This window comes from Neopsephotus bourkii, unplaced genomic scaffold (genome assembly GCF_033783945.1).
Source record: "Neopsephotus bourkii isolate Nb327-2 ecotype Australia unplaced genomic scaffold, CSIRO-AGI_Nbou_v1 NB_1863, whole genome shotgun sequence".
Lineage (NCBI taxonomy): Eukaryota > Metazoa > Chordata > Aves > Psittaciformes > Psittacidae > Neopsephotus > Neopsephotus bourkii.
This window is the reverse complement of record NW_026902336.1, coordinates 862,696-976,292: the sequence shown is the minus strand read 5'-3', so window position 1 is coordinate 976,292 and position 113,597 is coordinate 862,696. Positions and strand designations below refer to the sequence as shown.

General features: G+C 39.4%; 1 protein-coding gene and 1 long non-coding RNA gene across 3 annotated transcripts; both read left to right on the top strand.

Annotated features, from left to right (window-relative positions):
- The first annotated feature begins 6,874 nt into the window (after nucleotides 1-6,874).
- On the top strand, nucleotides 6,875-9,495 carry LOC133207294 (uncharacterized). The gene is made up of 2 exons (XR_009724008.1): nucleotides 6,875-7,145; nucleotides 7,817-9,495. It is a non-coding gene; the product is annotated as an uncharacterized LOC133207294 (long non-coding RNA).
- Nucleotides 9,496-17,094: 7,599 nt separating this feature from the next.
- Nucleotides 17,095-91,049, top strand: NFATC3 (nuclear factor of activated T cells 3). Of its 2 annotated transcripts, XM_061344062.1 has the most exons (11): nucleotides 17,095-17,442; nucleotides 34,803-35,934; nucleotides 46,703-46,865; nucleotides 58,183-58,382; nucleotides 59,582-59,754; nucleotides 60,552-60,692; nucleotides 63,509-63,564; nucleotides 64,192-64,318; nucleotides 66,022-67,074; nucleotides 77,134-77,235; nucleotides 87,543-91,049. In XM_061344062.1, exons 1-11 carry the CDS (start codon nucleotides 17,343-17,345, stop codon nucleotides 87,665-87,667), a joined length of 3,372 nt encoding a protein of 1,123 aa, XP_061200046.1. In that variant the 5' UTR covers nucleotides 17,095-17,342; the 3' UTR covers nucleotides 87,668-91,049. The 2 variants fall into 2 exon arrangements, with proteins under 2 accessions (XP_061200046.1, XP_061200047.1); XM_061344063.1 differs by lacking the exon at nucleotides 77,134-77,235.
- The last annotated feature ends 22,548 nt before the right edge of the window (nucleotides 91,050-113,597 follow it).

The window sequence follows — 113,597 nt, the reverse complement described above, 5'->3', positions numbered from 1 at the left end:
CAGAAACATGCTATGCTCAGACAGGATGGCTGCCTTTGTTTGACAGACACCTTTTCTCATGTCAGTGCTCCTTGATCCCCAACTGTTCAGTCCCACAACTCAGCTGTCCCCACTGTCTCAGCTGTGGCATGGGATTTTGTGCTAAAACAGATTAGGGAGGTGATGCAGGTTAACAGCACCATCTTCTTCACATCCTTCCACCAGACCTCCAAACAGTTGTTTGGGGGCAACAAGAGAGAAAGGAAAGGAAGGGAACAATGATCCTGGGGGCAAGGGTGGTTTAGGTCAGGCTTCGCAGCAGAGCTATTCCAAGGAAGTATAAACCATACCCATGTGTTTGAGGAAAAAACCCTCACCTGATCTTTCAGAATGGAGAATTGCAGTTATGGAAGTGATGTGCTGTTTCTCTAGTTGCCCTTGCTGAGGTAGAGCTCCAAAATTAAAATTTATGTGCACAGATACACCATAACCTGTCCCTACAAATATGTGTATTTCTCACATAAAGCTGTGGATAAAATAATTTCAACAAGTCTAAGTAATGTAAAAGATCAAGAATTAATAACGGAGACTACAGCCCACTGACTTAGTAAAAGACTGGTCATTTTCTAAGGCATTCTGGAAATTAAATTTAGGTTTTGGAACTTATTTACAGTAGACTATTTACTTTGTCAATAGCTAAGGCACTGGAACAGGTTCCTCAAAGAAGTAGTAAATGCCCCATCCCTGGCAGTGTTCAAGGCCAGGTTCTACAGAGCCTTGGGCAACAAAAAAGTGTGAGGTGTCCCTGTCCATGGCAGGGGTGTTGGAACTAGATGATCTTAGCGTCCTTTCCAACCCTAACTATTCTGTGATTCTAAGACCCTAGTCCTAGTGCTCTGTATAGTCAAACTTCATTTCAAGGCACTGCCATAAGAACTTGGTGGTTGTCAGTTATTACTCAAGTGTCTTAAAAGAGGCAATTTTGATTTAGTACTATGTAACTAAAATTAAGAAGTTGTCTTTCAAGTTGAATCTGTGGGGATTCTTTTAAGTTGTAACATGAAAACAATTATTTCTTCAACTGCATGCAACTTTTCAGTTTTCACCAAAATTTTACTTTACTATCCCATTGTCTCTTTTAGTAACAAGAGGCAAAGACAGTTTACATAGGATGAGAGTCTCACCATATTCTTCTATTTTTAGAACTGAACTTTTCCCCTGCAACTCTTGAAGAAAAAGCACCATGTGAAAAGTTGACTACTGTCAACATATTCCAGCTGAGAACAGAAATAAAAGTACCGACAACAATACAAATAAGCCTTTTTCTCATCAGACTTATAGCACTTTTTTTTCTTTTTTTTCTGAAAGAAAGCATTCAGATGAATTTCCAAACTCTTAGGTGTTCATCTGAGCTATACCCACATTTTTTAGCCTTTTGTAGATCTTACTTACATTTGAGACTAAAAACTGTATTTGTCAGGGCCACGGCCTGGAACAACAACCATCCCTAGTGGGTAGATTATTTTCAGAGTTACTGAATCATGGGAGGGGGATAAATTGATGAATTGCTGTCTTAAGTGCTTTAAAAATTCTCTCTTACTTAAAGTAAGTTTCAGTCCAATTTTTCCTGATGATTTGCTTTTGCATATCACTTATATTTGACAATGATACTTTGAAATTATTATTCTTCTCTTTATAAAACACATCTCTAAAACTAAGCTTAAAGGGAAAATCCTATAGCAAATAATTCAATAGTCCTATCTTTATGACTTGCAATAAAGAAGAGAATCAGAGCAGCCCTGCAGAGAAGGACTTGGGGGTGCTGGTTGATGAGAAAATGAACATGAGTTGGCAGTGTGCGCTTGCAGCCCAGAAAGCCAACCGTATCCTGGGCTGCATCAAGAGGAGCATAACCAGCAGGTTGAAGGAGGTGATCCTGCCCCTTTACTCTGCTCTTGTGAGACCTCACTTGGAGTATTGTGTGCAGTTCTGGTGTCCTCAACATAAAAAGGACATGGAACTGCTGGAACAAGTCCAGAGGAGGGCCACGAGGTTGATCAGGGGACTGGAGCAGCTCCCATATGAAGATAGGCTGAGAAAGTTGGGGCTGTTCAGCCTGGAGAAGAGAAGGCTGCGTGGAGACCTCATAGCAGCCTTCCAGTATCTGAAGGGGACCTATAGGGATGCTGAGGATGGACACTTCATTAGGGACTGTAGTGATAGAACAAGGGGTAATGGGTTAAAACTAAACAGGGGAAGTTTAGATTGGCTATAAGGAGGAAATTCTTTCCTGTTAGGGTGATGAGGCACTGGAATAGGTTGCCCAGGGAAGTTGTGAATGCTCCACCCCTGGAGGTGTTCAAGGACAGGTTGGACAAAGCCTTGGGTGAGATGGTTTAGTGTGAGGTGTCCCTTCCTGTGGTGGGGGGGGGAGGGTTGGAACTTGATGATCTTAAGGTCCTTTCCAACCCTGGCTATCCTATGATTCTATGCAGAGTCATTTTCTCCAAGTTTCAGTATTGAGTAGCCTCATCACAGGTTTTCTTCTGAAGTCACTCTACATCAATGTATTTGCAGCATTTATCCTTGAGATACGTACTTGCTCACAGGGTTTTTACTGGCATTTGTAAAGAACATGGATCCAAAGACAGTGTATCGGAGTGTTTCTCTGGAGCTATTGCTCCTTGTAGGCATGCATAGTGTCTGGTACTGCTCTTACACTTGTCTTGACACAAAGCATTTGGAAGCAGTACTAACTTAAGATATCCTTGGTCAGTGTTGCTTATTGCAGTCACTACACCATCAATGAACAGCTGTGCTGACACAGCGTCTTGTGGGGCCACACAGTGGATCAGACCCAGGAATTGCTCTGAGCTGAACAATCCCCTCCCTCTTCCCCCATATCAAGCATGGGGCTGATTCAGTTCCCTGGGTCTTGCTCACAGGGTGATCTCACAGTGGTCATGCCAAAACAGCTGAGCAGATGTCATGCTTCTGTGGTGCAGAGGGAAGGAAGAAACCATTAAGCTGGTATTGCCTATCACTGTATTCTTATTAGTCTCAAAGTACAAACAGATGTAAATATTTCATTTATTTCCTACAACTGTTGCTATAACTGCTATTTACCTTAAAGGCTAGGTTACACTAGGTTTAAGTGTAAATGAGTAAAGGACAGGTTTTTGAGATTTAGCTGTTATAATTTATCATGTAGTCTAAACTCATTAATTTTTTCAAATTGATTAAAGTGTTGTCAGAGAGATATTTATACTTAATATACCCAGTTGGCATTAATGGCAGTCTGGCTAACTGGTGCAGATCAAAACATTCCTTCTTTTGCTAATAATTCTTTAATTGCTAAATTAGTATAATCTTTCGTCTGTTACCTGGCACAGTAAAGAGACATGTTTAAAACAGCAGCAAAGGCCCTGCAAGTGGGGTCAGGTCTGGCTCTGTTCCCTAGATTAAGCGTGTGCTCTGGCATTCAGTCAAGTTGAGCCAATTCCAGTGACTTCTGTACTGTACCTGGCCTTGGCTTGGGCTGACTTTTCCTGCAAGTCTTGCAGGTCAGAAACCTGGGATTGTGCATTTGCTGCCCTGCATTAATTCTCCATAGACTGCCCTTTGATCCAACCTGCAGATATCCCATGTTTCAAAAGCTTTTATTTTTTTCTCCTCTACACTTTAGCACAAGGCTGGCAATTGTGACAATTTACGTTGAGGCAGCAAAGTCATCCTTACCAGTACTTTATTTCTTTTTTTTTAATAAGTGTGTTTGGTTGGTACAAATTATTATGTGTTTTATGGGGAAGGTGTGTAGTAGGCATGACAGCAGAGGAATAGAAAAGGGCTATATGCAAAGCTCTGTCTTTCACATGTGTCTTATGGCCTCATTACAAAATAGGTGCATAATGAGAAAGCTCTGGTACACACCCATAAAATGCCTCAGAGAACTGGCTCTGGGGCATAGGCAGGTGGGTTGTTGGTGAAGAAAACTAAGGTGATAAAATTAAGATCAGTATACAGGTTCCATCCCGATTTTCAAAGGCAGTGAAGGAAGATCTGCTGTTTAAACTGTGTAGACTAATGGGGCTTATTTTAACTGTCACTGAAAAGGGAATGTTCAGTACATTGCTGTGTAGGTGGCTGGCAGAGGTAACCTGTTCACTGATCCCAGCAGCAGTTAGACCAGGATGGGCATCCATAGCCTTAGATGCAAAGGTGGCAGGATGAGCTGAGCTGAGCTGAAAATAACTCCTGCTTCTGAAAGGTGATTCCATTCTCACTATAAACTGCCCCAGGCAGAGAATTAACACAGCAAAAGTGAGAGGTTTCCTTCTGGTTTAGTGAGTTAAGTCAGTCCTCTGAGGGTCATATGAGGAAACATGCAGAAAACCTCCTTTCTGTAACAGGGAAGTGTGGGACCTGTTTCAGCTATCTCACTGCACATTTCCTCCATTGGTTCTAGCTAACCATTTTAACAAATCATGCTGGCTGATTTGTGGCTTTCTGCTGAAAGATGTTACTGTTCCCTTGTCAGAAGTATCAGGTTTAGTGAAGTTTCATCTCTTTAATTTACTAGCTGCTGTATTATTGGAACCTGGAGCTAATTATAGTTCAAGTCACTATTTAGACTGTGAGCTATGGGGGCTCATATAAAGATGGTTAACCGCTGACTGTTGGACAGCTGACGGTCCCAGGGGTTCTTTAGGACCTTATATCAAATGTGCATGAAACTGAGCTTGCTGAGGTCCCTCCCTGGTGCCACTCATGCTACCATATAATGAGCCAGTTCAGAGAACTGAGACAGAATGTTGCTTTCTTTGGAGAGCTAGTTCTTAACTGGCTCAATTCCCTCAGCTTGCTTACTGCACAGTGCTCACACCAGCAAAAATCACTGAGTACCTAAGGGTAGGGTGGAGGGCCAGACTATGGCAATTGTAAATTGGGTTGGCTTAAGGTGTTACAGAAATACACCCTAAACTGAAGCAGACAAAATATAAAAACTTGCTTTTAAGAATACTTTTTTTCTTGAGTAACTGAACCACTACTGAGAAACACAGAGATATTAAGGAATTCTACACAATTCAAATTTAATTTTTTGAGTCATATTTGGACCAGTTATGTTATAAATATTGAAGAAGATTTCCCAAAAAGGAGTTATTCCCACCCTTCTGTTTAAATACCTGTCATTCTGGTGATGTTATGGGTTAATTAGTTCATTTTCTGAAGTGTATTTCTGGGATAATTTCCCATTAACTACTTCAACCCATAACCTCATGTTCTGAGAGTTACTTAACCTTTGGTCTTGTACTGGCAACCATTCTGTTCCTTTTAGGTTATTTCTTATTTGTGATTCTCTCAGTAGCCATATGTGGTTTATATTGCTATTTCCTAAAATGAAGCCTCACACAGTGAACTGATGTTACAATTAATTAACAGAAGAGGTTTAGATATTTCACAAAGTTATTGACAGCAGGAACACTACATTAATACTAAGTGTTTGACATCATTTACTGGAATAAGATATTGTAACCCCTGATTAAAATAATATTAAAAATGGACCAATTTTCCAACTAAAGGACTGCTACAGGAAAGAGTTAACCATGCTTGGAAAATACTTTATGAAGTTCTATGCTTTAACAAGTCTGTATTTCTTTCAAGTTTTACTCAAACATTTCCTGGCTTACAATTGTTTCTACTTTAATTTTAAAGCTTAATTAACTCTTGCAATCAATTTTATAACAGCCTCAGCATAATTTGTTAGGGCATTCCCAATGAGGAAAAGTCCATGAAACCCAGTAAGACTGTTTTTAATACTGCAAATGTATATAAATACCAATGTTGAAATTGTTTTTAGTTTGAGTTTTTGTCTGATTCACTGGTACATACCAGTTGTTTTGTACCAAGCACAGTCAGAGCCTGGTAGCCAGTTGAACTGGGTTTACAACTTTGGAAGCTGTTAGATGAATAACTTTCATGTACTGTCTTGACTGGAAAAGATTCCCTTCCAGTTTATGGTCATAATGTAGCAGACACACCCGTCCCTTTTTGATAATATGAAGCAGTATTCTGTGATATGGATCTTTAATATATGGACTGGTTTTGGAAGGTGCTACTGTAAAGATTTTAAAAGCATAAGCCACACTTTGCCTTAATATCAGTAAAAGTTTGGGAAAGCAGTTTCCCATTTGGTGCCTCTGGTGCTTTAGCAACCTTTTTCCTCTTAATGTTTTTTGAACAACTGTGTAAACCCAGAGGATTAATCTCCCTGCAGTAGAGCACCAAGAAGGGCAGCTGCTGTTCTCTTCAGCATTTTCCTGCTGAGCAAAAGCATGTCAAAGCAATCAGGACAGCTTAATGCTACTACATGCTAAAAAAGTCATGCCTTAGTTATAGTGATTGTGGGTACAAAAAGTCTTGCTGAGAACTTCCTGCTGAATCCCTGCCCAGCAGAAATAACTTTGTGGCTGATTGACTGTTACTTCTCTTTTAATTAAGCAAAACTGAAGAAGATGTATGTATGTTTTAATTCAGGTGGAAAACTAAATAGCATATTCCAGAGACCTCGCCTTTTCTTGTCTGTGAGTACATTTAGTTCAGCAAAGGGCTTATTAAGTTAATGAAGAAATTTTCATGAAAGTAAGAACACCTCTCTGCATTTTATAATTTTATGTTTGTTTATAAATATTAAAATATTTCAGAAAAAATAGTTCCATCATTTTGTTTATAAACCTGTCATGTTGGTGATTTCATGGGTTAATTAATTCCTTCTTTTCCTACTGTATTAGATATTTTCACTTTAACTACTTCTACCCGAAACGTCCTGCTTTAAGAGGGACTTAACACATGTTAAGATGAGCTAAAACACGTGTTATTCCTCAGGTGCTCTCCTTGTTTAAAATCTTTCTCTTTACATGTTTCAGAAAACATTTTGGGCTGTTCAGTTGCAGACTGAGCAAGACTTGGAGAAAAGGCACGCACAGTTTTATTTAAACAGCAAGTAGGCTGGTATCATCCTGATATCTATTATTACCAGCTACTGTGCCACGAGCACCTACTTACAGTGACAGTGTTGCAGACACTACTGAAAGCTTTTGAAAACGTGCCTTTTCTTTCTGGATCTCAGTCTGGCACCCTCAATTCCTGCTGTCTCAGTGGCTGGTCAGGTAAGAGGCTGTATATAAGACACCTCTTTCCTTTAGTTTGTTTGCTGTGGTTCTGTGGAGTGCACTGTCAGTGCTGATTACATGCAAGTGTATTTACTCATCTTTATACATTACTCTCCTCTTATAATATTTTCCTCTTTTATATGTTTACATTAAACCCCCTATATCTACAATCACCCTATTTTATTTGTTTATAATCATAGAATTGAATTTTATAATACGATAAAAGTTAGATGTCATAGCAGTAGTAGATATTTTACCTGGAAAAATTATCCATCTTTTAGAGAATGTTTTGTTTGGCTTTTAGTCTATAAAAATAGAAAGAATAAAGGGAGGCAGAACAGGCAAACAATAGTCTTCAAGCTTTTTTCGCCTTGTAATTACATGAATTCCCAACTGAAGGATCTTCTTGCTCTTCCTTGATTTTTTTTATTTTTATTTCTTTCTCAAATGGTCACAAAACTGTCTGGGTTTGTGCATTTTTCCCCATTGTATTATCTGTATAAAAATCTTACCTTTAAAACCTCATTATGTCCCCATGAAAGAATATTTTACTCTGTGTCATGCAATAGTTCTGCTTTCAGAAGCCCTTATCTTCAGGGGTTTTGCATTCTTTTTCATCCAGATACTTGTCTCATAGCAGTCATTGCTAAAACTCTGGTTTGTTTTAGTCTTACATCTGTGGAAAAGGCCTTGAAGATGGTTTGCAGAAGTCTTTGGAATCTTTTAATTTTCAGGATATCAGTTGAAGCCATACCAAACCACTTCTGACATGAATCTATTTCCAACAAATAGTTTAGCAGTGTTTGATATAGTCTGCAGATGGCAATATACCACAGACACCTCCATCTCTGTATCTCTGGTATCATTATTGCAAATGTCAGTTTTCCTAGAATGGACCAAAGATTGCTGGAGTGTACTCACTGGAGTTCACAATGTAGGGCACCAGTTTGTTTATAATTTGCTGCCTAAACCAGGTTTTGTGCTAATTACTTTTCTTTGGAGTTGCCAACTCAGCATCTTCCACAAACCTTGTCTCCTTCTTGGGTGTTTTTGTTTAAGAAATTTATTTTTTCATGGAGAAAACATCGTTTTGCTCTGGTTCTATAACTTCATGGATATTACATATATAGTATGTAGAGATTTTCTAATATACTTCTCATCTTCCATTGTACATTCTCCCTAATTAGCTTTGAGCTTTCATATAGTGTCTTTCATCTAGGGATATTAAACTACTTGTTACCAATAATTTACCTTTATCATGGAGATGACCAGTTTCTATTACATTGTATTCTTTCCTTCCCAGTTGTTACTACCATTCTAGATGCAGCTGCTATGCCATTTTTGCCTAACAAGGCCAGAAACTAGATGTAATTGAAAGGATTAGAAAGTAGCCTGCATGCTGTGCAATTTTCCAATTATACATTTTGCAACTGTAGGCTGGTTTTTGATCAATCAACAGATTGTGAGCCTTGATATCAGTAAATGCTTTATAAAAAAGCCCAAACTGAGTAAGAGTAAAATTAATAATTATTTTTTTTTGCCAGTAACCAGTGCAGTCTCAAACACTTTAAACGTAAAGTGGAGAACAGTTTAAGTAATAAAGGCACACAACATGTTGTACACTTAACCATATCTTCAGTCTGTCAATCTCAAGCAATTTTAATGCCTCAAAAGGACATTATGCAGTGAAGTACATGAGAAAAAGAAAAGAATTTCAACCCTCAAAAGACTGTATTATGCTTTAGAATGGATGTATTCTTTATTTTAACATGGTTTAACATGAATCACTATTAATGTCATGGCTTATACAGTTGTTTCAGACAAATTTCATTTTATAATAGGAAGATAATTATTTAAGTTTGGTAAGGTCCTCATAGAATTATTTACTGATCAAACAAAGTCATGATGTTGAATTTAACAAGTTTAGTCTTTTCTTACTGTTTTTTTTTAACCTGAAAATATTTTTCTGGAGCTTATCATTAATTACCACCTTGTGGCTTATTGGTATTACTTCTTTTGAATGTATGGGAGCAGCAAGCCTTGGTCTCTAAAGGAGGAAGCAGCAGGTCAAGCATTTAATTTTGCATTTGCAGGCAGATAATTTGTTCATATTAACACATCTGTGGCCTTTTTTATAATGAAAGCAAAAGGACTGACTGTATGGTATGAATCCTTGGGATAAAATGGATTTTTTACATGTGTTCAAAATAGAAGTCTCAGTGAGCATTCACTGAAACTCTGCTGTTTTGTTCAATACAAATTAACAGCTTAATCATTGTTTATACATCTCTGGGAATTGATATACAGGATCTGCAAATACAGTAAAAATAAATTAATTTTAAATGGGTGAGGTATTAGTGATATTCTTCCACAACTTGCTGTGATGACTTCATTAATGGAATATCTCATTATCCAGCCTGGAAGAATACTTAGTTATTCCTTTCTGTGTTTGCTCTTTTCTACTTTCCATACATTTTTAATATATAGCAGTATCTTTATCCCAATCCAGTCTGACACATAAGGAGGCAGAGGTTGCAGCTAAGCCCATTCCTGGGAAGGGCTTACAGCAGAAAGATACAGACCCATACTAGCAGCATAATATCAGATGACACGCTGTATAAGGATTGATTCTGTGACTGAATTAAACCTCCCAGCCTTTGCTCTGTCAAAGAAGAATCAACGCCCTCACACGCAATCTGGACGGCAAGCCAGGCGGAAACTCAATCAACTAAACAACTGAGAGGCAGGAGCTGCTAATGAAAACTACTGCCCCTATTCCAGTGCAAAGGGAAAAATAAATGCAAACCACCTGGCTGGTCTGTTTGACTTTATACTGGAATGGATCACAGCAAAAAAGGCAGAAAAGCACCTGCCACAGTGGGGATATGGCAATCCTGCTCAACACCTCTTGCCTCTCAGCTGAAACCTCTTGTATCCAGATTAAGAATTCAGGTCAGAAAGCTCATCAGGCAAGTGGTGCAAGCATACATCATCTAATGAGTGCAAAACAGATCCAGTTCCATGAAGGAAAGGTAGACGTTGAACATCCAAACTACCAGTGAGCCTTTCAGGTTTTCCATAGCATTAAAAGCTATTGTTTTACGTTAGCTTAGTCTGAGTCAAGGATGAAAGAGTAACTTGATCAAGGCTGACAGACCTCCTCACTGAACAGTGAGCCCATCAGGCTTTGTACAGAAACCTGGAAATATGCCTATCAAGAAAAATCATTAATAAAATTATGTTGGTTGCTTATTATGAATTCTGCTGAAAAGCTGTAATGAGGGAAAATGGAGGGATAAAGTAATGAGTGGTGTCCCTCAGGGATTGATGTTGGGACCAGTCTTGTTCAACATCTTTGTCACTGGCACGGACAGTGGGATTGAGTGCACCCTCAGCAAGCTTGCCGATGACACCAAGCTGTGTGGTTCGGTTGATACACTGGAGGGAAGGAATGCCATCCAGAGGGACCTTGACACGCTCGTGAGGTGGGCTGATGCCAACCTCATGAAATTTAACCATGCCAAGTGCAAGGTCCTACACCTGGGTGGGAGCAATCCCAGGCACAGCTACAGGTTGGGCAGAGAAGAGATTCACAGCAGCCCTGAGGGGAAGGACTTGGGGGTGCTGGTCGATGAGAAAATGAACATGAGTTGGCAGTGTGTGCTTGCAGCCCAGAAAGCCAACCATATCCTGGGCTGCATCAGAAGGAGCATGACCAGCAGGTGGAAGAAAGTGATCCTGCCCCTTTGCTCTCTTGAGACCTCACTTGGAGTACTGTGTGCAGTTCTGCTGTCCTCAACATAAAAAGGACACGGAACTGTTGGAACAAGTCCAGAGGAGGGCCATGAGAATGATCAGGGGACTGGAGCACCTCCCATATGAAAATCGGCTGAGAAAGTTGGGGCTGTTCAGCCTGGAGAAGAGAAGGCTGCATGGAGACCTCATAGCAGCCTTCCAGTATCTGAAGGGGGCCTATAGGGATACTGGGGAGGGACTCTTCATTAGGGACTGTAGTGATAGGACAAGGGGTAATGGGTTAAAACTTAAACAGGGGAAGTTTAGATTGGATATAAGGAGGAAATTCTTTCCTGTTAGGGTGGTGAGGCACTGGAATAGGTTGCCCAGGGAGGTTGTGAATGTTCCATCCCTAGAGGTGTTCAAGGCCAGGTTGGACAAGGCCTTGGGTGAGATGGTTTAGAGTGAGGTGTCCCTGCCCATGGCAGCGGGGTTGGAACTAGATGATCTTAAGGTCCTTTCCAACTCTAACTATTCTATGATTCTATGATTCTAAAATATTCTTTTGCTACCCCTGAAGACAAGTAATGTACTGATAAAGAAACCTTAATTTACTGATAAGCAAGGGCTATGTATCATTTATTAAATTACAATTTAAAAGGAAGAATGACTTAAGGACATGAATTGTGGTTATCTCTAAGCTAATTAAAGAACAACAAACATCTGGAATACAGAAAAACTGGTACACCTTAAACTGCACAGACATTACACTTGAACGAAACAAAACCATATCACAGCAGTATCACAGTATGTATAGATCCTACAGTAGACTTAGCTAAAGGCTCAGAGTTCTATTTTGCTCTAAAAACCAGTTGTGTGATGCTTCTCCTTTTCCAGTACAAAGAGAAATATTAGCCCATATCATCTAGCCAGGCTGCTTGACTCTTCAAACACAGTGTATAATTATTCCGGACTTGAGAGTCATTACTTGGAGGCCCATTTCCAATCTAAGTGAAAAGAGGAACAATAGAAGTTTTATTCCCCTCACCTTAAAGGGAAACAAAAGCAGTGTTTTTAGAGTCTATATAAATAGCAAGTTATTCGTGCTGCTTTGAGAAAGTCTGAAAATTAGACTACAAGAAATTAAAAGCTTGGAATAGAATCTGTATTTTCTGTATCCCAGTCCTGTACCAGAGGACTGTCTGCTGGCTAATGAACAGTCAAAAAAAGAAGTTAAAATCTGGAAAAGTAAGTAAAATGCCACCTTAGTCTGTGTATCAAGCCTAAGAGCTTTTATGAAACCTCATTTGAGTTTCCACAAATATTTATCTTATGCAAACATCACTGTGCATTAGAGGAGTTTGTTCTCATTCTGGTAGCAATCTCGATTGTCATCTGATTTCACTCACAAACCACTTTAGGCTTTGTAATAAGACTCTAAGGTATCTGTAAAAGCAATCATTTCAGAAGCAAATACTCATGCCTGGAAAGTCCTTATATATTGATATGAGTAATAATGTAGCTGATAACTTTACTTTGCTTTTACTTGATGATCTGACAGCAAAGTACTATGAATGTAATTTTTTGAAGAGAGCCATGCAGATAAATGCCAGATTTCTAGACCCTCTAGTCTTTTTAACATGTCTGATGGGGGGGATTCCAACCTGCTCTGTAAAACTATGGGAACATAAAGCAGCAGCAAACTTTATGAAGTAATGTCTGCTTTACATGGCAAACTTAACCAATAAAGCAAAGCAAGGATTGTTTAATGTACAATTATACTGAAGAAAAAGATATTAAAATCTACAAATATGACTGCAGTTAAGTTTAGGAGAGCGATGAAACTTCTTGGGAAAACTGTAAAATGGTTAAATGAGACTGTGAGTGTGACCTCATTAAGTTTTTATGTAGGTATGGTTTTGTCAACACACACCTTGTAGGCAATCTTTTTCTCTTTTAGACTTTGTAATCTTGCTATTACAAATGCCTCATTGATCAAACACTGAGCACAAGATGTAGATAGGAGTGCTGTAATTAACAGTCATGGCTCAGGAAGCATGAAAAAGATGACTGCAGATTTTCACTGGAAACATAAAATCCATCCATGTTCTGTCACATGATTCCCTATTACTCTATCTTCTGTTACCATGTATTCTAATGCCTGAATTAGGACAACTCCTAATTTTCCTACAGACCTTTCCAATGCTATGCAATCTACTTCTGGTTTTGTTTTCCTTTTAATTCCCCAATGGCAGAAGTTTCACGTTTCACCTAGGCACTGGTAATTAGCCAAAGAAATTATTTTAAATGCCAGATGTCACATATTAAATATAAATAACCTATGGCCCTGTGTGCAGAAAGCAAGCCCCTTTCCTATATGATTGCTCAATTTAACTTTTTTGAATGTAGGCTCTATATGGAGGTAGTGTCTTTCTCCCATGTAATAGATCCAGCAAGCATAAAAAATGGATGTGCCTTGTTAACTGTAAGAGACATAAAGGAGTGACATTTTGTTTGTATGCCATTTGCAAATGAGTTTAAGTGTGTAAGGTCAAAAAAATTCCCTTGTTGTACTTGTACTTCCTTCAATAGCAGCTGTAAAAGGCATGACCATAGCCACAAGCCAAGGAACAATAGTATCTGCTGATTCCAGGAGTCTTTCTCACCTGCCCTTTCTATGCCACACTGGTGTGTGTGGCTTCTGAACTGGTCCAGATTCAATCACAAATGGGAATGAGATCAAGCACATGAAATACAACCTTATGCGTTATATTCTTAATTTGAGGCTGTTTGGCTTATTGAATCATGTGGAATGAATGCCTGACCATGCTTCTTCCAAAGCCTACTCTGGCTACAATTGCACAGCTGGGTTTGATTTGCTGCCCATAGGAAGGGGGGAGGAATCCCTATTACTCCAAGACAAATACAGATCTGGGATGTGGCTGCAGATCCAGAATTCCTAGCTATCCAGCATAGGATGATGTGTGGAAAATAAAACACTGCACAATGGAGCCCTCAGGTTTTTGGAGCAGAAAGTAACAACACGCCTAGAAAATAGCCCCAGTTTGGAAGGGATTCAAATACCACAGGAAACGCATTCCTTCCTTCTTGAGGCACATGCAATAACTCCAGCTTCTGACCAGATCAAGGTGTATCCCCATCTGGATGCAATAACGCAGCCTAAAAGCAGCTAGGACACAAACCACCTATGCATATTAAATAAATGAATCAATAAAAGCACCCCTGCTTACAAAACCACAAGTGAAATAAAGTTGCCCTCATTACTGCCACTGTTTCACCTCTCAATAGCAAGCAAAAGCCAAATCAACCATCCATGGCACAGGCCTTGAGTACAGAGCTTGACATAAGTCCCTGGAAATTGATGTAAACTCACGTCAGTCGTTTCAGGGCTTCTGCCAACTCGCTCTCAGTCATGCCCCAATTGCTCTTTAGCTGTATAGAAAGGGTTTGAAGGTGGGGTTTTTTTTTTTATAAATTCAAACAGGAAGCGTGCATGTTTTGGTGCAGTGGGGACAGAGACAGCAAAATGAAAAATAGGGTAAGATGACAAAAAGAAAGGATATTGCTGGCAAGAAATGGAAGTTCTGAATACAGACAGATACATGATTTCAGTGTAAAAAGCTGAATGAAGATAACTGAACTACTTAATTGCTCACAATGCCACCTTAACTTCCACATATTCTTTAAATTCTTGTTAGATAGATGGTCATGACAATGATTCTATTTTAGGATGTATAGTCCTTTTTAATTAACAACAGTGGGCAGCACAAAAACACTGCCTCATAACCTGCATGTATCATAGTTTCTGAATGAATACCATCTCAAACAGGGGAGAGAACATTTGTTTTACAATTAAGGGAAATGCACAAAACAATAATATATGTATTTTTCATGTAGCCTACTGTTTAGAAATATACTCGGAGCGTCTTACCAAAGAACATTTGTGTTCACATTTCCCCTTATGGAGAGAACAAATTTGGTTGTATTTTTCTCAGGCATAACGACCAACCTACCGGTCTAGGAGAACAGGAAACTGCTAGGGTTACTCTACCTGATGTAATCTGACACAACGATTATTTAACAATAGACGAATTCTAACGTATGCGCTTTGAAAATATGAAAGATTAACCAAAAGTTTTTAAACAAAAGTAAGCAGCATTTTATATAAACTGTATTTGACTGAATTGTTCATCGTAGGTAGATGTATTTTCATTTAAGAACGTACAAGGGTTTTTCTTAACCACAGTTAATCCAATTACACATTCTTTTCCAGCTTCTCTTGCTACATGACCTTGGATTTTAGAGGTAAAAAGCAGCTTCAGGCCAACAGGCTTCCTTCAGGAGAGAAAGCTGGCTACCCTAACAAGACCATCAACCTTTACATATTGTAGGAACAGCAGCTCTAGTTGCTCATGTGTTTTAGGTAAAGAAATAGCTAGTGGTGTGAGGGAAGTGACAGTTGAAAGGATGCTGTGTTAGAAGATAAACAAACAAATGGCTGCTTTGTATTCTGGGCACTAGAAGCAGCTTCCCATTTTCACTTGGGCAAGCTCCTCCTGTCCCAAGTTCTACACAGTATTTTTTAATATGATGCTTTCTATTTCCACCAGAATTGCAGGGTCACAAAGCAGCTTTTCATTTAGGCTTGCTTTCTTCAGCATAGATTACCTATCTTCCTCAAGGAGTGCACAGTTAGAATTAATTGAGCTCTTGTAAAAGCTTGCACTGTAGCCAATTTCTCTTCGTGTGAGCCTTCTTTTCTCACTTTTGTTCAGTCTGTAAAAAGAACATCTGGATACAAATCCATGCACGGGATTATGATATGCCTGAACAACAACAAATGCAAAAAGACCCTGTGCACAGAAACAATTTGCATTAGTTATTTATGACTCAAACAATATTAACAGGTAAAGCTACAATTTCCACACGCCCATACTCCAGTTAATTATTTAACCAAGTAATTGAATCTTGTTCTTTGATGTTTAAAGGATACAGCAATGAATCGTTGGTTAGCGTAACTTTCATTCTGTAACATAAATGAAACTGTGAATACTAGATAACTATCTATAACGAAATGCAACTCGCTGTTTAATTCCTATCAGTCCCACCTTTCAGCAGAAACCTAGGATCAACCTAAGCTACATAACTGAGGATTAATCTTTTACTTAAGTCCACAGCACTCACTGATGGTTTCACTAAGTTGTTCTGGGATTTCTTAGACTGCAAATTCCAGGCACATCAGGCCAGTCATGGTTTCTGCACCATCATCTGCTCTGAGAACAGGCGCTCCTGCTAGAAAACAAAGTCTACTTTTTGTCCTTCCCCACTCTTCCTCCTTTGGTTTTCAACCTTAATGCAAAGCAAAAGAGTAAGTGATGGTATGTTATTGCACAGGCAGAGTATTCTGAAACACGTGTGACCTTAATAATGCCGCCGTGGCTCCCTTTACTGATGCCACAAGCTGCTAAGGACTATTATAAGCGGTCTCCTCGCAGTTGCTGCATCGCTGCTGTTTCCAAGGAGCCTGGAAAGTAAGCAGCTAACAATTTAGGGTCCTTCTGACAGCATCTGTTACCCACGCCGCATTCCTCAGCTCCAGCCAACCTACCTAATTACCCGAGTCGCTTATTGGTGCCAAGCGCACCACTTATTCACACGCGATACTTCAGCAGACTAACGCGAAACCCGCGTTCCTTCACTCTCAGAAGGCACTCTGCGCCCTGTGGCAGCGCTCACACACGGGCTCCCGAAGTAACGCAGCCTGAAGCACGCCGGCGCAACTCGGCGGCGGCAGAGTGACACGTGGCACCCGCACGCTGCTGCCCCGCCCTTTTTGTGTCAGCTGGCTCCCTCGGATTGGGAGCCTGTTCCAGCCCGGCCAACCAGCTACAACCGACTACAGCCAACCGGAACCAACTACAACCAACCAACTACAGCCCCCGACGGCCCCCGCGGGTCGACCCTAGGCGTGCTCTCCTCTCCACGTGACCTGCCGCGAGGCGTGTCCCCCACCCCCTCCTCGACGTCGGCGAGGGTCACGAGGAGCCGCCGGTGTCGCGACGTCACCGTATGAGGGCGGCGGGGGGAGAGACCAACTGTGGGAAACGCCGGCTTGAGGCGGGGCACGGCGGCGTGGAGGGAGGGGGAACTGCCCGGGGCACGCCACAGCGCGGAGGCGGGGCCGGCGGGGGCGGGGCCAGCGGCTGCCTGTAGCAGGCGCCCTCGCCGCTGAGTGACAGAAGGCGCCCGGGTACGGGAGTTTGCGCTGGCGCTGGAGCCGCCGCTCGCGCCCCTAGTCCTGTCTCCCTCTGTGTCCCCTCAGGCCGCGGCGCCATCCTGTGTTATGAGGCGGCCCTGAGGGGCGGCGGCGGCGGCCAGTGCAGTCCGGCGCGGCCCGGCAGGGTGACGGCGTCTAGGTTCGCCTCGCCGGCCAAACCCATGACTACGGCAAACTGCGGTGCCGCCGATGAGTTCGACTTCAGGCTGATCTTCGGGGAGGACGGGCAGCCGGGCCCCGGGCCGCCGTTGGGGCCTGCAGGTGCGCTCTTCATCTGCAGCTTGGTCGCCGCAGCTGCCCTCCCGCCGGGCCGGGGAGCGGGGTCGGCTTTCGGTTTGCTGTTTTCCTCAGGGCGAGAGCGGGGAGGGTTGGGCTGCCGCCTATCCCGCTGACGCGCGAGACCCGAGCGGGGTTGGGGTGGACGGCGCCGTCATTCCTTACTCAGGATGCGACCGCCTCACGGCGCCAGATCTGGAGCAGCGGAGGGGCCGGGGCTCCCCGTGCCGCCCGCCGCTACAACTTTATGTGGGAAAAGAGATCCTAGAGCGGGAGTCGCGCTGGAGGAGCCGCCCCAGGCGCGGTGCCTTGGCGGGAGGGCGCGTTGAATCGGGTGGGCCTGGCCCCCTCCCCGCACACCGGCGGCCTCTCGTCCCGCGCAGGTAGCGGCGGGGACCCGCCCGCGATCTCCCTTTGTGCCGGCTCCGGTGGCCCCGCACGGCTTGGGGAGCGTGCCGTTAAACTTGGCACAGGGCACGGAGCGACAAGACTAATGGGGGGTGCACTACAGACTTGTCGGGGCTCTGAGATGGGAAGTTTCGACCGAGGTGTTCCCCGCACGAAAAGCATCGTAGTTACTCCAGTGTGTGCTTACAAACTTTATGTACATGCGTGTATATACGTGTGGATGGGCAAAACACAGCGCGTGGGATGTGATGGCTGTTTGCCTCCCTATGGACAGGTATATACGCATATTTCAGAGGGTTTCCGTTTTATTCTGTTTTGTAATATTGAAGCCTGAAACTCCCTTTTAAAACAGCCCATATTTCTCTAAACCACAGAAAATAAAGTATTCCTTGCGAATCATGATGCAGAGAATCAGTAAGAGCCAGCTGTGCCGTCTGTAGCTATACCAGACCTCTATGGTTGCATGCTGTTTTTTCTGACCTACTTGAAATGAGTATTAATCAGTAATGCACTATCTTAAGTCTAACTGGATAGATGTTAAGGTAGCTCTGAAACATGACTATACAGGCTAAGTGTTGCAGCCATATTGTTTTGTTCTCTGACTTGGTTGACTGAATAAGTTGGTTGGAAAACAAATTAGTTTGACACAGTCTGTGTGTAATCCAACGTGAACACTCAGGATGGATTTCTTACAAAATCTCTAACTGACTTGATGCTGTGATTTAGTTTACAGATTCCATCAGATAAGGAGAGATTTCTTTTGTCTGTTTTCCAATTTAGTAGATGGTGCTGTTGGGAAGAAGGGTTGAGTTCTGGTGGCTAAATAAATGCATTACAGGACTGCAGGAAAACAATGACGAATGTTAACAAATTACAACAAAAGTAATTCTGACATCCCTATTACTATTCTTTTCATATAACGTTAGTGGTCTGAGCTATGCTTCTCTGTCAATGATAGATGAGAGTGAGAAAAAAGTTGCTGAGGAAATGAAATACTGGTGATACTCAATTCACTTCTTTAATATTTGTATTTTGGTAGTATTCCTTAACAAGCAGTTCAGATACTACTCTGAATATAGGGAATTTTCCATGCCTGATAAAATCAAACAATTTTTAAGGTAAATTTGAAACTGTGATATTCAGGTCTGTTTGCTGGAGCTTTCAGTAATAAATCCATCATCTGTGCCTCTAACTCAGTAATTCCACTGGTTTGCAGAATATTGGAGGTGGTTTTTGCCTGCTGTGCACAGATGTGGCCTTCAGAGGCAAGGATTAGAATAGACCTCTGCCTTCAAGTATCCTACTAAAGGCATTGCCAGAGTTTAGCTGTTGGATCTGCCCATGTATTTTACATACAAAGAGCTAGACTGCATACAAGAAAGGACTTCTCCCTCTTCCAAGTATATTAGTTAGATGAACAAAAGTTCCTGTGTGTTCCTAAAGCATATATTATCTCTTGTTTCAGTGATGATGTCTGTTGTGCAGCAAAGTAAGCATAAGTGCATTTTTTTTAGTGTGTGCTAATAATAAAACATGCAGATCACAGAGGAAGTTGCTGAATTTGAAATAAATAAATACTAAAATTACTGAGTCTTCCATGATCATGGAGAATACTTGACACTTTCTCATGTTTTGTGCTGTATCTCTAGAAGTTTGGAATTGGCATCCTTGTTGAAGAGTGTCTAGTACAAAGTTCTTGTGTAAATAACGCTGAAATCTACATTAATGCTTTCATTTATGCTTAGACTACTGCAGTGTTCTGAGAATTTTATTCTTTTTTTATATGAGCATATATAATATATACTTACATATTTTATCTTTAACTGATTTTTAATCAAAAGCAAGAAAAAGTGAGCTATTCTTCCATTTCCTTTACTATATTTTTGATTTCTGAACTAATAAGAAAATGCTAGTTGTAGGCAATAGATTACCCTTTTTATGACATTAAAAGAACAATAAGAGAAATTAAATCAACTGGAATTCTGAGTCATTATGCAGGACAATTTCAGATGGATGTAGGGTAGCAGAACTAACAGTTTTGTGCTGAATGGCAGAAATGGAGACTAATGTTCTGCAGTAGTGCTTGTGTGCTCGATCTGAAAGTTGTAGCTTGTGCTGCAGAGAGGAATGCATGAAAAGTGGTTTAAGGATGTTGAAAGTCTGTACTTTAATACTGCAATCTTTTTCTGACAAAATAATTCAGGCCCCCAGTGCCCAAAAGTAGAATTTATTTGAGATGCCACCAAGTTTGGCCTTTTTAATGAAGAGATATTGAAGATGTAATGTGTGACATTGGAATGATTTAACTTTAATGATGCCCCCATCCCCTTTACACTCAGTTTTGCGATACTGTACGGTATTTTGGGAATTTTGCCTAGGATTTAAGCATTAAGCAAACCGCATTAAGGTCTTCACACGTAGTGTTAAAACCTGTTGAAGATGCAGTACACTGTTTAATAGCAAACTGTGCAAAAGTGGAGCAAATACAAGTTGCTGTGATTGTTTCTTTAGCTGAATTTTGATTTTAAGGGTTCATCTAATTCAGCAGAGGAGTTTTTACAGGATAAGGGCCTTTAAAGAACTTGTAGTATGTGGTACTAAACTGGGAATTCAGGATCTTGTAAGGTTCTGTAACATCCAAAATACAATTTTTGTTGGTGTGTAAAATGCGGACTGACTTAAAGTGAGAGGCTGCAAAGTGTTGAATATTCAGAAAATTAATTATTTAATTACTTGGGAAATTCTGACTTCATTATTGATACCGCTGTTTAGAGTTCTGTCTAAAATGTACCGTATTATTTCTGATGAAGTCTTCTAAGAGCAAAAGACAGGAAAACAAGAGTACTGTGTGAAATTTTACCCTTTTGTTCTTGTGGAGTGAAGGAAGAGAAATTAATATTATATTTTAATATAAGTAATTATCCATGGTTTATTTTGTTTATTTGTTTTTCCATTATGTGAGTGCTTTAAAAATACTGATAAAAGTATCCTCCTTGGACTTCTGGTTCATCATGTCTGGTTTATTTTCTTGGAAACTGTGGAAGAAGCTGAAAAAGGGGTTCTGCGTATTTCCTGTGACTTAATACACAGTTAAGCAATACTATGTAGTAATCTTGTTACAGATGAGCCTTACAATCTCTTACTTTTCTCCTGAGCAGTATGGTATGAAAAGTGTTAAGGATATCCTCATTCCGTAATGAATTTAGTGACAGTTCAAAACATCTTTGTGGGCTGGAGCCTCGCTCTGGTTAAGGACAGTATTCCTGGCTTTGGATCTTTAGTTTATTTGAAAACTACTCGTGTTCCCTTCAATTTTCTTTTTTTTTTTTTTTTTTTTTTCCTTCTAGCTTAGAGCTGTTAGCTTATTGGTTTGAGGCTGTTACTGAATATCAGGATTGAAGTACCCATTTTGCTGACTGTCGATAATAATATCTGATCTTTTCTTTTGAAGGTTTCCATGCCAGACCTTGTCTCTTTTATGAACATGTGAACTGTTGGGCTGCTCAGCAGTTGCCTGCTGCCCATGTGTTAAGCACTCTGAAGTGATATGGGCACTGATTTTTTTTATTTTTATTAGTAGCTAGGGAGAGATCTCTGTAGCAAAACCTAGCACTATAATAGAAGTCATTTAATTTAGATATGTATTAAAAGTCTTAAAATCAATGATTTGTACTGCAGTACCACCATGAAACTAGTCTTTACAGATTTGCCTTGATTGTTAATATGTGAAGTATTCTTCACTTTTTAAACGTGTGTTAATGACAGGTATTGCTGGTAGAGAATAGAAAACAGGCTAAGCTGCTTACAGAAGTTTGCAGTATGCTTGTACTTTTTGTTACTTTCCCTAAGATGATGATTAAGGTAAGCAATACTAAGAAAGCCAAGTTGTGGTAGGAAAGAGAGGAGGCTAATAATTGGATTGAGTGAAAAATCAAGGGCTGGATGCTGGCAGTAATTCTGGACTTGAGGTGTGAGCTGAATGAGGGTTGCTCTTGGTGAAATTCATTTTTGTGATCGCATACTTCTGATCCAGAACTGCTACAAAGTTTGCTGTCCTTAACTGAGCAAAAAAACCCTCATGAGATATGTTCTTCCAAAGTCTTTTTAATAGACCACTTTGCACACTTATGTGTTTCACCTGAAGTATTATTCCTTTTTTTGAAGGCTTTCTATTCTATTTTGATTTAGTTGCCTATGTAAATGGGTAAGAGGCAGTCTTACCACAAAATGGTAACTGTGGTTAATATGTATAATTTGAGCTATCCAGACAAATACAGCAGTCTGTGCTGGCCTGTAAACCTTTGCTATACAAAGAGTGCTCACAAGGATCAACTGGTGCAACTATGACAAGGGAATAAACAGACAAGTTGCTGGAGTTTCTTTTCTTTCTCCCTTAGACATAAATGATACTTTTTAACAGAAATGTTTGTTTATTATTTAGGTATTGATAGGAACCACCATGTGAAGGAAATATAGTTGCTATCATTTTAATTTACAAGCTAGGGGATGCTGGTGTCTGTGCATGTAAAAGATTGACACTGCAAATCAGCACTGGAGTGTGGTTATATAATCTGTTGATGGAGTGGAGGAGGCAAAACGAAACAGCTGCATTTGGCCAAAAATAGAGGGTCTGTGACAAGAGCCTTGTGACTTCAGGATAGCTTGGACAGTCACTGAGGGAGAACCAGAGGAAAATGTGTGTTGAAGTAAAATCTGGTGTCAGTGAAATCAGAATTGCCTGCCCACTGGGGCTAGCAGATTAAGGTGCAACTCTAGGAAGCTGATGTGTTTGAATATGTTGTGGGTTTTTTACACTGAATGAAATTTTGCTTGTTTGGATAAAACTTGGCCTATGAGACCATTTGGGAAAATACCAAATTCTCTTGTGTGCCCTTGTGAAGCAGTTGCAGTTGCACCTGACCTAATTGGATAACCTTTATGGTTTGGCATAGGGTTCTTGGGTCACTACATAGGGCCTCAAGAATCACTGTAATCGGTCTCTATGTAGTGCAGGAATTTGAAAATTAGCTCTAGTTTAACAAAATTTCACTTATTTTATGTTTAAATTTATAGTCGCATCTCACCTTCTGTCCCCTTCTCTCCCATGTGAATTATGGGCACAGTGCAAATGTATCCTGAGCTGCTATGTGGGAGATAAGTAGGGCACAGAAGCATTTGTGCTAATGCTTTTATCTTACATACTTGTGAAAATTAGAAATAAGCTCTTTCTTTCTTCAAAGTAGCCCTCCACTTAAAGCTTGATGGTCTTTTTCCTCATGTTTGTGTTGTACAGCTGAAAGTTGTTTATCATGTCCTACCTGAATAGTGGCTAAATAAGTCCTGTTGCTGTGAATGAGTGAGAAGTGAGAGTAGAATGGGCCTGGGTCAATGCTAAGCAGCAGTTTGGCTGTTCGCAGCAGTTTGGCTGTTCGCAGCAGTGATATAAATATGGGAGTTGTTGCCCAAAGCTGGCCTAGTGGGCCAGGGAAGTATGTGGAGCAGACTTGGCAGGAAGCCCAGCCTGTAAAACAACATCCAAGTCCTTGCATTTGTCCAGGCATGCCATGAGGGGTTCAAATGACAGTGGAATTTAAGATGAGTGATCAGTAAGGCTAAGTAGAATTGCAAGGCAGGAGTAAGCTTATTAACAAAGCAACATTCTTTTCTACCTTTAGTACACCCATCTGTGAGTATTCTTGTAAAATACTGGCAGAATAGAACATTTAGAAAATTGTGGAACTGTTCATTCAGGGAACACCAGTTTAAATGTGAAGAACTGCAGAAATGGTTGATAAGCAAGTGTTTGGGCTGGATTGTGGCCTGCACATCTCATGAGTTAACCGAACAGCTGAACTTAATCATTTACTTGGCTCTTCTGATTAAGTGTATTGGTGGCATTGAATGCTTATGGTTACTTTTCTGATGAAGGACAATAGATGTGATAAAAGAGAAGATACTTTTCTTGGTTTTCTTTGGGAGGCCAGTCCTCATTTTTGTGTGCCTGGGGGAAAGACAAAGAATCAACTTTCTGGGGATCTGACTACAAACCCATGATCTAACAGCAATAAATTCATGAAAATAGAACTCTGGGTTTAGTTTTGGTTTGTGTTGTGTTACTGGTTTGTCTGTTTGGATTTTCATTTGTTCAGGGTTTTTGTTTTATTTTTGTTTGTTTTAAGAGAAACAAACTTCATTTGAAGCTGCATAAATGATGTTTGTAGGTAGAAATGTGAACAGATACAGCTAATTTATTACTCCCAGAAATTTAGAATTATATTATTCATATTAACATTCAGATTAATAGGAATTGCTTGTTTAAAAAATGGCTCTTGGACTGCATTTTGAAGGTTAGTCATCACTCGTAAAAATGAGAAATATTTTTAATATAGCAAAATTGCTGGATGGCGATGAATTGATCTGGGTTCTTTCTAACAGGTTGGTGGAGAGAGTTATTTTTGAAATCTCATAAATATTCCTCTTTGGACTTAATTTATAGGTCCTTTCAAACTGTTATCTTTCCATTTTCTTTATGAGGTTATTCAGGATTGCAGGAGGCAAGTAATTTTCAATTCACTGCTTATTGAGAGTCTTCATGTTTTAGTGGCTGATAACTTTGCTTTTTGGGAACAAGTGCTGAGAGAAATATTTTTTTTAATCCCAGGTTTTACTTTTTTTAAATGGCTTTGGTAAATAGAATAAATGGGAAGACCACTTAAGTTGAGTGATAGGAAGCATTTGTACTGTGCTGGAAGAGAATGTACTTGTGACTGTAGCTGGGGTAGGGCATAGACTGTTACCTTCTAACTGAAGTTGCTTTGCAGAGTAACCTTTCATACCCAAAATGAAAGCATTACACTAAAAACAGCATGAGAAGTTGATAACACAGTCATGGTGCATTTATTAACCATTAGTGACAATGATTCACTGCTCTCGATATGGGCTGAATAATTTAGAACTACTCACATTGATCTTACATGCTTTCTAGTAGTTATTCCTTGCATCAGAAACACAAAGTTGATGAGATGTAATAACTCTGTGATTACAAAAGTCTTTAACAGTGTCATTTGGGATAACTGTACTCAAGTGACAAGGCCACAAGAGAATGTGTAGTTTAATCCAAAGAAACACTTAAGAAAATCTGTTAACATCTTGTCTGTTGCTTTAAATTAAAGGTCTTTAAATTAGGTCAATGTCTGTATTTTGTCAGTATTATTTTTCAAATTTATCCATTTGAGAGCAAATGCTAACGTCTTTCAAACTGCCTAGCTTTTCTGGTTGGGGCAGGAGATTAGGCTGCTTCCGTACAGTATGTGGTGATACCTCCAATCCTGCTGGAATAAACTCAAGCTATTTAGGACTCTGTGAAGAGATGCAAAGTTTCAGGACTTGCATGTGGCACAGTTGTGAGGCATGCTAATATGGTTTCCTTTATACTTTGGAGGGTCATTCTGAAAGTTGCTGAAAACATGGTGTTAGTGCTCAGCTTCCCTTTTCTCATTTGGCTGATTCCTGTTTCTCCCTGTTAATGCTTTCTGTGTCAATCTTAGCAAAGTGAATTAAAGGTGTTTCTGATTCTACACTCGTGAGCAGCTGGGAAAACAGGAAAGTTTCATATTATCATTCTGGCTCATTTCAGTCCTTTGATTTACAGAGAGCCTTTGAGTTTCATGCACCTGAAGTATGCATTAAAGCTGTATTATGAAATACGTTGGTGAAAGGCGTAATGTTAATGATTTGAAGTACTGAATTAACTGTATGGTAGAATTGCCTGCTGTGGAATGATTTGCCCTTTCTCATGTTGTAAGACAGTGGCAGAAGTACAGTGTAATTTTGCTGAGGTGTGAAGAGTTCCTCCAGTAGTTTATTCAGACACCATCAATACCAGTTTCAGCATCTGTGTCATGCTCTGTTTGGTAAACAGAGAGAGGCATGCCTCCATTTCATTCCCTCCTTTTCTTAATGTGCAAGCCCCTCCCCACTCAAAATTCTTGCCTTGGCTTATTGCATTCTTTTTCTACCAGTTTTCACAAAGACCTATGCTTACGTCACCACACTGTCCCATAAACTAAAATGCCCACTTTCTTGCACACTCTTGTATTCTGTTTGCTATGGCCCTTCTTACGCATTTCAATCTTGGAAACTTGGGTTCTGCTTAGTGTTTGGTTCAGGACTGGAGCAGACTGTAAACCTGGAGGTGTGTCTATAGAGCTACATGTTGCATTAGCAAGCTCGGTGGTGCTAGAAGTTGATCAGTAGCAAAGGCATTCATGTAGGTACGCAGGTGAGGATTGCAGTTTATAGGTAAAGCATAAACCAGAACTTTACTGGAGAGGGTCATGGAGAGCCTTTTATGGAGTCTGTTAGTTTTGCCCCCACAAAGAAAGAGTTAGATTGTGAATGATAAACTGGCCTGCAGTACCAAGAATCTAGACAGACCTTTGGCTGGCAGCTACAGCACATGATTCCCTTATTTTCATCAATCTATTTGTCTAATGTCCTCACTTACCTTCATGATCAGCCTTCTTCCTGTGAGTCAGGCATAACATGCCAGTTATTTTGAAGTGCTCAGTCTTCTTTCAGTTCCCATGTCTATACGTACCAGACGCTCTGGGATTGCAGGGCTGCAGTCTTTTCACAGATTCTAACAACTGATCATATAAAATAATGTACTTCATCTACAAAATAGCAGTGACAAATAGGCTGTTAATACTGTGTGTTAGTAACCGCTGCATGGATGTCTTCTGTCATTTTAAGAATCTAAGGCTGTAGTGTATTTCTTAATACCTGTGAACTACTAGGGTCGTGTTAAGCTGAGTGTCTATCTAACACTGAATGGCAAATGAAGCTTTATCAAACTGGAGGGCACTGTCTTCCGTGAAATAATGTGCCCTCTTGTATGACATATTCACAGAGAAAATAAGGAGGCAAAGACAAGCCTATAGAACTTACATTTTTTTTGATGTAGAAAGTAAATATTTTTCTTTTTTAACCTGTTATGATTATTAAGGATTAATCCTTAAATACTGAACCACAAGCTGTGTAAAGTTTTCGTTTATAGATGTGTTTCATAATCAAGCTAGAACACCAGCAGAGCTGGAGGAGGCACAGGTATGAGCATTGCCTAACACTTCCACTTGCTACTTTCTGTTCTTGTAACTGAACTTAGAATGACTAATTCTTGTTGAACCATACAGTTACAAGCTGGATTTTTTTACCTGTTTTGTACATCATTTTTTATCAATGTATCTCAAGCATTCTGCTATGAAAGATTACAAGTATTTACTTTTTTTTTTTTAAAAGGAATAAACCTCAACTGAGTAACTACCATTTGCTGCAACAAAAATACATAATTTTCTGAAATATGCTTTGTAGCTTAAGGAGATGCATTTGACTTTTCATGTGTATTTAGTCTGTTTTTCTTACATACCAAATAAAATTTCATGACTCTTACTTCCATATTTGGAACTTAATTCCGTTGCTTCAACATGAAGGGGGATACACTGACAGCTATTCTAGTGGCATACCAGGCCACGGCCTATGGGTTAGTTGCATGTTCGGTTTTTACTTGACAGTGAAAACACCTGCAGTTCCCAGTTTCTCCTCATGTCCCAAAGCTTGCCACACTGTCAGTTGTATATATACAGGTGCTTACGTTAGTGCACTGCAGATCTGATTGCCAAAATCGTAAGTGTTAAAAATATCTCTGTTCTCATTTCCCCTTGCCTTTTGTGTGCAAGTGTGTGTGTGGGAGGGTAGTTGCTGCTGAAAAAAAGTAAGATGTAGTTACACTCTGTGAGCCAGTATGTTCTTATGTTATTCCATGTCAATTGTAAACACTTCTTATGCTGCGTTATTCACTTGCTTAAACTAGCACAGCTTCATTATTCTTCTGCATTTCTACCAAGGACAATGAATTCTTATCCAGACTAGAATTTGGAAAAGACTCATTGGTGAGCTTGCATTGTTGAGAAGATTGTTTTTCTTGTACATTTTCAGTATCCTTCCTTAGCACAAGAAAATGAGTAAAGTTCTAATGGGCACGACAGAGCTGCCCCTTCTGTACATGACTGACAGAAGTAAAATTTATTTTTATCCTTTCTGAGTAATCTGATATGCCCATGAAACAGAGCACAAAATCATTGGAGAGAACTGCTTCATTAAATGACCGTTGTTCTAACTCATCCTTTCCTGAAAGCATAAACTTGAACTACTGTTTTGTGTGTTGCTAAACTTGGTCTGTAAGGATATGTCTTCCTGCTTCACCTTGCTACCTGATTTTTTTTCACAATTTGTATGTTTTCACTACCATGTTTGGCGGTCTACTAGCCAGTTATACTCATATAAGCTAATGGATTGCTGTGGTGTTTTTTTTGTTTGTTTGGGTTTTTTGTTTGTTTTGGTTTGGGATTTTTAAGTTGTATTTTTTATATTGCTGTTTAAGCTTGTAGGAGGTGTTTCTAGAGAATGTATGGCTTGCACTGGAAAACTAAAGTTAAATATGCGTTCAGAGAGCTTTAATGTGATAGCATACCAGCAAGGACTCCGATTGCTTGTCTTTTTAAATGCAGAAAAGGAGAACTATGACTCTTTGGTATTTTGGGTTCTTTGTGAAGATTTAGACTCCTTTTCATACTTAGAAGTATATGAACTGCTGCAAATCAGTAGGATACTGAAATAAAAAAATGGAGCTGCATATAGTTTTTGTTCTTATTTACAGGTATTTCTGTGGCATTCTTAATAATATGATTGTGTCAGAAAGAGATCATGGTAACTGTCATGACAACTGAAAAACAGGAGGTTGTCATTCTTTTTAAAGTTTGGGAGTAGAGACAGATTATGTGACTTGTGTAAGAACACACATGATGTCTGTGGCAATGCTCAGGTCTTTCCTCATGCTATTTAAAGGACTTGATGGATGATCCTGTTTTCACAGTAGTATTTTTATAAGACCTAGTTCGTGTTGCACTTTCTTAGTACCTTATAACAACTCCTATTGTCTGAACCTTTTTGTTTATGGGCTTACAAACCTAGAATAATAAAGTGGTTTGGATAATTTTGGCACAGGGCTCCTGTTCAGTCATTTGATAGTAATTGACCTTCCTTCTGTGAAGAAGTCTGGCTCACTACACAGCTGCACGTATGCATGTGCTAGTACATTGTTCAGGAGTGAACAACTGGTGGGCAAACATTACAAGTCCTGAATGTGCAGTCTGATATGACGACTAGTGAGCAAAATGTTCTTTAGGAGCAGTTGTTCTGGATATTATTTAATTATATTCTCCAGTTAGAAAGCTTATGTTGAAAGTGTAGTTAGCAGGTTAGTAAGGGGTGAACCAGTGTTGCTTTAATGCTGAACAGGGGCTTCTGTAAACTAGTCTTTCCTGACTGTAGTAAATGCACATTAAAAATGACAGACCTCCTGGTTCTCATGGACTAAGGATGGCACAGATGCCTCATGTAAGGTTGGAGGTCTGCAGCTTTATATAGCTTCTAGGTACTATGTGAACATACAGCATCTGCTCACTTTCATGACCCCATAGCAATAAACCTGATCTCAGCAGGATGGGGAAGAAGGCTTTACTAAATTTCTAAAGACAATTGTTTCTCCATGCATGGTAGTGTTAAAAGTCCTAAGTTAAAACAAAGCTTGGTTTCTTTCTAGCTATCCAGAAGACCTCTTTTGATAGTAAACCAAAATTTGTTTGACATGGTTTTGTTCTTAGCAAACATTGACTTGTTTTGTTTCCTTTTAAATGCTTCCTGGAGTGAGTATACTATTAATATTACCTCTGAACCTGAAGTTAAACTTACTGGCCCATAATTTTTCAGTACTTTTTAACCTTTTATTTATTTCAGTTTTCTTGACTCTTCATTGCTGTTTACTTTGTAAGCAATTTACTTAGTTGCCTTTACTAAAAGAAGCATTTTACACACCTGCCTTTTCAGGGTGATGGCAGGCTTTTGATGTGAATGATACTGCTTCTTTGATCTTTGTATTTTGCTGTGTCTGTTCTATCTAGCATCTTGCCCCCATGTGCTTGTGGTAGTTTTTATGCTCTACCTTAGTAACCTGACCTAGTTTCAGTTTCTTGAACCCTTATATTTTATGGTCAGTGAAGGCCTCATGAGTTGGTCAACTGCACTTCTTTACTGCCTTCACTCACCCAGTAGGATTGTTTGGATGTAATGGCCATCCTGCTCAGTAACTAGGGTTCCATAACTCCATTTTTTCCCTTGGGCTTCTCTGTAACTGTTTTTTCTCCTTGCCTATTGTGAGACTTGCCTGAATTTGTTTACTCTCTGCTTTCTTGAAGACCTGTGGTGGATTTTTTAAGCTATTCTCACTCCTTTCCCTTTTAAGGGTTATCAGATAGTATGGGTTTGGTTTTGTTTTGTTGTGTGGTTGGTTTTTTTTTTTCCCCCGATTTCTTTCACCTAAATTTATCTTTGTATGTTCACTAATTCCTTCAAATTACTTAGAGGGCGCTTCCAGATTGGATTCTCTCTGCAGTCTTTAAAAGGGCAAAGATAATGATTGGTAAATGGTCATGAATTAATGACATGAATTGTAAAGGTCACAGTAGTTGGTGTTGTCCTTTGTATGACTAACTAAAAAGTTATTTTAATAACACATGGCTGTAAGGGGGAGGGGGGAGGATTTGTGTGTGCAAACTGAAATAAGTCTACCTGTTTGATGATCGTGTCTAAAAATGGTTTGCATGATTTAGACTTCCAAATATATTGTTTCCACAATCTTAAGCATGCTTTTGGGATTTGATGTTTGTTAGATGCATAGTTCTTACCCTAAGTCTCTAGCTTCCTGTTATTTGAGTGTGTGTATGCTGTTGGGGAGAGGTAATGGGAGAGCACAGTGCCAAACTCATTAGACCTTGTTTGTTATGGAGAAGGACCAAGGAAGCTTGAGTCAGAAGAGCGCTCTCCTGCCTTTTCCACCTCTTCCCAGCTCTTTCCAGCTGGTGTTAATTCTGTGCTACTCTGATCTCTCCACCTCAGCTCTGTGAAACTTAAATTTTTAATGTACATCTACTTTTTGTAAATCCCAGGGACATTGAAAGTGGACAAGTTGTCTTAAATATTTTAAGATTTCTTCAATATTGCTGCAAAAGAGGTAGGACTCTTTGCAGTGGTGAGAGTTTAAGCACAATGTGCTCCTACCGTTCCAGAAGCCATTAATGACAGTTAATGGTTTTATGCACAGGACTTGAAGACATCCAACTGTTGTTTTCCCATCAGATTTTTAGCATTATTTCAAATTTTCTGTAGCCATAACCATTTTATTTCTAAGTTTTGAGTAGCTGGATAATTGGTGTTATTAGGGTTATCTTTTTCATCTCTTGACCTGTACTTCTAATCATAGAATCATAGAATAGTTAGGGTTGGAAAGGACCTTAAGATCATCTAGTTCCAATCCCCCTGCCATGGGAAGGCACACCTTCACTAAACCATGCCACCCAAGGCTTCATCCAAACTGGCCTTGAATACTGCCAGGGATGGAGCATTCACAACCTCCTTGGGCAACCCATTCCAGTGCCTCACCACCCTCACAGTAAAGAACTTCTGCCTTATATCCAATCTAACCTTCCTCTGTTTAAATTTAAACCCGTCACCCCTTGTTCTGCCACTACAGTCCCTGATGAAGGGTCCTCCCCAGCATCCCTATAGGCCCCCTTCAGGTACTGGAAGGCTGCTGTGAGGTCTCCACGCAGCCTTCTCTTCTCCAGGATGAACAGCCCCAACTTTCTCAGCCTGTCTTCCTACAGGATGTGCTCCAGTCATCTGGTCATCCTCGTGGCCCTTCTCTGGACTTGTTCCAACAGATCCGTGTCCTTTTTATGTTGAGGACACCAGAACTGCACACAATACTCCAAGTGAGGTCTCAAGAGAGCAGAGTAGAGGGGCAGGATCACCTCTTCAACCTGCTGGTTATGCTCCTCTTGGTGCAGCCCAGGATATGCTTGGCTTTCTGGGCTGCGAGCGGACAATGAAGCCAGCTCATGTTCATTTTCTCATTGACCAGCACCCCCAAGTCCTCCTCCACAGGGCTGCTCTGAATCTCTTCTGTGCCCAACCTGTAGCTGTGCCTGGGATTGCTCCGACCCAGGTGTATGACCTTGCACTTGGCATGGTTAAACTTCATGAGGTTGGCATCAGCCCACCTCACAAGTGTGTCAGGGTCCCTCTGGATGACATTCCTTCCCTCCAGTGGATCAACTGAACCACACAGCTTGGTGTCATCGGCAAGCTTGCTGAGGGTGCACTCAATCCCACTGTCCATGTCAGCGACAAAGATGTTGAACAAGACCAGTCCCAACACTGATCCCAGAGGGACACCACTCGTTACTGGTCTCCAGCCGGACATTGAGCCATTGAGCACAACTCTTTGTGTGCGTCCATCCAGCCAGCTCTTTATCCACCGACTGGTCCACCCATCAAATTGATGTCTCTCCAATTTAGAGACAAGGATGTCGTGTGGGACAGTGTCGAACGCTTTGCCCAAGTCCAGGTAGATGACATCAGCTGCTCTGCCCCTGTCCATCAGTTCTGTAGCCCCGTCATAGAAGGCCACCAAATTGGTCAGGCAGGATTTGCCCTTAGTGAAGCCATGCTGGCTGTTACCAAGCACCTTGTTGTTTTTCATGTGCCTTTGGATGCCTTCCAGGAGAATGGCCGATACTGAGTGGTCTGTAATTCCCTGGAATACTAATAATGAGTCAGGAAACATTTGTGATCTTGCACACAAATACTGATGGATGTGGAAAACCTGTAACTTAACTACTATCTGCATTTCATGTTTTGTGATAGGAAATGTCAAAAAGAAAGACTCAGAATTAAACTTTTAAACCCTGTTATCCTAGTGAAAGGATAGGGAAATGCAGTTTTGGTGTTGTTCAGTGTATTGAGCTTGTGTTGATTATTCAGTATACAATATATAAAAGACAGTACACAAAAGAGTCCTTCCTAAGCATCCTGATCTTTTTAGTGAATGCATATTTAGAAATTAACCTATATTGATTTTCTGTGTTCTTAAAACATATCATTGTACCTATTGATATAATTATATAGTAAGGATAATTGTTAAATGTGACCATATGCAACATATAGAAAAAGACACAATGCTTATAAAGGTAGTCTTGAATGCAATTTTGTGCCTCTTTTAACAGATAGATTACTCATAGAGCTGTTCCCTGCCCATGAACCTGTATCAAATTTTTATTTGAGGAGCATAGTCATTCCTTGGTAACAGTACGCTTTCTCTCCATTTGCAAATGCTCTCTTGTTGTCTCTGAGGAGATGCTGTTTGGTTTTTTTTTTTTTTTTCTGTTTTAATTAATTTTAAGCTGATTGCTATGAAGTGAAAGTGATAATAGAGCAACTTCATCAACATACTAACTTTTTCATCGTGGAAGGATCTGAAATACATGGCTTCCTGTCTGGATACTTTTATCTGATTGTGAGAGAGAATAGATTTACTTTAAATATTCTACAGAAACTCAGGGTAAAAACTATTTTAAAAAGAAAAAAAGAGGTAATACTAGAGATGCAATTAATGCCGTCCATTCTGGATTTATAGAAAATAATTGTATGATTTTTCATCATCATATTTGACACAGGAATATTTTAGTTTGCAGAAACATTTATGCTAAAAATAAAAGAAAAAAGCAAACCACTTTAATAGGTAAAGCTCCGCATGCAAAACATTAGAAACTGCATAGTTTTAATGATGAAGTTAAATCCTAGTGATAGGTCAAAAGTTCTCAAAGTGATTCAGTAAATTACTTGTGTTGTAGAGACAATGTTGTTACCAGGTTTTGAGGCTAGTTTCAGGGTCTAATGGAGATGGGCCAAGAACATTTAATTTCATCTTCTAACAGATGATAGACTAGTGAGCTACCAGAGGTCTCCTGCATAGTTACTTTCTATAATTGTAGAGGGAAGGCTGTATTTTACAAGAGGAAAGAAACAGGGGTGGAAGCATAGGGGTTACAAAGTAAGATAAAGACTGTGTTTTCTATTCTTGTTTCAAATATATGTCTCATACTAGCAGTTAATTCAATATTGAAAAGTGAGGCAAGAAAATCTGCTTTGGTTCTGTGAGACAAAGCTGCTGCTTACCTTAACTGGACTTGCACTCCCTCTCAACTGCTTGTTTTAATTTGGAATATTTCCTGTGATTTGGATAAGTTAGTGAGATCTGCAAATACTTTGTTTTGCCTTCCACCCCCCCCACCCCCCCCCAAACTTGTGATCAAACTTTATGAAACTGCACTTGAGAAAAGGTATTCTGTGGGATTGGCACTTGAGAGTTTCTAAGCAACAGAAAAAAAAGATCTTTGGGGTAAGGTTCTTCATAATATCTTTATTAACGTTCTTTGTTAGGTCTCTTTTGGTTGAATGTTTGTAGTCTTCATTGAAGTTTGAGTCACTGTAAGATGCTTTCTGCTGTTAAAGGAGATAAATATTATGTATGCGATATTCTGGTGCTTTTAAGTATTGCTTAGTGAGTTTACAGAAAGTATCATAGTTCTGTTCATGTCCAAAACACTATTTTTAATAGATTAGGATTGAAAATGTTTATTTATGAATAGAATGTAGTTATGATATAGAAAGTTTGAGTGTTCCAGCTTAGATATTTTCAAGATTTTAAACCCATTTTCTGAGTGTATTATGTTTTCAGCCACTGAAGATGTGTATAAGCTTTGGAATCTGGTTGAAACATATTTAGCTGTGAATATAGCTGGGGAAAATTTTAAATGAAGAATTAGCTTAATTTTTTGTGGCTAGTGTGGTGAGAAATGCCCAGGATGTTAAAAGCAGGCAGTACTTGGGAAACAAAACGTTTTGTTTATAACACTTTTCCAATGTTATACGCATTCTGATTCTCTTCCTTTTTTTTTTTTTATTAATGTTGTTTTTAGATCTTGAGTCAGATGACTGTGCATCCATATACATCTTTAATGTAGACCAACCATCATCCTCTGTAAATCAGCCAATTTGTATTCCTCGCCATGGATTGCAGTCTCACTCCACTCCTCTCTCACCACCTACAAGACTTCAGAGTCATAAGAACTATGATGGAACTTGTGAGGTACCAGAATCCAAATATAGTCCACTAGGTGGACCCAAACCATTTGAGTGCCCTAGTATTCAAATTACATCTATTTCACCTAACTGTCATCAAGGAATTGAAGCCAATGAGAATGAATTGCACACAAATGGCACAGAAAATGAATACATGGAAAGGCCTTCACGGGACCATCTCTATCTTCCTCTTGAGCCATCATACAGGGAATCATCCCTTAGTCCAAGCCCTGCCAGCAGCATTTCATCCAGAAGCTGGTTTTCAGATGCTTCCTCTTGTGAATCCATTTCCCATGTTTATGATGATGTAGACTCAGAGCTAAATGAAGCAGCTGCTCGATTTAGCCTGGGCTCTCCCTTGGCGTCCCCTGGTGGCTCTCCAAGAGGCCCCAGTGATGAATCTTGGCAGCAGCCTTATGGATTTGGGCATGCCTTGTCACCTAGACAGTCTCCCTGTCATTCTCCTAGAACTAGTATTACAGATGAAAATTGGCTAAGTCCTAGACCAACATCAAGGCCCTCATCAAGACCTACATCCCCCTGTGGGAAGCGACGACACTCCAGTGCTGAGATATGCTATGCTGGTTCTCTCTCTCCTCACCATTCTCCAACTCCATCACCTGGCCATTCTCCCAGAGGAAGCATAACAGAAGACACTTGGCTAAACACTTCCATCCATAATGTACAAGGCCTTAATTCTGGCCTTTCACCATTTCAGTGTTGTACAGAGACTGATATTCCTCTAAAAACAAGAAAGACCTCAGAGGATCAGACTGCTACTTTATCTGGAAAAATAGATATCTGTCCTGAAGAACAGGGGAACTTACTGTCATCCCTTGAAACTGCAGTAGATGACTGCTCTGGATCTCAGCACACCTCGAAAAAAGATTTGCCTGGAGACCAATTTCTTTCTGTTCCTTCGCACTTTACTTGGAACAAACCAAAGCCTGGTCATACGCCTATATTTCGGTAAGTGATTAGAAAGTCGTTCCCTCCCATTTGTCCCCTCCTGTGAATCTTAAATAGATATGTAAACGTGCTTGTATTTCAGGGATGCATTAAGACTTCTTGAAGAAAACTTATTCTGGGCAGGTAGATGATAGGAAAAACCAAGTTGATCTTTTTCTTCTTTTAAGAATACAGTAAATGCATTGTAACATCAGATTAGTTTTACTTAAAGTTTGTTTGTGTACATGCATAGAGCCCTGGTGAATCAAAGGTCTACAGATTTTGTGCACACTTTGCTGGTCCATCTGAGCAGTTAACATTTTAATATAGCTAAAGAAATGTGACTTTCATGAACTTGTAAAACTGAAACCACAGAAAAAGTGGGAAGTTTATTTGCTTTTGTTTTTACTTGCTTCTTTGGGCTGTTAAGAGTTCTAGAAATAGAATAGAGAAAAAAAAGTTCCATGCCATGCGGAGTATCATCCAGAAAGAATTGATTGCTGGGCTGTAGTTCCAAAGGTATTTCCACCATTGCGGTGTCGAGTTAACTAGCTCTTTTCCTGTTGTAGTCCTGTCTACAGGAGGATTTGTGGAGGTTCAGAAGAGGGAAGTAGTTCACTTGGGGAAAAAAAATTCGCCCTCCTTCTCATTCTGTTACCTTTTAGATGGAGGAGGTCTGTGATCTTTCCAATCATACAGCAGTGGGTGGAGTACAAATGAAAACTCCTTAAGCAACATTGCTGCTGGATGGACAGATACTATGATTACTTATTCAGGTTATCCATTTGATTCCTGAATCTTTTCCTTGCTCTACTGGATTTTAAAAATAAGGGGTAGGGAGGTAGTGAAAACTGTGGGCATATTTTGTGAGGACATTTTGTAAGAAACGTACGTTCAGTTAATACCAGTAAAGCACAATTATCTGTGTAAAAGCTGTATTATAGGTTTAAATGCCAGTGCTTCCATGCTGTTCTGTACTGATTGTTAAATCACTTTGATTGAAGTTGTATCATTCTGTCCACAAGCAGTGCTTAAGATCTGCTCTCCAAGCATGTAGTGGATGAAGCAATTCCTCTTTCTTAAAGTGGGGGCAGGGAATAGGGTAGGATTCTCCACATAAGTGGCTTAATTTGAAAAAGGCAAAGCTTAATATTGAAAGTCAGTAACATAGTAGTGTTCTCATTGCAAAGTCGTCTTTGCAAAGCACTTGTTTTCACACTATTTCTGATTTTAGAAAGCATGGCTTAGAAAATATTAAAGTCTTTGAAATTTTCCTCCTCTCCCAAAGGAAGTGAAGCAAAATAAAGAGCAGTTTCTGACCAAGCTACAGAGATGTCCTGTAGGAGGTTGGGGTGTTTTGTTTCTTTGTTTATTTTCCCTCCTCTCAGAGTTTTAAATTCGTAGCAGAAGAACTGGAATTAACTACTGCCTGGTAAGCCAAGCTTACTGAAAAGTTATCTTTTTCAGAGACCTCCCTCAAAAGCACAATTTGTTGAAAAGAGGATGCTGGCTTTTGTGGCAACATGCTAGTTTTTATGCAATTCCCCTTTCTAGTGGCTTTTTCCAAATTCATATATCATTTTTCCATAATTTTAACATCTTGCTGTATTATTTCCAGATAAACAACCCTGTTCCAAAAAATGTTTTGGAATACCTGTTCCCATTCTCAGTTGAGTACATGAATATTCTCAGGGGTGTCCATCTTGTGGAATATAGAAGCACTCAAGTCATGTTGTAACGATTGCTATAGCTGACCCTTTCCAAGTGTGCTTCAGGCAGAGGAATAACGCAACAAATTCAGCTGCGATTTTTACTATTGAGTGTCTGAGAAGGAGGTTATGAACGCATATGGGTGAGATATAAACCAGTACTTTCTAAGCTTCTACAGCATACAAACAGATCTCAGTGTTTCTCTGAGTTCTAACAATGAACATTTTAGTTTTAGTGCTGAACGTACTCCTGTGTGTTGGTAGATCAGTGTCACACAGAAGGCTCAATTTTAGTAATACAAAGCTTCTATGAATTTTAACTGTTTTGTAGAAATTCTTTAGCAGTTGTCAACTTAGATGGTTAATACCTAAATATATTTAAAACAGTGCTTATTCAACATTCTTTCATTTTTTCATAATCATATAGTCATATATTTTAATCTCTCAGAAATTTATTGATTTTAATGAGTAGAAGTGATTTATTTTCTTTCTTGAATGTCATTCCGCGTATTACTGTATTATAATTACGTAAGATACACAGGAGTTTGAATTTGGCATTTTTGTTCAGCACACATGGTTTGTTAAAGGTGGGCAGCACTTATGGTAAAAGCACACAAACATACAGGCATGTAGCAAGATAGGGTGTGGATGTATGGCTCTTCTGTGAGATGACCAAAATAGTTACAAAAACAGATACTCAGTTAAACCTGCTTCCTCCTGTAGTGGACAGAACTGAGCTCAAACTGAATAGAAATAATTTTTACTGTTCTCTTTAAGAAATAAAAATACTTTTTTAAATGTCACTATTTAGAAGTTGTCACTGAAGAGCTGCTCTAAATGTAAAATGGGCAAACAGGCAGAAGACAATGAAGATTTACACCTATTTGGAAGTAAACTAAATAGAACTATTAAGCTGTATACATTTGCTGCCAAAAATGTAGTCTGACTGTTGAATTAGTGGAAATGGCTGCACTGGCAGCTGTATCCTCAGTGAAATGTTGAATTACTTAGCAGTTGGAGCCTGTTCCACAGGTGCTGTGCGGGTATGTATCTTCAGTATGTTAAAACATTTAATTCTGCCATATAATTTTTACAACTTTGATGCTTTTAAAGTAAAGGAGCTAAGCTGACTCTTACGTTTTATGAAGAAAAATGAAATGCAAGGAGATCCACTGTTTCTTAGTTTGTGGCAGTGACCAAAAGTGAGCACCTCTGTTGTCATAGCCATTAATTGTAATTTATATATTTATTACATATTTTATATAGTAACATATTAATTGATATATAAATTACAACACTATACTCAAGTTAACACACTTTTTAAATGTCTTGATTGTTTTGCCAAGCACAAAGTAGTGCATGGAGTAAACTAAAGTATTGGATCAAGCAGTGTGCACACTTAGCAGCAATAACCTGACCCCTGGTAGAAGTGGGAGTAACTTGCTTCCCATGTGACACAGTGTGAAGTGTGCAGATAGCACCTTCTTCTTTGAATGCTATCTGAAATTTTGTAAATCTGTAATCTAGTTTAGCTGTCAAGTCCTGGCCTTGTTTTCATGCTTTCTTCTGTGTTTAGTATGTGTGCAATACTTAACAACATTTAAAAATGTGGAACATGCTTCTGAGCCATCCAAACAATTTTGTTAGGTGACACGTTGTTATTTGGGCACAGAAACCCATAATCTGAGAGCATGTAGAGTATGACAAACGCATGTGTATTATGTGCCCTGAGTCACTTTTCTGCTTCCTTGTCAAAGGTAAGTCTAGATAAGTGAGGATGGACAGAACCAGTGCTGCAACAATTTCTTTCAAATGGGGAAAAAGGAACTAGGTAGTGTCTCCTGTATCTAGGAATAGTGGGGGTGTCTGTCGATGTCGTTAATCAAGTACCTGGTCAGATGAGCACTCCTTTAGTGGCAGATTAAATTGGTCATTTTACAGAATATTTAACAATGAGTTTATTTGATAATTTTATTTATTGCATAGTTACTCTTGTTACTGTTATTTAAGGTACCCCTTTCTTCCACCCCCAGCCTCACCCCCAGGATGATGAATGGGAAATGGGTTTATGTCTGCATCTCTTGTTTGCCTCTCCTCCACTTGGAAAATCCATTTCTTTGGAGTATCTTGATGTAGTGATAGTAGATATGATCTCCCCATTTGCTTATTACCCCAACATTTCATAAAGATGCTGATTTTACAACTTTTTCTTGCACATCTACTATTAAAGCTTGAGTTTTACAGAAAAAAAGTCACTGTTTTTATTGTTTCTCACTAAATCTCTTAGAGACGTATTTCTGGGCTTTCACATATGGTTATTTCAGATTCTTTAATTAATTGAATTATCTTTTTCTTTCACTCTTTTCCCAGATTGGATGTTGGAAGGGAAACATGCTGAAGCACACTTCTTATTTAGATAGCCTATGTCAGTATAGGTTATAAATAGCGTAGAAGAATACTAGAGAAAGTACTTCTTCCTAGAGTTTGTTCATATTCAAATATCTAAATTTGATCTGCTGGCTCACACAGAGGCACTATCTGAATGAGGCTAGTGTGCTTCTGTGAATTATCTTAAGTGTGTCCTTAAGACTTTGTGAAATTTCGGTTTAGAGGCTATTTCATAAATATTTATGGACCCATGTAATATTGGGAAGCTATTCAAGACTGATCCCTTTTATTTACATTTTCTTGTTCAGATTCTAGCCAGCCTCCTCAAGTACAAAGCTGCCATATGAGAAAGATGAGTAGCAAATAATATTTTGGACTTATATACAGACTTGGTTTACAGAAGTTAATGTTCTCAGTTACAAGTTATAAAGCTTCTGTGAGAAAATCTGTTTTACAGACTTCATAAAGGATAATAAAAGAATATAGGGATTACCCAGAAACCTGTACTGAGTGATCACTATAATATATTTCCTTTGGTGAGAACTTGTGACTAAAAGCATAATTCATAAGAGATGAGCAACATTTATGGTGTTAACAGACATGGTTGGTGTGTTCTGGAGTTAACAGCTGTCACAGACCTGGCCAGCACTGATGTAGGTAACATGAGACATTTTGATAGAAGAGCAGGCAATAATGATGCAGTTGAAAATGATGGAATCTGTTATTTTTACTTTTAGGCTTGTTGGTTTGTTTTCTTTTGCTTTAAACTTAAATATGAATGCCTAGTGAAGCAGTAAGTTTCAGGTTCTGTAAAGCACATAGTGAGGATCTAATTTCTGTCTCAGGCTAATAGGCACTTTGCAGGGTAGTAAATTGAAGTTGTTGTCCATCTTTTTCTTTCTTTCTTTAACCCCTGAAGGGAGCAAATGGCATTTATGTATCTGGTAGATAACCAGGGAATATTCAGTAATGCCAAAAGATCTTGAAATAAAACCTAGTTTCTTTTACTATGTCTTTCCTCATGGAATTCTTAGACATGCATTGATTTAAAAACTATTGTATAAACTGATGTTTGTCCTCAGACTGCTGTGTCACAAATTTAATCTAGAGCACTGAGAAGTTATGGATATTAAGTAGTTTCTTTGTTCCACTGGTGATGAACAAACAGGCTTTGATAGACGTATCCACAGCCCAGACGTTTCTTGCTGGATTTAAGTGATGGATACTTAATGCAACTTGAGAATATGTTACCTGCAGTTATCTGGCAGTTACCACTAGAAACTAGGATTGCTGGCAATGTTGCTTACTCTGACAGGAAAAAAAAAAAAAAAAAGTTTAGATAAGACTGATAGATGGTCAAATACTTGGAAAAGTTGCTTCTCTTGGAATTTAGGGAATAGGCACAGAATTCGGTTCTATTTTTAATATAGCAGGATTTTTGTCTTCATTTTAAGAAGACTTAATCTTTCAATGTGAGTGGACTATAGGCAAGCTTAGTCTGCTAAGTACTTATTTTGATGAATAGGAATAACACCAGCTATGCTACCTTAGCAAAGCTTTAAGGTGAAAATATTTGCTAGTCGCTGACTTTGAAGATAAAGAGTCACTTAAGTGAGACAAGAAGAGAACTTTGAACCTCTTTTAATAAGCTGGGCTACTGCTGTAATATTTACACTCCATTAATGAATGCAGAGAAATTCAGGCAGTGTTTAATACGGGACCTTTGAGCTGTACATGTGATTCGCCTGTCTGCTTTGTTCTGAAATGAGAGAATATAGATTTTTACTTGGCAGTGTACTCTATCAATACTCTGAAAGCACAGTTAACTGTGGGTCTGCTAGGAGCAGAACAGTGATGTTTTGAATGTAAACACTGTTTAAAAAGTCTATTAATAAGCCACCATGGCAGCTGTAATGACCCAAAATTCTTGACTTCAGAATTAATCCATCAGGGAAAAAGTTGCTTTGTCCTAGATAGCAAAGAGCACCCACAGCAGTATTTTGGCTCTACATGTGTTCTTGAATAGTACTGGATCATAGTTACGGTTTGAGAGTCTTGGGGGTTTGCTGTGTTGCCTTATTGACTTGTCACAGAATATGCTGTTAATCTCTACAAAAAATTGGGAAGAGGAAAAGATGTGGCATATCCATTGTGCGGCTTTTCCCCTTTTCCTTCCTGCTTTGGGAGGAGCTGTCAGTGGAAAAAGTTACTTTTGTTGAAATTAAGAAATAATAAAAGAATCACTGTAGAATTGCAGCTCAACCAGAAAAAGAAATAATAACTAGTGTTAGTGACTACAGAGAGGCAGGAATATGTTCTGTGGCCACAGTGTGTCTAAAATGAGTTCTGCCTGTGTTTAAAAGCTTTCTAAGCGAGGAGTCTAGGAGAGCATTAGACTTACTGAGCTAATTGCATATGTGCTTCAGCTTCAGTTGGTAGTTTGCACAGAGCTATTTGTCCCATGAATTACTTGGAAAGAGTGCTACAAATGAAAGATAAGTATTTTAAGTTTGGAGCTGACTATCTTTTAATGGCTCTCATAGGCTTTGATTTTTGATTTTTCTTTCTGTCCCACGTGTACTGCTGTGGGGCCCTGAACAAATGCAAACAAGCAGACTTGTTTCTGGGGTTTGTTTCTTCTGGCATGAGAGAAGCATCGTCAACCCTTGAGCTGGACCTTAACTATTACAGTCTGAATACTGAAGCCTACACATTTGTCTGTCTTTATGCTGTTTTAGAGATAATGGTTGCAGAGGAAGAAGGTACCTGTTAAATTAATGTTGATAAAATTATCATTGAAGTGGTAATTTTAAATACAGTGGCTTCTGCTGAAGTCTCTAAGTTCCCTTTAATAGCTGCTGCCCCCTAAAGCCTTTAGTGTTGATGTGATAGGAGTATGAGCTTCTGAAGACTTGCATTAATCACATTATAAAACTTCTTTGGTATTAGTGGTAAAATACTTGTACATTTATAGATTGGTGCTGTTTCAACAACATGCTAAGATTTGATTTAATTAAAGTTTTGGAATGACTGTCACACATTATTTCTTTATCATGTCATGATTTGATGCTTTACTGGTAGGTTAGTGCATTGTTAACCAGGTTTTTACTCATTTAAAGAAAACAAAAAATTAGAGAAACTTCTGTGAAAAACTTGAGTCATAAGCTATTGTAACAGTAATTTCATGATGAACTGGGTAGAATTTTGTAATGAAATGTGGAAGTATCTACAGATGTGCTCCTCCACCACCAAGTGTGAAAAATGAGGGGGTTTAAACAACAGGCATTCTTATTTTTTTTTAATCTTTTGAAAAAAAAGCCCTACAGTCACCAGCTGATCTGGATTCTGGGTTCTGAATGCAAAGTTAAATGGTTTTTATCCATAATGCTGCTCTGCTGTGTGTAAGCTGGGAGAGACAGAAACCTTTAGCCTTTTTGCAACACCAAGTTCTTGCTCATTTCTGAAGCAGCTGAGCGTCTTATTCTTAAACGTGTGCCAGGTATTTTAAGAGTAATGCAGCACTAAACTTTGAACTTAGGTAAGTTCTAAACTATCAGAGCTCATTGGAGTTCAATGCACAGTTTACAACCGGTAACTGTGGTGAGTCAAACATACGTCAGTTTTACTGCTGATCCTCACCTGATAGAGCAGACTGAACAGTACTTTCTTGAGAACAGACCCATAAATGTAGTAAAGCTAGCATCTTCAGACTTATTTACCCATATTCAGTATCTGGTACAAAATTAATGTTGCTTCATACTGAAAAGTGCTCAAAATGTATGCATACTTGTTACCTCTTGCCCCCCAAACACTGACATGATTTTTCATGTTTGATATTGATTTCTACATAGAATTAAAAAACCCCAAGAGTTTGTAGACTTTATTCTGCTATTTTGTTGGGTTTTTTTGTTTGTTTGTTTGGGTTTTTTTTTAATTTAATGTCCAAGCTTGCAGGTTCATGTGACTTTCAAAAGGTGACAGTGCTGGCTAGGAAGTTTCCACCCTGTCCCACTTCCACTGGTTCCATTTGAAGAAGACAGCTGGGGCTCTGATAAATTAATAGAATTCAAAAATTTACCTTTCAAAATAAAATAGATCACTGATCCAGTTCAATATGTATCTCTACAGCATTTGTTAAAGAAGAAGTGGAAGGGTGATGTGGAACCAGAAACAGATTAAACTGGAATCCTCACAGGGCAGAAGGGTGCATGTCAGTGTGCTCTAAAACGTTTAAATATTCCATGGCTGCTGAGATGACTAGAGCAACAAAAATACTCAGAGAGACACAACAGTTTTGGTATTCAACATCAAACTCCAAAGGGAAGCAGCTACATCTAGAAAACATGAGTTTGATGCAGCACAGCCCCAAAGGCTGTGTAATTTATTTGGAGAATTGTGTTTTGAAATCTTTCCAATTTTGTGATGTTTTAGGCATCTGTGCATGCGCTGTGTGCTTGCTTGCTCTCTCGTGCTGATATTTTCTATTTGTTTTCAAAGAACCACAAAAAGTTGAGACTCAGTTGTTTTCCTGTCTCTGTGTTTGTTCTAGTATTCCAAATATTTTTTCAGGAGATAATGAAAGTCTGATACAGCTTGTGCCACGTTTTTATTAGCTAATTGCAGAAGAGGTAAACCACGTTGAGAGGGTGTATGGAGAGTGGTCACAAGCAACAAATACATATTTATTTGATTGAATTTAATAATAAACTTTCAGTAATACCTCCCAGTAATTCGTACGTAGTCTGTGGTGAGCATGTTGCACAAAGTTCTCTTAGGGACCTTTATGTGTTCACTGTGTATACCAACTATTTTGACATAGAATATTTGGTTATATGGAGGGGTTTCCAGGAATACTAAAGAAGAATTTCTGGTATGCGACGTTTCTTTTTAAACTCTTTTTAGTATCTTCTAATCCTGACATTTTCTTTCCTCTTTTAGACTGAAGAGTCTTGGAGTCTTTCTCCTTCGATAGCTATAAAAGTGAATGGAAAGGTCTAGTTGATAGCCAATAGTAGCATTTAGGCAGTATGTCTTGCCCTGTGATAAGTATCTGGAAGGACTGGGCTTACACTGCATTCCTGCTAGTCTCCTCTCTTATTGCTGACATCACCAGTCCTCTCCTGCACAGTAATCCTCTTGCTGTGGAAGGACCAGTCATCAGCGGTCCTTCCCTAACTGGGGGAAGAAGAGTCCTTGCTGTCCACTACATGCTTGTGGAGGTGATTTACTGTTCATATTTCTTCCTTTCAGTGAGAAGAAAGGGAAATACTCCTGTTTCCAGTTGCTCTCAGAAAGGTGCTTCAGGAGAGAAGGCTACAATTAACAATGTTAGCTCTCTCCTGAAGTGCACAGAAGAGGTACCCCATGAAAGGAGGACAAGAAGCTTGGAGGTTGATCTGTAGGTGGAGGCCAGCAAGTGGTGCTGCTATTCTCTCTCCTTCCCATGCTCAGTGACTGGTTTTTGTAATAAAAGGTAAATGTATGGTACTGCAGGCTGAGCCCAAGTCCATCCAGATACTTGCTAAAGGCAGAGCTTTTTTTTTTTTTATTCAGCCCCAAAATAATCTTTTTTCTTGACTGTAGATATGTTTTGGTTATGGTCTTGGCTAAATTCCCCAGAAGGCATAATTTATCTTTCTTGGACCTGTGGTTATTTGTGTTTGTGGAAATCTGCAGGGTTTGGTGGTGGGTGTTTTTCCTGACTTCCTTTGAAGGGGAAAGAAATTGATTTGAGCTTTCTCAAATGACTGTATTTGTCCATCTTTTTAAAACCTCATTTGTGCTCAGAGTAAGGTAGTAGAAAACTGTTTTAATGAAAGCGTATTATTACCGTAGATGTTCTTGTTCGGTACATAATGAAAAAATAAACATTCACTTTTAAATTATCATAAATTCATTTGCTCTACCAGATAATTTCTAACTTGAAGCTGACTGTTCATCTTATTAGAATCAGAAGTCTATAAATCTATACGTGTAAAAGGGTAGGTATGAAAACACAGTGTGGCTTATTTCCCTTTGAGATTCTTCCGCTACTCCATTTTGTTCTCCTTCTTCCTGGGAGTGACCCTGCTTCTGTGTGTAAGGGTATATAGAATCCTTGAATAAGCTAAGCAATGTACTGTAGGGCTTTGTTGTCTGTTGCAGTAAGTCTTCATGCTTAGATAGGACTACTAGCTTTAAAATGTTCAATCATCATATAGAGTTAATTGTAATGATAGTTAACAAAGTGCAGTGCTTACCAATCTTAGGCAAGCAAAAGGCAACAGGCTGGAAGATCATAATGCAGAGAATTAAAACTCCATGACTTGCAGATTGATTTTAGACTATTCTATCTAAATAATGTTTGAACTTGCTTGCTGATATATATGGGGATAAAAAAAAATAATATAAAGCTATTATAGAATAGCACTGGTAACATGGAGCAGGGGGTCATACAGTACCATTCTTTTAGTTGGGTAGGAAGAAATTCCACTCTTTCATCCCCAAAGGAAATACTTAATTGAAGATTTCAGTGCACCAGCAAAACTTCTGAATTTTCAAGTAACAGTTTTAGGCTAATAGGTATTCTTATTTGGTCATCATTTGTTAGGAAAGTGACATCATTGCCTGTATTTTACAGTGAAGTTACTTTGTTTGTACTGTGGCCAGACAGCATAGTTCATTTCATCATAGTGTGCTCATCTTGATTGCAGCACATCTTCATTGCCACCTCTTGACTGGCCTTTACCAAGTCATTACGGGCAGTGTGAACTGAAAATAGAAGTCCAGCCTAAAACTCATCACAGAGCTCACTATGAAACAGAAGGAAGCAGAGGAGCAGTAAAAGCGTCTACTGGAGGACACCCTGTAGTAAAGGTAGGAAGTCTGGCTTCCCTGAATAGAAGATAATTTTTTAACTACAATTATTGGTATTTATAATGCTATGAATTGTTACCTTGTGTGGAGCTTACAGTCCTTCCTGAGTAAGATTTTCTTCCTTAAATATAACTTGTTCAATACAAAAGTTAGTTTTAGATGTTTAAAAATTAAAGTTTGCTACAGTTACAGTGCCTGTTGCAGTTTTATACTGTATGTAGTTTTATGCTTATGAATGAATTCACTGTGCAATAATGTATTAACATATTCAACATGAACTTTAAGGAAGAAGGGGTATGCATGAGGGCAGGTAAGAAAAGTCACAATAGTAGTTTAGTTGGAGCTATACTGAAACATAATACAGCTTCATTTGAATCAGTAATAATCTGTCTTTTGGTGCTGAGACAGCTTCTGAATCCTATGAATGCCTCATTTGTGTATGTATTTGTTAGGTTATTTCTGTGAAGCGCTGCCCATAAATTTTGTTAACTTTCACTCAAATATTTGGAGTAAATTAAGCTTGACTCTTTCTTCAGCATGAACCAAAAGTTATTACTCGCAGTTTAATGGTATGTGGATGTAATTTCCATTGTGTTAACAGAATCCTGCAAGCTTTATTGTCTCCTAGAACAGTTGCAGTCACAGAATTGCAGAATGGTTTGGATTGGAGGGGACCTCAAAGTTCATCCAGTTCCAGATTCCTGCAATGGTCAGAGACACCTTCCACTAGACCAGGCTGCTCCAAGCCCTGTCCCAACCTGGCCTTGAACACAGCCAGGGATGGGGCAGCCAGAGCTTCCCTGGGCAACCTGAGCCAGGGCCTCAGCACCCCCATAGTGAAGAATCTTTTCCCAATGCCTAATCTAAATCTATGCTCCTGGATTTTGTAGCACAGTAGAGGCAAGGTCAAGTGTTTATCAGGGAAGTCTGTGCTGCAAACTAGAGAAAATTGAGGATGCCTGGACTAGGCTGGAGTCTGAAAGTTGGCTGGGCACATTTCTTCATGTGGAGCATTGTGTTGCTTTAGTCAGTGGAGAAGTCAACACACCTTTCACTGCCAAGGTGCTGGCTGCAATTTAACATGTCATTAATGAGGGCAGAAACTTGAGCAATTCTGCCGGACAAAATAAATGTCTGCTGAGCTTTTCTGAGCTGCATTCAAATTTTTTTTTTTTTTTCTCAGTGTGTCTTGCACTAGTGTTTTCATTAAGGAAACTTACAAAACTGGTGTTTTAAGATTTGACAAATACATGTAAGCTTTCTTTTGCTTACAGAATTAGATGCTTCTGAGCTGCAGTACTAGAAAAAAACATCTGCAATCTATGAGTCTTACACCAATGATTTTAAAAATTATTTATTTGCATTAGAATTGTGAAATACCTTGCTATGACAAGAATGCTGCTTTACAAATGGGGATGATCTTTATGTGTCTAACAGTCTCATGCTTAAACACATGGATTATACTATGTCTCTCTATTAAATAGATACAAATGCAAATCAATATTCTATTTTTCAATTTTGTCTCTCCCTGCTGGATTAGAAATTAATTGTTGTGCTGGATGGGACAAAGGAAGTTGTTAGGAAACAAACCATCCATTTGTAATAGCTTTTTACTCACTGCTGGAAAAAACAGTATGCTAAGGGCCAAGTTTGGTGAAAGGTAAATATTCAATTGCTGTGAGCAATGAAGTGAAAATTACCTTATTTAAATACAAAAGTAAAATCTTTCCAGCACTTCCAGAAGCTTATTACAGAAATCCAATTGCTATTGCAGTATACATTAGTACTTGTTTCTGACCTGGCTTTTCTTTTTGGTGCTCTTAGTGTTTGTACCAATCACTTCCATGTGTGTGATCATTTCAGTAAAGTACTAAGCATTTTCTTGTGTGAAATAACTGTATGTTAACCAGTATCAGAGACAAGAAGGGATGTGAGTGAATTGAGTATTTTGGTTGTAAGGGACCTGCGAAGAGCATCAAGTCCAACTGCCCCATCTTCGGGTGCCTGAAGGTCTTTGTGTACTTTTGCCTCCTACACAGTTTGTTTTGTTTTTGAATACTATTTTATAGAAAGCTAGAATATTTGATTTCTGAACTGTTAAACTAGATTTTAAGATAGTACATAGCTTCAAGCCATTAATCTATTAGTGCCTGTCATTAGTCTATAAACTAATACTGTACCATCCCTGTTGCTAGGAGACTAAGCTCTGACAAATTTGGCATCATCTGTTGAGTACATTTAATCAGCTTATTTCCAAATGTGAGGAAATGAAATGTGTGGGGCATTGTGTTTTGCTTTGTAAGTCCATTGACTTCAAGAAACAAAGTCTGTAGTGAAACTCACTTCAGCTATTTTAATGCAAAATGTTCTAAATGGCAGATAACTGTCATTTTAATCTCTGCTTTGTTGGTGGTATGTTCCAGCTACTCCATGTCACCTGGAACAACTTCTTTTACCTTTGTAAAGAATTTGCAGGAGAACCTGGACAATTTTTACAAGGAAGGAATAAATAACTTTGACAGAATGATTAGCAGAGAAAGGTGGCATGTTGAATTTTTGGCATCCAAATTATGTGGAATTTTTGAATTGCATTGCCAGGAGACATAGAAAGCCTCTGAGCACTGTCTACCATTCTAATTCAGTAGATGGGAGTACTTTACCCATTGACGAAGCTTTTAAAGAAATAGCTGCCACGTTTCATCTGACTCTAAATGAATGATCATTGTTGCTTGAATTTGCCACCCTTCCTGTAGGACAAATTGTATGTAATAAAATAATACTTACAATTTGTTAGAATAAGGTTTTACTGTTACTTAGAATGGTTAGGGCTCTTCATGAGATTTCACTTGGATAATACTTAATGATCAAAAACACGTAAGCATTGTAGAGCAGATGGGCACATGATAAGCATCTCTCAGGGATACGTTGTGGAGGGGTTTTTTTGTTTAGTTTTGGTTTTACTTTTGTAGTTTCACTTTCTGATAGGAAATGAATTTGTTTTAAAAAGAAAAAAATCTCGTTTTGTACACCGTATTCCTGCTATTTATGTTGACTTCTGAGTTTTCATAAGTATTTTAAATTTAATGTGATCTTTTGATAGTAAATTCTGTAAGATGTGTTGTGCACAAGAAGAAGTATGTCCTTTTTATTTTTGTCTTGTTACCGGTGAAGAAAGTGATCTACATGATACTTTTCTTGATAACCACGCACTGCGATGTACTGAGGGACTGTTGAGCTAACCACTACTTGTTAGCACTGTTCTGTATGCAGGAAGGAAACTCTGTTCTGTGGCCATTTACCAGGGGTTGTAGATGTGACCTGCCATAAGGGCAATTTACTCTAAAATGTATCGTGTATCTGCAACAGATACTGTGTAGAAGCCACTTGGGCCCCATGCATGCAAGGCAGGTTTGGGGCACTGGTAGCCATTAGGAATTGGCCTGTACCAGAATGTTTTTTTGCCCTGCTACAAAGGATCTAAGGGTAGAATCGTTCACGAATTCCTCTTCCATAGGCAAAATTCTTACTGTAGTTGATTCTGCAATAACAGAGGAGGGGAAGCATCATGTAATCCGTATGGACAACTTAGCACTGTTACAGCTGAGCAAAGGCTTAAGGTAAAAAATTAAGGAAATGTTAAATAAAACCAAGTTTGTTTAAATGGCTATGAACTTCTAGTCACTGACAAGCAAACAGTAATCTCCTTTGTGAGGTCTAATGGGGACCTGTGGAAGAGGGGCTGAATGTTAGCTCTATTTAAAGTGACAGCAGAGCTTGGAAGTCATGACTGAAGAGCTGCAGTGGGAGAAAAAGTAAACTAATTAAGCTAAAGTAAACTAATTTTGAGCTAGTTTGAAAATCCTGAAACAGGAATGTGTTCTCAAAAAGTCTGTCAAGCTCTGCCTGAGTTCTGGTGGAAGAAACTGTACTCTACAAGAGAGCATCTAACCAAGCAATTTCAGAGATGATCTAATGAAAATAAATTAATTAAGGGTTGTCTAAATGATTGTATGTTTCCTGGCCTGTAATTCTGAGGCTGTCACCTTTTCCCACATCTTCTGTCTGACTGATTCATGTAACTACTTGAATAACAGGTATAATATCATAGTTCTTCCTGTTCTCTAAACCCAGTAAACAATACACTTTTTCTGTGTTTCATGAACCTTCTCATTCTTCTTGCCTTTCACATTTTAATTTTTACTTTTCTCTTGACTTCTTTCCTGTTTTGTACATCACCAGAAGGCAGGCTGTATCCCAGCTCTAATTGCCTACTGGTGTTTGGTGAGAACAACCCCCAAATAAATCTGGAAGGCAGAAGGTAAGTCTCAGCCAGTGTGAACCGTGTAGGGGGCTGTATTGAGAAAAACACTGACCTTTCATTGAGAGTGTAAAAGTACGTATCTTTCAAGATCAGTTTGATAACTGTTTAGGCACCTTCTGCTTCAGAATCCCCAAAAAAGATAGTAAAAGCCATATTGATGCATCTATTGTATGTTTGAATACTTAAGCTAGAAAATGCATTAATTAACATGCAAAAAAACCACAACCAAAAACATTAAAAATGGCACACTGGATGGGGCACAGTCATCTGGGGTTTTTATATCCTATCTTTACTATAATGTCAAAATGTAGTAATCAGTCTGTGGTGGGTTTTTTGTTTGGGTTGTTTTTTTTTTGAGGGGGTGGGGGGTAGCGAGAACGGGTTTCCTATTTCTGTCCCAGAAATGCTTGTCTAAAAAGCTGTGAAAGCATAATTTAGCACTGAGAGTTGTTGCTATTTTATGATGTCAAGGTTTAACCCCAGACAGACAGCTTTTCACTCACCACCCCCCCCCCCCGCCCTCCCCCTATTCCCCGAGGGACGGAGAGGAGAATCATAAAGAATGCAACTCCCACGGGTTGAGATAAGAACAGTTTAGTAACTAAGGTATCACACAAATCAGTACTGCTACCACCAATAATAGTAATGATAAAGGAAATAACAAGGGAAGAGAATACAACACCTCATCACCAGGTGACCGATAACTCCCCCCCCCAGCCCGATCAAGCACCGACCGATACCTCCTCCAACCCTGCAGTCCACTTAGCCCTTCCGGGAAACTCTCCGTTACCTCCTGGGCATGATGTGCTGTGTTACGGAATACCTCTTTGGTCAGTTTGGGTCAGGTGTCCTGTCTCTGCTTCCTCCTGGCTTCCCTTCCTCCCTGGCAGAGCATGAGGCTCACAAAGTCCTTGACCAAACCAAAATATCATTGTTATCAGCTCTGTTCCCAGCCCGAAAATCAAAACACAGCACTGCACCAGCTACCAAGAAAGAGAAAAATGACTGCTACTGCTGAACCCAGGAGACATGAATAGTACTTTTGTACTTTTTTTCCTTTTTTTTTTTTTTTTTTTTTTTTTTAAAGCCTGTAGAGCAAACTGCTGCTGGCAAGTGTATCGTGATGGCTAGTTAGATGTGGCTGGCAGTTCTGCGCTGTGTAAAGTAGTAGTATTAGTCTAACACTATTTTAGCTATGAATTGATCTCCTTTTTTGGGTAGTGTAGAATGGGATAGGAATCTGAGCTAAACCAGTCTTCAAAATAAGCCTGAAATTAGTATTTAAAATACTTTCAATCCTGTCTGCAAGCAGGGGGTGAGCATGTAGAAGTGAGATTTCAGAAACAGAAGTCCCAAGGTTTTAAACCTTGAAGGTTGTCCTGTTCATTGTGTAAACCTATGGTATCAAGACCGGTAATACACTAATATTTGCAATTGTTTGTTTTACTTTGTTTACAGGGCCTGTTTCTGATGACCTTTATTAAAGTTAGTTCTTTTTATGACACTTTTTTTCAAATTGCAAATGTCTGTACTATTTTAAGTTTTTCAAGTCAGTCTACTCAGTTGTTTAGTAAAAGGGGAAGGAAGATGCTTTTTTTTGATGTGCATGCTTTTCCTTCTCAGTACTCAGAAAGGTACATGAAATTATTAAGTGATAGAAAATAGTACTGGCCCTCATGACCAGAGAGTAGATGTTTTGGTTTAACATATTCAACTTTGAAATTGGACATTTACCTTTATATAACATTATAACCTTTGCAGAATCTGAATGAATAAGAAAATTCCCATGTTAGGACTTTCTGAGCCAGAGGTTGGGGTGTTGCCTATAGTACATCTCAATGGCGTTTTCTCCAGTTTCTTTTAAACAGTGCACTGAAGGTGATAGGTCAGCACTGCCTGCACCGCTGTGAGCCACAGGGTATGGCTATGGTCACTCTGACTCCAATAACTTCCCTGAACTCATAATTTCTTGGATTTATGTATATGGCTTGTTTCAAGCTTTTCCAAATGTGACTGTTGATAAATAGTGATAAATTGTACCACTGATGTTAGTCATTGTGTGTCTTCTGTTTCAAACTATGCCATTTTCATGCCTTTGGATCTTTGTCATCCACTGCTTTTATTCCCAGGTCATTGCTAATGGTTCCGTTTTTCAGCTTGGCAGAGTAGCCCTTCAGGTTCAAACCAGCATCCTTCACAGATCTTAAGGAAAGTTGCGGCACACCACTCGAAAATTAAATTTTTGCAGAGAAATATCTGAAGAAAAAGGTTCAGTTCTTCAAAGCCGTGCACCCTGTTATTACTGTCCAAAATAATTCCAGGCTTTTGGGTCACATCTCTGTTGTCTCAAAGGGCAAACATTTTAAAGGCATGCTTTGACTTTTTTACCTTTAAATGAAATAAAAAATACTACTTTAAATGTGGGCTAAAATTTAAGCAGTTCAAGTTCTTTTCCTTTACAATTGCTTAGGGTTTATGGTGAATTAGACCATATCCTTACTCATAGTCTTCCAAAGTAAAAGTGGAAATACCTAATTCAAGAGAAAGCTTTATCTTTCCTTTCCCCCCTAGAAAGGGGCCTCCATTCTCCTCTCCTGCTCTTCTTGCCTTGTCACTTTAGTGGTGATCTAAGGAATACAAAAATCACTGAAATGCATCCAGCTGCCATGAGACTGTCAAGGAGGAAATAATAAGTTACAGTATGCTTTTCATATCAAGGTACTCTCCATCTCCAGTAAATGTTTAGTAAGTGCTTACAGTTCTTTACATAGCTGTTTCCTTCATATTTTTCATGGAAGACTGAGCATTTTTGTATGAATACTGGTGCATTTGGTGAAGATAATTGTTGTTAATAAAGTCTTTTGTTCACTGAGGTTATCCCAAACTTTTCCCTTGACATGCCTTGTATTTCAAGACTTTGCCCTATATTTAGGAAGGCCTACTTGTATGTAAAAGATTTCTTTTTAGTCAGTCTGTTGTACCAATCCAGTAATGCCATAAGCAGTGAGTTAATTGCACAAAGGTGAAGGAGCACTAAAGCGTTGATAGACTATTCATCTTCAACTAGCAAGCAAAGAAAATGCGCGTGGAAGACATAGGTATTTTATAAAGCCTGATGAAAGTTTGATTAAGCATAGCAATTTCCTAGTAAATGGTGGGAAGTTTTGCAGGAAAATTGCTTTAGAAATAGTCAAATGGGTTTTGGCTCTGTCTGAATGTCATTAATATCATAGTATTGCTTGATTGCTGAACGTAAAACTTAACTAATTAATTAAATGGTTTCTCTAACACACACAGATAAGTTCTATTTTTTTCTTTAATTTTCAGGCTGAAACAGTAGGCATGTGAAACTCTGACATTGTTTCTGGTGTCAGTGACACTATTAGGTATTGGGTTTTTTAAATAAGCAAAGGGGGTACTGGTTTTGAAAACAGACTATTTCAAGTTATACTAGTATTGTCTGCTAAGGACCTCTTTACTGTGAAGTGTATATTTTCTATTGGATATTTTTCCTAAATCTTGTTACATGTCTTAAGAAATCATAACTTGTGAATAAAGATCATTTACATTTGAGTCAAGATTGGTGATACTTGGCCTGTAACAGTAAATGGAAAATATAGATAGAATCTTGTGAATTTTTAAAAAAGGGGGGGGGGGAGAAGGAGGTGAAACTTCTAAGTATTAGAGACTAAAAAATGTCTTCTCACAAGCTTGTGGAGTATTGCAAGCTTTCCTTTAGATCAAAGCATGGAACTGGTGAGATCTGAGCCATAATCTTCATTAATTGGGAAAAATGCTAACTGTTTTTCCAGGTTGATGCCTCCCATTTAGCAAATAGGACCTATTTGCTTTCCTCAGCAATGAAAATGTTCTCCCAACTGCTGCAAAATTCCAGGTTTAAATGCTGTGGTCTTCAGTGATAGAATTATTCTATACAGTCTCTAGTGTTACATATTTTTTTAATACTTTCCATATGTGCAATAAGAATTTCTGAATGGTTTTGTAATATAAAATACAGTTTATTGATGATCCAAAAATTTTCTCACCAGCTTACCGTCTTCGTAGTTCCTTGGTAAAATTTGTAAGCTAAGTATTGACATGCATGCATGAGTTTACTGTATGTAGTATAGTAACACGACTGGAACTGCTTTGGCATGAAGCCCTTCTGGCTTATCCTGTGGTGACCTCCAGTCTTTAGCCTTCCAGCTTTAGTTTAACTTACGCATGCACTGACCTTTGCTATGGAAACGATATAGAAACACAAAAACAACTTGGCTGAGTTTCCTCAGCAGAGCAGTGGGTGGTGTATCAGTGTTCTGTTACAGAGGAAGGTTTCTAGAGGTCAGTAGTGACAGTGTGCAGTAACTTAGTAGTTGTCTGCAGCAGGCTGTTACTCCTGGGAAAGTTTTTTATATCTTTTACAGTAAAATGAGTAAAGAATTTTTTTTTCTTTTTTTTTCATAATGTGCAGCTGTAGGATTGCACATTAATAGAGTAAGTGCTGGAAGGTATACTTGAAAATATACGTAGCGCTCAACCAGCGGTTCAAGCTGTTGTCTTCCTGTAAGTGACCTGTGACCTGATCTTGGGCACACTGATATTGCAGCAGTTTATTTTAATGCATCTTCTTCGTGGTGATTCTGCAGCACTTACCAGTAGGTTATAAATGCTGTTAACTGCCTATGGTCTATATGGAGACACTATGTTCTTATTTATATACACTGTGTATTCTTTACAAAGGTGAACTAAAGATACAGATACTATGGTTTCATTAGGTTCTTTCAAGTTAATTATGTAGGTATTTTTGTTGAAAGAACAGTTACTGACTTAAGTGTTTGAGCTGTTCAGCATAGGGAATTGTGCATAAAACAGATGAGATAGTGTCACCCCAGTGTCAATAGTGAACAGTCACGAGTTGTGGGTGTGTAACTAGAGCAAAACTGTATTTAAATGGAATGCATTTTAAATTTTTATTTTTAAACTTTGAATAAATGCAATAACTCCTCTGTAATGCAAAGTAAAAATTTATGAGGTTTCTGCTACCTTGCCAATGTGTTACTATTCCTTCTACCCATATAATATATATATCTATAGATACTGGAATATGGTATATGTATACACAACATATAGTACCTTAATATGGCTTCATTGCAGAGCCTTTACAGCAGTTCATTTGCGACAAAGCTGTAGTGTAAGCTATAGTATGGCTTTTTTGTTTGGAGACTGGCTTTTTTTGTTTGGAGACTGCTTTACACTCTTACAGCTTTTAAATATATATGAATTTCAGGGTTTTGTCCTGATGTTATCACTGATAATTTTTAATTATGAGATGCCTTATTTATATACATGCATAGGTTTCTTCTAAGTTATTATAAAAATGTATTCTGTTATGTTATATTTTTTCTTGGAGTGCTGGATATCTTGTTTGTTTTGATTTAATTTGATACATAAACCAAAGGAGGGTAACTAAAGGTGATGCTACTGTGCAGGATCTTGTTGGGGGGGTTATTATTTCTTCTGAAGCTGTACTAACATAGTTTCACGTCTTTACTCTGGTATGCTAATGTACTGCAGTGATGTTAGACAGTCAGTAGGCTCAAGAGCTCATATTGCAAGAGCATTGTACAGGAAATGCACTTGTGAACATGCTGATGCACAAGTTACCTGCCGGTGGGGTGGGCATTTTTTGTGAGACTTCCTCCCCACCCACCGTTGTGCTTTGCATATACCAAGCCCTAAACATCTCCCATCACAGCGTATCTGGGTGAGCACCAAGGAAAAATGGAAGCAAAACCTGCGTTAGACATGACTTCGCATAGTTCAAATGTAGCATATGGCCATACAGTCTCATAGGCAATACCATTTTAACTGCTGGCATGGGGTAGATTTTCTTCACAAAATTAAACTTCTGCTGTGTGTAGGCTCGTGTAGAGGGGAGCTTCTCCACTGATCGCAGACACATCAGCCTAGTTTTGTTAGTGTCCTTACCCCTCACCCTCTTTTTCTCTCCCATATCTCTAGTATCTCTTGGAACTATTGTGTGCACATCCGTTGTTAAGGAAGGGCAAGATAGCTGTAATGGGAAATTAGCTTTGTCACAGTGACCCTATTTGGAAGGTATTAAATTTTTTTAATAGGCTTGTAATTTATATAATTCCCAGTATTAGAGTGAACACATTTAATGAATGTCATTTAGGGTGTATTCCGGTGTATTAAGATTTAATTTTAACTCTGAGGAAAATGGATGGTAGAGTCGGTGTTGAGAAGTTGCAACAGGAAGGTTGCTGTGAGTGCTAAACTAATCCCATGTTCTCAAATTTTCTCTAAACTCTTAAAATAATTCAGACTTATGGAAAATACGAAAGTGTTCATTTGGTATTTAGAAAAGAAATACTTTTTGAAAGTTGTAGTTGGTGGTTAGCCTTATATTTACGGAAAGATGCAGAAATTAACATTGATCAACTTTTGGTCTTAAAAACATTTTTGTGCCAGAAATAAACCATACGTGATCTCCTATTTACGAGTTAGATTTTCTGTATCCTAACATGATACATTTGCATACACCAAATCTCTTAATAAAACTCATTACTGCATTCTGTAGTAGAAAAACTAAACTTGAAAATTTTTTTTTGTGTTTCTAGAAACTAGATGTATCTTAGTACAATTGCTAATTTGGCTTTGATTAAAAACAGTATCAGAAACACACCTACAACATAGCATAGGTTTGATGTAGAAATCCCGTACATAAGAATTGAGAGAGGTAAAAGTAAAAAGATAGTTAGATACTAGTTTGTTTTGGTAAATGTTGCTGATACTGTTGTTGTACCAGAGGACAGACAGATGCCTGTGTTTAGTTCTCTGAAGATACTGCAGTTTGTAAGTAAATGCTACTGTTTGACTCTTAAGTCTTTGTATTAGTTGTGTATTTATATTATGCATGTAGAAGTGCAGTAAGAGTCAATTAATACTTTAATATTACACCTACTTTTTCACCAGCTCCTGGGTTACAGCGAAAAGCCAGTAAACCTGCAGATGTTCATCGGCACAGCAGATGATCGGTACTTAAGACCTCATGCATTCTACCAGGTGCACCGAATCACTGGAAAAACAGTTGCAACAGCTAGTCAAGAGATAATAATTGCAAGCACAAAAGTTTTGGAAATACCACTTCTTCCTGAAAATAATATGTCAGCCAGGTACGTCACAGCATAACTTAGCTGTGTAGTTGTATGTGCCTTTTTCATTTGTGCAGAGGTGAAAGAAAATCTTGTAGAATATCATATTTTGCACAAATACGGCTCATGACTGAGGTAGACACATCTCTTTAAACATGCGGGTGTTCAGGTCCTCAAAAGAAAAGGAGGAGACAGACAGAAGCTCATAAGATTGACAGGGAGATAGATGAACACTTCTGGGATTATTTTTCCCCATACAATCTATACATACCTCTGACTCCACATTTTTAGGTTGCATGTGGGTTACTGGCAGTGGAGGTTGTTTGATTTTAGAAAGACATAAGACTTTTTTTTTTTCCTATGAAAATACTGTCATATACAACTTAGCTATTTGTTCCTTGACTGAATGTGGTGATTTTTAACTTGCGGTATCATAGTAGGCCTTCTCCTTGTTTTGATTATTTTATTTTTAGCAGTTGCATTAATCTGACTTTTCAGGTCTTGCTGGATCAAATGTGCCAAATAATAGTTTAATGGTAAGTTACAGCAACAATTAAATAGCTCCATTCTATGTGAAGGGTCAGTGAACAGAGCAAAGCACAATTATTTGTTTATATAGCACATATATTTCTTATGTAGACATCTGAAGTCAGTTTACATTTTCATAGATGGAGACTTCATGCTAGTTCTGTTGAAGGCTATGAAGCCACGGTGATGTGCAAGAGAGCACTCGTCACCAGTTTGTCTATAGGTGTTACTTGATTAAACTGTGTGTATGTCATATGAATAACCAAGAGCTGTGTGGAATAGCAGCTGGGATTTGACAGCTATGCTTTTGTCATTCCCTAGTCCTTCCTAAGGCAGAACTAAATATAGTTCTCTTGCTCCTATTGTTGATGATGTTCATTATGTTAAATGCTTTACTACAAAGGTTTAACAATGTGCAATAACAACATAATCTTTCAAAGGTTCAAAAAAAACAGCAGCTAGTTATTTATAAGGCAGAATGTTTCAACAGAGTACTTGCTGCTGTTTTTGACACTAGCAGATCTTCTAATCTCAGACATTTAAAATAACATTTAAAATAGCATAGCGTGGGGTAAAACGGAATGCTGTTCATTCTTTAACAAAAGAAAGGCTTTACAGATTGTACTTTGTTAATAGTTTGATTAATTTTCTTCCATTTTTCTTCTGCTCCCTCTATCCTCACCTACCTCCAGTATTGATTGTGCTGGTATTTTGAAACTTCGCAATTCAGATATAGAGCTCCGTAAAGGAGAGACAGATATTGGAAGAAAGAATACCAGAGTGCGGCTTGTGTTTCGTGTTCACATCCCACAACCTAGTGGAAAAGTCTTATCCCTGCAGACTGCTTCCATACCTGTTGAATGCTGTAAGATTGCTTTAACTATAAATCATTTATACTCATGTTTTCTGCATGTGTTAGTAGTATTGTCATTCTGATAATATGTATTGTCAGAATTATATGTAACAAGTGTGTGTAAAAAGCATTATGTGTAAAGAGCTAAATAACCAAAAATTAATATAGCTTTTTATAAAGATGGGACTTCCTAAGTGGCAGCCTGAAGATTTGGAGGAAAACCAGCGTTATTACAGGCTTTAAACCTAATACTGCACTCATGCAGCTAGCAGCTTCAGTGGTTCATCAATAAAGGCAGAGGCAGCTGATACATCTCAGTGAAAATAAATAAAATAAATATTCATTTCAGGAAGAGCTAATACGCTTTCATTTAAAAGAGTCTATACCTTTACTAGTCTTTATACAGTACTACCTAGTGCACAGCTGAACTTCTAAAGAGTTCGTTTGCTTAATGCTGACACTCGGGAATCAAAACGTGACCTTAAACAACCTGAATTTCTTCTAGAATTAATTTTCTTCATAAAATACTGAAGTAATTTTTAAACCAGTATTCCTCAACTAAATATTTAATTTGCTGTAACACTAGAGGCTGTTGGGATTTGTGGCTTCTTGGTTTCCTTTTCTATATTTATATAATTTCATCATAATTTTAAAAACAAAGATAAATCATACAAAACATTATTTATATATGTAAATAGATGATCAGTTTGGTTTCACCCCTGATTGTTCAAATTATGATCATAAAAGACATGTCATTATGATTAAATTTGGGAACAATGACTTTTTCCCTTAATTGTCTTTTTTTAAAGCTCAGCGATCTGCTCAAGAACTCCCTCAGATTGAGAAGTACAGCATCAATAGTTGCTCAGTAAATGGAGGCCATGAAATGGTGGTGACAGGATCCAATTTTCTTCCAGAATCCAAAATTATATTTTTTGAAAAAGGACAAGGTAAGTACTCTTACTTTTTTTGCTTCAAAACAAAGCTGAAACCACAAACCTGAGCTTGATTTTAGGAAGTAAGGACATTTCTAAAAGTAAAAAAAAGCAGTCGCAAGGAGTAATCTGAAACTTCAAGGAGTAATCTGAAACTTCAGGTTGGCCATTGATCTGTATGCTGGTTGGCAATTATTAATGAAGATGTACTTGTGATTCAGGAAGACAGTTAACAGATTACCTAACTTGGAACTGTGTGTATTTGAAAGATGACCTTAGCAGATATTATTGTGCATTTTCTCATTAAAAAAAAAAAAAAAGAAGACAAAATTAAAAAATAAAAAGGAAATGTACTGTTTGGCATTGATGGTATGTCACATCTGATTTAATTATTGCAAAGGAACTGACTTAATCCTAAGCTAATGTAATATCAGTTAGAAAGTACTATTGATTTCCTTCTCCCCCTGCCCAGTATATTTGCATAAGATTTTCTGTTATTCTTCAGGGCTGCATTTATTAACAAGTTTCAAGATTTATCTCAGATTTGGGGTGCAGAGTATCCTTCAGTTATGTCTATGTCCAATTTGCAAACAGACAAGTGTGCATGTAGGTAAAATACTGGCAGTAAGCGGTAGTATGAACACTAGTGACTTCTCGTATGTGTGTTAAACGTGCGAGTTTGACACCCATCAGTTACTTAATCCAAGAAATCATAAAATCATAGAATAGTTAGGGTTGGAAAGGACCTTAAGATCCTCTAGTTCCAAACCCCTGCCATTGGAAGGGACATCTCCCACTAAACCATGCCACCCAAGGCTCTGTCCAGCCTGACCTTTAACACAGCCAGGGATGGAGCATTCACAACTGCCCTGGGCAACCCATTCCAGCGCCTCACCACCCTTACAGGAAAGAACTTCTGCCTTATGTCCAATCTAAACTTCCCCTGTTTAAATTTAAGCCCATTACCCCTTGTTCTGCCACTACAGTCTCTGATGAAGAGTCCCTCTTCAGCATCCTTGTAGTCCCCCTTCAGATAATTGAAGGCTGCTATGAGGTCTCCACGCAGCCTTCTCTTCTTCAGGCTGAGCAGCCCCAACTTTCTCAGCCTATCTTCATACAGGAGGTGCTCCAGTCATCTGGTCATCCTCATGGCCCTCCTCTGGACTTGCTCCAACAGTTCCATGTGCTTCTTATGTTGAGGACACCAGAACTGCACACAGGGCTCCACGTGGGGTTTCACAAGAGCAGAGCAGAGGGGCAGGATTACCTCCTTCTCTTCTGTGATCTAGGATCACCTTCCTTCTTCTATGAAGACCTCATAGCAGCCTTCCATTATCTGAAGGGGGACTACAAGGATGCTGAAGAGGGACTTTTCATCAGAGACTGTAGTGGCAGAACAAGGGGTGATGAGTTTAAATTTATACAGGGGAAGTTTAGATTGGATATAAGAAAGAAATTCTTTACTGTTTAGGGTGGTGAGGCACTGGAATGGGATGCCCAGGGAGGTTGTGAATGCTCCATCCCTGAAAGTATTCAAGGCCAGGTTGGACAGAGCCTTGGGTGACATGGTTTAGTGTGAGGTGTCCCTGCCCATGGCCAGGGAGTTGGAACTAGATGATCTTAAGGTCCTTTCCAACCCTAACTATTCTATGATTCTATAATTCTATGAATGTATTGAAAGTTTTCTTAGCTTTGTTTTGTATTATACACGCACTCGGCTACAGACAAACATATTACTCAAAAGGTGTTCAGTTATTCAGCATTCCTTCCTGGTTCTATAGCTCTTCTGGGATATATACTTGATCTTAATATTTCTTACTTAGGCTAAAATGCATGCAAAATTGTCAAGCACTTAGGACTAACTGACTTAATACATAGAGTTCCTTTTCTTCCCTAATTGTCCCTTTAATATAGAAAGGATAAAATTTGAGCAACTTCAATTATCATTGCTGTGACTTGAATACTTGATTTGAACTTCTGGGAAAACAGTAGCAAAATGAATCATTAAAAAGAAAAGTTGGCAGCCATGTCTAATTCTTCCACATTGTTTCTTTATATATTTAAGTAAAAGAGCTGCATCTTTTTTAATTAGCAGATACAAGGTAACTGGGAGTTTTAGGTAATGATGTATATGAGCAAACAACGTGAATGCCTGTTGAATAGGTACTGCTGCTACGTTGCCTGACAAACTTGTTAAAAAACCATTGACAGTAGTGCTGAGCATTACATTCAGGCTGAGGGGCTATGCAAAGTCAGACCAGAGAGAGGATCACTGGGCAGTTCACTTCCCTCACACCTCACAACACAGACTGATTGCCCGGTGGTTGAGCCACAGGGTCTTTAAGGTCAGGGAGACTTGTTTATTTTACATCTGTAACCTGTGGGTATGTGCATGTAGGTCTGTGTTCTCTCTCACATGGTGTCTTCACTTAGAAGTCATCAGCATCTTTGTTGGATAATTTCAGGAGTTAGTAGTAATTTAGCTACCTTTCAGAAAGGTTTTTAGAAAAATGGGATAAAAAAGTATCTCTGTACACTTACAGTGCACACTGCCTTCCTTAGAATTGACTCTTAACTTAATGTAAGCAGTAGCTTCGCCTCTGTTCAAATGCAGAATCCTGTGCAGCAGTCAACTTGTGGACATTGTAGAAATTCCTAAAGCATCTCTATACTTACACTTTTTTTACAGTATCTCTGTCAGTTGAATGGCCTCTTTATGACTGAAAACAAATGCAGTTTTGTGTGAATTATTGAAGTATTTTTAAGATTAAGTATTAAAGTTTTTCAGGAAATGCTTTTTGCTTGAGTTGCTTGTACGTTTCTCTCAACAGATGGACGACCTCAATGGGAGGTAGAAGGGAAAATAATGAGGGAAAAGTGTCAAGGGGTGAGAAATAATTTTTCTTACTTTATAAAGCTTCCTGTTTTAAAGTGAGAAACTAGACATCTTCATTGTTGTTCTGAAATTGAGACTTCATTTACTGAAGTGGATCACTGGCTGTTTCAGACAGACAACTGGAGACTTCCAAGTTGGCTCAATACTATAAAGTAGCCATTAAGATGATGCTGTGAAGGAACAGGAAATAGCATCCTTGTTGTGAATGCAGTGAAAAAAGAAATTGAAAAAAGAAAACAGATGATAATATTGCTAAGATGACAAATAATTTCCAGTGCCTTGAAATTTTTCTCAGGGCTAAATTATCCAAAATGCAGTTTTTTGACTCCTAGAGTTTTTTTATGTTCTGGCAGATAAAGCGTCCTTTAGATGATGTGTCTGTTTTAATTAAAAGTATTACTTTCAGAACACTTGTGTGTGAAAGAAGAAAAAAAGTCTCCAGATGAAAGTTCACTTACAGTACTGTTTTACTGTGTAATTCACATGAGCTTGTAGTTTACCAATTTCAGAGTGTCAGTGTGCTCTACTTTTGCAATAAGTGTTCTGTTTTTTCTGTAATTAATAGCAGTTTCATTTGCATTTTATATGTAAAACATTTTTGTTTCAACTTTCATACAGGCAAACATCATACTTGAAGTTCCTCCATACCATAACAAAGCCATTACAACCTCAGTTCAGGTGCAGTTTTATCTCTGCAATGGCAAGAGGAAAAAAAGCCAGTCTCAACGTTTTACTTACACACCAGGTACTGAATAAAAAGTTAAACAGTTGCATTTTAATTTGTGTTTTAGAGATTTGAAAATGATTCAGATAGTTTTGTACCTTTGACAGGTAGATAAGACTAGTTTTAAATGGTTTGTAAAACAACTTACTTAAGCTTGTCTAACTGAACAGCTGAATTCAGAACAATAAACTACTGTGCTGTGGTTACAGCCTGGTATTTTTTTGTTAACACTTTTTACAGAACTATTTGCATTCTAGGTCTTTTTAAGAATGATGATGAATCTCAGAAGCTGCCCTGTAAGTAACCCTAGTGATGACATGCAGGACAGTGAGATTGTAGAACAACAGGTTTTACACATTCCTCCCCCCTAAAAATGTCTAAAAAAGCCCAATTCAAAACAGGTTTAGATACAAATAAGATAAAAAAAAACCCAACAAAACAAACCTGCTCCTTTGCCTGCCATGTACTTTCTTCTCAGAAATTCATACCTGTTTAGAGTAGTCAGAGTTCACAAGGTCCCAGTAATGGGGCTAGACCCTATAGTACTGCTTGAAGGATGTGCAGTCAGATATCTGAAGGAGTCTTTCAAGACAGACACAGCTATTAATATAAACTTCCTGAAGCTAATGTGTATGCTGGCAAAGCCAACTTCCATTAGTTTACACAATTTAAAATAATTTTGCTTACTTGTGCTCTAAAATTGCCTACTTACTTTTATGTGTAATTCAAGCATGTTAGCAAGGTATCTAGTACACTAAGTATATGTTAATTATGTTCTCAAGTTTATGGGGTCTTTTTCAACCATTCTTAAGAATATCAGTTCCTATGATAGTTACAAAATACATCTTAAAACTGTATTTTTGTTTGAGAAATACATATTTAGATTATTTAAATGATGGAATTAAGTAATAGAATCATAGAATAGTTAGGGTTGGAAAGGACCTTAAGAACATCTAGTTCCAACTCCCTGGCCATTGAACTAAACCATGCCACCCAAGGCTTCGTCCACCCTGGCCTTGAACACTGCCAGGAATGGAGCATTCACAACCTCCCTGGGCATCCCATTCCAGTGCCTCACCACCCTAACAGTAAAGAATTTCTTCCTTATATCCAATCTAAACTTCCTCTGTTTAAATTTAAACCTGTCACCCCTTGTTCTGCCACTACAGTCTCTGATGAAGAGTCCCTCTCCTGCATCCTTGTTAATCCCCCTTCCGATACTGGAAGGCTGCTATGAGATCTCCTCGCAGAACAGCCACAACTTTCTCAGCCTAATGACACTGTTTAAATAAAAAACACATTTAATTATAACTACAGCTATTATTGCACTAATGTTTTAAAATCCATTTTATCTATAACGATATGTAACAATTCATTCACAGTGTATTTTATAAAGTTGTAATTAGGAGTTTAGAGTGTTATCATTTTTCTGCTATTTGTACTTAAAATCAGTATGTCTTCATGACCCTTTGTTACAGTGTTACCACCACTGTAATAAAGTGTGTCAGTTCATACCTGTATTATAAGAACAGTTGTTGCCATCACTGAAATCGGGGATATGCTGTAATTAAATCAACACACACAACTCGGGCTACCCTTGCTAAAGTTCAGCAGTTGTTTTGCTCTGAGGCTGGGAAGAGTTTGAAGCCGATTACCAATTTCTGTATATTTAGCACAGGGTACAAATGGTTTGGGTTTGTAATACAGTGTTTTTCTTTTTGTAGTTATAATGAAGCAAGAGCACAGGGATGAGGTGGATTTGTCTGCTGTTCCGTCTTTGGCCCTGCCTCACACAAGCAGTGTCCAGGGTCTGCATTCTATCCAAACTCAATTGCCTTCACCAGAGCAAGGGCATCCTCATGACAATTTACTGTCTACGTCACCCAGGAGCCTCGTGTGTCCTGTTCAATCACCGTACACAGCCATGGTGACCTCGGCAGTATCCCACCTGCCACATATGCAAGGCAGAAACCTTAGTCCAAGTGAAGAGTGTCATGTTTTGGCTCCTGCTGTGGTTCCGTCTTTTCAGGTAACATCAGCACCTCCTGTGAGGCCTTCTTACCAGCCTATGCAGTCTAACGATGTATACAATGGACAGTCTGGTCTTCCTATGAACTCTGCCTCCAGCCAAGGATTTGATGCTGTTTCATTTCAGCAAGACACAGCTGTACCTCATGTGATAAATCTTAGCTGCCAAGCCCTACCACCGATGCAGTTCCATTCTTCAGGCCCAGGTTCTATGTCAACACCGAGTACAGCAGGACACCCACTAGCACACCCAGCTCATTCAGGACAGTCATCTTCTCACCTGCCTTCGATGGGATACCACTGTCCAAGCGCTGGGCAGGGCTCCATCCCGTCTACAATGAGTCGTTCCCTTAGGCAGTCTTCTCCCCAGCTGCAGCAAGTCCCATATCATTCTACAAATCCAGCATCCACTTCATCCCCATCCCCAACAGCTTCCCACCCTTTGGTCCACTCACCGCTGTCTGGACCTTCTTCACCCCAGCTCCAGCCTATGCCTTACCAGTCTCCTAGCTCAGGACCTGCCTCGTCTCCCCCGCCAGCTGCTGTAAGTCACTCGGGACAGCACTCCCCTCAAGCACACAGTCCGGCGCTGGGTGGTCTGAATGCAGCATCATCACTGGTCCACCATCCCACATGCGATTCATCTCCGTTCTCACCAGATGGGGCAGCTATTAACATTAAACCAGAACCTGAAGATCGAGAGTTGAATTTTCAAACAATAGGACTACAGGACATCACGCTAGATGATGGTAAGTGGATATAATATTTTAATACTGGGACATAACCCAGATTAGAGTACAGAGTGGGTGTGGGAGGGTTGTTTTGTTTAGAACACACTCCTCAGTAAATTTGTGTTATTAAAATGGGATCATATTTTTCTGTCCAAAGCAACAACTTGTTTAAAACTGGTGTAAGTCTGTAGTTACACGGTTTAAGTACTTCAGTCTAATTTGCTTGTAGGCTTTTTGTCATAAAACAGGGATTGAGGATTAACCCCTATACGTTAACACCTTAGGTATAGGAACTAATTTGGAGATTTTTTTTATTGTCTTGTTCGTAGGTTTCAGAGAGTCGTAATGATGCATCTTAAGTTGCAATAAATGTAGTTTGGAGTCTTGTTTCTTGGAGGGGTCCCAGTTGTGAAGAGCAGGCTAGTTTTTTGAAAATATTTCACAGGTGTTTTGGCACTATCTTAGTCACTTCACAGACATTCTGTAGATTTGCTGTCATCTTTCAGCACCTCTGCTCACAGTAGCTGTTTGCTTTCTCCTTACCGTTCTAGCCACCATTTTGAGAAATTCACTTACTTAACACCAATAGAATAAGGGCATTCTAGGGCTAAAGGCCAGGCTGTAAAGTTTTCTACTTCAAATACTTGGACAGTGTTCACTTAGAAACATGTCCAACCAAGTGAAAAACAAAGAGATCAGATCCTAAACGTCATACTGTTTGAGGCATAGATGCAAAGCAATTTAAAGACCGTGTCATGTTAATAGGACTGGAGGAACAGACGGCCTGGCCTTAAAAGGTATGTAAAAGCTGTTTGGTATCGATGATGGGATTCTTACAAGTACCTCTTTCTTAGGAGAGCTTTTAACTGTTGTGGTTTGTTAGGTTTGGGGATTTATTTTTTTTTAATCATCCCTAGTAATTACTTAATTGCACCAACAGTAGTGTAAAAGCATAAGCATAGGCCATCTGTTAAATGTCAGTCCCAGTCCTTGCTTAAATGGACCTTTGCTATTATTGTCTCCAGTCAGTAAAAGAAAAATTAAGTAAGAAATGCTTTTAAATGAACAGCTTACTAGGAAGAAAATTGGAGAAATTAATATAGTTGGACTTTCAGTTAAATGGCCACCCTAATTAAGCAAAACTCTCTTTTTAGAAACACTGTTTATCAGTCAACTTTATGTAGAAAGGAAGAAAGAGATTGATTCCATTGCTGAGGGGAGATGAGCAAGGCTTTGTGAAACAGAATGCAATAGAAAAAGAAACAGCATTTTCTACTTCTGTGCTAGAGAGTGAGGAAAAATCTAATGTTTCAAGAAGTGTCATGTTAGAACCTACCTTTTTTTTTTTTCTTCCTTCTTCCCTCCACACCCACAAAAAAAAAAAAAAAGATGTAGAAAAAAAAAATAGAACTAAATGCAGTAGTTAAACTTTTCACAACGTAAGTAGAAGTGCTTGGCGTTTATGAGGATCTTTGTTTAGACTGGTTCAAATATTAAAATCAGTGGACAGTAAAAAGAAAGCCATATTTTTCCCACATAGCACAAATACTAGTTGCTTTTAGAAACTGTTCCCATTGCTTAACCCTGTGAAATGACCAAGTTGTTTCTGTGCTGACAAAGACATGGTATCATGGGAAAATCTGCAAGAGCCACGCTTAGAGCATTACCAAGCTTAGAGACGCATAATCCATACACACAAGTCAGATGGCCACGGTTTCACTGGTTTCTCTTTGTAAATAAGTCTTGCTATAGAAGTTTATAGTTTAATCAGCATTTATGAGACCTTCAACTTTCTATATGGAAAACTGAACAAAGTTTTAAACACTAAACTAGCAATTGGCAGCAGCAGTATGTTTGCAAGTGTAGAGATTGCCTTCAGTTGGGTTTCACAGTACACTCACTTGATAACTGCTCAGGGGGCTGCGTTTGGTTCTGTTTCTTCATTTCCAATCTGCAAAGACAATCAGATGTCTAGCCTGAAACCTGCCATTCAACAGGGCACAGTGACAGTAAACAAGCTGCTTAGTTCTCTCAACATAAGTAACTCCTTCTTCCGCTTAATCAGCTTTAAGTAAAAACCACATTTGGGCAGGAGCACTTTTTTATAATTTCTCTAATGATTACTGCACTTTAAAAAAATAACTTCAGAATTTTTCTTATGTGTGTAATCAAGTTTTAGTTTCTGTACAGATTGAGCTAGACACAAACAGCAAACAGTTACTCTGCATTAATGGTTTAACACTTAAGGAAAAAAATCCAAACATATTTGCATGCATAAATGAACATTAATACAGTATGTTCTCCCAGCTGATATTTCAAACCTGAAGCTGTCTTTACTTGGAAAGTAGGCTTTTAAGGATTAGCAATTAGGGCAAATAAACCTCTTAAAATACTAAGGCAAGGCCAACTGTGAACTGTGTAAATCATGTCTGGATTACTGATCTTAACTGTTTTAAGTCAGTAGTCTTAAAAGTAGAAAAAAACCTCAAAAACCCCCCTTGCCAACATAAATAGTCTTCTTTCTTTTAAGTAACATGTACTGTTTCTAAATCAGCGTACTAGATATTGTATTTTTTAAGAAAATAAAATATTTTAAGAAACTTTTAACCAAATTTGAGTGTAGTATGGACATGCTACCTCATGATAAAATTAGGCTTGACATTAAAACTGTATGGCTTGATGGAGTAGGATTTAAAATTCTTTTTAGAAAACAACCAACCAACACATTCTGGGAAGTAGTTACCTAAATCCCTTTAAGCAAAACTCCGAAAAGGGAATCTTGCTGCCTCCTCAGGCATTTTTTTTCAAAACACACCAAAACCCCCATATCCACTACTTAATACAGAACTACAGAGCTGCTTCATACGTCAGTGCTCAAGGCAACAGCATCTGGATTAGTCTTGATCCAACATCTCCTGCGGACATGTGGATTCACCACTTACAGTGCTCTGCAGAGCCAATCACACTTGCCAATGGCCAGCATGGGCTAACTTTGTATTCTTTGCCCTTCATCAATTAGAGCAAGCTGGGCTCTGGTCAGACTAGGAGTAAAAAAGAGTTAACATCATTTAAAGGCAGATCCTCTGCCTGGGTATCTGCAGAAAATACACTTTTTACCTTTTTTTCCCGTTGCTGAAGTTTATGTGGCTCTTCTCTTGTTTTTCACCAGGATCTCATTGATGTCTTAAGGCTTTTCTCATCTCCACCTTGAATTTTGTTTGGCTTCTCCTCTTCCCATACATGCTTCCTATAGGAAGCCCTTTCTAATTCACTTGAAGAAACAAGGGATCAAAATGCATGAGGACACCTAAATATGAGATTTCAGTGATACTTTGGAAAACATTTGAAATATAATACAATTTCTAAGTAATTTCTACTGTATGCTTACTTAAAAGGTATTCTGTAAAACAGTACTTTTTTCTGCTTAGGTCTTTGCAGTAGTCAGTCTGCACAAGCTGATAAACTTTTGAACTGGAACTACATAAAAGCAGGTTCTTGCTCTTTATTTGTTCCCTCTGCTTTTCCTCCTCCCCCTGCCCTCCCCATGCTGGACCTTTTTTTGACCCTTACCATCTTTCAGAAAGTCTGCCCTATGCCCAGCTCCCCAAGCTAACAGCTCCCTGTATAGACAGGGCATATATAGGGCTGCAAATAGGTGTAATACTAGAGACAGGCAATTGGTGATCTCTGTCCTTTCCCAAATCTGTCAGCCATCCTATGCTCTTTTTGTTGTACGTTCCCCTAATACATACCTGGCTCAAGGCAATCCCAGGCACAGCTACAGGTGCAGCAGAGATGAGATTCAGAGAAGCCCTGAGGAGAAGGACTTGGGGTTGTTGATCAATGAAAAACTTAACAAGAGCCGGCAGTGTGCGCTTGCAGCCCAGAAAGCCAACCGTATCCTGGGCTGCATTAAAGGAGCGTGACCAGCAGGTCGAAGGAGGTAATCCTGCCCCTCTACTCTGCTCTCGTGAGACCTCACTTGGGAGTATTGTGTGCAGTTCTGGTGTCCTCAACATAAAAAGGACATGAAACTGTTGGAACAAGTCCAGAGGAGGCCACAAGGATGATCAGGGGACTGGAGCACCTCCCGTATGAAGATAGGCTGAGAAAGTTGGGGCTGTTCAGCCTGGAGAAGAGAAGGCTGCATGGAGACCTCATAGCAGCCTTCCAGTACCGGGGGTGGGCCTACAAGGATGCTGTAGAGAGACTTCATCAGAGACTGTAGCGATAGGACAAGGGGCAGTGTGCTTGAACTGAAACAGGGGAAGTTCAGGTTAGATACAAGGAAGAAGTTCTTTTCTGTGAGGGTGGTGAGGCACTGGAACAGGATGCCCAAAGACATGGTAAATGCTCCATCCCTGGCAGTGTTCAAGGCCAGGTTGGACAGAGCCTTGGGTGACATGGTCTGCTGTGAGACATCCCTGCCCATGACAGGTGAGGCGAAACTAGATGATCTTAAGGTACTTTCCAACCCAAGCCATTCTATGATTCTATAATAGATCCTTTTTCTTCCCCACTTAAAAAAAAAAAAGGCAAGTCAAAGTTAAACTCAGTCTAGTTATATGATTTCTCCTCACTGCTTTTCAGTAGTGCTCCTTGTGTGGTAGTTTACCTATCCTGCTGTCAAGTTTTAGTTTTAAATCTGTTCTCATACTGTTGATCTAAAATGTAATCTCTTGTGGTTTGCAGTTTAGGAATGAGTTTACCTTGGATTTCATGACTTTCTAAGGTGATGAGATTTCTAACATGTACAACTGTTATTTAACCATTTTTAAGGTATTATATTAGGCTGTATTCAGCAAATTGGGATGACCTTCTAATCCTCTTACATTTTATTACTCATTGCATCTCCATTACATAAAGCTGAAGGTTAGAAATACATGGATTTACTATAAATCATAACTAGAAATCCTCTAACTTTTGTGTACATAAAGCAGTAAGTCTGCTTTGTCAGGCATACTCCATGTAGAATTCTAAGCCATTTGCGTTGATTCATTTTAGTAGTTTGTGATAACTCTCCATTTGGTGATTTTTTTTTGCTGGGAAACTCAGCGTTTATTCTGCTCTTTGCTAGAAAATTTGTGTGTCTTCACAGGTAGCTTTTTACTGTAGCTTCAGCTTAACTTGTGCAGATTTACAGTAGTAACTAAATAGAAAGCATTAGAGAAGGACTGTATACTGCATTTCTTTCTCTCTATATTTTAAACTTATGTATTAAGAGGTAATTTTTAATTAAGGCAGCATCCTGCCAAACAGAGCATTGAAGGTCTACAGAAACAAAAAAAAAGCCAAATGCTAAAGGCTAGCCCAGTGTGGAGCAGAGCAGCTCAAAAACCTGTCTTCTTGCCAGTACAACCCCAACTGAAGATGTTTGTCTGCAACACCAGTTTTTGGTTTTTACTCTTTCCTAAGCATGGAACAAAATGTTGCATCTTGCAGCATGCCTGGAAGGATTTACGTGACAAGAACTCTAGCCTATATTGTACACGGAACTCTCCGAATATTCCTATTTATAACAGGCATTCCCAAAATTACACTAGTATATGTTCTTCAGTAAGGTTGTAAGCATGAGGTCACCTCACTCAACCTCAACACAAGGCAGAACCTGAAACACAGTGGAAGAGAATGGGAATCTACTTTTAGAAATGGGTGGCTGTTATGGATGAACCAGAGAAAGATACAGACTTATCAGCAGATTAAAAGGAAGAGGCTGAAACAGGGAGGAAAGGTGAAAAGGATGTTATCCTCTGACAGCGGTTAAACAATGCTACAATCATATCTTCTAGCAGATTCATTCACTGTGTTCATAAAATGTGTACCAGCAAGGCACCTGGTGAGGAGACCAATTTGAGACTGCTGACGCGTAAAGAACTTCAGGTAACTCGTCAGCCATCTATGACCAGTATGAAACTTCCTATTGCCCTGAGAGCCATAGAACACTTCATAACTGATTCAAAGTAAGCTCAGCTGGTTGCACCACTGCAAAAAGGTTCCCATGTAAGACTTACAAGAGTAGAAGCTTACTGTGTGAGTGCAGACAGCATGTCTACATCATGTTGCAGACACTCGCAGTTGTAGCAGAAATGGAAGGCATTAGGCGTTCCTTGGTGACACCGGCTAAAGTTTGCTTAGGTGCTTTCACAATGCTTTCCACTGCGCAGCACGTGTCCTCCAGCTCCAAGGTTCACGCTTTATAATTACTATGTTAGACTGCCTATCTTCTTGCATGAGAGAAAGGGTAAATATATGACTGAAATGAGGTGGTTCACTATGATATATAAATTGGGTGTGGTGACATAATAATGACATGAAGAGGGGTATTTGTTACTGAGCCAAACACTTGCAGAACTTGTGCTGTAACTCTGCAGGCACATTCAGCCTGTCTATGTAACTATATATATAATATGTACAGGAAAACTACACTCCTCCTAACATTTCAAACAGCCTTATTTTATCAGGCAATTAAAAAAAGAAGTACTTTTTAGTCAAGTTGGAATTGAACCTGAAAATTCTCAAAGGAACCCTTGTCCTGTGGCTTGGGATGGTAACTTGCAAGGTAGCTCACCACATCCTCAATAACTTGCCATTGTAAACACAGCCTGCCATATGACTGGTTTTGATCACAGACCAACAGGATGAGCTGGCAGCTCTACAGCAGAGAACACTGAGGGTTAATTACAGCCTGGCAGTGCCTGTTGGGTTTTTTCTTTTAGGGAAAGTTGACACTGTACTAGTTGCTGGTCATTAGAGTCAAAACCAGGCTAAATATGCTGCACTAACCCCTGTGACATAGCTGCAGGGATTGTTCACACAAATGCAGCTGATGAAGTTCCATCTGGAGTTGACAAACAAAGGCCTGTCCCCAAGGAAGTATGCACTGCAGTCTAGCCATGATGTTCTTTGAGGATAACTGATCCTCATTATCTGCAGATACAGCAATTCATTAACCTGTCCTCTAAACCACACAAACTCCAAGGTGAATGCAGCAATACTACAAAACCTAGAAAGTTGGTATGATCAACTGCCATACAGTCACATCAAACTTATTTTTGCAAAGCATATTAAAAAACCCTAGTGCAACTGCAAACAATCTTGCATTCTAGAATATTTTGGAGTCTACTTTTCTAAAACCAGTACATCTTTTAGGCCAAGCCCCATTGCCCACATATCCTGCTTCAATTCAGTAATGGTAAAGGATAGAAAAGCTAAGCTTTTAACCAAATAGTGCTGCAAAAAAAGTTAATTGGTTCCTGTAGGAATTGGTCCTGAAAACCAAAGGTGTAACTGCAGTAGCCTTTTGGTCTGCCTGTATCCATAGTGGAACTCTGAGTTTTAACTAGACTTACTGCTCTGACCCAAAGCTAATGCAGATAATGAGTGATTAAAGTTTTTTCTTAACCTTTCTTTCTTTAAGGGAGAATCCAAGACAAAGAGGTGATTCATAAAAGCATGTATTTTTGACCAGTTAAATAGATCTACAGGATGTCAGTTTTCTTCATTTCCAGTTCAATGTAGTAGCTTTAATTTTAATGTTATATTCTTTGGGTACAAAACACATTATAGTATCGCTTAAGGAAGTAAAAAGCTCTCTCAAATGTTCCTGAAATCATGAGGTAGAAAGGTATTTTTAATTTGTATTCATCTGGTGCATCAAGTTCTAGTAACTTCAGTGCATATTGAACAAAATCTTTATGCTATATTTCATGCTTTTAAAAGGCTGTTGCTTTATTTACCATGTTTCAAAAACAACAAATATTGGGTGCCTGGGGCCAGTGCATGCTTCATTGCAGAAGGTGCTGTCTGGAGACGTGTTATGCATGACACGTTTTGTCAGGGATGCGTAAGAGCAAAACCTCAGTGCGGTCAGCAGCTTCGTTTGGATATGCAAGAACCTCAGGGTCCTTCTATATACAAAATCAATTAGGAAGTTTGCTTCAAAGCATATTTCTCTGCTAAAGTGACAGATAATCATCGTCTAAGCTATACAGACTTCATGGTGCAGAGGCTGTTGCTTACAAGAGCTAATTAACTCCATTGTCCTCTCTAGAGGCTTTTTGTCAGTGTTTGTTTCTGTTCCTTTGAAAGCCTGAGATTTAAAGAGGATTGCTGGTAAAAGTTGATTTCTTTCATCCCAAGACAGTTTTCTGCTCATCTCCGTGGATTCATGAGATCTTTATATAATGTCACTTTCTTGCTGGTTGTATCGTAGTTGGTGGAAAAAACATTATTTTCTTAATTTCCTATTATTTGACAAGAATTTGTCCTTTATCTACTGCTTTGTTTCAAAATGGCATGAACAATTTGGTGGCCTTCTATGATGGGGCTACAGAACTGATGGACAGGGGCAGAGCAGCTGATGTCATCTACCTGGACTTGGGCAAAGCATTTGACACTGTCCCACATGACATCCTTGTCTCTAAATTGGAGAGACATCAATTTGATGGATGGACCACTCGGTGGATAAAGAACTGGCTGAATGGCCGCACACAGAGTTGTGGTCAATGGCTCAATGTCCGGCTGGAGACCAGTAACGAGTGGTGTCCCTCAGGGATTGGTGTTGGGAGCGGTCTTGTTCAACATCTTTGTCGCTGACATGGACAGTGGGATTGAGTGCGCCCTCAGCAAGTTTGCCGATAACACCAAGCTGTGTGGTTCGGTCGATATGCTGGAGGGAAGGAATGCCATCCAGAGGGACCTCGACACACTTGTGAGGTGGGCTGATGCCAACCTCATGAAGTTTAACCATGCCAAGTGCAAGGTCCTACACCTGGGTCAGAGCAATCCCAGACACAGGTGCAGGTTGGGCAGAGAAGAGATTCAGAGCAGCCCTGTGGAGAAGGACTTGGGGGTGTTGGTCGGTGAGAAAATGAAAACAAGCCGGCTTCATTGGAACTAGATGATCTTAAGGTCTTTCCAACCCTAACTATCCTATGATTCTATGACATTTGCATTGAAACCCAGATAATGCTTTCCACTTCCTGTTTAAATAGATGTAACTTTACACTTTAAACAATTAAGCATAAGTCATCCAAAGAAGTAATTTGAACTGCTTGGATTTCATAAGGAAGTAAGAGCAGAGTCTTTCATTCTCTCAGGAGTCACCTGTAAGCAGGGCTTAGAAATCATGCCGGCAAAGCAAATGTATGGCTCTGTCCAGAAGGCACAAATTAACCAGCTTTCGGAGTAATTTTGTTAATTGTATTAAAAACTGTTGTACTAAACTTGCAGCTCTCTCTCTGGCAGGGAAAAAACTCAACCCCAAACCCAGCCCAGTACACTGTTCCATACTCTCTGTAGTCACTGATCACAACTGAACAAACATGCTCCTGTTGGTTAAAGTAGCAGATACACTGGTCTACATTTTTCTTCCAGGAAAAACAGTGGAATGGAGTACAGTTCTCCACTTCCTCCCTGGTTTCTCACATTGCCTTGGTCTGCCAGAGCCACCTCTACCAAGATCATGGTTAGGTTTCCAGGACGTCAGCCTGCGTGTGGCCTGACTGCAGATCAGTACCTGGGGCAAAATGTGCAAACAGCCTGACAAGTAGAGGGGAAGCTAACATGTTGTAGCAATGGTTTCCTCTGGTGAAAGGATAGGGAAAATAAAAATAAAGGTGTTATTTGCTAGTACACTTTTGCCTGCCTTGTTCAGTGGAGGTGCTGTCAAAGGACATAAGCACTTTTAATTTGACCACAGTAAGTAAAACAGATTGAGAAAATTGCAGAAGGAATGTTCTAAACTAACATGCATACTAAAATGAAATTTATGTAGTATAAAATTCATCGTGATGCAACAAGGCAGACATCCAAAAAATATTAACCATTTCCTTTATGGCTCTGGCTGCTAACTGAAAAGTAACTATATATATGAGATAAGTGATACTGTTTTTAATAGGCACTCTGATAATTTATAAATAGTTACTTATGTCGACATACGTAGTAGTTGTGGATGAAAGTGGGTATTTAAAGTTAGTGCTGTTAAAAGAAAATTGAAAGTCACTTCCTGGTTGAGTGAACTGTAACATCTTGGTTTAGTCCAGTCAGTAGTTATGTCTGTCTTCTTCTCTGACACAGACAGTTTTATCTCTGACCTGGAATACCAGCCATCAGGTTCAACAGAGAAATGGACTCAACATTCAGCACTCATGTCCAACTCCTATGTGGAAAATCTAGAGGGTGAGTCTGCTTACTGAAATGCTTCAATGTTTTAAATTGGAGCACGAAGGAAAGGGGAAAGTGTTTTATTAGTCTTAACATCTGCAAGTGAACAGTGCTATGTAATACTTAAGTACTGCTATAATCACACACCTGTGTATTCTGAAATAGTTGGAAATTCAGAAGCTATGAACCAGGTGTACGCTTACTCGGTAAAAATCCCCGCAGCAGAACTTCCTGAGTGCTGTAGGATCTAGTACAACTGCAGAAGAGGATACGAAAATCTTAAGCCAGATACGTGCAGGGCTGTAGAGTGGCCAGATCAGTTAACTGCGAGAAATTTAGAATGCTTCCCCTTTTTTAAGAAGAGGAAGCAATGTCAATTTAAGTAGATGGAATACAGTGTCATGCACTGCCAATCCAAACACTCAGGATACAGACTCATAAATAGATTTCTAGTTGAATGTGAGCTTAAAGGGGAAGGATTGTCTGGGTTTATTTTAAGATGCTTTCAGCTTCACATTTCACATATAAACGAGATAATTATGCAGTGTGACTGATAAATAATGGTATTAGAAATTGATGCATGGTATATTGGTCGTGTTTGTGTTTATACTCATTCTTCTTAAGTGTTTTTCACTCTATTACAAACATCCCTAAAATGCCAAAGAACTATACTGACCCTTTTTCTCTCCCCCCATATATAAGAACATGTAATGCAATTTACTTTCCCCATAGATTTTTAAACAGGAATACCTGTAAGTGTACAGTGTTTGGGATTGTTACCAGGAAGGTGACCAAGCTCTGTGTGTAGTCTTTATAAAACTCTCGTGCAGGGGGTGTGTATACTGATCTTTGGAAAGGAGTGAAAGGAGTTTGTGCATGAAACTGAAATCACCATGTTGGTCTTTTACCACCTTTCCAAAAAGTGACATAGTTCTGCTTTCCTTACATACCAAAATGTTACTGGTAAGGCAAATAGCTACTATTCAGAATGGCAAAACTAGCTGACATTTCTACATGTTGAAACAGCAAATTAATTAGTAAGATAGAAATTATGACTTAGATTATTTCAGTGTTCCAGGCTATGTCCTGTGCAACTCAGGATCTGGTATATACAGTATAATTGTTGAAGACCATTTGTTCTTGAAAAATGAAAACTCAATTTAATAATAAAATAACCCACAAATACCAGTATCCTCAACTAAAGAGTGACACACATGTTGGCAACACCCAGATTCAGAATTATTAAATTTACACCGACAGGTCCCTTTTCAAAAGAGCACACACACATAAGATCAGACCCAGAGAGAAATATGCTTCCACATAACTGCTAGCATCTGAGAAACATAGTTGAGAAACGTGGCATTATTAAAATATTTTAGGTATCTGATGTAGGAAAAATAATCAAGATAGTGTGGTACTAATGCAAGAGATGTGTTCACTCAGGAATATTAGTAGAATGGTTCTGTACCTCAAAGAGTGCTAACAACAAACAGACAAGCTGACTGTATCAACTAGTACGGAATGCTTACAGATTCAGCTTTCAGGCTTAAATTAGGATGAACATAGCTTCTAAATTATACTGCTGAGCAGGAGAGCAACTGTAACTATCATGTGCGAGAAGAGATCAGCCAATCTGCAGACAGGAAATACACTAATGGAATACTTGAGTCATCCTTTATAGAACGGGTAAGTGTGATGACTTCTTCGTGGAGCACTAAGTCATAAGAAGAACCCACAAGGGGAAACGTCTCTTTATTTGGTCCAAAGGAGCATACAGGAACTGCTTAAAAAAAAAATCTTCCTTTGTTTGGTAGCAGTTTCAGCATTACAGGCTGTAATGAACTTCAGAAGGGGAACTATAGGAAAACAATAAAACTTACTTAATAAAAAACAGGTGGTCAAAAGGGTAAAGTAGTTGTGAGCTGTATGAGAACTATTTATGAGGCTTCAGATTAAGTGTACAACTACTCTGCAGAGGAGAGACTACAAACTGAGTCCAAATGCAGAGAACAGAACATGGAGATTACTAGGTTAAACATGAAAATGACTAGGTTAACCTGTCCAACAGATGACAAATCAGTAATTCACTTAAAATTAGGTAGATCAACTTGGAAAGGTTTTTGTAGTGATATTCAGAGTTGAGGAACTAGAGATGCTCATGCCAAAGTCTTTTGAGGGACGTGTTGCAGGATCTGTCAAGTTGAAGTCATAGAATCCCAGGTTGGAAGGGATTTCAGGAGTCATCTGTTCCAACCTTAACTAGGCAAAGCATGACCTAGACACTTAAACTGTATGTCCCAGCACCTTGTCCAGACGAACATTCAGTGTCCGATGTTGAGGAATCCACCATTTCCCTGCGGAAGATTATTCCAGTGGCTGTTGTTCTCAGTGTGAAAAATTTTCCTCTTGTGTCTAATTGGAATGTCCCCAGGAGTAAGTTGTGCCTATTACCCCAAGTCTTTTCCATATGACTTCTTGTAAAAAAGGCATCTTCATCTGCTTTATAGCCACCCTTTAAGTGTCAGTAGAAAGGTTTCAGAACAAACACATCAACAGACAGTAACAGCTCCCCTCAGCTAGCTGATGTGCCAGACAGCAGCTGAGTAAGCAACAGTCGAACTGTTAACAGTAATATATTAACCTCTTGCTGAAAGCCAGGGGACTGGAAGTTGGTAAATGTAACACTACTGCTGCTCAGATATTGAAAGAAGTGATAAAAACCCAAACTGTCTGGAAACCTGTAGGAAGAACTCATGATTAAACAAAATTGGTTAGTTAAAGGAGTGGAAGTTAGGGTAAGGGAAGGAAAAAAACCCTGTCCTAATTCCATACATACAGTGACGAACTCTGTGAACTGTTCTCATTTAAAATTGTCTTGAATTTAAAATGCATAATTCTATGAAAGCTTGCTGAGTAATGTTAAAGCAGTTTCAGAAAGGTAAATAAATATTAGGAATATTTAGGAAGCAGAGAATGAACAAAGGCTACTTTATAGCTGTGTTATATGCCCACGCCTTGCCCCTGATGTGTAAAAGCGTTAGATGCACATGTGTTGTGTTGTGGAGTGCTTTGGTTAAGGACACCTAGCACAGGCAAAGATTTTGTACAGAAGTTATGTTGAACACCCTAGGGCCCTGCAGCAAGAAAAATGATTGAGAATATGCCAAGTATAATAAAGATAATAGGTGGCATGGGAAAAGGTAATGTAAAGTTCTTCTTGGGAAGGAAAATAGTAGAAGTGTCTACCACATAATCATGCAGCAAGCTCAACACATACAAAGCATTGCTACAGCAATCCCTAGTTAAACTTTGGAATTTACTGTCTCAGAATGTTGCAGGTGACAGAATTTTGCACAGATCTGAAAGACACCAGGGAGAAAAATCCGACTGGAACTATTTGGTGCCAAAATACTGTGTCTGGCTCAGGGATTCCCTAGAACAAACACATTTTGGAGGCTAGTGGAATATCCTGGGGAAGTTCCAGACACATCATGATGTGTTTTCATTAGGTGTCTACTCTTGCCAGTTATATAGCTAATGGTTTGCAATCTGAACTGGTTTTGTTATAGTTCTCCATGGAGGTTTTCAGGCAGTATTTTTCACCTAGAAAAACCTGAAATGTGTCGTAATGCCTGTTTCTGATAGAAAGTATAAATGCTGATTACAGGTTACCAGATCCTGCAAGGGAAAAGAGGTCACTTATACGATTCCCAGAAAGGCCAGCAGGTTCAGGAGTTGCTTATATTTTCCTTTGTGGAAGTACAAAAAAGCATAAAATACTTTCCTCTGCATTCTCAGAGATAGTGGGAGTTAAGTACAGCAGTTTAGAAGTATGCTCATATTTAAGAATATTTGATTTAAAAAGATAAAGCCTTTACTTCTAATGTTAGAACTTCACCTATTTTGGAGATCATGCTACATCTAAATGTTTTTTTTATCCTACTGTAAAATACTCAGACAGAACAGGTGCACAAGGTGACTAATAGGTTATGGATTGGTCTCACACTGAGAGAATAAATTCAAGTGAAACTGTAGAATTGACCAGTGGGGAAAAAAGCATAGATTTTACAAACATCAAAGCACCAGTTCCTCTTTCAAGAACTTGCTACTCTAGATTTGTTGGGTTTTTTTAAATGTATCCAAAACACTCTGCAACTTCTTAGATAAAGCACCAGCTTTCATGATACTGTCATGCTTCATAACACAAGAAGTTTGTTTTGTCCAAATCAGCTAACATAAGTAACTTTTGTAGGTGAGGCTGGTCAGTACTGCTCATAGGATGCATCACTCTTAGAACACCTGATAAGATCACCACTCTTAGCTCTGTGTGTTGCTCACTGCACAAATGTCTGATCTGTTCTACCTAATTTTAGTTTATCTTCAAACTCGAGATTGCAAATTGCAAGTTTTAAGAGATCTTCATGACCAGTCTGGCTGTTCATGCAGCAAACAGGTGGAACAGTAACCGTCAGCTGTCCCAAGAGAGCCTTCAGTGACCAAGAAGTAAAGCCCCTGGCTTTGAGAATAAGGAGAGGGGGAGGCCTGCAAAGAGCTGTGACCCAGCTTTCTATCAAGCTCTGCCAGCTGGGCGTGTGCAGTCAGTGAGGACATAAAAAGCAAACAGAACACTATGTGAAATCAAAACAGTGGGAACAATCCATCAAGCAGAATTGGTGGTTGCTCTTATTTTACAAGCTTGACAGCAGGTCCAAAAGTTGGAGCTGGTTATCTTTATTCTGTTCTTCTGCTGGTACTGATGTTAATGTGCCGTTTCATTTTTCTGGGAGGTTATAGGGGCTCGAGCCTCCGGCTGACCTCCAGGGTTTTTCAGTACAGCACAGAAGAGGAAGAACAAAAGAAAAGAGAAACACCACAGAAAATCTGTTTGCAATACAAAACTGCAGTATCAGTAGTATCGACAGGTCAAATCTAATCTGGCTGTAGCAGATTTTCTCCCCACCATGTTCAATTTTGTTCTGCTCAATCTATTTTTAACTGTTGGTATAAATTTGCCAGCCAGCTTACACTATGTGTAAACACTGGGAAGAAAATGGTAAACCTATTGCAAATAAAGTAACAGCTGAAAATATGAAATTTGGGATAACTGCCAGAGAAGTCAGTTAAATAGGCAGAAGAAAGTTTTTAAAATAATTTCCATTTCACAGTCCCATATGAGTAAAATAATAAAACATCCCTGTATTGCTGTTTGATCCATGCCATTTCTGACAAATAGGTTCTCGAAGTGCAGTTACCAGTTTTGTGGAGGAATCAGCCACACTTCTATGCAGTCTTGTGTGTGCCAGCCTTCTGTCTCTTGCTGTGATACAGGCATTGTTTCAAGATTAGCAACCTGGCCTCTGTTATCATGTAAAAAATCTGATAACATTTTTTATGTTGTCCACTCACTTGACACTGATCATCCAAAACAATTGTAGGCGTGTAAAATTTTGTGTGTAACATATTTCTGGATCCTCATCTCTTGACAGTAGAGCTCCAGGGTGCGCTCAGACCCCCTGGCACTAAGCATAGCCAACAGGCATGAATTTAATCTGGGGGCAGGAAGAAGGCAGTAGACTGAAGGAGTCGAGGTCCTTCCCACATAACTGTTTACCTCCATCTTAAGTCCCATGAGATCAGCTCTCTTTGAAGAGGCAACAGAAGAATAAATTACACAACAAACACAAATTAACCTGGCAGACAGACGAGACAGAACTTTAACAACATGCTTGAGATACGTGTTCCTGAATCCCAAACAAGCTCTGTAGCCTTCCCCTAGAAACTTGTGCTGAAGAGAGAAAGGAAATGCTATAAAAAAATAAGGGCATGTACTGAAAATGCCATGCATCTTGGTTTCTCAGTATCTAGTTGCTAACTGAATGGCTTTTAAGGGTAAACAAAAAGACATATGAAATCTTTCTAACTGTATTTCTAGGACAGTATAGCCCGTGCACCCCACAGTCAAAAATGGGAAAGGTGAGTTAAATGTTCTTCTGGAAGTATAGACTAGAAAAGATATTTTCTTTTGCTTCTAACACATTATTGGTGTAGCCTGAGCTCTACCTTTACTCAGGACTGTTGCAGTTGACTTCCTCTTCCAATTTATCACCTGAAAACTTGAATTTTACTAGACAACATTATAAAAACCTGTGTTTATGCTCATAAGTTTTCAGTATTAATCTCAGACCACTAAAATTTCTGTGATTGACCCTTTGTGGAAGAAAGTAATATATCCTGCATTCAATTGCTAACCTTTGGATTTTTATCCAAGTCTTTAAAAAATATGATTTTTCTCCATCACAAATTAATACAAAAAGGAAAACACAATAGGTATGGTTTCATCTTCAGTCTTGTACGTTGCTATGGAGGATTGTAACTCTTCTTACTGACTACAGAGTTTACATTTAAAACTTCTTTTATTTATGCTACTCCACGGTCAGAAAGACAAGTTGATTATGCCAGGGCTGGTAAACATGGGATGTCCTTCATATAAAGCTAAATGTTTCCCCATTAGATACATAGAGGCATCTCAGGATTTGGTGCCTTAAAGCCAAGTTGTACAGCCCTTCAGAGAGCTGTTCCAAAGGACTTCCAGGCTGGTTAATTTTGGTAAATATCCAGTATGGCTTCCTTACAATGTTTTTCTCAGGCTGCAGAAACCAGCCTTCTCTGGAAAAGTTGCTCTCCTTGTTTGAACACCCATTCTCCATATGCTAGCATGTATGCTAGCTCAGGACTCCACAGGTTCTCTCTCATCCCTTCCACACCTCCCAGACATGTTTGGCACAGCCTGTTGGGCAGCCAGCCCTTGCCCCCATCCTGTCACTGCAGCACTCAGCACTGCCCTGCCCAGGAGCCAGGCTGCTGCTTCGCAAAGGTTGGAGTGCTTTGATCTCAGCTGCTGCCTTCTGCAGGCAGGGCTTTCTTTGAAGCCCTTTTACCATCATGTCAATGTATAGCCTTCCCGAGCCTGCAGGCTTCCCCCATTCATTTGTTGCTTACAGATTTCCAAACAGCTGAAATGAGCACACTTGGAAGGTGTACCATAAGGAGGTGTGTTAGGCAGGTGGCTATGGTCTGTGAAAAGTGGAAAAATAACTTTGCCAGATACAGCAGAAAAAGGACTGTGGCCTTTTATTTAGGCCTGCATGGTGATCTGACAAACACCCAATGCGATACACATTAAAATTATAAAATAAAAAAAGTGCACACTAGAATACTGGTTGGGTTTACAAATGAGCAATCCTTACAAAATCACTGTGGCAAGTAAATACTCCACTAGAATTTCTGTTAGGAAGAAGGCCAGGTACTCCATTGCCCTTACAAATGGTAGGTGTTTCTAATATAAATCCAGTTAAACCCGATAAATCTGTATTGGCCACATGCTAAAAGTGTTCCCAGAAAAAAGTTCTCCTAACTGCAAAAGGAAAGGTGTGACAGAGCCATTGCACTAAGCTTCTTGTAAACAAACTGGTGATTATTTTAAAAACAAAAAAACACAACACAAACTAACCTCTGATTTTAATGTCATACTCTCCATAATGGATTATGCAGAACTTTGGCAAATAAAACACCACATGAGCAGCTATTGTATTCCCAGTGTAACGTGATGTAAGGAGGGTTTACCGCCACATGGCTATGTGCTGATCAGTTAAACATTCTTGCCTGTGGAAACTACAAAGCGTTGCAGCAGTATAGACCAGTTTGCCCTGACATTGCCAGTACAGATACATGTTCATCTATCAAAACTTAAAGGGAGTAACCATCCAATTACAAAATATAGAAAGTGGTTTTATTTAATGCCGTTTTTTATTGTACCCCTCATCAAAGTTTTAGTAGTACTGAACAGCTGCAATATTTGACTTGCACAAAGCAGCAGTTCAGTCACACAAAGTAGATAATAGCTGTGAGAGGTCCTGTGGTTAGAGCAAAATAAGAGTGCCCGATAGAAACGAATGGAACATAGTTCTTTTAAGTGAACATCTAAATTCTGTTTAAAAAATAAAAAAGTCTTGGTTTTAAACAGCTGTTTGTGTATGCTTTGTGTTGGCATAATAATAATACCTGAAAGAGTATCCTATCTGCAGTTACACAATTTTCAGTATCATAGTAACAATTAAGTTCGTTGAATGAAAGATTTTTTTGAAGCCCAGTAGATTTTAAGTCTTGTGGTGCTCAAGGGATTTGGTTACTACGTAGCTGGTCTGAACCGTCTAAGCCTTTGGGCTGCAATAATGTGCATTTTTAACAAGCTGTCCTTGCACTCATGCAAGAGAACACCATTGCCATTGATTGACCTTTAGATAACAAGTACCTCTTCCATGGTTACATGCAGTTGTACAACATAAGGTGGTTTGTTTTAAAGCTTTCCTAACTAAACTAAAAGAATATAGACAAACCTTGGTATCAGAGTTGGATTTTACGTACATTATACATACTTCAGAGCATTCACAGTATTTACTACATTTTCTTTCAAATCCACTTATGCTAGTGCTGCAACAAAAGATGAAGCTCAGACTGTTGAACACTATAAACAGTAAGAGCAATTGACACTACCTTTACATTAACTTTGTTTAATCAGATTTAGATTTTAGTTAGATTTTAGATGGTTTGTTTAATTAATTTAGATTAATTTTTGTTAATTTTGCTTCTACCAAACCGGAATGGTTAGTAGGAAACTAAATCCTGCTATGGGAAATGAAGGAAGCATTAACAAGGGTGGTGAAGTATATCAGTATTGTTCTGTAAAGCTACCCAATGGAGAACAAAAGAGTGAAAGCCTTTTGCTCCAAATCTGTTCCAAGCCTAGGTTCCAAATCTGCTAAGATTTTAAACAGAAGCACCTTACTAGCACAACAGAAGTTCTTATTTTTACCAGGAATAGTCCTTACTCAATAAAAGGATCCCATTAAATGCCTCTTTATAGAAGGTCCAAACAAACTGTATTAGGGTTGTTTGTTTTTTTTTATTACTGTAATTCATAGTCCTGCTGTATAAAAGATACTGTATACCTACTGCCGCACAGTCATGGAAAACAACAAGACTGACTGCCTCTTCTATTAAATAATTTCTATTTTGGTTATCATCTAATATTTATCTGAAATTTCTCATTACTATTTAATGTGATTTTTTTTTTCATCTCCACTTAAAATATTAGTCTCTTTTCTTAAACTTACCATTGCCCATTTCGTAAAATGGGTATTTATATCCCTGTATTTAGAATCATAGAACAGTTAGGGTTGGAAAGGACCTTAAGACCATCTACTTCCAACCCTCCTGCCATGGGTAGGGACACCTCACACTAAACCATGTCACCCATGTAAACCATTTCATAGAATCATAGAATCATAGAATAGTTAGTGTTGGAAAGGACCTTAAGATCGAGTTTCAACCCCCCTGCCATGGGCAGGGACACCTCGCTCTAAACCATATCACCCAAGGCCTCGTTGAGCCTGGACTTGAACACTGCCAGGGATGGAGCATTCACAACCTCCCTGGGCAACCCATTCCAGTGCCTCACCACCCTAACAGGAATTTCCTCCTTATATTTCTGCATATCCATTAAAATAATTGGTTTTGTCATCTTCTAAAGTCAATTGGACTGCAGTCAATTACCGAGGCTTTAGCAGACCACTTCAAAATTTCTTTTTGTTAATAAGAGCTGCTTTGTCATATTCACCAGCTGTCCATCACTTGTAAATAGTAACATTTGACTGATCTCTGCTGAATTTGACACACATACATAGACACACAACCTGATGTGACCTGCTATTAGTCAATCTTAATTCTTCACTAAAGAAAAGTTGACCGATAACTAAAGAAGATTTTATTACTGCAGTTTCAGAAATGGAAGTATCCAGAAAACTTGCTAATTAAGTAGGTATCTAGTATTAAAAAAATATTCTATCAAATCCAAGTTCTGAGGAGTTTCTGTAAGTAGCTTGAAAGAGCCAAGAATTCCTGGAGTTACTTGTTGTGTCTGTAACACCCTTGAACAGGAAGAGTTGTCTGGAGATACCTACGCTGTGCCTTTCAGTTACCTCATTGTCATGAATATGTATGTGCTTAGGTATGTTTTTCAAGTGTTTTAGGGATTTTCCAGCATGGATTATGGTATGTGCAAAGTGTAATACTAAGAGAAAACTGGACTTTCTCCCCCTCTCTTGCTCAACTGTTACTGAAATTGAGTTCCTCATTAATTCTCTGTTACTTAACTACATCAAGGCTTAACACTAAAATATTTCTTTTTAAAAGAGACACACTGGTGAATTCTGCCTTTCAGAAAACATAAAAACAGTTGATTATTTTTTTCCTTTTTTTTCTAGTGAATGAAATTATAGGAAGAGATATGTCACAGATCTCAGTGTCACATGGAACAGCAGCAGCCAGCCAGTCTGCACGTACATGTCCTGGATCTCTGGAGGCAAGAATATCTGATGGAATCCAGTAATGGATAAGTTTGCAACTAAACGTCCATGAAAACATTACAGTTTCTCTGGATATTTCTTCGTCCTTTTCCTCTCTAGACTTACTATGCTTCCAACTCTGTGGCCTTTATGAACTGGAACAGGGGATCCTTGCAAAGCCCTTTTAGTGGGTTACATTTTTGATGTAGAGACAGAGCATTTTAATTATAGTTCCTCAGATGCTGTAAAGAGACTTCTTAAAATGAACACACAGAATCTACACCTGATATTTTAACTCTTTTAAAGTTATAAACGAGCTTTGCTTTTTGCATTTAAATAGAATACTTTTATATTGTAAGTGCTTCAGATGTGTGGAGATGTTAGTTTGCTCTTATATTATTCACAGTACTGAATGGGGAATAAGATTTAATACACGTCTTCAGTGTGCTGCTTTCCGTTAGAGGTAGTATAGTTTGTAACTGATGATTTGTAACACCTTTTGGTCATTTTTGAAAGCCTTTAAAGCTTCTCTTGTTTAATTTTTTTTTTTTTTACTACAATCTTCCAGTGGCAAATCATACCTGTCATCTGAAGCCAATGCCATGGAAGCCATTGTATATGCAAATACTGTAGTGTTTTCTTTCTTAGATTGATAGGAAGCAAAGCCAAATGTAGATCTGCACTGTTTATAAACTTAAAATGTTACTTGATAGGCTGCAAAAAGACCATTCCATCATGAAAGTGTTGGGATAGAAACGACATTCCAAAATTTAGCTTTTATAACTTTGTGGATAATCTTCCTCTTCTTTATTAGCACAGGCTCCTTCTTGAAATAGCTTTTTCTTAGTTACATTTGTAATCAAATTTAAGCAGTAGGATTTTAGATGAAAGAACAGCAACATCAAAGCCATGATATAGGAGAAATTTCAATATTTGCTGAGGATCTAGGTGTTCCTGTTATCCCTGCAAAGTAGTTTTGAAATCACCAATTCAGTGGTATTCAAGTTTTCCATGCAGTAAATGGTTTGATCACATCTCTATCTTTTATATGCTGTATGTCTGACTATGCCACTTGCTGAGGAGATGACAGTTACAGTTCCTTAAATTTAAGCTGTTTATAAACGTCAGTTTGCTAAAAAGTAATTTACTGTGAATTAGGGATTAGGGAGTGTAATTTCACCCTTGTTTAATTGTGAACGTGAAAAGCAGAAGCTACTAAAGAAACACATAGAATTCAAAGCAGCAGTAAACTTTGTGATGTGTTCAAAGGGTGTATTTCCCTTACATGCATAATCTGATGCATTTGAGACAATCTGTTTACATAGTTATTAAAAATATCAGGCCTCTATGATTAGAAACCTAGGAGAGGATCTGGAACTGCCCATGCAGCCCACAGATGTTTCTGTCCCCCAGAAGACACTGTCATTTACAAAGCTTGCTGACGTGGAACACACAGGGTACAGCAATCATGGCAAACTAAAATTAGAAATACACTGCATATCCAAATACTGAGGGTGTTAGTTCTAGTTCCCCATTTGGGTGAGCCATGATGCTCTAATGAAAATTAAGACCAAATACAGTCAAAAATTTCCAAATGTAGAAAGTGTATTGCATTGAAACTAGTTCAGACAATTGTGGACCTTTTAGTGGTTTAAGAAGTGGAGCACATGACTCTTTCTGTAGAAAATTTTACAGAGATTCTTGAAATCTCAGTAAAATGGTCTTAAAGTGGATACTAGAACTTCATTCTAGTACCTGTGAGAGCAAACATGGATTCTGCTGCTGTTGCGTTTTGGCAGGTGGTCCCAGGAAAACTTTCTATTGAGCTTTTTGCAGGCAGAACATTACACCTACATTTAAGTCAGCACCCAAGCAATACCATTAAAGTAGCTGTAACTGCATCTTTCTAATAAGCTGAATCATTAACTTTTCAGAAGACCATGTGTTAAGTGGGTGAAATTATAACTCTTTATTATATACTTTCCTGTAAGAGAGCAGCCTAAGGCTACTATCTTGATGTTTCACAGTAATTGCAGACAACTTAATGAAAGACCACTATGTGCATGCTGGGGATCTTGAACATCCATTTTGTGAATACATTGTTCAGTGGTGCGAATCTTTAAATTGCAAGAAAAAAATGGGCAAGGTTGTAATCCGAAAAGTGTGATATATTAATTGTCCCTCAAGCGGTGGTGCTTTACTCTGTCCTCATTTATGTTTAAGATCCTAGAGAAGGATTCACTTGCTCAGAAATACATCTATTTATGTTTTTAACACCTTCAAAACAAAACAAACCACACAACACTGTAATCAATGTAATTGTTTTCGGGCTGTGTGCTGGTGGCAAGGCATGTTCCAATTTTCATTCGTGTGTTGGGTCTTTTGCATTAACTGTTTGTAGGAGAATTCTAACTGAACAAATTTTCATACTGTATGGGATTTTATGCTCCTTAATCCTGCTGGTACAGACTCTTATTGCAACTTCTCCAAGTAGCTGGAATTCACACTGTACCTAAAATATGGGAGCCCAAACAATCTGGAGTTGCTATGCACTAAATTTTCTGATGCCTTTAAATACCTTGATGCCTGTAGACATAGAGATGCTTTCCTATTTAAAAATGAAATAATTAAAAAAAAATACAGCTTTGGATACTAAAGCAGTTTTATATTTGCCTTGTAAAAGCCTCAATACAAGGGTCTTAATTTTATTTTAGCTTGTGTGATAACATAGGTAAAGACTGTTAATCTTGTATAATTTTAGTGATATAAAAAGCACACAATCTCTATTGGACTATGCAAATTGAATTAAACCACAGAACCCGACAACTGTTGATGTTTTGTTGGCATCTGCTTCCTTACCCTTAAGTCCTTTCTTCTCCCTCAATACTTTTCCAAAACTTTTTAATAATTTAGATTATCCTGAAGGAAAGCCTTAATGATGGGGTAGCTTTTCTATAAGGAGGGTCAAAGGTTAATTTTAAAAACAAAAAGTTATATTCATCCAGGAGGGAGAAGGGGTGATTTCTGAAATCACCACAAACTAGCAATCTGAATTTCTGTAGTAAAACTTACTTACATGTTATCAGGGGAACTGCCATCCTTTTAAAACCAAAGAATGAAAATAACATCGCAGTTTTGTTCTTATACAAACAAAGCTTTGAAACTCTATTTTTGATATTCATAATGGATGTCGTTCCTTGAGGTTCAGAAATCGTTCAAATTGAAGTTTTATATTTAAAAATGTGGGACAATAAAGATTAAGTAAGTTCTAGATGTTTACAGAGCCTTGTATTGTAATTTCATGTACATTTTGTATTTTAAAATTTTTGTAAGTTATGATTGCAGTGCTACTTGCAGAAATAAAGGGAAAAGCTCGCATTTAGGTTCTTAAATCATAGTGTTCAAATAAATAAAAAGAATGCAAATGCATCGTCATTTATTTAAATACAGACCCAAACACAGGGTGGGAAGAAATTCTGCATTTACAACGCAGCTGTAAACAGCTCTGTGCCATTGTGCCATAGGATACATAATATTTGCCCTAGAAAAGTGGTGATTCCAAAGTATTAGAAGAGTTTGAAGCTCAGCTGAGAGCCAGCAGCAGTGAGCACATACACATGTAATGAACAACCGCGAGTGCTGACAGTGTACCATTTTGCACAATAACTGGTGATCTCCTTCGCATTTTTCGTTGTTTCAATTAGATGATCAGAAGGTTATTCTGAGAAATTACTCCAGAAATCATTGCTCAAAGAGCACATCATAAACAGTAATAGCCATTCCTGAAAGATATTACCATAGAGAAGATGCAGTTTATTTGTTTCAGAAATAGATATAAAATTCCTATTACTCTACATAATTTGCCAAATCTCAGCTGAACCAGTAGAACTGAAGGAAATGCGTTTTGGAATGGTACAGCTGAATCAGGCCTCAAAAGCTCTCTTTCATCTCAATGATATTAGTGCTACTGAAAAGACTTCTATCTATCTTCTCTCCCCTGCAGCTCTGTTTACAGGGTCTTCTCTGTGGAAGCAAATGTTAATGTAGACAAGTGTTCTAAACTCATCGCTGAAGCAGAAGCTCTGGCCTTTGGTTGGCAACACACACCTGCCCAAGTGCAAAAAGGAGCAGTGATCACACAGGGATCTACACACATTGCCCAGGGACAGCACAGGCCAGTTTGGGATTAGCCTCTTACTTAGAGTGCACATCCCAACTGATTACCTTCACCAATGTTTTTTATCTATAAATACAGCAGAAAGAGGTGGCTGCAGTGCCAGTAAATGAACACAAAGTAATTTTATCTCTTTTACTAAAAATAGCACAAGCTGTTCCATATTTTCTAGTATGTACCCAGTATATAATTAGCATGTATCAGCACTAGTAATAATCCATGGATTGACAGCATATACTTTAGTGTCAGTTTAAATCTTCTTTCAGATGTAAATAGGCTGAAGGCTGACTCACCAAGATTGATGGGACAGAAGAGATGATAGGATATGCAGTAACACCAGGTCATTTAAAGCAGAGTGTGGCTAACCCTGAGCATTCACACTGACACATGGATTGCAATACTTTATTCCAGGCATTGTAAAAACACCACTTCTACCTTGCAGAACACTGTTTTGTAATTTCAGGTAACCAGAGAGGAGGAACGTTAGTTCCTTTAGAAGAGTAGCCAGAAGTTCATTTAAGACCCAAACCAGAAGGAAGTACGGGCAGAAATCAAGGCTTTTTACTTCTCTTACTGCAGCTAGTACTTCTTTACAATACTCCACCACATTACTTGTGCTGCCTACTCACAGTGTTACTGTATGCTCCAAATCCAGTGTTTGTTCTACTGTAGGCAATTAGGGAAGATCATTGAGATATTTTCCAAATGGTCCCCCCACCTTTTTTATTTATTTGGCCTTTGGCTTTAATTAATTTACAAGAATAATATTCAGGAACTGGCTACTGCTGTAGTGATTAAATTATTAAGGTATGTGAAAGGCCATTAAAAGTGTACTCTTAACATAGAAAAACAACATAGAACAGAAAAAGTATTTTAATACGTTTAAATTGCTGCACAGTTTTGCATACAGACTTCTCTGGTAATGGAAGTCTATTCTGCCTACTGAAAAGACCAACGTTTATCAGTCACACCTGGCACACAAAAAGCATTGTGGTTTGCCAAGATTTTCTAAGGAACGAATTATTTTATGATAACCTACTGTTACGTTGTTACCTGTAACATCTGCTACATGTAAAGAGAGCAGAAGGTTAAAAAAAAAATGAGAAGACCTTAAGGAGCAGTACAAATAGGATACTTGCTTTGCAAAGGCTTGTACATACCATGAATTTTATTTTAGAAAATATTGTCAAGCTATACAAGTTATCTGAGCTGTCTCTGAAAACAGAGTGATTTGGTTTTTGTTTGTTTATTAGTATTGACGTTTATTATCTTCAAATATTGTCTGGAAACAGAAACAAAACCCAAGCCAACAGTTAACCAACCTTACCTCTTACTTACTGTCACCGTTGTGACACCTGCTGGTAAGAGCTGGAAGAGTGTTTGTAGTCCGTGCTCCCATTGCAAAGGCTCTCCCAGCCCCACCCCCAAAAGCCGTTCTACGGCATTTCTCATTTGACACCTTTATTCATAAAAATACCCAGTTAAGTGTTGGCACAACTGCTGTATATCACAGAGAAATGCCTACACTTATAGTAGGAAGACAGAATACTGTGTTCATGCCGAAGGGAGCTGAAGAGAAGGCACCTCAAGTCGGCTGTGCATAACAAAGCTTGCCAATATGCTAAGCTTAGTCCTGCCTGGCCTGCAGAAGGAGTTAAACCTTCCATAGAGAAACACTCAGAACATCTCTCAGAAGCCCAGTCATAATGATGAGATGCCCAGTGATGATGAGATGCAAGCACTTAAGAGGAGGGTAATAACACTGGGTGGGAAGATAAGCGATGGACAAAAAAAGTCACAATTCGTTTTGTTGGCAAGGCTGTGTTTAGGTGCAAGGCCATTAACCAACCCAGTCCTGTTAAAAGTAGTTATTGTGCACACATTTGTATCTTTCTCAAATGATAATTTGATCCCTGAGGGTCTCAGCCCTTCCAGGTTTATTTCGAAAAAGACAATGCTGCCATTCATCTTCTCTTACAGAAAGATTCATCATGACAAAGCAAATAAAAAAGATGAAATTATTGATGATAATCACTGCTGTAGGCAGGAGCTGGCTTATCTGTAGAGATACCAGTGAACAATGAAAATCTAAAGACTTGTGTCTAGAAAGAATCAAAAAATGTACAGCACAAAATTCCTGAAGATTGGAAAGACTGGTTCTAGGTAAGGCAGCAGAGAGCATGGGCTAAATGGACAGAAAATGGCCTGAAAATAATACAAAGTAGTTCTGATCAGAGAGGTCTGACAGCTGCATCAAGAAGTTCAATGCCAAAAGATAACTGTGATTGACAATTCATATTACAAATAATTGACAACAAGTATTTGAACCCCAGATGCTGTTTGTTGGGTGTTTGTGTATTGTTTTTTTCCCCACCAGTCAGAGTAATAAAACTCCAATTTTGTTCTGAGGATCAACACACTTCCTTCCTGTCATGCATTCACACTCTTTCCTACCCACCTCTAGTATACGAGGAAAACTACCATTGGCCTGTTTTTTTTTTCTGTAATTTTACTCCTGTCAGTTTTCAAAGAAAAGTGATGCACCTAAAGAAGACTCCGACATTCCTGAAAATATTGCTTGGGAAGGCAGTGTTGGACAATCAGTGGTATCACATGGAATAAGAGGGAAAAGGGAGCAACTACTTTTAAAAGTTCTCATGTCTGGGGAAGGAGAAATAACTGATGGCTTGGGAAGTACTTCTCTTAATGAAAATCAGAGAAGACAAGCAGACAGTTGGGCAGGCCAATGTTTCTAGAAAACAGGTAGCTTCAACAAACAACAAGCACCTCTACACATTAACAACTGTAGCACCTAGTATCAAATATGCGAGTCCCTATGCCAAACTTCTTAACATGCTAAATATTCTGTGAGCAGCTAGAGTAATGCTAGCACAGCACTGGCTTTGATACCAACATCAGCTTTTGGGATTTAACCTGGTATCAAGCACTTTTTAGGTCAAGGCATGAAAGGTCAGGGTTGCCTTTCTAAATTTAATGTAGCTTGGTACAAAAGGTGTGATGGATTCTCTTTGCCAAGATGGCAACAACGCTGCAAGAAGCAACACAGAATAGCTGTGTCTTCTCGTTCTCTTACACACATGATGAATTTTTCTCCACTGCAATAAAATGATCTGTTTGTAAATATTCCATCAATTCCCTGGTGCATCCACGAGCCAAGTTGTTCTTACAATGTGCTGGAAAAGGTCAAGGCAAGCTTTCAGAAGTCAGTATGTCATTGTTCTCAAGTAGGAAATTCTGTGAGTGTGATGTAAGAACAGATTTTTCCAGTCTTCTCTCATTTGAAGAAATGCCTCGACAGGCTGCACAACCTTATCCAAAGTACTGGTTTTCTAAGATTTAATGAGTTACAATTTAGTTTTAAGGTCTGGCATTATAAGAAATGCATCATAATTAAGGTGCAACCATTTACAAATCAGAAACAGTTTCAGTTCACAGCAGACCTACAGATTGCCATTTTAGCTGCCATTAGTTCAACACGTGCACTGCGTGCATTTCATGCAGTGTCTCTGTCCACTGGTCGCTCATAAGATACTAATCTTGGCAACTGCTGTTGTTACCTGCAACAGTTCATATTCAGGTCTCTGCTGTGCGATCATTTCAAGTTCTTGTAGTCACTGTTTCTGTCTACTGCACTAATTGGCATGCTTACTGTTTTGCTGACACACACATCCGTGCAATTCCATGTTCCCATCATTTCTTCCCTTACCAGGAATAAAAATTTGCCTATAAAATCTTGAACAGAAAGCAAATATGAGAGGTCAAGGAAAACTTTATTCAAGTAACAGCAAATACCACCCTGTGACATTTGCCTGGCTGTAGTCACAGTAGCTAGATGAACAGTACAAGTCATCAAGCCAATAGGACAAATAAGGCAATACTGCAACTGAATTAAGTGCTACTATGGGATTATTTTCTTTTAAGGATATGAAGAAAGAAGCTATGCCAAGAATGTCATCATTGCCATCTGACCTCGCCACTGACAGAAATTATAATGGAAAAGTTGCACAAACAATGAAAGAAACAAGCAATCCAACACTGGCCAAATACTAGGCTGAATGACATCGTGGTTTGGAGAGACAGGACAGACATATATTTTGCGGCTGTCAGCAGAGTTTCACTGAGAGTCTTAAGTTCTGATTGTCTGAGCCTAAACCCTTTGGAACTAATCCAGCTGCTGAAACCGCACTGGAGGCCAATAAGGTTTCCTTAGCTAGAAAGAATACAAAACATACAGAATAAAAAGGAAAAAAGAAAAAAAAAATAATTGGTTGCTGAGCTGGTCTGTCTCCAGTTGCAGTCTTCCATTACTACAAAAGGTTAACGTCAACTCCTATTTCATAGCAGAAAGCAGAAGACCTCTCACAGAGTTCTTAGCAATTCTTTTTATATAGCAGTTAAGCTGTATAAAGCACCCTTTGGGTAAGCAATAGTTAAACATATCACTGGGTAAACAGGATATGGTCTAGTGTCTGTTGTTCAATTTTCCTGTGCCATTTTTGCCCTCACTCCTCATTCACCTGCAGGGACTGTGCTTTCATTGCTGTATATCACTTGCACATATATTACACCATGCTCAAGAATTTTTCCAACAGAACATTAACTCTTTGCTGTTCAAACAACATCCAGACTAGCCCTGTAAAATTCTATCAATTGTAACACAAAAAAATACCATTTGCTCAGAAGGACACATCCTAAATATGGTACAATACTGAATGACATTAAATATTTAAGTTGCCCAAACAAGTGGTAAATGCCCCATCCCTGGCAGCATTCAAGGCCAGGTTGAACAGAGCCTTGGGTGACATGGTCTAGTGTGAGGCATCCCTGCCATGGTAGGGGGCTGGAACTAGATGATCTTAAGGTCCTTTCCAACCTTAACTATTCTACGATTCTGTGATTCCTTCATAAACAAAGTAGAAAAAATGAAAATAGCGATTAAATTCTACCTTTCCACTCAGATTCTAAGATAGCTTTTAAGCTACACTGTGTCGTTCACCCAAGACGCGTTGGGTAGCTTACCCATCAAAGAAGGCCACTTGGCAGACTGTAGAGGTCTGCTGTGGATGGACCCAAGCAAGCAGAATTAGAACTGGATATCATACAATATCAAAAATTGCTCAGTGGTGATGTTAAAAATAATAAATGGCATTATTGAGATGTGTGGAACTTGCTCGTTCAGCTATTCCGGACACATTCCTAAAACTCTCCAATTAATTCAAATCAAGCAAGTACCTTCAAATCTTCATTTGGTATTGCTGGAACTCTACTGAACCAGATAGATGCAATCAAGTTTTCTACTCTCAACAGCAACCTGACTTTTGTAGGATTACTTTTGGGGTATTTTTAGAAGGCAAACTGCAGTTTAGGAGTGGGGGCAGGACTGCTACATCATTTAGTCAACACAGAGATCCCATGTTTATGCCTGCTGTTCTAGTTCCCCCTAAGAAAAGCCAGAGGTAAGAAAAAGGCTCACAATTAGACACAACACACCTTTTCACACCAGGTAGCTTCTGTGGAGTCTGTCTAGTGAATGAGATGCAAGAGCTCACAAAACAGATACCTGAATTCAGATTATACTTCATGAGCTTCCCAAAGGCATAGACATTGGGCATAAAGTGAGAAAGCACTTCAGCTTTAGCTTTCTATTTGCAACTAAGAGCAACCACAGGTAGTTTGAGTTATTTCTCCCCATTTGTGTGTTTTGGGACACTTTATTGTCAGTATGAATCCCACAGAATAAACCCAAGTAAGTAGGAAGAGGTGAAATCTCACATGCAGAAAGATCACTGAGGAAAACAGAATTGGCTTACCTGCACTGAAACAAAGTTAATCAGGAGGTTCACACTTGTTGTCCCTTTGTACCAAGCTCCAGTGAAGCCACTGCTGCTTCTACTTTTAATTAACTAACAGATGGACTATCCTACACCTTTTTCTGACCATAGACAATGATAGAAAATAGCCTTTCCTAGAAAATAATGGCATGGCAGCTAAGCAGGATGTAATGTCTCCAAGTCCCAGTTTCTGGTACCACTGCTAATGAGGCAGTCATGTATACCTAATCACAGGGATGAGGAGAACAAAGCACAAGAACACGCCAGGAAACCTACAAAGAGGAACGGTTAAAGTGTGCTACCCCAGAGCGGTGAGCAGCATCCGGGCTCCAGCAAAAGCCATTTGTAACTACAGCATGTAGCCTTCAGTGTACAGGCTGATATGAAATACAGGGCCCTGGCGAAACTGTGTTCTGCTGCACGGAGCATTATCCATAAAATGGAGGGGAGAAACCCCACTGAGCAAAACCTAAGTAGTTAGTAAGAGAACTAATGCTTTATGTGTGGAAACATTTACATACATATGGAAGGGAAATAGCCTTTATTCTGAAAAAGTGGCCCAATGCGTCAAAAAATCTGGAACGAGGGAGGCAGCAGGAAAGATTAAACTGGTATAAATCCTCTAGAAGACTTAAAAGGGAAAAAGGGAATAATGGCTGTAAAAGGTAAAGATGTTCCACTAAAAAGGTGGAAAGACACAAAGGCTAAACCCTTAATAAACTCTTATCGGGAGGGGAAAGAGCAAAGCTGTTTACTGCCCAAAAGGAGAGTGCTCTCACATAGTATAAATGCAACTAGACTAAGCATGGATTGGTTGTCTTTTTATTTCTGTGTCTTTTATTGAAAGAAAAAAAATGAAAAAGATAAAATAAAAAAGACCACAAACATCAACATAGACTGTAGACTTGTTTGGGTTGGAAGGGACCTTAAAGCTCATCTAGTCCCAGCCCTCCTGCTGTGGGCAGTGACACCTTCCACTAGACCAGTTTGCTCAAAGTCCCATCCAAATTCAACACACATCTCAGGGAAAAGCTGACAGTACATGTGTCGGAGAGGAAAAAACAGCATTTAATAACTGTTTGCCATATTGGAGGGTCTGCTAGGCAATTGGTTACCAATAACCAATTGGTTTAACTTGAACCCCAAGGGAGCAGAACATCACAGCACTGATTAAGCTTTGGTAAAATGGACAAAGATGTCAGGATTTACTGATTTTTCACTATCACTGTATCACAGAATTTGTGCCATAATTTTGGGTTTAATCCACTTTCCACTATGAGATATTTCAAATAAATGCAAAAAATTCCTGAAGTCACCAACAAGACAACCTCCACTTAGCTGGAATGCAGCAAGTGTTTAATATTAATTACAGGAAGTCAAGAAAGAAGAAGTATCACAGGTGATAGCTGAAACAGAGATGAGTTTCAAGTAGGTATTACATAATTGTCCAAGTTTGTGCAGGTCACTAAAGCAAATGTTTTCTTAAGCAATCTTCATTTGAATTCCTTCAAGTTATTTTCCACCATGTCCAACAGAGATAACATAAAACCTCTGTTAAGTACTGCAATCGCCAGTTCCCAGAATTCAATATATATTTTTTTGTTGACATTTCAGGTCATATATATAAAGCATTTTAGAGTCTTACTTTAGAGCCTTGCATTTTTTAATCTCAGTATTTGTCAACATACCACATATTAATCATGAGTTGTTCCATCACCAATCCTTCCTGTAGCTCAAACTTTCAACCATTTATAGCTTTATTAATTACTTCCCTCACTACCCCCTCAGTGAGAGTCACCATTTAAAGTTGCTCCCAAACCAGAGAAAATATTCAGTGTTACTGGAAGTATAGTTGCTTCTTCCCCCTCTACGCAACAGTGTGAACCCATATCAGGGACCACCAGTGACCCTCTTCGTTAGGAACCCAAATTCAAAAGCCAGGATTAGAGAAGTTCAAGTGATAGGCTTACAATAGGTCCCCAGTTCTCACATGAAGGAAGCAAGCTGCTAACATGATACAACTATTCAAGTGCTTGTATTACCTGCAACATATATCCACAATGGCAATAATACCTCCTGTCAGCTTTTTTATCACAGTGTTACCTTACTCAGTTTGGTTGCTATTATCTTGCATTTACAGTCTTTTTCAGCTCCAAAATTCTGCTTTTGCTCAAAGAAACCCAGGTTCATCTAATGCCTTATTTATGCCCCAACATCAAATTCACTTAAGTAACAAATGGTGGCTGATGAACCCTAGAAATTTTTAACATGTTTTTTAACAACTCTTCTGAGAGTTTCATTAATTTAAAAGTAGTCAATAATTTATATAGAAACAATTAATTCAATGTTCCTCTCTTGTTCCTACAACAGTACAGAACTATCCAAACCACAAGAAACAGTTGTTTCAAACACCAGTCATGCTAAACAACTGCAAACAAGTCTTCAGTCTCTCCCTGCTACAAAAGGTACTCCCTGAAAGATAGCGTTACACATCTGGTGGTTTCCACAAAACAAAAGCATGACTAAAGGAAAGGACACATGAATGTGCATTTGCCAGGAAAAAGGGCCAGGTCACAGTAGTAGGGGATTCTACTTTGAAAGGGACAGAAGCACTCATCTGTTGGCCTGACCCGGTCTCAAGGGAGGTGTGTTGCCTACCAGGGGCACGGATCAGGGATGTGGCAGAGAGGCTGCCTGCTCTAGTAAGCCCCACGGACTATTACCCACTTCTGGTGATACATGTGGGTGCTAGGGATATAGATAGTAGTAGCCTGGGGAACATAAAGAAGGACTACAGAGCCCTGGGAGAGGTGGTTAGGGGCTCTGGAGCTCAGATAGTCTTTTTGTCTATTCTCCAGGATACAGGGGAGGACCTAAAAAAAGCTAGGAGGATTAGCCAGGTTAATAAATGGTTAAAAGGGTGGTGTCACAGTCAGGGGTTTGGGTGTCTTGAACATGGGACCCAAGTTTGTAGGCCAGGTCTAGCGGGGGCTGGTGGAGCTGGTCTAAAGCAGTTTTGGTAGGAGGCTTGCCAGACTGGTCAAGGAGGCTTTAAACTAGATGTGTTGGGGGAGGGGGGCATCATTCCATCCCAACACACCCAGTCAGTTGCCAGCACCTATAATAAATGCTCGGAGCAATGTAGAGATATTCCGGCTGCTCCAGCCAATGAGCCGGCTTCATTTGGAGCTCGGCTCAGATGCCTCTATACAAACGCCTGTAGCATGGGGAACAAACAAGAGGAATTAGAGATGTGTGCACATCTACAGGGGTATGACATTATAGGCATCACAGAAACATGGTGGGATGGCTCCTATGACTGGAGTGTTGGAATGGAAGGTTACAGACTCTTTAGAAAAGACAGGCCTGGCAGGCGCGGAGGGGGAGTTGCCCTTTATGTTAGGGATAGGCTGGAGAGTATGGAACTCTGTCTGGGGACAGGTGAGCAGTTAACAGAGAGCTTGTGGGTCAGGGTTAAAGGGAAAACAGCGATGGGAGACATTACTGTGGGGGTATGTTATAGATGGCCTGATCAAGCACTCTATAGGCAGATAGGAAAAGCCTCACGCTCACAGGCCCTCGTTCTCATGGGTGACTTCAACCACCCTGACATCTGTTGGAATGACGGTACGGCCCGGCACAAGCAATCCAGGAGGTTCCTCGATTGTGTGGAAGACAACTTCCTTCTGCAAGTAATAGAGGAGCCGACAAGGAGAGGTGCCATGCTTGACCTCGTGCTCACCAACAGGGAAGGGCTCGTTGGAAATGTGGCACTCCAGGGCAGCCTTGGATGCAGCGACCACGAGATGGTTGAATTTGAGATCCTTAGGACAGTGAGAAGAGCGTGCAGCAAGCTCACTGCCCTGGACTTCAAGAGAGCAGACTTTGGCCTCTTCAGGAACCTGCTTAGTAAGGTTCCATGGGATATAGCCCTAGAGGGCAGGGGGGCCCAAGACTCTTGGTTGATATTCAAGGATCACCTGCTACAAGCTCAGGAGTGTTGCATCCCAACTAGAAGGAAGTGCAGCAGGAGGGCCAGGAGACCTCCTTGGATGGATAAGGAGCTGCTGAGGAAAATTCAAATGAAAAAAGAGTCTTATAGAAAGTGGAAGCAAGGACAGGCGGCCTGGGAAGAGTACAGGGATGTTGTCCGGGAAGCTAGGGACCAGGTTAGGAAAGCTAAGGCCCAGTTAGAATTAAACTTGGCTAGGGATATTAAGGATAACAGGAAGGGATTCTACAGGTACATAGCAAATAAAAAACAGACTAGGGAGAATGTAGGCCCCCTCAGGAAGCTCTCGGGTGAACTAGCTACACAGGATTTGGAGAAGGCTGAGGTTCTGAATGACTTCTTTGCCTCGGTCTTCTCTAGCAAAGGCTCTGACCGCACCACCCAAGTCTTGGAAGGCAGACGCAGGGACTGTGAGAATGAAGACCTTGGGCCCACTGTAGGAGAGGAACTGGTTCGAGACCATCTTAAAAATCTGAACGTGCACAAGTCCATGGGTCCTGATGAAATCCATCCGCGGGTCCTGAAGGAGCTGGCAAATGAAGTTGCTAAGCCGCTGGCCATCATATTTGAAAAATCATGGCAGTCAGGTGAAGTTCCCAATGACTGGAAAAAGGGAAATATAACCCCCATTTTCAAGAAGGGGAAAATGGATGACCCAGGGAATTACAGACCAGTCAGTCTCACCTCTGTGCCTGGCAAAATCTTGGAGCAGATTCTCCTGGAAGGCATGCTAAGGCACATGAAAACCAACAAGGTGCTTGGTGACAGCCAGCACGGCTTCACTAAGGGGTAATCCTGCCTGACCAATTTGGTGGCCTTCTATGGTGTGGCTACAGAACTGATGGACAGGGGTAGAGCAGTTGATGTCATCTACCTGGACTTGGGCAAAGCGTTTGACACTGTCCCACACGACATCCTTGTCTCTAAATTGGAGAGACATCAATTTGATGGATGAACCACTCGGTGGATAAAGAACTGGCTGGATGGCTGCATGCAAAGACTTGTGGTCAATGGCTCAATGTCCAGCTGGAGACCAGTAACGAGTGGTGTCCCTCAGGGATCAAAGTTGGGACCGGTCTTTTTTAACATCTTTGTCGCTGACATGGACAGTGGGATTGAGTGCGCCCTCAGCAAGTTTGCCGATGACACCAAGCTGTGTGGTTCTGTTGATACACTGGAGGGAAGGAATGCCATCCAGAGGGACCTTGACACGCTTGTGAGGTGGGCTGATGCCAACCTCATGAAGTTTAACCATGCCAAGTGCAAGGTCCTACACCTGGGTGGGAGCAATCCCAGGCACAGCTACAGGCTGGGCAGAGAAGAGATTCAGAGCAGCCCTGAGGAGAAGGACTTGGGGGTGCTGGTCGATGAGAAAATGAACAGGAGCCAGCTTCAGTGTGTGCTTTCAGCCCAGAAAGCCAACCGTATCCTGGGCTGCATCAAAAGGAGCATGACCAGCAAGTCGAAGGAGGTGATCCTGCCCCTCTACTCTGCTCTCGTGAGACCTCACTTGGAGTATTGTGTGCAGTTCTGGTGTCCTCAACATAAAAAGGACATGGATCTGTTGGAACGAGTTCAGAGAAGGCCACGAGGATGGTCAGGGGACTGGAGCACCACCCGTATGAAGATAGGCTGAGAAAGTTGGGGCTGTTCAGCCTGGAGAAGAGAAGGCTGCGTGGAGACCTCATAGCAGCCTTACAGGATCTGAAGGGGGCCTATAGGGATGCTGGGGAAGGACTCTTCATTAGGGACTGTAGTGACAGGACAGGGGGTAATGGGTTAAAACTTAAACAGGGGAAGTTTAGACTGGATATAAGGAGGAAATTTTTTCCTGTTAGGGTGGTGAGGCACTGGAATAGGCTGCCCAGGGAGGTTGTGAATGCTCCATCCCTGGCAGCGTTGAAGGCCAGGTTGGACGAGGCCTTGGGTGACATGGTTTAGAGCGAGGTGTCCCTGCCCATGGCAGGGGGGTTGGAACTTGATGATATAGACCAGTCAGCCTCACCTCCATTCCTGGGAAAGTGATGGAACACCTTATCCTTGGCGTCATCCTAAGGCATATCAAGGATAAGAGGGTTATGAGGGGCAGTCAACATGGTTTCACCAAGGGGAAGTCATGCTTGACCAATCTCGTAGCCTTTTATGAGGAAATAACACGGTGGATGGATGATGGCAGAGCGGTGGATGTGGTCTACCTGGACTTCAGCAAAGCGTTTGACACAGTCTCCCACAGCATCCTTGCAGCTAAATTGAGGAAGTGTGGTCTGGATGATCGGGTAGTGAGGTGGACTGTGAACTGGCTGAAGGAGAGAAGCCAAAGAGTCTCTGGGGTTGAGTCTAGTTGGAGGCCTGTGTCTAGTGGAGTGCCTCAGGGGTCGGTACTGGGACCAGTATTATTTAATATATTCATCAATGATTTAGATGAGGGAATTGAGTGTACTATCAGCAAGTTTGCTGATGACACTAAGCTGGGAGGAGTGGCCGACACGCCAGAAGGCTGTGCTGCCATTCAGCGAGACCTGGACAGGCTGGAGAGTTGGGCGGGGAATAACTTGATGAAATATAACAAGGGAAAGTGTAGAGTCCTGCATCTGGGCAGGAACAACCCCAGGTTCCAGTATAGGTTGGGGAACGACCTGTTAGAGAGCAGTGTAGGGGAGAGGGACCTGGGGGTCCTGGTGGACGACAGGGTGACCATGAGCCGACACTGTGCCCTTGTGGCCAAGAAGGCCAATGGCATCCTGGGGTGTATCAGAAGGGGGGTGGTTACTAGGTCGAGAGAGGTCCTCCTTCCCCTTTACTCTGCCCTGGTGAGAACGCATCTGGAATATTGCGTCCAGTTCTGGGCCCCTCAGTTTAAAAAGGACAGGGACCTGCTGGAGAGAGTCCAGCACAGGGCAACTAAGATGATTAAGGAAGTGGAGCATCTCCCTTATGAGGAAAGACTGAGGGAGCTGGGTCTCTATAGTTTGGAGAAGAGGAGACTGAGGGGTGACCTTATGAGTGTATATAAATATATAAAGGGGGAGTGTCACGAGGATGGAGCCAGGCTCTTCTCAGTGGCAAACAATGATAGGACAAGGGGTAATGGGTACAAATTGGAGCACAAGAGGTTCCACTTAAACCTGAGAAGAAACTTCTTCTCAGTGAGGGTGACGGAACACTGGAACAGGCTGCCCAGGGAGCTTGTGGAGTCTCCTTCTCTGGAGACATTCAAAACCCGCATGGACACGTTCCTGTGTAACCTTATCTAGGTGTTCCTGCTCCGGCAGGGGGATTGGACTAGATGATCTTTTGAGGTCCCTTCCAATCTCTAACATACTGTGGTACTGTGATCTTAAGGTCCTTTCCAACCCTAACTATTCTGTGATTCTATGATTCTATGATTTGTGAAAGATACCATTAAATCTCACAGAACAGATTCCTGCTATTCCCAAATGCACCACAGTGCATGTCTCAAAAAAATAGAGAAACAACAACAAAACCAAAATTCTACAGCCTTATTTACCTAAAAAGTAGTGCAGAATTTTGCATGGAGGAATCTTCCTTTGTAACACGGAAGATAGTTGGCAAAAAAGCCTGGATTCAGGGGCACAGCCAGGTAGGACTGATGATTCAGTGAAGGCTTTCAGGAAGAGAAGCCATTCTGACAAGAACTCTTCAGGAAAAGCATTTTCTGCTATAGCAGGGTTAAGAGGAAATCTTTGCTGTTTGCTGAATGTTGGGAACTTTCAAGTTACTTTCACTGAAAAGTCTGCATAGTTAAGGCTGGCCTTGGTTAGCCTTCCAGCAACTACTGTAGCCCCTCAAATAGCTTCACACAGCTGGAGCAATATTTACAACAGTGGGGGAACTGAGCTCTTCTCAGAACACGGTGGGTGGGCTGGGAACAGTAGGTACAGAGTGTGCTCGCACTGTACAGCGGCAAACTGCTCACCAGCACCAAGACTCCTCTCTGCTCCCACCCCTCACTTAAAAGCCAAACCACGCACCTCCGTTTGTCAGGTATCCCTTGATGCTTCCTATAAATATCTTCCCATCAGCATGTCCTCCCAGAAATGTCCATTAAGCTACCCTTACAGCAGTGCAGAAAGGATTATTTATAAAGCTCCACATTAGCAATCTTTTAGAAGATGCTGCAGTAAAATAAATGCAAAGGCACTTGTTGAAAGGGAGGAATGCTTTCTCATCACAAAGCATCATCAAGAGGGCATTATCTTCAATATTTTAATACATTCAAGTCAAAAGGTTATGTGTGGTTGGGCTGTTCGTCTGAAATGGACTGCAGTTACTGTATTCACCTAGAAAACTTTTTTCTTTTTTAATGTTTCTTGAGCTTCTAAAGGAAAGTCTGAACAATGGGGGTTATATTTAAAAAAAAGAAAAAAATCTTACTCAAAAACTTACACATATATTCACTGCTGTGATACTATGTGGAAAAGAGAGGTATAATTTTAAACGAATTAAAAATTATGCTTAAAATGTACCCAAATGTAATCAAAAGTAGATGAGCATATTTCACAAAGTCTCAATATAGGGCATATCAGAGGAGACCCAGGCAATGATGGCTGCTGCTTTGGGCAGATGGCTCTCCCAGACTACTTCTGCAACCCATTCAGAGAAAGATCCAAAGAAATCACACAGCAGATATCTTGATGTAAAAGGCTTGCTGCGCAGGGGTTATAAAGTGGGGTATTGTCCTGGTTTAAGCCCAGGCCATAAATCAGAACCATACAGTCTACTCACTGCCTGCCATTTCTTCCCCCTGCTCCAGGAGGGATGGGAAGGAGAATTGAAAGAATGTAACTCCCATGGGTTGAGATAAGAGCAGCCGAGTTAACTAAGGTATAACACAAACCACTACTGCTATCACCAATAATAATAGTGATAAGGGAAATAACAAGGGAAGAGAATACAACCACTCACCACCCGCTGACAGATACTACCCAGTCCAACCCCTACAGTCAACTAGCCCTTCCGGGTAACGGCCTGCAGTTTACATCCTGGGCATGATGTGCTGTGTATGGAATACCTCTTTGGTCAGTTTGGGTCAGGTGTCCTGTCTCTGCTTCCTCCCGGCTCCCCCTCCTCCCTGGCAGAGCATGAGGCTCACAAAGTCCTTGGTCAGACCAAACATTTGAGCAGTAACTGCAAACATCAGTGCTATCAGCGTTGTTCCCAGGCCGCAAGTCAAAACCACAGCACTGCACCAGCTACTAAGAAGGAGAAAAAAATGGCTGCTACTGCTGAACTCAGGACAGGTATATTCTGGAGAAGGAACATACAAAGAACAGGCCAGAGAAAAGCAAGACTCTTGGATCCCAAACAGTCTAGGCTGTGCCACAAGGCATTCTGGAAGAGCAATTTGAGAAGCTACTCATGAGCATCAAAAGATATGAGAAAAGCTTTCCTTGCACAATAATTTTATTACATCATTTGGGCTATAAATTGCCACTTCCATTTCCATACTACACAAACTATGCTTTACTCCTCTTAGCACAGCAAAGCCACCATAGTAACAGGGAATAATTTGAATTATCCTCCATAATATTCATGGTCACCTATTTTTCAAACCTTGCCACTGGTCAAAAAGTTGCAAGGTTGGGATTCAGATCCTAGAATTTATTTGTCATTCATAAAAAACATCTTGTTGTAACTCAATCAAATCTGGGTTCTTGAAGGGCATGAAACTTCACTATACAATTCCTAAAGCACATCAGCAGAACCTATTTAAGAGAGAAGGGAGTAACTGGTATTCTCTCCAACATTATATCTGTCACTGAAGCACTGTCATATCAGTTATCATTCTGCATAGTACCATGAGTAGCTATGCAATCTAAAGAATATGGATCTGCAAAGCACTATGTGTTACTTGCATTAAGAAAGGTACTGAAAAAGCTTTTAGATATCAGTGTTCCACTCTTGATTTGGGGGACTAAGAATGGAGTGTTTTTAATAAGGAGATAAAAAAACACCCTATGGTTTATGTGGGTAAAAAATAAAAATGAATTATAAACCACAGAATCTTATTTTTCCTGGTTACAATGAACAATAGAGAAAAACATTCAATTTATGGGGGGAGGTGGCAGTGGTTTTGAGCATTCAGGAAAAAATGCAAGTCCTCTTGCACAAAGAGTTTGCAGAGTTCGATTTTTAGTGGTACAGTCTGTTAAACACAGATTTCTCCTGTATTCCTCACAAATGCTATATCGATACCTGATATGAAAAGGAATATTACTGAAATCAGTAACACATAGGAATGAGAAGAATTTCTTAAGAGATGTGATGTGCTTGCTAATCAGAATTCAAAAGTTAGTCCAGTTCAGCAACAGCTTTTCTGAAGAATTTTTGACTTGAAATGACAGTTACAAATTCAAAGGTTCTAAGATCTAAGGGTGCTACCTCATTACCAGCTCCAAAAATATGCCTCAAAGTTAAATGCTGCCTGCAGTGGCATGAATAAAATGCCATGTTCCCTCTGCCTAAATAAGCCTTGTTTTACAAGGATGAAAACTGAGGTGATGGCATTAGAGCAGCTCTTCCTTGTCCCTTCTGATTTCAAATCCAATTTCCTATTCTATAAGTAAAGGCTAAACCTTCATTTATGCTCAGTGACAGACATGCAACAAGCACTACAACTGCGTTCAGCAACCTTTCCCCAACTTTGGTTCATCATAATGTCTTAAAAAAATTATATAAAAAAATAAAATCTGGAGTCCATCATTTTATGACTCATGATCACAGCAGCTCATGAGACTGGCAACAGGAACAGAACAACCTCTGTCCTTCATCCCTCCTTGTCCAGCTTTTTGACATAACTATAGTCAGTGCTGCTGAGGCTGCTTTGATGGCAGTTTCAAAGCTACCCAGCTCAAAGCTGGTTTAGTTAAATCTGCAACATACTTTGACTGATCTTCCTCCTCACTTTCACTGCTCTATTTCTGGCTTGTTCAGAATTACCCCAAGAGCAGTCTGCCAGCAGTAATGTCCTTTTCATCCAGCTCATCCTATCCTATCCACAGTACTGGCTAATACCACAGACTGCCTCCTTAGCATATTTCCAACCTGCTTTTCCTGTTTGCAACAAGACAGAAAATCATACCACCTACTAAAACCTTAGAAGAGCAATGTTTATCCCTATGCCACTAGCCAGAACAGTCTAGTCATTATCAAGTACCCTTTGAAAGCCAAAATACCCGAATTGAACTTGCCCTGTAGCTGGAAGGTCATTAGGCCTTCTTCGCTTGTGAGTTACTACACTACAACACCACTGTGCTATTTCTTCAGGGCGGTTATATTTCAAAAAGTACTGGATGATCTCCTGGTGCCAGTGAACAGAATAGGAAAAAGCTCGAACTAACAAACATTCAATATTGTCTTCAGTGCACTCACAATTCCCCCTGTTGTAGCACACTGACTCTGTGATGCCACTATGAGTGTCTGGGTTCATGGCGTTATAATTTAATTTCTTTCCTAAACCAGTTCCAAAACTCCCCACAACCTGAAAATTCAGAATCCTTCGTTTTCTGGGCCTTCTTACAAAGGAAGATCAGGTTACTGTAATAAAACTATTGATATGCTATTGTCCCTCAGTCACCAATATCTTCTAACTGAGTGAAAAAATCAAATTTTGAGACAAGAAGTCACATTTCACTGAAAACATGGAAACTGGCATCCTTGTAAGCTGCCTCCTCCCCATAAGCAAGATAAATGGTCTATTATTCACATGAGCAATTACAGACATATTTCAAACTTCTTACCTCTTGTTTAGGATTTACCTACTTATGGCCTGCAGACCATCACGTAACCTTTGGTCCAGATCCCATCAGAAATGTCATATACTTGACTTCTGATAAGCCATTTTAGAAGGACTTATGAGGTAGATACCACATACAAAGCATACAGCATTGTAAGCAGCCTCACGACTTTTATTCATCAGGCATAGATTACTTCAGTGTCAGTAAGGATTGATTACATTTTTAAGTTTCTGCATTGTTTTCCAAAGGAGGTTGTCCTGACCTTCTCAAGGGCATTTTAAATTAATCCCGTTACTGCCATTAATATTCCATGTAGTTTGTGTGGATTCTCACAGTAAAATTCCTGATTGCACAAGGACTGCATTGCATCAAACAAAAGAAAGACACACCTAATCCAATGGGAGCTAGACCCACATCTTCAGAGCATGCTTAAATAAGAATTCATGGGATTAAGTTGTAGCAACAAATGTTACACTCAAGATGAGACTCAGACTGCCTTTTCCACACTCAACCTCTCATGCCTTTGCATGTTTTTAAAAATTTCTCTTCTAAGCTCCCAGAATGAAATTTTGTAAGCTTTTTGCATATGAATATACTTTTTAAAAGCTGCATTCCCACGTATTTCAAAGCATTCTAAGTGATTTTAAAAGGACTTAACGTGCACAAGGAGCCCGTAGCAGTTGCACATTAACTTTTCACCAACTCCAGCAAGCAGAAAATTAATTGCTGATAACAGATTAAAACCAAAGAGCAACAACAAAACAATTTACAAAAGTTAGAACACTGTCACAGCCAAGCCAGAAGGTAGAGACCACTACATGAAATTGATACAAACCAGAGCAACTGTACATTCATCAGGTCTATTCTAAAAGCTGCACGCCCAAATTTAAACCAGCACAATATGCTGAGCAGTAAGTAAAAATGTGAGCTACAAGGGAGGAATGTTCTTAAAAGCCTACAAGCAATAAAGGCCCCCTTGAATGTCCCCATGCTTCTGACCAAGGTGGGCTGCATTCTCATAATTGCTACTAGACCAACCTTGCTAACTTGTCTCTAACCTGTCCTGTTTCCCACCATTCCATTGTACTTCCTTCTACCTTAATATTCTTAGTGCAGGGTCAGAAGTCTGAGTAAATAGATATCCATTATACCTACAGGAATAAGGAGAATGAAAAAAAAAAGGACAGAAAACCCCACAGCATTTTAAAACTAGTATTTTTAATGTCAAAAATTAGGGGTTTATATATGCCTTTGCTTTAAAACATACTTCAAAAATGAGCTTATTGTACTTTTTTTAATGAAACACGAGCTTCTTTCACAAACTCCTCATTAAGAGGTAATAATTTTTTCTTATAGTTCTATTGCTACGTTAATGTTTTAAATGAGTTACAAATATCTCACTTGTTCTTGAACTGTGTGGGAGACCTCACGACACCCAATACATGGAATGCTTCAAAGTAACAAAAATCCACAAAGACAACTCACGTGTTCGAAGGCTAAGGGTTGTGGGAGACAGTGTGCATTTAATTTTTTAAATAGCAGAACTATTGACATACAACTCACCATCCCCCGTGGTCATTCCTAATTTCATGGAATTTGCTCAACAAGACAATCCCAAAATGTGGCAAGAGCAACACAAGAAGATCTAATAATAAACATTGAAAACCCCTCCCCATTTTTATGAAAATTTTTCCTGTACTATGAACACACTCTAGCTTGAGTGATTAATGTGCCATAAGGTCCTACACAAAGAGAACTTCTAAAGACTGTTCGGTCATGGTGCTCAACATGACCAAAGGACAAGGGGAAATTAACACACACAGGATGATTCAGAACATCAGATGGAGGGGCAAAATAAATGTCCAGTCTAGTTCTTCTCATGCTGAGCTCCACCACCCTCTGAGGCGTATACTCAGTCTGCTCTGCAAAGGCAGCTTCAGGAGAAGGGCAAGTGCTTGTGTCCCTGGATGTCTGGCCACCATGCCATGATATCCAGCTGCTGTGGATCTGGAGTGGACTGGAAACAGGATTCAAAACAACAAGAACTCTGCCAACTGTAGTTTACAACCCCCCACACTGAAGAGCTGAACAAGTTACCACCTCTTTGAGAGAAATCCTGCCAGTATTGAAGCCATTATACTGCACAAGGAAACCAAGAACCAACCACCAGGCCAAGAGCAAGTAAATCAATCAGCAAAGCATGAACACCACTCTCAGATCTAGCCACCAGCTGGGAGCAGAGAGCCATCATAATCAAACATATGTCCAGCTCAGACAGGGTTTTGCTACCAAATTTGATCAATTGTAAACCCCTGCCTTTATGCTATTGGTATAATTTTTCTTTTCTTAAAGCCAGAAGATGAAAGTCATTCTGCTTGCATTTCTTGGTTCCTTAGTCTCTTGTGTTCTAAAATAGTGTGTTCACATCTGGGTCACACTTAAAAATGCTCAGTTTCTCCAACAATTTCTACTGGATTTGTAAAACAATTCAATGTTTTCTTTTTGTAGAGCAGTTTTTAAAAGTTTATTTTTCCAAATGGAGTCAGATACTACTGTAATTTTCACAATTTGAAATATATTTGTACATTTCAAAGCAACCCTATCCAATTATCAATGAACCCTGTTCTCTGGGGAGAACATTTAAAATAGAAAAATAAGAACAAAATTAAAAAAAAAAAAAGAAAATAATCTGGTTTACGGGAAACACAATGACCTCCAATTTTAAGACTAACAGACATCAGATTCCTTGCAGACATTTGTATGTATGCAGAAGTTTTTACTGCAATGCTAATGACGAAGCTCTCAGGCCCCCCTAAGCATTTCTAGCTCAAGCACGTACTTGCAAACCCTTATCGGAAGGAGACACCTACTGGTAGCAAAGATTAGTGTAGGCGGTAAATACCAAAAACTCCACTGATGCTCCTGACAAATCTAAAACCTCCTACTCCTACCACAAAATAAATATTACTGAAAAGAACCACTGCAAAAGGTAGTCTATCAAAGACACAGCTAACATCAAATAGACAAAATTATAACAGTACTTTAGTAATGTTTACAGAAAGGAAAGCATTTTATCTAAACTATACTTTTTATTATCAGCAAGCACACAGAAAGCACCATCAAATAGCTAATTGTCTGGTTTTTTAAAAATCACCAAATATATAAAGTAAAATAAGAAATGGCAATGGACAATTCTAGATTAACATGTCATCTTTATTTGTATTTCCAACTGCTTATCCAGCTAAATAATACAGTGGCCCTCACCTGACTGTGTTTAAAGAACAAAGGAAAACGAGTCAGGCCTCTGCTTTATTTTGGGTTTCCTTAAAAAAAACCACAAACAAATAAAACAACAAAAACCCCACATATAACAAGGCAAAATTTAAAACTGACTACAGGCAAACCTTGGCACATAGCAGGAGAGTTTTCTACTTTAAATTATTTCAGGTTATCTTTAGATGCAATCACCTTTTAGAAGATACTGTAAGTGGTAGACTCAAAAGTCATTACCAGGGATGTTGTCAAACACAGGTCAATACAGAACAGGATTCAACTGACTTAGCAGCAAGCCTTTTGCTTAATTTTAACTGACTGAAATGAAATAAATACTATTTGAAAAATTAAGGTTTTGGAAGAATTTTATTTAAAAATTAAGTTTTTTTTTTTCTTAGTAAATCAGGAACTGAGTTTCATCATTAAAAGTTTGTTGCAAATATCTTATTCCACATACAATATGTAAAACTTGTAAGCCTGCCTAATGGAAGTCTGCTCTCTGCAGGTGAATAAATTCCAGCACAAAACACCTGATTTGAAAGCACAGCTGCAGCTATTAAAATAGCAAATGGCTATTTCAAACTCTCCAGTCTCACCTCATCTCAAATAAAAGTAATAAAAATAAACTATCTTCTCTCCAAACTGGGGAGGAACAGTACAGAATAGACCAACACACAAACAGTTTCTAGGCAAAACTATCAGTATCAAGAGAATGGGAGCAGAAATGCAATAGTAAATGTGTCACCTCTAAACTGGTGTTATCAGAAGCATGAAACCAAGAGACAAAGAACAAACAATGTTAATTCTGCTCTTCAATTACTTAATATAGCAATAGAATTGCAGGTAAGGCATTTTGTAAGCACAGAATAAGCTTTTGGAGAAACAAGTTTTGTGGCTGATGACAGA

Excerpts from the sequence above, each read along its gene's own strand:
- NFATC3 (XM_061344062.1), top strand. The coding sequence starts at position 17,343 with ATGACTACGGCAAACTGCGGTGCCGCCGATGAGTTCGACTTCAGGCTG. Across the intron at positions 46,866-58,182 it reads GAGGACACCCTGTAGTAAAG|CTCCTGGGTTACAGCGAAAA; the intron begins GTAGGAAGTCTG and ends CTTTTTCACCAG. Across the intron at positions 58,383-59,581 it reads GAAAATAATATGTCAGCCAG|TATTGATTGTGCTGGTATTT; the intron begins GTACGTCACAGC and ends ACCTACCTCCAG.